A 144179-nucleotide genomic window follows, 5' to 3' on the forward strand; every position below is an offset into this window, starting at 1 on the left:
TGCGCGTTAAAGAACCCCAGGCGGTCCAAATTTCGGGAGTCCCCCACTACGACGTGGCTCATAATCAAATCGTGGTTTCTGCACGTAAACTCCCGTAATTTAATTTAGCAAGGGGCACCCTGTTTTCATCATGCTAACATAGACCGGATTTTATTAGATGCAAATATATCTGTGCTAGTTCTGAGGATCAATTCATCTTCCTAACTTGAAGGTCATATCTTTTACTGCTCGTTTGGATTCGAATGACTTGGTTAGGGGAGGCATTGCCTTGGCACCCAGAACATTCATCAGTCAATTTAGTATATGAGGCGCCTATAGGCTGCTGCTTCAAGAATACTTGATATGTGTGCTGTCATTGCCTGGCATCGTAAATATGTCGTTCGCCTTTCTATGTACTCTGTCGTAAATCTAAGCCTTCAGTGCGCACAGGTGCGCAGTAGGTTAGGTTGTCTTGAAAAGTGCCGTACGCTAAGGCAATCAGCAAGCGTCATCAGAGGAAGCTTTCCAAATCGTCCTAATACAGTACAAGAAACGTAAAGGTACCTACGGCTGCTGTCAAAGTGAGTCTACGTGCTTGAACAATTACAATTGAAATTTTATTTACAAACACGAGAGGTTCATTGATATTTTTGTCATCATTTAAGTCATTCGAGTCACTCTTAAAGACAGAATGAAATTAGTCGTACGGGCATGTTCGCACGTTTTTTTTTACTCTACTGTACTTATACTAGCAGTCTTATCGACTGTGTATGGTAAATATCCCTATTTGTTCAAGCTAGTCCTCGCGTACTATGACTGCCTCTGAGTATTCATGGTAGACTTCCGAGGCCTTCCAAGTCTCGTATACGATAGCCTATTTCATCACTTAAACAATGTGGTCCTTGTAGGCGAAGGGTGTACCTAAACATTACATTTGCGTTTCGCATGATAACAGTAATCATTCCACTGAAGCCTGTACATTAGCGATTTTTTTCTACAATGCTTCCAATCAGTCAAAAACATTTCAGAATAATAATAGAGAGGAAGAGCAACTCTAGGCTAGAAACAATTTTCGCAACTTCAAAAGGAAACATGCGTTTGCATATACATTCTTAGCGGTATATTGAATCCGAACAGATACTATTAGCATCATTGCTTCTTATTATTGAATTTTTTTGACCGTGTAGCATAAGACACATTTCTATTGAGTTTATTACGTTTTGATCAATATTCCTCTAATATAAATTGAGAGCTCTAAGTAAAGCTTTTCGATTATTTTCCCTTATAAACAACGTATGGCAGGTGGATAAAAGCTTGGTTCCTCTATCAACGTTACGAACCGTGCCTGTTTTGCCTGCCTCTTGGGGCGCCTTGCATCAAAGCGCACTGGCAGGTCGTTATATAGGCAGGAACAAAGACGAGAATCGGACGCACCAGTAATGCTGCGCTTAATAACGTCAGTGACGTAACCAAGATGGAGTTCAGCGTTCTACTGCTCACATGAGCATTGTTCACACGCCACTGTAAGCACACTAGCGTTTCCACAGGACCCCTGCGTGTACTCGATATTTTGAGAGAAATGATCAGTTACTATAAAGATAAGCATGTATGGTTTGCACACACTCCTAATTCATTTTCTCAATGAGTATTTTCTTGGGCGTTAACTACGCCGCCGCCTTCCCGTCCGGTAATATCGTGAGTCATCAAAGTGCGTCCCCTGAAACGCCTTTGGCACTGCACGTTTGAATGACAACGTTGTAAGGTGCTTGGAAACTGACAGGACGCTGTTCCTTCCAACCAGCATGGGGCTACGACACGCTAACACGTTGCAGCTGCGTATATCTACCGTCACACGAGTCAAAGTGCAACATTTAACGGGACAGTAGATGAAGACGTTAAGTTAACTTGGTGGAAGAGTTTATCTCTCTACCACTCTATCACCGTTCCCTGCGTGCCAATAAGCGATTTTGGTGTGTCGAAAATTGCCTCCGATAGCCACGCTGCCACTGCACAATTTAAATAATTCACGTAACCACAGAGGACGTGACGTCATATCTCACGCCACATTGTGCTCTGCTGCTACTTCTGAGTGAGCCACTGCTCTCTGAACACGTATTGGCGGCGTTCCTCGAAGCGCCCGTGCCAGCTCGAGCTACACAAACGTTTCACACCTGTTTACACCCTACTCCCTCTCACGCTGCACGCAGTCTCCGTCTGCCGCCTTACCGGTAGCGCCATCCGCCCAGGACGTCGACGTTACATCAGAGAGGTACCGTAGTCCACAACAGGTGGCGTCACAGCAATCCCTCTTTCCGTGTAACTTTTTAGCTTACAAGAACTTTTTTCTCGTTGCAAATATATTTGCTGTTAAAAAAGCCTGCTCTTTGAATACAACTTGACGTTACACTTTGTTTTGTGTCTCTTGAACCTTCATAAGGCTATTAGATGATTTTGGTTAAGCATACGCAACTTATAGCATGCGCTATCGTGTAGCGTACGCAAAGCAGTGCACGTTTTCTACAACTGTAGTTGGGCGGCGATATCTTCAGACTTCAGAGGCCATATGCCTTTGTTGCGGCTATTTCCCGTCTGTAGCGATAAGTGGCGCTGACATCTCGAATGTTTCTTTCGTTAGGCTTCGACTGGTTCGAAACGAGAAGCGATCTCGATAACACCACGAGGTTACCCATAATAATCTGTCGTCGAAGCGGCCTGAGACTAAGCAAAAGCCTGTACACAGTCATTTGCTACGAACGAAGGATATTTACAAAACCAACGCCAAATTCAAATCGAAGCGGGCAGCCGGGACCACCGCCATGTTTCACGAAAACTCCGAAAACTACGCAAAAACGCTAACGCTAACTCGTTTGCGTTGCGTACGCCCGCTATGCCCGCTATTTCGTTTAGCGTTCAGCACATGCGCAGTGACGACCCACAATTTTTTAGTGTACGCAAAGGTATAGCGTACGCTATACTAAAGCTGTCTGTTAACGATGCGCCCTTCCATTGAAACTGCTACATTTCATAAGTGCGATAGCAATATCTGCTCCAGGAGTCCTAAAGAACAACGGCCACGGTATGGTAGCACGATTGCCCTGCGGTAACCTGTTCGACTACTGTGTAGTTTATTGGGAAAATCCGTTATTTAGAGGATGGCTAAGGCTGCTAATTTATCTACCCTTCTATCTGTCCTTATTACACATGGAACTTTGCCTAGGTTCTGTTACATACTCATTAGTCATTACTAATGTTTCATTAAAGGCCACTGTAGTTATTATGGGCCAGTGTACCTATGTGAGAGGAACTCTATTGCAAACATCACAATAAACTTCCGCAACTCGAGCTCAACTAATCTTTTTGAATGTGTCTGCTCGGATGTACTGAATTATCTATCTAAAAAAAAAACCTTGCATAGTCAGATACCTTTTTCCGCGCCACAGTGGATATCAAGCCATGTTTAGTTCAAGCTCCTTGCTTTTCATTTTTTCGAATTCACGCGGAATGAATGAAATTGAAGCCTAAAAAGCACACTTTAACATTCTAAGGTGTATCGGCTTTATACTTTAATCAGTGTTATTCTTTAGCGCCCGTACGGAGGACAAAAATCAACACAGCTTGATAAAGTTTGGAGGATTAAACTTGCGCGAATATGGATAAGCAATTTTAGAATGGTTTACACGTGTGATAATCAAAGAAGTAATGAACCATTTTGAACGAACGGGAACGGACAGTATTGGTGCATTGGCCAGACCTATAAATGAGGGAAAAATTGAAGGGAATTTACTGACCTGACTTCCATATTCATGGCTGCGTTGGCTGCACTGGTAGCTGGCACGATGACAGCCACGGGAAAAAGCGAAATTCATTTGTAGAAATGCTGAGATGATTGCCTGAGCTGGAGCTTGCGTTGCCTTTCTGCTATTCTATGCCGAAATGGAAGGTGGCAAATACGAATAAAGCGATGATGGTAGGGATATGCATGTAGATAATACCACCACACTGCGGCATCTCTAAACCGTTTGTCTAATGCATTATGCTAGCTCTACCCTTATAATCCCGACCCTACTCTTTGAATAAGTTCAGTCGTCCAAAAGTTCATGAACTAGTCATCAGCTATCGATGTGTGTGACAACCATCTGCTGTTCTCGCGTGTAAGAAAGACAAACGCAAGCATTGTGCGCAAATTTTACGAGTGATTATCAAACAGATTTTTGGTGTAAGAATAGCAGTGGTAACCTGAAGTCCAGTTGCCGCAATCCATTGTGGTGGAATGTAGTGAACCAGGCTACATGGAGGCAGATATTCTGCTTCAGCGATAACGTTCACGTCACACGGTTCAGCTGTGCTTGCCTTTGTAAGGCAACCCTGCGACAAACCACTTAACGCATGGTAATATCCCAAGTAAACGCAAGTTTTAGAATGCTGATTTGACACAAAAGCAATAATTACAGCCTGAAATCTAACTACAACATTCAGTACAAGCTGCAGTCCTGAAACAGTGGGCGGAATGTCCCCTCCAGTAACCCACATGAGCTGTTGCTCTTTGGGTAGCGTGTAATTTTATTGCGACTAGCATTCTAAGCTTGCTTCAAGAATTTTCTGATGTTCATATCTCTTTCTGCCTCGGTTTCGGAGGGTCTCTTACCGAATTCCCGCGAACTTGGGTCACTTGGTAGTCCATGGTCTGTTGAGTGGAGCATCGGGGGCTGCTGAGCTGAGGCAATGCCATTCAAAAGAGACAGGGAGTGATCATTTACGTACATAAAAGAGGAAATGTCGGCCTCAACTATAGCTTGCCCTGGCCTGCTATTCTAAGCCGTGGAAAATGGATGGGAAGGAAAAGTCTTGCGAATAATGGTGATTGTGTGGAAAGGCGGCACACATATACAGGGCCTTAATATTGTGGCATCTCTAGAGCAGTACGTCTAGCCCAGTGACTTGTACAAATTATATAGCGGCACTTACAATCAAGGCTACACTCTTTGCAATAAAGCAAGGACCCAAAAGAAAATCTTGTGATAGCGGCCACCTATCGGCCCAATACGAACCGTCAGACTTACTTGGGTTAATGGCTACGTCCCAATGGATACGTATCGCTCTTCACTGAAGCTCTCCTGGCGCAAACTGTGGCCACTGGGTATGGGCCTCCTTTTGATGACCTATCTTCGTACCCATCTCAAGATTACCGTTAATGGTAATGCACATCACATTGAGGCAGTAATTGACAGCACATATTGCTAACTTTGAAAGGACATATTTATGGGGCCAACGCTCCAGTGGGTTTCCTCTCTCGGCCTTCCCTGTGAACACTCTGGACCAGCTAGCTGCGCCTCCACGAGGCCTGTGCAAGGTCTCGTAATTGCATTGCGGAGAGCGAATGCGCTCACACACGCATTATTGGACAGCTGTGGTCATCTACCACATATTTTTTCTTCTGTACACGCTGCGCCATCTAATGGCGGTGAGTAAAAGTTGGCGAGTGACTGCTCATATACATTCTCGATGCGCTGGTGCGTGCGAAGGCTAATTGTTTCCTCTCATACCCACAAACAGAGACACATTCTCAGTAAACCACATTGGGGAGAAGTTCATCGAAAAGTGGCGCAAACCAAGGGCATTGATGGCGCAGCTCGCTAAAGCTTTTGCGTGGAAGGCTTCCCCTGGAAACAGGCACTTACCCAGTGCATGTGTGCCGTAGCCTACTAATGTGTAACGTTGCTGCCTTTGAGAAACTTTGTGACGTGACTTCTAAACCGCCCACTATAGTACAAGTTCTAAATTTGTTCTAATGGTATACTTGGCGTCTCCAAACTGCCAATCGCGAAATCGGCTGGTAAAGATGAAGCCGGGCTGTTCTATCATTGCATTGCTCCTAAGCCACGCGTCTTCGCACTTATTCGCACTGCACACGCAGTGCGAACCGTGCACGCCGCAGGTTTGATTGCCCCAATCATCGCAGAAAATAACGGATCTTTACGTCGTTATAGAGTCACTAATTGCCAGTGACAATTACCTATTCATCAAAGATGTCATCAAAGCTGTTTGTTGAGGAGCGGGAAACACCTACGGGGACACACCTAGTGGCCAAAGTTGATATAAAAATGTTTAAGAAGAGCGCAGGAGAAATTGCTGATGCCTTTACTCGGTTCAATACATAGCAGTCAACATTGTGGAAGCTGCGCAAGAAGTTCAGCCAAAAAAAGTTATCACTCCGCGCGCTCCATTCATGTTTCTCTGCTTGCCAGCAGCATTCGCTCCCATGGTCAAGTAAGTAAGTCTCTTCGCTTCGGGTCACAAATAAAAAACCCGGAAAGAACAACAAAAATAAAAATAATCTCAAATAACGTATTGACACCTGTATACGACGGTGTGTTTGTTTCTAAGGATTAAAACATGTCTCGTTCCATACTGAGCCTATATAAAAACAGTTGCGCCCAACTGTGGTGAAACGACATCGAACTGTATGCAAGTGCGAACGAAGCCACTCTCAGAAATCTCTCCAGCTTTCAGAAATTTGACTGTTATGCATCGAACGGAGCGTAGTGCTCAAAGCAGACGTGAAAGAGAGAGAGAGAGAAAGCTCTTCATTGAAAAAGCAGAGTGTTTAGCCAGCGTATTTTCACCTACATGGTACACTGCAGGGAGTGGGACTAAGGAGAAGAAAGGCTCTAGAAGAACGAGGGCAGAAGAAAAAGGGGAAAAATGCAGGTTGTTTGATGTTATCAGCAGTAAAGTGAAAACAGATTCGTAGAGAAGCGGTAGAAAATCATGCCAAACATCAGTCCCACATCTTAATTCAGCAATGTCGGCGTCAAAGTTGTCCCCTGAAGACCGGTACAGAGGTACACAGTGCCACATACCCAGTGACCCAGGTTTGTCCGAGGGCTTGTTTCGAACCCTGTACAAAACCCGATGTGCTACTCAAGTGAATCATGGACTACCCAGAAGCCTATGTTTGCGATAAAACGGCTAGACTAGACACGTACAGACAGACAGACAGACAGACAGACAGACAGACATACAGACAGACAGACAGACAGACAGACAGACAGACAGACAGACAGACAGACGGACGGACGGACGGACGGACGGACGCACGGACGGACGGACGGACGGACGGACGGACGGACAGACAGACAGACAGACAGACAGACAGACAGACAGACAGACAGACCGGTTTAATTCTAATCGCATGAACGCTACCATTGGTCGTCAATTTGGATCGGCCGGTGACTTTGCACGTTTTGGCAGCTATTCCAGGGTCGCGTAGAGAGAAAGCGTAAGCCTCTAGAAGTGCAAGGGTATGGATCCGCCACTTCCGTCCTGCTATCAATAAGCGGTGGAAGTGGAGTTGGTGCACTGGCTGCGTCGGCCAGTGCACTTTCACTTTGAAATTCGAGCAATGTGGTTATTGCGCATCCACAGACAGAAGGTGACGGAAAGCAGTGTGGTGGGTGAACATTGTTAAAAGTGTAAAGCCCTATCTACCTTGATTTCGCTGCCTGCTCCAAATTCGCAACAATCCGGCCACACCTATCCCGTCCAACTGAACGTCTAGGCAGATTCTGCGCGTTGCCGAACCACACCTGCTTTTCCTGCATATTGCCCCACTTCTTGCTGACAGCACCGTCAGCAAATGTGTTGTGTGCGCAAACGGATAGTGCATAATGCTTTGACAAGGGTGAGTAATTTCTCAAATGTTACATTGTATAGAAAGAGAGGCTTACAATGAACATAATAGCGTTATAGATTGCAGTTGGTACTATGATGAGTCAGTCATCTGATTCTTTATAAACGTACGTCACGATATAATGAGGCTGCAGTCCGTTCATTTGCATCTGCGCAATGGTTGCAGTCTTTACGTATTTCCGCAAAAAATGTGCCTGCTCCATGATGTTTTTTCTTCGTGCAGACCTAGCATCAAAGTTCCGGTGGAAAACGCCCCCACGATGACGTACGATCCACATAAGCCTATGTCACCCGACTTCCTCAACTACTTCCTTCGCATTACTCGCAAAAACGGATATCATTGCGTTATTCCCGTAAGAGTGTTTCTTTTTATACTCTAATGTTCGTTTCGCTGTGTACCTACACTGTGGTGGCGAGCTATAGCGCCCGAACTAATACCGACGGGCTTTGCCTGCCTTTACGTTATTCGTTATTTCTGATGCTTGCAACTTCCGACATCCCGAGCGGATCATTTCATGAAGCATACGTGATAGATGTGAAAGATAAAAAATACATTTTTCGCCGGCAGACTATGTGATTTGTTAGGTCCCTTTCTCAGTCCCACTTTGTCATCCTTTCTCTCGCAGTTAAAGAAAGAAAAGATCTAAGAAAGAATGTACCGGCTCCTGAGCAGCTTCGCGTTACGCACTATTGCTCACTTCCTCAAATCAGTAAACATTATTTCCCTTTCATTCCTAAAAAAGGAGACACAGCTAAGAGCTCTAAGTGCATGACGAACTCCATGCGCTCTTTTACAGCCAACAATATGTGTATCGAAGATTATGTTTCCAAACATACATTCCACTAATACTGAATGATATAATACTATGACTGCCACAAAAAATTGTAGTGATATATTTCGCTAGCAAATACCGAAAGGTTTGCGAAACGGACATGAACACGAAACACATGCTGTACTTACAGTAAAGAGAAACAGTGACATAGTATAAATGCTAATAAGAGTGCACAACAGGAGGCATATACTTCGTGCTGGCATATTAGGCACGAATTTTCACACGGACATCACATGCAGCTTTACTCACGTGCATTGAGGTTCTGGCAGATCATTTTAACGGCGGTGCTTATGCCACACAAAGTGCTAAAGTCAGCTTTGGCGAAGACAATAAGAGAGGGCGTTGTGGAGATTAGGAATTCTGCTGTAGTTCGAAGCTGTAGTGTATCCTTGGCAGGGCGGTTGAAACGCGGAGCCCATGAAGTAAGGCTCACGGCTGGGGGCGCGCCGCCTCCCCCCCCCCCCCCCCCCCAAAGAGATCCGGTGCCCCCGAGAGCGGGGCATCGGATATGCCGGATCGGTACACTACAACAGAAACACAGCAACAAGAAACACACTGGGCGTGGGGCGATCGCCTAACCACGTTCAGAGACCTCACCCAACACTAAAGACTTGAAAGACGCACATTCCCGCCACCGCACGATAAATTGACCAGGAACGAGGCCGTAACATTACGCTTGCTACAGACACACACCTACCCTAGCCCCGCTATCTTACACCACTGCTATCCGAGTCTGTATCCAACAGACGCGTGTAAAGCATGCGGACACAGAGCAACGCTGCCACACATGCTCTGGGAGTGTGCCGGCAACAACGGTAATCAAAGCAGCTCCGTTGGCGACGCGTCCAGAATCGTGGCTGTTGCCAGAGTAGGAGAAGGCTCGAGCTCCGTTCTTCCCGACGCCGCCCCGGATGCGGGAGCCGCCGGGGACCTTCTCCGTAGGCGTCGCCGCCGCTGGGAGGCGGCTATCAGAAGTTCAGAGCTGGCAGACCAGCTCTGGGCCGTCCGGCAAGCCAAAGATGCCGCTCGAGTCCAAGAACTTCGAGCCGTCACCTGAGGCCACCACATCAAGAACTGCCGGACTATTCTTTACTAAAGTTTCTTCTTCTTCTTCTATTACTTCCTTGATGGAGGACGAATCGTAGATGGAGGTCTATTTCTCAGAATGCGAAGGCGACCAGCGCAGTACCCTAACAATGTTGGGCGCGGTGTGGCGCTAACAGTCGACACAAACCGAAACTAATGTTGTAACATCACCTCTCCCGTAATTATTAACGTCACCTCTCCCTGAGTGAAGCTACTGGACTTTGTTGGATCGTTTATGAAACTGAGTACTTAGAGACTCGCAATGTCCTATAGGTGAAATGCAGAACCTGTATAAGCTATACAATGAATACCGTTTGTTAGAAGAGACGTACCATTGCAGAACAAAGTAAATGCATAATTTTAAACGTTTCTTAGAAGACCCGTACCGTTACTGAACAATGTAAGTGCATAATTTTAAATAAAATACAATAGAAATGAAGCCCTCTACAACCAGTAGTACCTTGTTAACCTTAAAAAGAAAATGTGACAATACGACACATTAAACACCTTAACCCTCAATGCGTTTCGTGTACTTGAAACATCCTTATACATATAAAAGACCAGTACTTTCTGCTGCAGAAAGTAGTTAAGGATCTTGATTTTGCAGAAGGCCTCAAAGGATCCACAATAACGTGTCTCCTAATGTCGTGTGGTGTGTGTGCGTGTATGTTGTAGAGGGGTAATTGCCGAATTGGTTTTCTAATTGTTGGGATCCCGCTCAGCGAAGGGGAGCTCGTAACAGCGAATGGGAGCTCGCAACAGCGAAGGGGAGCTTGTTCTTGGTGCTTTTGTTGGTCGTCTTAGCTGCATTTATTCCTATTATTCAGCGTCATCCTTTAACGAACCTTCCGAGTCTCGGCGCCGTTTTGGGGAACCGGGTTTTTGAGTGTCCTTGTTGTTGGTCGGGGGGTTGTGTCGTTCATGGCATTCTTTGGTCCTGTTAGATGTTATCCAACGCATGATGCGTAGTTTGAGGGGCATTCATGCTTGGGATTTAGACCTTGTATCCTGCATTTGTGAAATACAGGAAGGCTAGGGTTCGGGCAGACATCGGGCCAGTGCCCTATTTTAGCTAAACCTTTTACACGTTTGGATTGTATTTTTATATAAGAAACATGTCACCTCCATCTCCTCACGATACACTTCCCTGGGAAGGATTTTGCCGTAGAAGGTAGTAAAATATGTCTCTAATTCCGCGAGCATTATTGCGTGTATGATATGTACTTCATGATTTCATGTTTCTAAGTGGTTTTTCATTATTCCGCTCAAGACCATGTGTAGCTCATTTGAGTGCTACTGCTCAGGCTGCTACATCAGCGTTTAGATGGTGCACTTTGCCGTTGAGACGGATTGAGGTTAAGTTACCGACCTATACCAACCTTTCATGTTCTAGTGTCGATACAATGAAGGTAATAAATGTTGGTTTTCCGCGTAACAGAAAATTTTCACCACTGACCTATCCTCCGCTCACTTCGAGAACTGTTTCGGCTAATAGGAGGAATGGGAAATGTCGTATGATGACTCCTTTGTGCCATCTGAGAGTCACTTTAAAATCCTCTTTAGATAGACGTGGCGGCTTCTCGTAGATTGATTTCTTACAAGGGACTTGATGCCGCAATCTGACGCTCATTGCAGTCGAATGGCCCGTGGTCGCCAGAATGGCGGAGCTGGAATTCCATTATTCTTGGTAATACTTTCAGTCATGCTCAGAGTCCGTTTTCCACGCAGGTGCATTCGACGATGTTGCTTGTCATCGTAGCTGCACTCGAACCCCGCATACTCGACATCGGGCCACTTCGCACGTTCGTCGCAGGTGGCGGCGTTTTCACAGGCACTTGCTGCCCGTTGTGCTAGGGACAGTTCTAATTAAGTTTCACAGTAAATATTTGATGTATTTTCAAAGCGTCTGGTGTACCCTGGTTCTGCGGAAGTTGAGTCATGAGTTTGTATCCGCTTGTTCTATGTATCGTCCCAAAAAACAGCTTCCTAAAGCGTTTCTTGTATGAGCGCAATCAGACTCCGTCAGCATTACTGTGAGAAGCATAACATTTGAACCTTGAGTCTCCCGCGTGTATTTGCCAAAGACAGAATAAGAGCACAGGAACATCATTTTGGCAAACATTAGTGAGTGTTAGTGCAGCGCTGTTGAAAAAAACTTTTTTTGTAGCACCATTTGCTTGACACTGCTGACAAAACATGGATTGTATGCTCTAATAAATTTGTAAAGCGAGTGAACGCTTCGCCAATGTCTGCCAAGCGTCGTCATAATCCTGTCCTTGTTCTGCCATCGTTATTAGGTCACCGTCTTCATCACCATCTAATATTTTGGCATTGTCAGCACATCAGCATTGTAACTTTCATGAAACTGTCGTCACGCCGTTCTCGTTACCCATGTTCTACCTCAGGCTCTCCTCATTCTAACACAAGCGTCGTCGTTATACGCGATTTGCAGGAGCTAGCAATAGAAGTCCACGTGTTGAACTCATTTGCATGTAAACGACTTAGACCCACTCAGTGTGGTACACGCTCTATTAATTGAACGAGCCTGCAGAACAGAGATGAAAATAAATAGTAAATGACCCACACATCTGCTCCATCTATATGTTAGCGTACCAGCCACATTAGCGCAAATATATGTTGCATCCGTTCCTGTGCACTACTTGCGCCATCTGCAGCTCTTGAAATACCTCGCGATTCTAATTCTGCACAATCTCTGCCTCTTTTTTCTGTAGTATGGCTGGAAGCTCGCAGACAAGGCCGCATATATACACGACACGTTGAGACCACCCTTGTACGATGGCTGGACATTTCGAGTGTTTTTTTACGCTATGGATCCGTGAGTATAATATAAGGCTGCACATATTTGTGTATTGCGCACGATAAAGGGCAAAACCGAACTGATTAGTAGAAACGCCTCATTAGTATTCGTTTATATTTAGGAAATATAGTCATATTCTGCCCACATAAGCCTTGTCAGGCAACGAATGCAACTAAGGAGGCAAAAAAAAAATCTGTTATTCTTGATATTTCTGATACGAACATTGTCTGAATGCTGAACAGCCTGCTGTATCACCGAAAGGTCAACAACGTGCTCGTACTTGCTTGCCCTTGTATTGAATGATAAACCGTGTGTTTCGCAGCTAGAGCGCCACTATTATTACAGCGGTACTATTCGGTCAATAATGTCACTACGTACACATTATACAGTTCTCATTTTACAAATATTGGACAATTGTGTTTAGGTCTGCGCTTTTGCCTTGCGGAGAGCGCATAAATCGGTCTGTGCAAATAAACGTATGCATGTGTACTCCAATGTTGCGTCGCTGTGAAACTACACCAGGAAGGTGGCGGCGTCATGTCTTAGACGCAAGCACACCAGTACTGCACCTAACATACCTTTATGTTGGTTCATGCCACCAAGCACACTGGGCGGACGCTGTAAAATGTGTAAGTTGATAGGTCACCTAATTTCGCGATGTCACAATTTGCCCAACTCAGCTTGCCTTAACCTGGCTCTTCCGCAGAGGGAAAAATTCAGCTCATAACAAGGCAACAATAATATTAGCCATGAGATGGTTCCGAGAATTACAACCTTTCACTGGATTCAGTTGATTATTCATACAGCACTTATTGGCAGTCAAGAATAGGGCTCCCAACCATTTCACCTTTTCATTAGTACAGCCAATACCCTCATCTAAAATTCCAAGTCTACACTGTCATGTCATAGCCTTTCTTTAGAAAGCGATTCTTTTAATACATTCTAGTCTTTCCCATGGCTTCCTGCTTGCTGGGTGCTAGGTGTTTTGGGACATCCGTGGTTTGGGCAGATATGTTTGCGGATATATATAAGAAGAATATATTAAACTGCCAAAGCAGTGGCGTATTTGAGGTTGGGGTTGGTGAACAGGTACGCAGATAATATTAGCAATACTTATGTCTTTGCTTCTTCTATAAACCTTGGCATTGCTTGGCGGCTACACCAATGTGCTCATTGCATGGTGAACTATATTAACCACTTTCTGGGATATACTTTATTCTCTTTGACTTACGCAATTAGCATGCGCGGATTTGTTTTTAGACAATCCTGTACAATGCGCATGTTCCATTGCATTTCATGAACTTGCAACTTCACATCAGCTCCTAAATATTTATAATAACACACCCTCTCCCTAACGTAATGATTTACATTTCGGGGATGAATAACTTTTGAACGGTTTCTTTTTGCCATTCGACATGTGTTACTTTGAAAGGGGCCGTTCAAGGCAATTATTCCAAAATTGGTATGGGCCAGTGCGACATCAGTGGTAAACAGTACCTAAATGATGCCCCAGACGTGTCAGTCTTTGCACCGTATGTGTCATCACCATTCTTACCTCAACCAGCATGAACATAGTGTGACTAGAAAGGACTCAGCGTGAAAACTGAATGGCAGAAGTTTATTGTTTTATTGAACGAAGTTACGTCCACAAAAACAAGAGACACTCAAAGCACAATGACAGTGCCGAACAAAATCAGCGATCGTCCAAATCTGATTGAGGGTCAAGCGCACCAGCTTTTATGCATTAGTCATCGAAGCTTCGAGAGTAATCGCTGGTACCCGCGTGTCTTCCAGCGAGTGCTATACAGTTCCCGTCGCTCATACAATGATATTGTACAGGTTTTGGTGACAACAAACAACGGATGGAGCCATTGATAATACACGGGAAACATCCCAACATGCAGCCGCGCCCTGCGCTGAGAGATAACGTTGTCCATTTTCTAGCATTTTCCAGCCCGTGAGAAGCGGTCACCCAAGAACGATAAACAAGCCCAAGTGCCAATGCCCCCCTCCCAGAAAGCATCGCGCTGAGGCAACAAACATAAAAGACAGAAAAGCAAAAGCATACTTATTATAAAGGGACAAAACAACAAAGAAACCAAGTTCAAAGCAACAAAGACCAAAGAAAGCAAGTTCAAAGTACAGCTATGCAAATTTCCAAAGTTCATTAGCGCTTGTAGAATGGCTGAAGTCGCACAACATGAACTATTTGTGGTCACAAGCGGGGCCGCTTTTATTGGGAAATGCCATCTGGCACGACCTCATAGTCGAGTGCGCCAATGCGTTGGATGATCTTGTAGAGCCAGAAATAGCGGTGTAAAAGTTTCTCGCTAAGCCCTCATCTGCTTATCGGGGTACAAATCTAAACGAGGTCGCTGCGCTTGTACCCGACGTAGCGTCATCGAAGATTCTAGTATCGGCTGTGGGTATCTTGCTAATTCTTGATGCGCAGGTGGGCGAGCTGTAAGGCTTCTTTGACGTGCTGCACATGGGCTGCGACGTCGAGATTCTCTTCGTCGGTGACGTATGACTGCGTTGGCGTCGAGAGTCGTCGTAGGGTTCCTGCCGTAAAACAGCTTGAAAGGCGTGATCTTCGGAGTTTCTCGCACCGCCGTGTTGTAACTGCAGGTTAAGCATCGCAGGATGGCCTCCCACTTCTTGTGTTCGACGTCGACGTACGTTGCAAGCATGTTGGCGATGGTCCCGGTCAGGGGCTCCGTAAAACCATTCGTCAGCGGGTGGTAGGCAGTTGGCCTAGCAAAACGGTTTGAGTCAGCTCAGTAGTCAAGGCCATCCCTCTGTCGTTGAGGAGGACTTCGGGGGCACCATATTGCAGCAGGATGTTCTGGACAAAGAATTCAGCAACTCCGGCAGCACTACCTGTAGGGAGAGCTTTCGTTTCAGCGTAATGGGTATGGTAGTCGGCAGCCACGACGATTGACTTGTTTCCTGATGTTCACCTCGAAAAGGGCCCCAACAAATCTCGATGTGCTGAAACGGCCAGCAAGGAGGCTTGATCGGCTGTAGAAGTCCCATCGGCCTCGTCGGTGGTGCCTTGGTTTGCTAGCAGTCTCGACATGTCTCGACGTAACGGGCGACAGGTGCGGCAAATAGTACTCCTCTTGTATTCTTCCAAGCGTACGGCGAAACCCGAGTTGCTGGGCTGTCCCATCTCTGTACAGGGTGTGCAGCATTTCTGACTAGAGTTCTGCGGGTTCTTCATCACCAGGACGTCCTTTCGTCTCAAAAGTGAAGATAATCCGCGCCTAAATACCATCGACACATCGTCGGTCTTTCCTTGGAAGTACTGAGCAAAGTTTCTCAGTGATGGCTCATCTCCCTGTGGGAATGCAAATTCATCGCTAGTTATTGTACCTATAAATTCGTCCCTATCTTATTCATTGGGGCTCGGCGGGTCCACGGGAGCGCAAGACAGGCAGTCAGCATCAGAGTGTTTTAGTCCGCACCTGCAGATGACAGTGATGTCATATTTTTAGTCAGAGGCTCCAGTGCCCCGGGCGTCCAGAAGGGCCCTTTAAATTCACCAGCCAACTTAACGCGTGATGGTCGCTGATGACTTTGAATGGCCTGCCATACAGGGAACGGCGGAATTTCAGTGTAGCCTATGTGATGGACAGGCAGTTCTTTTCGGTTGAAAAATAGTTGCCCTCCGCTATTGAACGCGACTGGCTGGCGCATGTTATCAGCCGTTCAAGTGCATCTTTCTTCTGGACTATGATGGAACCTAGGCCTAGGCTACTGGCGTCAGTATAGATTTCTGTATCCGCGTCCACGTCGAAGTGCGCTACTACGGGTGACTACCGCATGCTGCATACCTTGAGTTTTCAATATGCGTTGGCTGTCGGCCACTTGAACTCGACATCGTATTTATTGACATGTGTCAGCGGCAGAGTGATGCATCAAAAGACATTCACAAAGATCTTGTAGCAGGCACACACGCCAAGGAATCAACGCACTGCGTCGCGGTCGAAGCCGTCTTCTAAGGGTCGGGACAGACTCCAGATTTGCTGAAGACGTGGGCCGGGATCAAGAGCTCATCATAAGCGCAGCCCCACATTTCCAGCTTCAGAGTGAGCCTTGATCACTTGATTACCTCTAGTACTGCCGCAAGCCACCTAAAGTGACCATACATTTCCGGCGAAGACGACGACGCCATCCAAGTAAACAAGACAGGTCTGCCACTTTCATCCTTCTAACACTCTGTCCCTCACGCGCTGGAACGTTGCAGGCGCTTAGCACAGACCAAATGACATGACCTTGAGGTCACAGAGGTCATCTGTCATGATGTAGGCGGTCTATTCGCGATCCCGCTCGTGAACTTCTATTTGCCAGTAGCCAGTGTTGATACCTATCAACGAAAAGTATTTACCGTTGCAGAGCCGAACCCATTCACCGTTGATCTGTCCTAATTCGTGGTCTTGTTCGGTCGGCGACAATCGACGCCGAAACGCAGGTTCCCGTCCTGCTTCTTAACCAAGACTACAGGAGATGCCCAGGGGCTTTTCAACGGCCGGATAAAGTTGTCGAGCCGGATTTTGAATTGTTCGCTAATAGCTTCCTATTCTCGCATGGAAACTCGCTAAGTGTCCTGGTGGACATATGGCGCAAGCTTCGGGTATTGTGCGATGCAACTGGTGTTTGTCGGATCCTCCATGACGCGGAAAAGTAGTCTGTGCATCGTCGGGGAGGAACCCTAAGCAGTTGCAGCTTACTCATGAGGGGGGGGGGGGGGGGGGGGGGCTTGGATTTATGTCGAAGTCTGGTTCGGAACTCTGTTCGCCTGAGTAAATACGGCACAATCCGAGTGCACGAACGCTTTGCTCGTTCCCACAATTTCCTCGATGTATGCAATCGTCGTGCCCTGGTTGTTGTGCTGGAACTCCTTGCTGAAGTTTGTCAGCATCACTCTCTCTTGCTTCCGTCTGTTCGAGCAATCCCTCTTTCGACCCAAATTTCACAGTTGAGCAATTGACATTGGTTGCCCTTGATGATGCCTTCTACGTCACGGATGTCTCGTTCCCGACGGAATTCACAATGGTGGAAGGAGGCGCGAAGCTGACTTAGTCCTCAAAAACAATGCAAGACGTCTCCGTCGCTATGGCTTGATTATTGGACAGCGTTATCAAGTTTGACGTCAGGCCGACGAATGCGTCGGTTTGTCTGAGGAAGTCCATGCCGAGAATTACGTCTCACGAGCACTGTTGCAGGACAACGAATGTCGCAGGTTAGGTCTGGTCATGAACTGTAGTTATTGCCATGCAGATTCCGGCCGGTTTTACGAGGTGTCTTTCAGCTGTCCAAATTTGATGGCCCTCCCATGCAGCCTTGGCTTTCTTCAACTTTGCGCTGAATAACCCACTGATCATGGTATAGTCTGCTCCAGTGTACAAGCATGGTGACTTCAAGACCATAGAGATGGACGTCAAGGTCTGCAGGTATTTGTCTTGCGTTGCAGTTAGGTCTTGGTATCAGATCACGGCTGGTTCGTCGCGTCGTCGGCTCGTCTTTTGTTGGCGTGTTCTTGGCTCCCAAGCTTCGTCGTGAGGGCAGCGTCTCGTTTCAGCATCGTCCAAATTGATCTTGAAGCGTCACCGTTGACGGCGAAGGGTTTTCTTCATTCTAATTCCAGCTACCACACCGCCATCAGTTGCTGCTTTTTTGTTTTACGTATGTGATCTTACGGACAGGACCCGGGCTAGGATAGTGTATGGTCGGTGCAGCGGCGACAGATGGCATCCTGGCGACGGCGAACGCGAAGCACGTGGGGTCTTCACTATGTTGAAGCGAGGTAGTCAGTGATGCAACATGACCGCTCCCCAAGCTGGTGACGTGGTGCTTTGACGGCGAAGCCTCGCAGTCCCAAGTCGCGGCAAGAGCACCAGCGGTGGTAGCAGCAGCTGGAGCATGCCATACATTTGGCTTCCTTTTGTAGCTGCGCTAGGCGGACCGGAGGACAAACTGGTGGCTGCGGTGGTGAACAGCGGAACCACGACGCTACCGCGGTTTGGCGCGAAAGAAGAGCCTGACAGTGGGATACGGCGACGTAAGGCATCGCTTCCGGCTGAGGCCGCAGCAAGTGGGGGCTCTATGTGACTGGTGAATATCCTCGCCGATGGCTTCAGCAATAGATGCTACTTGGGGCTGCATCGAAGTGATCAACTTATGAAGCTCGTGTAGTAAGCGCAGTTGTCTGTGCCCAGTGATTAAACTCCGGTATAGTATGTTGTGTTGGTGCAGTGGTGTAATTGTCTGCTCCTTATTTCCAGTGTTTTCTAGATGTTGGTGGCCTCGTGAAGAAATTTTCCGACGGTCTTCGGTGAGCTCGGTATCATTCCAGCGAAAAGTTTTTGCCGCGAGTGCCGAAAGAGAGGCGAAAGCTTACAAGCGGGTAAATTCTAGAGGGTGGAACCGACGAGGAAATTTATACGGTGAACCGTTGCCAGGGGTGCTGCAGCGCTATTCTCGATAAAGTCAGTCTTGACAATAATTCGTCCATCCTTCGTGTATTAGGGGAATACCAATGCAGCGCGGTCGCATGGATGTTCCTCGCTGCGTTTCGCTGATAGTGGTGCTCAGTACATCACCGATGACAGTGCTGTGTGCATCTATCTATTGGCAGTCAATATTGTTAATGCCTCTCAGCGCTGCGCGAAACCATGCCGTGATGAACTCGAGAACATGGCTGCAGCAGCAATAACCCGTCTCATCGCTTCCAGTGGCAGACCGAGTCAATATCACGGTATAGACCTGTTCACCTACCTGACTGACACAGTGTTTCAGCGTAACTTTCGACTTTCCAAAACGTCAGTGCGCTGACTGTGTAATGAGTTAGCCGAAGACCTACATCTGCGGACACAGTGTGGCAGCAAACTAGGCTTTCCGAGCAAATCGTTGGGACTGGGCTGGGACGCAATAGTTCGTGCGATCGCATTGGCAACCTCCGGCTTCAAGCGCTGTGCGTGCATCGCGAACCTGGGCCATGCCCAGTCCAGTGGCGTCATCGGAATACTCGGACACTTACAAGAACCTGGGTTTCAACACGGACCGACAAACCTGCGAAGTGTTCACATTATATTGGAAGGCTCAGAATGGAAATCGGGCTGCCTACAGGTGCAATAGGTGCCGAAAGCAGTTGTGGCAACCCACTCCGTGCCACTTCACTGAACGGGCTGAAAGGCGAAGAATGTTACTTGGCATCAACACAGACCACCTCGGCCGTCGACCTCTCTACGCGGCAAGTGATTTGACTCACGTACTGCGTGAGCAAAAGCATAAGTTTGGCCCTGAGCAATAGTGCTATTGACGAGTACTGTCTTATCTATGTCTAAGTACTATCCAGGTCGCTGGATGCCGGGCAACAAATTTCCGCCGAGCGCCAAGAATTACGGCGGCGTTGCAGATCGTGGACCATGCGTTTTCGGCATGGTCTGCGATACCAGGGAGGAGCTGCGACTTTTCAGGATCGACCGACAAAATTCGGCGACGCTAGGCCCCATTTCTGCAGCCAATGTTCAGCTGGAGACCATTATTCACAGAAAGAGTTGTCTGCTCACAACTATATCCAAAATTTTGTGGTGTCTAACTGGACGAGTATGAATCTGCATTGGGAGACAGTCAATCACAGCTTGAATTTTGTGGACCGGATCGCGGACACACACATGCCAAAATAGAAAGTTATTGTCAAAAAGTGAAACTGCACCTCGTTAGTGGCGGGTACAGGGTAACTGCCCCACTCCTGCAGTCTCAACTGACACGAATGTGGTAGTTAGTTTATGGACACGTGCTCTGCACATACTCTTTCTCGCGTTTTTTAGAAGCCTTGGATTGGTCGGGGCTGCACAGTATGAAGACTGGTTCTTGCTGTTGTTAGAAGCAATCGTTCGGCGCTTTCCAGTATGAAGATGCATCACAATGTAAAAGAAAATCAAGCACATTTGTCTAGCCCCTTACTTGTATGGTTGTTTTTTGGTACTCCTGCGTGCTTACACTGTAAGTGCGTGGCAAACCACTTCTACGCTAGACAGCGCCCACTTCGTCTCGCAGTCTTGAATTTATTGTGAGGAACGAGCGATCTATTGAATACCCAGTGTGAAAACCAGGCGCGCACAAATCCGCGATCGGAAATGCGAGTGCAAGCAGCACCATTTCTGCGCAGAGGAAAGAGAAGGAACCACGAGTGATCTGTTGAAAGCCCAGTGCGAAAGTCAGGCACACACCAATCAGTGCTCGGAAGTGCGAGCGCAAGCACGTAACGAGGCACGCCAGTCTAATGCACCGGGAAAAGGAGGAGAGTGTGTCATCGTTATTAAATTAGAAATTAGTCTAATAAACATGCCGTGTACAGTCGCAATCTTTTTGAGCGTGAACATGGGAGCGCGTGACTTTCCATACTACCACCGCAGTTAAGCGGCGCCTCACAATATCTGTGCGCATGCGCGATGGGAGCAGCTTCCCTTCGCGCGCATCACGTTATCGGAGCGCTCGCTTGTCGTCTGCTAGCTGTTTTTTGTTTCCTCGGCGGTGACCGAATTATCACTGTAAGCAAAATCGAGATGCTTCCAGTTTAAATGGTGTGTTGCTCATTCTTAGCGTTACGCTAATTACCTGGAAACCGTTACCTAGTTTTCTTTTTCTTTTCTCCAAGCTTTTTTGTCGCACAATGCCGAAAACAAGCTAGGAAACGCAAACGTCTGAACATTTATTTTGTGCATTTTTCACAAAAGAATGAAAGACGTAGAAAAGTAACAGCTGTAAACTGGAATTACTCACCGTTTCATATTCTTTATTATTTTGTCATATTCGCTTTTGCAGCAACAACTGCTGCCATTGTAGGCGGTAGGGAAGAGTACAGGGCGGACAGAAAGTTACTTGCTCTAAGATGATCCCACTCTTGGCAAACAGCTACCAAAAAGAAAGCATATTTAGAGCCAGAGAACAAGGACAGAAGAGAGGCGACACCCCCCCCCCTCCCCCCCGCGAACCTTCTGTTCTTGTTCGCTGGCGCAAAATATGCTTTCCAAGTCAGTTTACCAACACGCCCAACAAATGACAAGGCTACCCACAGCTCATCCGCTCATGCCGAATGAAAAGAGTGTCGCATCATGGCTGCTTTTATGCAGCCCCATACATTTTCGCAGACGTTCATGTCAGTGCCCTTGGCCGGCCAGGAGAGCAGATGGACCCTACGAGTTTCTAGGTGCTCTGTCACAATTTTCACAGTGTGCGCCGGCGCAAGGTCATGCTGGAACACACAATCAGCATTTGGGAAAGCAGCGTGGGCACAAGGAAGGAGCAAGTTGTCCAAGATTTCGCTCCAGAAGCTCTGCGAACTACGAGTGCCCTCGACGCGGTGTAGATGCCCGAGATCATGTCTTGACAGCGCGCCCAACGCGTTCACACAGGTGCGTCCGCTCGCCGCGACTCCCTGCAGATTGGCTGGCTCGTAACTGCATAGAAATTATATTCAATTTAGTTCTTTACACAAAATAAAGTCCGTTCAGAAAGTTTTCTTACCGTGTCACTATTACGCGCCACAGCTGCGCGCATTGATTTTGTAGTGTTTTAAAAGTCGACATGACTCGTCCGAGACGATTACTCGGCCCCGCTCATCGGAAGTCGACAAAGCCTGAGCTTTGTTCGAAGCGGTGAGAACGGGATTTTGTGCAGCCACATAACTTCTCCATCCAGCACTCCTGAGGCGTCCCCGTATGGTAACAACGGAGGTATCCACATCGAGTAGATCCCGCTCTTCCCTCGCGGACTGAAAGGGATTCTCCACTATTCCAGCTACCATAAGCGCGTCTTCATCGGTCGTTGCCCCTGCCCGACACCTGTGTGGGGCGTCAGAAAAGTGCCTTTCCTTCCTGAATGCTTGGATTATCCTATTGACACTCTTCAGCGGCTTCTGCACCAATGCGCCGAAGGAGCACTGAGAATATCCCTTCAGCGAAAGTTTTACTATTTTCCACATCTCGTCTTCACCAACACGGGCCATGCTGAGGTTGCTCAGATCAATGCGGTAATGTGAACGAACATATACCTTCCTCGAACAGAGGGGTGGTCACCGTTACGCCCACAAGTATAGTACGCATGCGTCGCAAAAGCATAGCTGCACACCAACAATGAACTTGGGAACGTCGGCAAAAAATAATAGTGTTTCAAGTTTATTCATTCATCATGTTGAATGTTATTTCAAGTTCAACATTGTTAGCCCTGTCGAAGCGTATGGCTCCCTTCTTGCGGTGCGTGTGCAGCAGACGAGACGCGCGTGCTTGTGTGGCGCAATGCGTGCGAAGGTAGAATTCTCACACGCCAGACGCACTGCGCATGCGCACTGCTTCTCGGCGCCACCGCTAAACTGCTCTGGCAGTACGGAAAGCCACGCGCTCCCTTGTTCGCCCTTAAAAAGATCACGACTGTACAGCCCTCAGCACGGCTTAACACGAACGCTCCGCAGCATGGCCTGGACCAGCTTAGGCTGACACCAGCGCTGCGAAGTATTGTGCTCTGAAGTATTGAAGTATTTGACTGCTTGACTTGTCTTTCGCTTGTGCCTGACAGGCGGGGAGAGTGCGCTCACGTGACATGTTCTTCTCGCCACGTTTCGCTCGTGGGTGCGGTCTCGCGCGCGTTCAGAAAACATGTTGCGGTTTGCTTATCTCGGCAAGGCGAAATGGCGGGCGACTAAAGATGCCTCGAAGAGGACCGAGAGAACAACGCCTCGCTATGGTTTACATGGCTCGCACAATGTCTCAACGAGAAATAGCCGCTGCAGTAGAGCGGCCCGTTTCCACCGGTAATGGAATTGTCCGCGCATTCAGAGATGAAGACCGGATAGATGATTCTGCTCGTGCAGTTCAGGAGCGGGCAACAACCACAGAAGATGTTCTCTTTGTCGCTGCATTGGTCGACGACCCCTTCCTCACCGTACGCGAAATACGCGATGAACTTGGTCTGCACGTTAGTGAGGACACTGAGCGCAGAAGGCTGCATGAAACTGTCATGCAAAGCCGGGTCGCCGTGAAGAACCCAGTATTTGACGCGTCTCATCGCCACCAGAGACTCCAGTTCACGCAAGAGCACGAGGACTGGACACCGGAAGACTGGAGACACGGGGTTTTCACTGATGAATTAACTTTTTGTACTAGGTGGCACCAAGACCAGAAACCTTGGCGTCTTGATCATTTCCGGTAAGTCCCTTTTATCCCCATTTTATGCCCATACGGTACGGACAGCACGTCAATTTTTTTTTATGTCCGACAAGCGGTTCGTCTGGGACGTGTGCACAAGCCGACACACAGCCGTCAACATGTGAGGTGCGGTCAGCCACCACGGCCAGGAGCCAATCCACAGATTTCCAGGCCGTGTGACAGCTGATGCCTACGTGGAAACATTGGAGTATGTGCTCATGCCTTACGTACTGTATGGGACCTTCCCGGCGGGATTCTTCTGGTTTCAGCACAACCGCGCCCGCGTCCACAATGCGCGAGCTGCGAATAACTTTGTAGATGAACTGCAGCTTCAGCGCAGCTTCAGCGCAGCTTCAGCGCAGCTTCAGTAACCGAGCGGCAGTCCCGATCTAAACTTAATCGAAAATGTTTAGGGAATGATGAAGTTCAGGCTTTCGAGGCCCTCGGGCTCGAATTGAACCACGGCGAACCAGCTCTGCGTGGCCACGAAACAAGAATCGAAGCTCCTGCGGGCGAGCAGCGAGGTGGTGGACGCGCTCTACAATTTGCTGCCTGAGTGAACCGCTCAGGCAGCAAATTGTATATTGGCAGCTCATTCCGCCATGTGCCTGAGCACATGGCGGAAGCACGCGCTTCTAGACTGTCATGCAGGGAGATGGTACATTGTACCGTGTCGTTTTTTGTGTGTTATCAATGCTTTAGCGGCGGACAACTGTTTAAGCCATTATTTCTCGTGCAAACCTGGAATGCTTTGTCCTTATTCTGTAGTTATGCTTACAAACAGCATGTTTAAAAGTTTAGTTTTATTCCCAACGCTGGCCAGCAAAAAAGATGAGGCCAGAAAGCTGCTGTATCATGCACCCGGCAAGCCATGCACCGCCCCTTCAGACAATTCTATACATGTGGTTCATCTACATATAGCCGCCACTGAGCGACATTCATGCGGTGTCACTCGTACTAAATTGTGACGCAGCCATGCTTCGTGCAACGTTCCCGGTGATGTCATACACGCGTCTCTGTGTCTGCGTGGTGCTTAAAATTCTGAAAAGTAAAAACTGACTACTTGAAAAATCTGGCAGATCCTGTGCCCTGTGGGAATCGATGTTATGCGAAGCAGTGCGCGGGGAGCCTGCCAAGTTAACGAAACGACCATGAGAGCACCAAGACGCAGGCTGCTAGCAACACAGGCAAGCAGGCAGGCAAGTAGGCAGGCAGGCAAGGCAAGGCAAGGCAAGGCAAGGCACTGTCAAAGTGGCAAATGCTCGCCAAGAAATGCTTCGCATTGAATGAACGCAATTCGCAAACCGCACCCAAGCCTCTATGTCTTCCCTACATAACATGCTTTCGCATCTCCACATGTAAGCAGTCTTGAGTGTCTCTGCCGAATCTTTTTCCCTAGGAACATACAGCCATTTAAAGTATAAAGTGCAGTTTGCCTTTTTAAAAAATAGCAAAAAACATATAGGAAACACGCAATGCAAAGTGTCGAGCATGCCACCATGAATAAGATCGGGAATCCGCTGCTTAAGTCACCAAGATGTGACGTGGGCGTCGAGTTGGCGTATGTTCACTTATAACCTTATGTTCACCTTTCGATACATTGCATCTATTGCCAGAGTCTTTCTCGTTACCTAAAAAGCCAATTTCTTATCCGACAAGATTCCCCTAAACTCTATTCGCCAATAAACAGACATTAAAAGCTTAGTTTGAATCGCATCGACGCATCTTTCTTGCTCAGGACACGCGCATCTCTTACGCCCCGACAATGGACCTCCAGTACAGCGTGGAATATACTGGAAGCCAGACACTAACCTGCGAGTGCACTCCGATGCGCGCTGTCAGAGAAATCAAGAAATGAAGACCAAAGCCAACTATGCCACCGGATTAGCAGATTTATTTATTGTACAGCTTTACAAACGCCACAAACCTACGTTTGCTCTCCATTTCGTATTTATCATTTCCTTCAAGCGCCAGACTTGAGGCCAAACTCGAAAGGCACGCGAGCTGTCGCCCGCCATTTCACTTTGCCGAGATAAGCAAACCGCAACGTGCTTTCGGGACGCGCGTGAGACCGCAGCCACGAGCGAAACCTGGCGCGATGAAGATGTCAGGTGAGCGCACGCTCCCCGCCGGTCAGGCACAAGCGAAAGACGAGCCGTGAAATCGAGCTGCACTCTAGCTATACCGTCGCAAACATAACGAGATAACAGCACAACACTTCGTGGCGCTGGCGTCACTCTAAGCCGGTCCAGGCCACAGTGTGGGGCGTTCGTGTTAAGCATGCTGATGGCTGTACATCTTGTAAACATTAAGGTGTTTATAAGCCACAATAAAGCGACTAATATTATTGTAATTATTTGACACTTTGTTTGAGCATGCTGTACACTTGGTTTGAGGACAAAGATGTGAAAGAAGGCACCGACGACGCAAAGACGGTATGATCACGTGAGCCCCAGTTTGTCGACCACATATAAGGCAACGTCCAAGGAAAGATGGCAACGCAAGACGAATCCAGATAAACCAATGAAACAGTACGCGTGCCGAGGGACAAGCTTTGCCTTGATACCATTAGTTCGTTTATTTTGGGGTGTCGCCAGTGCTCCTGAAACTCTGCGCATCGAGCCTAGCACCCCAGGTCCATTTACATTGGGCGGTTCTTACTCAAATGTGTAGCTATGAATTCATACATGCAGTTGGAGACCTGTTCTTGAACTTATTTCGAGTACATTCATTTCGACGTGTTTTAAAACAAAACAGAATTCACTTGAATGGCATGATAACTACCTATATTTTTTTCAGAGTTCAGTCAGACACTGCAGTGCAAGTTGCATGGAACGACATAGATCCGTCCTATTATGTAATCAGAGCAGTAGCTCAAGGGGGCCGTCCAAGCGTGACTGGTTACACACACAACGCAGATATTTCTGACCAATTTGTGGCAAATGATATTAAACAAGGCGAATATTTCTCTTTAGCTATTCAAATCGATGGTGAACATCATAATTTCAGGGTAAGTATGTTTCTGCTATTATATGCGCAAGTTCACTATTCCGTGATCGAATCATAAAATTATAATTTGAGAAAATATACCATATACTTTCATTTAGATGTTTGAAAATGTGACAGATGTGGATCACAACAATCCTAGCTGTTCCACTACAGTATTTCAATACATGTTTCGAAGCGGAAATTGCACTGCCCTACTCCACTAACTTTTTTTCAGGTCTTTTTCTCGGCGCTCTCCCTTACCTCTTCCCATTTTTCTTCCCCTAGTGCAGGATAGGAAACCGGAGGCTTCAACACTCGTTAACCTCTCTGCCTTTCACTCATTTGCTTTTCTCTCTCTAATGCGCAAAAAATAACAAAATATATGCAAAGGCATAAATGCAAAAGTTTAGATGTACCACCGTCTGCTGCCAACTGTTGCCTGGTGTCCCCAATGTTCCGCATAAATCAAATTGCATCCCAGCTCACAAAATAGGTGCTGTGGAAACACACGCCTTAACGACGGTTGAATGTAGCATAATTCGATATAACCCATCTCACGCGCTTCCTTCCGAACTTGTGGAACCATCTAGCACTGCTTCAGCAAAGTCCCCTCGCGGGACCCATGGGAATATATATTCACGCAAGATTGCCTGACAGATCTAAATGGCTATAATTTTGCTGAGTTGAAGCGGCGGAACTCCACGCAGAGCTGCAGGCACGTCATGGGCCACTGCATTTCCGTAAACACTTGCTAAATATATTAAAGAAATTTATTATTAGGTATCATGAAGTCGTTCAATGATTTTCATTTATTTGAAACGTTTTATAGCAGCGTAAGGTTATATGTTGTAAAATACTAGATGTTTGCCCAGTACGTTAAAACCTTATTGCGTTGCGCACAAACCGAATAGAGTCATCAGGGAATGTCGAGAAACCCGCCAAGTGTGCCACCACAGAGCTATCACACCAATCAAACTCACTCTCACTTTTTGAGGCATTAGTGCTTGTCTAGTTAATCAGAACAATGCCCACCACAATGGCTCGCCAGCCTATAGACAAATGACCATTTTAGTGGAGTGGATACCACACTAAAAATTCCAGCATAACCCATCATAATTTTTATGCTGGGCATGATACAAAATGTGCAGGGCATGTTTCACACACCCTGTGAACGAGGTGCGAACGCCGGAACAAATTCAAAATCTGGGTTAGCCTCCGAAAGTAACCCCATGAAAGCACAGGCAAATAATGAAAGGACCTCTAGTGCGCCAGCGAACCCCGGTTGTGGTCCGAAGACGAAGTCAGAGCCCAGAGTTTCAAAACTCAACAAAATATACTCTTCAAATTTAGCAGTTACGTTCAAAGTTGAACACTTTGGCTAGACACATCACAATACAATTCAGGTAGGTGTTAACAAAATTTTGTGAAAAAATTTGGAGGAAGCTTTAACCTCGCTTTAACAGTGGAACAAGATAGCATTCAAAGATCCCTGACTGCATCTCGCGCTACCCAAAACTGCAGCTTATGTAACCGTCATGTCCCCAGGGAAATGCTGGCGACGAACCCAAAGTACGAAGGAGAGCTTTGTGGTTGCTTTTTTGATCGTGTGAAACTAAACGAGGAGACCTCGCCACTACTACTAAGACAGACCTCAAACAGCAGCTTGAAAACGCTACCGCGTTAAAAGGGGTTTGCGTGTCAGTTACCGCCAAACCGAATTAGGTTTTCTCGTATATTCAAAGTACAATCCAAGATTCAAGATTCAAGATTCATTTATTTCTCCAATAGAAAAAGGCCATGGAAATAAACCGGCTTGGAGCAGCGTGACGGGGTCCGGGGCCCATTTACAAAATGGCAGCCGCGAAGGGAAAAAGTACAATTTGACATGCATGAATCAAGAAACCATACACAATGCAGAATTACAATCACACTTAATGCAAGACAAAGTAAAATTCAAATATACAATGCACTGAGAAGTAACAAAAAGCATAAAACAGCGTTATAGCAGAAACAGAAGGATTAAAACATAATTTCAATTCAACACTATGATATAATATATGAAGTTCATACACAATACATAGCAGTATTTCTTTTTATACAATGGCAAAAAAATATAAACCTATAAACCTAATATGGGTTTGAACCCACCACATGCTCAATAAATTCCTGGACAATTATTTTTTCGTTTAGCTTCATATTTTGTGTGTACCATTTGTTTGTGTGAAGGGTGTTCGGAACCAGAAAATGCAACATTTGGGAGCCATACGATGTGCGAAGTCGAGGTAGATGCCATTTCTCTTTGCGTCTGGTGCTTGTATGAGTGTGCGTTTGAGTCACGGATGAGAGTTGGATTATGAACTTAGCTCGAGGTAAGCTCATAGTATTCAAGGCGCGAAGAATGGTAAATGACACTAGCTGGTGAATGGGAGATATTGCATGTTTAATAAACAGTGGTCTGGTATGAGCTAGGTAATCTGAGCCATCATATCGCTATCATATCCGTAGGTTGTGTTTATGTCGTAGTTTACGACTATTCTACGTATTGTAGTTTGAGAAATTCAATTAGCCCAGTATTTTCCTCGCGCCACATGGAAGGCCCGCGTGGTTCAGTACGTGCGGTTCAAAGTTCTTTTTGCCAGAGCGATGTCTGATGCTGCACGCGGGACGCCGGACGCCGATGCCCTATTTTATGCGACACGGGCCCTTAACGGTATCATGTTATTATTGAACGACAAGCACTAAGAGTTCAACACGTACAGCACAAAACGAAGATGAGTAACAAGTGTCCGCTCGTATTCACCAGTGCTGGTCTTGAGCCAGATGTCCTCGGCGTAACATTGAGGTAAATCTCGAAGAAGGAGCTTCTTGCGTAAATGCAGATGCTGGAGACACTCGTGGGCCAGCTTTTCGGGGAATCAGACTGCCGGTCTACACGGCAGATCTCTTCACTAGTGCGGTCTTAGCTTTGACCATCTCTGATTCCAGCACGGCTCCTTATAGCCACCGCCAGTGGTTCTGGAACTTTCTGACGGAGTCGTGCTCCCATAGCATGAACAAAAACTCGGAATCTTCTAGGCATTTCTTACGAGTTCTGCCGTGACCACAGATATGTCTTTGTTGACGGAGGTGACTGATCCGCTGGCTCATGTTAGGGCTGTCGCTCTTCCTTCTCGCTATGCTCGCCGTGTGTCCAGGTCTGAGAAGGTGTTTTGGCGTGCGCCCTCTCTCGCCTCTCTATTCGAGTGTCCTATAGATGTTTCTAGTCGCCGTTGATTGCGTCGGCTGTGCGTAGCGTATGCGCTATCTCCCTCCGTCGAAGCTATTGCGGGATAGATGCAGCTGGCTTCGGTGATACGCAGCGCACGCTTTGATTATGTGCATTTTTGTGACAGCATGATGGCAAAGATGGTGGGTATTATCGAATTCGCCGCGGTATACTGGGTGGATAGTGGGTGCTGTGGTACATGGTGGTATGTACTGGGGGGATACGTGCAGGGTGACTTGTCTCAATGGTGTGCAGACTAAGTGAATGACGGGTGTGCTGGGTGGATGGTGGGTTACATGCTGGGTTATCTGTGTAAATGGTGGCTGAATAATTAATATGCTGGGCAGATTGTGGGATACGTACTGGGTTACTTGTCTGAACCGAATTGTCGGTGAATGATGTACATGCTGGATGAATGCTGGGTTTCCTTGGTGGATGGTAGGACGCATAGCGAGAGTACAATGGGTGAATGTATGCCATTGCGGGAACATAATAGGCTGCTTATTGCATGGTAGTGACACAGTGATGATGGGGGTTCATGATGTGACGGGATTCATTAATTTACCAAAGTGCGTCGCGGAAGTCCCATTTTTGACAATATAAACGTCCGTGAACAAGTACTTTTCCAACATTTATTCACGTATTTCGTGCTGCCCAATTATTACCTAGGATACCCTGCTAGGAGTGTTTATAGTAATAATGTTTTTGTTAAGATTTCGCTGTTTCATGTTGGTCTTTGTTCACAATGAGATTTCACTGCTTTTTTTACCCTGTGTAGGAAGTGGGGCTGCACAAGCTGCTTCACTGCAGCTTTCGCTCCCACCATTTCTAGTCTCCAGCCCATAATAATTATTATTGAGTTCAACTTTAGAACACTGCTGTGATCGTAGAGCATGCTAGAAATGTACGTACTACCATACATTACTGGCTCTGGTAAGCTGCATGCCCATCAACATGTGCGAAGCACCACATACCTCCTCTCAGTGGGAGTTGGGAGACCAATAGCATGAAGGGGCAAACTGTAAATTTTTCTAATTTAATTTGTTATGTACAATGTGTAGAAATGACAACCACACATTTGGCACATTATGAGAGAATATGATACTAAACAATTTTCCAGATTGATAACATAAAACGCCCAACTAAAATTCCGAAAAGACTGTCGGACAATGCTCTTTGAGGCAGCCACTATATTAATGTGCACTGCTGCAAAATCGTTCTACAGGCTTCATATGATCAACAAAAATTGCATAGATTAGGTTGTTTCCAATGCTTGCTTTGAATGCTCTTTCTGTGCCTGTACGTCTGTCTGTGTAGTTTTAAAATGCACCCAATTGAGGAATGAACCCGACTGGTTTAGTGTATTCCGGTGTTTCCTAGTGTAAATACCAGCACAGTCTGCTGCTACCTGGCATGCACATCAGAGTTGTCTATTGTCACCTGGTGTGGCGACCAGGATGGTATAGTGGCACCTGGTGTCGACACCACAGTAATCTAGGATTACTTGGTGTGTACTTAACTGTGGTGCGGCGCTTGTCGGGCGCGCATGCCAGTGGGTTGTGGTGTAAATTTAGCTTTTGCACAGCAACTTCTGCCTCTGTTTATATAGGTATTTTATGATTTGTGTGTGATACGTTTTTAATGCTAATTTGGCTGCATTGGAATTGGCATAGCCAGCAGATTGAAATTCATTTCTTTTATTTATGTACACATAGTGTAGCACCGAAGGGCTACTGCAGGAATGGAGTGTAGAATACATATTTAGCAAAAGAAATAAAACAAAAACAAAACATGAAATTCAAGACCTGTGGTCAATTCAGCAGGTAACAAAGAAAGAACATGACAAGTTAAAGTATTGCAAAGTTCATTAGTGTGGACAAAAATAGTATTTCAATGTCTCGTTGCAGTATTTACAATGAGAAATATGCAGTCAGGGTAAGGTTAAATGGATGTACGTGTAGCGGTTGTGACGAACCTGCGAAATGAAGAAAATTTATGAGATGTACAGAGCATGGAAAACTTCAGTGAGTCAATATGGCAACAGGAAGAAAGAGTGGCAAGCTGAAAATTTCAGATGAAGGAGTCAGTACAATGAATGAACTTGCATGAGAGATTTGCCCACAACTTAGGACAGAAAATATCAGCTAATTTACGACATCCCATATATATATACATATAAATATATATATATATATATATATATATATATATATATATATATATATATATATATATATATATATATGTCATGCTTTGTCATGTATCCTGTAATTTTCCTGGCAAATGCGTAATTTCGAGGTGATCGAAGCTTTGTAATAGTGTTAATGTATCTAATGTATTGTATGTATGTTAATGTAAAGTATATATATATATATACATACTTCAATAAATCCCCGGTTCAATATATATATATATATATATATTGAACCGGGGATTTATTGAAGTTTGTCCGAGTAATTGCAAGTAGCTCTGTACGACCAGTCATAGTTCTTGGCATAAGGACCTTGAGCTCCGGTCTAGCGCCGAAGCGATGGCAGTGTTCATAGCACTACATACATATTCCCCACTACAATTGCTCCCACGGCCAAGATGAGCCGTCCTGGCGACCTAAGGTGATCAAGCGATAAGGGGGTCATGGGACCGCTTGCGGTGGCCTACGTGAACGGTTTCGCGGCCGCGGCGGCGCTTGTCCGAAGACAGCGTCACAGGTTCGACCACGTAGTTCACATATGATGCACACTGGATTGTCAGGTTCCAAAACTGATATTTCGGCGACGTCTTTGTGCTGAGGCCTGGCGGTTGGAACGTGGCTGGCACCAGACGCGAAGTCAGTTACGATGCGATGCGCGACTCTGAAACACCACTACGCAGTAGACGTCGAAGGATCCTGTTGCTGCGGTCATATGACATTATAAAACTAAGTGAGCGATTGAAAACTCTTGAACACAACAATGCTACGTTCTGGCAGTTGGTACAGGTGTTATAGTTCCGTGAGCATTAGGTCACGCTTATTTGAGGTTCTGGACTCGTGATTTAAAGCAGGTTGCCCACGTTTGAACGCATTCTGCAATAGGTAAATGAAGAACTTTCGCGGTCAGTGAGCTAATATTGTACTCACTCAATACACACGCGTATTGAGTGAGCACACACACACACATGTATATATATATATATATATATATATATATATATATATATATATATATATATATATATATATATATATATATATATATTCGCACAGGGAGAAATGACGCTTGACAAAAATATTGTCGCGTATACACTGCTGAAGTTTACACGCTGAATGGGGATCCAGGCGTTTGTACTTCACAAAACCTAACCGTTCACGCGCGATGCCGAGACGAAGCTCGTTCTCTTCCTCTTCAGCCCCCTTGCTGTGCCACACCATGTGGCACTACCCCCTCTTCAAAACAAAAATAATAATAAAAGCATGAAAACATACATAGGCTTGACGTGAGAGCGCCGAGATGGCCTAGGACGAACACATAGGCTATAGTCACAATCACTGTGGTGTGCGAAATAGTCACAAGACACTGAGGGACGAGCAACAACGAAAACTAACCTAAGCGGCTGAAAACGACAAATTTTAGAGGCTATGGTACGGTTTCAACCGCACAACATGCACAATCTCAGATTGCGGTTGCCGACGTTGGGGAGGCTGGCTTCCGTCAGGAAGGACTTCGTAATTCACGTCACTAATTCGCTGCAACACTTTGTAAGGTCCGAAATAGCGACTCAAAAGCTTCTCGGACAGTCCTTTTCGGTGCACGGGAGTCCAGACCAGAACTTGATCGCCAGGTTGGAACTCGACTTGTCGATGGCGGAGATTGTAACGGTGCGCATCGATGCTGTGTTGTTTCTTTATGTGCAGTCGCGCAAGTTGACGGGCTTCTTCCGCGCGCTGCACGGCATCTTGGGCGAGATCGAGGTGAGCGATGTTGTCGCATGGCAGCATTGCTTCTAACATAGCCTGCACTTCACGGCCCTAAACGAGGTAAAACGGCGTGAAGCGTGTTGTTTCTTGCATAGCAGAATTATAGGCAAACGTTACGTATGGGAGTATCTTGTCCCACGTCTTGTGCTGTACGTCTACGTACATAGACAGCATGTCAGTCATCGTTTTGTTCAGTCGTTCGGTCAAGCTGTTTGTCTGGGGATGATAGGCATTTGTCATTCGATGGGTTGTGCAGCTGAGTTTAAAAACGTCTTCAATGAGGTGCGCTGTAAAGGCTTTACCTCGGTGTGTGATGACGTGCCATGGGGCGCCATGTCGTAGGATGATGCTCTGTATGAAAAACTGGGCAACCTCTGAAGCTGGGACTCGAGGCAACGCCTTTGTCTCAGCATACCGCGTTAAATAGTCTGTGGCGACGATTATCCACCTGTTGCCAGAAGATGACACTGGAAACGGGCCCAGAAGATCCATGCCGACCTGGTCGAAAGGTTTGCAGGTGGGTCAATCTGATTCAGCAATCCCGCAGGCTTCACAGCCGGGGACTTTCGGCGCTGGAATTCACGGCAGGCTTGGACGTACCGCCTAACACACTCGGCAAGTTTCTGCCAGTAGTAGGATTTGCGCACTCTATCAAGCGTTCGCGTAAAACCCAAATGGCCAGGCGGAGGCTCGTCATGACAGGTGGATAAAACTTCGGCACTGAGGTCTACTGGAACGGCCAAAAGTTATGTCTTGTTGGTGGCAGCGGAGTTCTTATACAAGACGCCATGTCGTAAACAAAAAGACGACAATACTCGAGCGATGTGCCGAGGTATTTATGAGTTTCGTCCTTGTAGGTGTTCGAATATAGGTCATAGTGAGTCGTCTGCGCGCTGCCGTGTGAACAAATCAGTAACGCTTACGGCCCCAAGGAAAACGCCATCGTCCTCAATGTCTTGGTCGGTAGTGTCGATAGGGGCGCGAGAGAGTGCGTCAGCGTCTTCGTGTATGCGGCCCGACTTGTACACGATGGTCACGTCGTACTCCTGGAAACGAAGACTCCATCGTGCCAGTCGTCCAGAGGGGTCCCGCAAATTTGCAAGCCAACGAGTGATGATCGGTTACAACTTTGAATGGGCGGCCGTAGAGGTAAGGTCGAAACTTGGGCAGCGCCTATACGACGGCAAGACACTCTTTTTTCCGTAGTGGTGTAGGTGGTCTCTGCACGCGATAGTGTGCGACTTGCGTAAGCAATCACTCTTTCAATACCGTCCTTCCGTTGTACAAGCACCGCCCCAAGAGCAACGTTACTGGCATCTGTATGAACTTCCGTGTCTGCCTCCTCGTCAAAGCGGGCCAGAACTGGTGCTGACACCAGACGCTGTCGAATCTCAGTGAAAGCAGTCTCTTGCTCTGAGGCCCAGACGAACGATACATCGTCCCTCGTGAGTCGAGTAAGCGGCTCCGCCATCTTCGAAAAATTTTCGATGGAACGATGGTAGTATGCGCAAAGGCCCAGGAAGCGTCGGACACCGCTTGTCGGTCGGTGTTGGAAACGTGGCTACAGCGGCAGTTTTCGCGATATTGGGGCTAACGCCTTCCGCGCTGACCACATGTTCCTGAAACATAAGCTCCTTGTAGCCGAAGTGACACTTCTGAGGCTTAAGGGTGAGGTTAGCAGATCGGATGGCTTCGAGAACTTGCCGCAGAGGCTTACCCCGACGTGTATCGCGACGACGCCTGCCCGTCCTGCGGCCAGACCTCCACTCTACCTCACATGCTCTGGGAGTGCGGGTCGACATACTCCAAGTTCATCAAGGAGGAGTGGGACTCGCTTTTGCGTAGCCCCGCTCTAGAAAAGCAAATCCTGGCCGTCCGGCGTGCCCGCGACTGGGCCGGTGGGCTAGACCTGCCGGTCCCGACGTGGGACTAGCCGGGTGCGCGACGAGTTCGCGTCCTCGCCGGACCTACAATAAAGTTTATTCACTCACTCACTCACTCGTTTCAGGTGGTCGTCAAATGTCGCCGAAAAAACAACCACGTCGTCAAGGTAGACGAGGCATGTTTGCCAGTTCAGACCAGCGAGAACGGTGTCCATCATTCGCTAGAAAGTTGCTGATGCCGAACAGAGCCCGAAAGGAAGTACCCTGAATTCGTAAAGGCCATCTGGAGTGATGAAAGCAGTTATTTTTGTGGTCTCGTTCACCTACCTCAATTTGCCAGTAACCGCTCCTTAGATCGAGAGACGAGAAATACTTAGCTCGCCACAACCTGTCTAAAGAGTCATCGATACGTGGTAGTGGGTACACATCCTTCTTGGTGACATCATTGAGGCGTCGATAATCAACACAGAAACGAAGTGTTCCGTCTTTTGCCTTGACCGGAATGACCGGGGACGACCACGGACTGTGCGAAGGCTGAATGACACAATCATCTAGGATATCCTTGACTTGGGCTTGAATTGTCTCACGTTCTTTCGGCGAGACACGATAAGGCTGTTGTTTGATGGGGCGTGCGTCGGCGGATGTCGTTATTCGGTGCTTCGTGATCGGCGTTTGGCCCACCTTAGTAGACCGAGCTAAGCACACGCGGAATTCGTTCAGAAGTTTCTGCAGTGCGCTCTTTTGGTTGTCCGTAAGCTCGGAGTCTATATCGATGTCTCTGAGCAAACCGTCATCTGTGTCCACTTCAGAAGCAAAGCACTAGACGATGTCTGTTGATGGTTCGGCGTAAGCGACGGCAGTGCCACGAAAAATGTGCCGACGCTCAAAGGTAAAGTTGGTAACGAGGACCGCTCTCTGGCTATCACGAAGTTCCACAAGGCTTCGCGCTAAACAAATACCTTGGGTCAGCAACATACAGATGTTGCCTTCTACAATGGCTTCACCTTCTTTTAACTCGTCGGACTTGACGGGAACCATAACACTCGCACGCGGCGGTATCGTGATGCTGTCGTCCGAAACGCGAAGTGCGGATCTGTGTCCGACAGCGTCGGTCTGTGTTGTTGCCGTTAGCGTCGAGAAAGTGATGTAGCGCTCGCGGAGGTCGATAATGACACCATATTCCCTGAGAAATTCCGTCCCAAGAATTAAATCACGGGAACACTCGCGTAAAACCAGACAAGTAGGTAGAAAAGCAGCACCGCGAATTTCTATTCTCGCCGTGCATAAGCCAAGTGGTGTGACGAAGTGGCCACCTGTCGTGCGAACTAGTGCCCCGTTCCAGAGCGACGTAACTTTTTTCAGAACCCTCGCCAGTTTGCCACTAAAAATGCAGTAATCGGCGCGGGTATCTAGAAGTGCACTCATTTTTCTGCCGTCGATCAACACAGGTATGTCCAGTGAAATCTTGTTGGCGGGAACTCGTTCTGGCGTCGTCGTGTTTTCGTTGTTCTGCGGTCGGCATGATACGAGGTCTTCAGCGCGTCGAGTATCAGCGGCCCCGCCTCGGAAGGTCGCTGACGTCAGTTTTCCCGGCGGGGACTTGGTGATCTCCCTTGCGTCGTCCTCGAGGTGGTATCACGAGCAGGGAAATATCGCTGCGGTGAGGGTGAGCGTGACTGCCACTGCGATGTGCCCGGCCTGCGCTGCTGCTCGATGAATTCTGCGATGTCAGGAGGCCTCTAGCCAAACCTAGATCGAGGCAAATCGATGGAAAAACCCCGCCGGCCGAGTCATCGATAGGGGCACTCCCGATACACATGACCAGCTTCGCCGCAGTGGTAGCACAGCGGTCGTCGGTCGGGTGCTCGTCAAATCTCTGATTTCCTCGCGGGCGTTCGGTGGTCGTTGAATTACGATAGCGGAGTTTTCGGAGCGGCTTGCGCCGATTGCAACGCGACTGGCGACGCAACATAAGTAGGTGCGAAAGCTTGGGCGGGGCTCAGTAATGTTTCTGCGTAAATCTTCCGCCGGGTCTCACTTGGCAGTAGTGGCGCTTCACTGCTGGAAAGAGATGCCTGCAGTGCCTGCTGTACTTCGTTGCGCACGATGCTGGCGAGGGAGCTGACTGGCGGTGGCGACGTACCTTGCTGCTTCTGCAGCTCGTCGCGAACCACTGAGCGAATGAGCTCGCAAAGCACGGCAACGTCGCACCCGAAGCCTACCGGTGTATCCGGATTGCAGGCGGAATTTACTTGTAGGTTGTACATGTTCGACCGTTACTGAGGCGTCTTATCCATTGCGGTGGCTTCCGCGAGGAACTCCGCGACAGTCTTGGGCTTATTCCGAACAAGACCGCCAAAGAGCTGTTCCTTTACACCTCTCATCAGATGACGCACCTTCTTCTCTTCCGACGTGCTCGGATCGGCACGCTGAAAGAGACGCGTCATATCCTCCACGTACATCGTGACCCTCTCGTTGGGCTTTTGGACGTGTGACTGAAGGGCTCGCTCCACTTTTTCCCCGCGATCGGGGTTGGAGTAAGTCTCCAGTAGCTTGCACTGGAATTCAGGCCAGGATGACCGGGCACTTTCACGGTTCACAAACCAAGTGCGAGCACCATCCTGGAGGCTGAAGTAGACGTTCTGGAGTTTGGCGTTGTTGTCCCACTCGCTAAACGCAGCCACGCGCTCGAACTCCGCCAGCCAGTCTTCCACGTCTTCAAATATGTCGCCATGAAAAGCCGTCGGCACTTGGGGGTTCAGCAGTGTTAGGTAAGTCGGTGTCACCCTTTTCGTAGAAGTCGCAGTTTTCGCAGTCATCACTTTTTCCTGGAGGTTTCCAAATTCTGGGGCGAGGCCTAGTATTCGCCGGCTTGTGCGGTGAACTGGAGTCAACTCCAATTGTGCGAGGTTCTTGCAGCCCAGTGGGGCTCCTGCATAAGTTGGGTGTACCCAGCAAGCTCCCCCAATTTGTAGCATATAGCCTGCTGAAGTATACACGCTGAATGGGGTTCCAGGCGTTTGTACTTCACGAAACCTAACCGTTGACGCGCGATGCCGAGACGAACCTCGTTCTCTTCCTCTTCAGTCCCCTTGCTGTGCCACACCATGTGGCAATATTTACAAGATAAATTCAACGGGCAGACGACAGCATACAAGATGGAGCTCGTGCGCACGAGTATCGGCGACCGTCGTCTTGGTCAGTCCTCTCATTTTCGTTCGCTAATGCAGTGCTTCGTAGCATGACCCCGCGCGGCGAAGGCGCAGCATGCGCTTGGTGGGTTTGAGTGATACCATTGCATTCGAGGGAAGTGAACGATATAAGATGAGGATTGTGGTGTGGAGGTATCGATAATTTGTAGCTCGTAGGTCACGTCTGTCACTTGACGAAAGACACGGTATCCGCCTAAGTAGGACGAAATGAGCTTCCCACAAAGTCCAACTCGCCGTGCTGGTTTCCCAAGAAGCACGATGTCACCAAAGTTAATGGGGGCATTGCGGTGACGAGCTCATTATTTGCGTCGTTGGTTTTCTTGGGAAGTGTTCAGACGCAGGCGTGCGACCTCGCGTGCCTCGGTAGCTTTAGATATGGCATCTCGAGCAAATGCTGGCGTTGTATATAGAACGGCTGGGATAATAGTGTGAAACGTTAGTATAGGGTCTCGTCGACAGAACAGAAAAAAAAATGGACAAGAATCAGAAGAATAATGGCGGAGCGTATTGTAGGCGAACGTGACGAAAGGCAGAGTGGTATCCCAGTCACGGTGGTTGGTAGGGACGCACATACGGAGCATTTCTGTGAAGGTCTATTGAGCCGCTCTGTGAGGTCGTTGTCTGAGGATTACACGCCATTTGCAAATTTGTACTTCGTAGCGAAGGTGTGCAAGATGTCTTGGAGAACCAGTAAGAGAAAGTAGCGGTCCCGGTCGGTAAGGTGTTGTCGGGGAGCGCCGTGGTGAAGTACCACAGCGTCGAAAAAGAAGACAGCGACGTCGGTTGTCCAACCGGTAGGGAGAGCCCGCGTATCGCATACCTGGTTGTATTGTCCGTAGCAACTGCTATCCGCTTGTTCCCACTAAGCGATAGAGGAAAAGGGCTAAGGATATGAAGACCGATCTGAAAGAATGACGCAGATGATATTTCAATGGGCTGAAGACGGCCAGCTGGTAGGGCTGCTGATTTCTCGCGGTGCTGACATGATTTTTGGGAGGCAACGGCACGCAAATAGGACAATAAATACTGGGCCAACAAAAACGACGCCAAACACTGTCATATGTTTTGAGACTCCCAGATCACCAGCGGTCGGGACATCATTCAACCGTGCCAGTGCAGTCTCACGCATATGTTGGGGACTGACCAGCAGCAGTTCAGGGCCATCAGGGAGGATGTTGTAATCGTACAATATGCCATCTTGAAGCACAAACATAAGCGAAGAGGCGTAAGTGAGCAGTCCGTCAGGCTGAGAATGATGTCTCTCAGGTAAGGGTCGGGTCGTTGCTCATTGCCGATGTCACCAAACGCGGTAAGTGCGTGCACGCAAGTTGACTCGCTTGTCTCACGCTACTGTGGACGTTCTACTGCATACGTGACAAGGAGCCAGCTTCCTCATAGATTCGGCCTGTCTGAGAGATCACAGTGTAAGAGACTCCTAAAACCGTCAAGCCCGGTGACCGAGACGTCCTGCTGGATCTTTTAGAGACGAAAGCCAGCATTGTGCGTTGTGATCGGTGATAATTCTGAAAGGCCGTCCATAGAACTGGGCGCGAAATTTACCTAATGCCCAAATGAGGGCGAGGCACTCACGTTCGGTAATTCAGATATTTTGTTCGGCTGGTGACAGAAGACGGCTAGCATGCGCAATGACACGGTGGCAATCATGATGTTGTTGTGCCAGAGCAGTGCCGATACCGTGGCCGCTGGCGTCAATGCGAACTTCAATTGTGGCGGACACGTCGAACTGGCCGAGAATCGGTGGCGACGTGAGTCACGTCGTGAGCTCAGCCAATGCAATGGCTTGGTCGAGACCCCAGGCAAAAGTCGCGCCTTTCTGAAGAAGTTCCGTTAGAGGGCGTGCGAGGTCAGCAAAAGCTCTCACGAATCTGTGGAAGCAGGACCAGAGGCCTACAAAGCTTCGAACTTTGGTTACGCTGGTGGGCAAAGTAAAATACTTGAGTGCGCGAACTTTCTCCGGATCGGAACAAACACCGAACAAGTCGATGAGGGGACCGAGCACTGTGCACTGCCAGTGGCCGAAGCGCCATTTCGTCGAATTCAGCTGAAGTCTCGCCGTGACAAAGGCTGGTCTACCAGCCGAAACGTCAGTCAAATATACTCTGCTTATTGAACGCACGGCGTACTCTTCTTCATTAAATATATATATATATATATATATATATATATATATATATATATATATATATTCTGAGCATTATATGAACCTTTCATCTTTTTTATCTGTACATATTCCTCATCATGGCCAGCGTCATCGTCTTCAGCGCGCGACCTGCGAAATGAACAGTTGCAGCTTACAAGCTGTCTCGCAGGTGATTGAGGATGCTTTCGTTCCCTTGGTCCTCTACGCCTTCGAGCTTCCCTGGAGCTTCGTTCAGGTCGCCGCTTCCTTCGCTTTTCTGCCAGGATGGCCCAAGAATATCGACACGTGTACTTATATTTATCGGGCGACCACGTTTCGCCGCCTAACAAATGTGATCGCGCAGCCCTGGAAGCACCTGCATGTATCCGAAGTTTCTGGAAAGTTATCGATGCTTCTATCCGCTCTCTGTTGTCGCCGAACTTTATGTTATCTGATTTCATCGCCTGACGCGAATGGAACTTTGTGGAAGGCACGCGGGTCCGAACGATAACTCTGGAACATTCGACGACTGCTCTATAAAAGCCGACGCTCTTGACCCGCTGATGAGATTTTCGACGATCGCCGACTGTGTTCGCCGCTTTCGTTGTGCTATAAGTGTAGCCTGTTTTGTGGGCACAGGTTCGCCCAATAAAATCTAGCTTTGCCTTTCGCAGTATTGCCACTGTGTTCTTAACGTCACCACCACGTGACATCTGGTGGAGGTGCTTGTGCGTTCAGGTACCGAACGCCCCCGCAAAGCCGCGATTCAAGCCCGAAGCCCGAGGACAGAACCAACATCGCCCAAGACCAGCGTGCTAGCCGCAGACTGCAAGGACTGCCCCCAGAGCACGGACTTCTACCTGAGACGACAAAGAAGATCGTGGTCAAGAAAACCCCAATGGCTGCCCCAGCGTCCCCCGTTATCCTACAACAACCTCGGGACCCACCAACCTTCCATGGAGCAGCGACTGAAGACCCGGAATCATGGCTGGAGACCTACGAACGAATCGCAACATTCAACAACTGGGACTCCGACGAGAAGCTGCGGCATGTCTACTTCGCCTTAGAAAACACCGCCAGAACTTGGTTTGAGAACAGGGATTCGACCTTGACAAGGTGGGACCTGTTCCGTACCGGCTTCCTACGCACCTTTACAAGCGTCGTGCGCAAGGAAAGGGCTGAAGCTATGCTGGACGCCCGAGTGCAGCTGCGAAACGAGAACGTCTCCATCTTTACAGAAGAAATGAGCCGTTTGTTCCGCCACGCCGACCCGGATATGGCCGAGGAGAAGAAAGTCCGCTTACTGATGCGTGGTGTAAAGGAGGAACGTTTCGCCGGGATGGTAAGAAGCCCACCGAAGACCGTCGAAGTGTTTCTTCGTGAGGCGACAAACATTGAGAAGACACTCGAGATCCGGAACCGGCAATTTGATCGCCGTGCGAACTATACAAACTACGCCGGGGTTCAATCACTGGCCACCGACGACCTACGCGAGACTATCCGAGCTGTCGTGCGGGAGGAGCTACAAAAGCTGTTCCCATCATCACAGCCTCAAGTGGCTTCGATTGCCGACGCCGTGCGTGAGGAGCTCCAACAACAACTTGGAGTAGCCCCTGAATCGCCGCAGCCTGAGCCGCAAGCGATGACCTACGCCGCCGTCGCGCGCCGTCAAGGTCCCCCTCCGCGACCGCGCCAGGGCCCTGTCACGCCGCAGTTCCGTCGTCCGCCGCCGCCACAGCCAGCACGATCACCCGTCGTCCAGCGCACCTACGCGAGGAAGACGGACATTAGGCGCGCTCCTGACCACCGCCCGCTCTGCTACCACTGCGGAGAAGCAGGTCACGTCTACCGACGATGTCCATACCGGGAGATGGGACTGCGAGGTTTCGCCGTGAACGCTCGGCGCCCGCAGCAAGGTGAACGCCCCCGGGATATCGCCGACTATCTCGCCGCTACTCAGTGGAGCTCTCGACGACCGTCGCGTTCGCCATCACCAGGCCGCTACCTGTCGCCGCAGCGCCGACCTTACAGTGGCCCAGCCCGGGGCCGGTCAGCGAGCCCATATCCGGAAAACTAAAGGCAGCAACCGATTGAGGTGCGGTTGCTGTTCGTCGAACTGACGAAGATCCTCCGCCACCGACGAAGACGCCGAAGAAACCATCTCGACGACATAATAACGACACGCCGCTGTCCCGAGGAAGTCAGGAAGCCAAGGCTACACCGACGAAAGACGACTTAACGACGCGACGTAACAGCTTCAGTTCAACACGACGCAGCCGTGATCCGACGCCAAGACCCAACTGCAACGCAAGACAAAGAACCACCGACCTCGACGTGCTTCTAGACGGCCACGCAGTCACCGCCTTAGTCGACACAGGCGCCGATTACTCAGTCATGAGTGGACACATCGCCGTCCAGTTGAAGAAGGTTAAGACTGCATGGGAAGGCCCTCAAATTCGGACCGCTGGAGGACACCTGATTACGCCGACCGGAATCTTCACGGCAAGAATTACCATTCACGACCGGACTTACCCTGTCACCTTCGTTATCCTCCAACAGTGTTCACGAGACGTCATTCTCGGCATGGACTTCCTCAACCAACACGGCGCAGTCATCGACCTGAAGTCGAAGTCAATAACGCTGTCGGAAGATCATGCGATACCGCCGGAGAGCCCTCGTAGTCACCACGCCTTGAGTGTGCTCGAACATCAAGTGAGCATCCCGCCTCGCTCCAGCATTGTTATTTCGGTTGGCACCGAAACACCCGCTGACGTAGAAGGCGTCATCGAAGGTGACCAACGTCTACTGCTAGACCGTGAAATTTGCGTCGCAAGAGGGATCGCTCGACTGCACGTAGGAAACACGAAAGTGTTGCTGACAAACTTCAGCCAAGAGTTCAAGCACGTCAACAAGGGCACAACGATCGCATACATCGAGGAAATTCTGGAAACAAGTAATGCGTTTGTCCCCTCGGATTCCGCCGCTTCTGCCCCGACGACCTTAGTTCCCGAGCCAGACTTCGACATAAATCCAAGTCTCTCCGCGATTAAGCAGCAACAGCTCAGAAGTCTACTTCGACGATACAAAGAGTGCTTTTCGACGTCATCAAGGATTCGACGAACCCCAGTCGCAAAGCATCGCATAATAACCGAAGAGGGCGCTCGACCTCTCCGCCAGAGCCCATACCGAGTTTCGACGCGAGAACGCGAAGCTATAAGGCACCAAGTCGACGAAATGCTGCGCGACGACATCATCCAGCCGTCCAAAAGCCCGTGGGCATCTCCTGTAGTCCTGGTAAAGAAAAAGGACGGAACCCTACGCTTCTGCGTCGATTATCGTCGTCTGAACAAGATCACGAAGAAGGACGTATACCCCCTCCCACGGATAGACGACGCACTGGATCGGCTCTGCAACGCTAAATACTTTTCGTCAATGGACCTCAAGTCTGGCTATTGGCAAATAGAAGACGACGAAAGAGATCGCGAAAAGACGGCCTTCATCACACCAGACGGCCTCTACGAGTTCAAGGTTATGCCATTCGGACTGTGCTCGGCGCCTGCAACGTTCCAGCGCGTGATGGACACGGTTTTAGCAGGATTGAAGTGGCAGACCTGTCTCGTTTACTTGGATGACGTCGTCGTCTTCGCCGGAAATTTCGACGATCACCTGAGGCGGCTTGCGACAGTACTAGAGGCCATCAAGTCATCAGGGCTCACTCTGAAGCCGGAAAAGTGCCGATTCGCTTACGATGAGCTTTTGCTTCTAGGCCACGTCATCAGCAAATCAGGAGCACGCCCCGACCCACAGAAGACAGCTGCCATCGCAAAGTTCCCGCAGCCAACCGACAAGAAGGCAGTGGGCAGATTCCTTGGCATGTGTGCCTACTATAGGCGCTTTGTCAAGGACTTTTCACGCATCGCGGAGCCGCTAACACATCTAACAAAAAGTGATGTCGAGTTCAAGTGGGAAACGCCGCAGGCCAAGGCATTTCAAGAACTCAAACGACGCATGCAGTCGTCGCCGGTACTTGCACACTTCGACGAGGACGCCGATACCGAAATCCACACTGACGCCAGTAGCCTAGGCCTTGGTGCCGTCCTAGTTCAGAGGAAAGAAGGACTTGAACGGGTGATATCGTATGCTAGCCGGTCGCTGTCAAAAGCGGAAAGCAATTATTCTACGACTGAAAAGGAATGCCTCGCCATCATTTGGGCTACAGCTAAATTCCGCCCTTACCTCTATGGCAGGCCATTCAAAGTCGTCAGCGACCACCACGCGTTGTGTTGGCTAGCTAACTTAAAGGACCCTTCAGGATGGCTGGCGCGGTGGAGCCTCAGACTACAAGAATATGACGTCACGGTAATATACAAGTCCGGAAGAAAACACTCCGACTGCTTATCACGCGCCCCCATCGATCCCCCGCCGCAAGACGACGAGGACGACGACGCCTTCCTTGGGATAATAAGCGCGGAAGACTTCACTAAACAGCAACGAGCAGACCCGGAGCTAAAAGGCCTCGTCGAGTATTTGGAAGGGAACACCGACGTTGTCCCTAGGGCATTTAAGCGCGGGTTGTCTTCGTTCACGCTACAAAACAACCTGCTCGTGAAGAAGAACTTCTCACCAGTCCGTGCCAGCTACCTTCTTGTTGTACTCTCAGCGATGCGTCCAGAAATACTGCACGCCCTACACGACGATCCAACCGCTGGGCACCTGGGGTTCTCCCGGATGCTGTCGAGAATACAGGAAAGGTATTACTGGCCGCGTCTGACCGCCGACGTCGCCCGTTACGTCAAGACATGCCGAGACTGTCAACGACGCAAGACACCACCGACAAGGCCAGCAGGATTACTACAGCCTACCATCCGCAGACGAATGGTCTCACGGAGCGCCTGAACAAGACCCTCGCCGACATGCTAGCAATGTACGTCGACGTCGAGCAAAAGACGTGGGACGCGGTCCTGCCGTATGTAACCTTCGCTTACAACATGGCAGTGCAAGAAACAACACAGATCACGCCGTTTAAGCTGGTTTACGGCAGGAACCCGACAACGACGCTCGACGCCATGCTGCCCCACGTCACTGACGAAGAGAATGTTGACGTCGCTAGCTATCTGCAGCGCGCCGAAGAAGCCCGACAGCTCGCCCGCCTACGGATCAAGAACCAAAAGAGGACCGACAGCCGACACTACAACCTCCGACGACGCTTCGTCCAGTACCAGCCCGGTGACCGTGTTTGGGTTTGGACACCGATACGCCGACGAGGTCTGAGTGAGAAACTATTGCGCCGCTATTTCGTACCCTACAAGGTCATTCGACGCATTGGCGCACTGGACTATGAGGTCGTGCCAGACGGAATTTCGCATTCACAGCGGCGCCGTGCACGATCTGAAGTGGTCCACGTGGTGCGCCCTAAGCCCTTTTACGGACGCTGACGAACTTCCTTATTTTGTTGTTTTCTTTGCTACGAGTGCTTTTCTTTATTTCGTTTGTTTGCAGCATCGGGTCGATGCTTTTTAAGAGGGGGGTATTGACACGTGTACTTATATTTATCGGGCGACCACGTTTCGCCGCCTAACAAATGTTATCGCACAGCGCGGGACGCACCTGCATGTATCCGAAGTTTCTGGAAAGTTATCGATGCTTCTATACGCTCTCTGTTCTCGCCGAACTTTATGTTATCTGATTTCATCGCCTTACGCGAATGGTGTAGAACTTTGTGGAAGGCACGCGGGTCCGAACGATTACTCTGGAACATTCGACGATTGCTCTATAAAAGCCGACGCTCTTGATCCGCTGATCAGATTTTCGACGATCGCCGACTGTGTTCGCCGCTTTCGTTGTGCTATAAGTGTAGCCTGATTTGTGGGCACAGGTTCGCCCAATAAAATCTAGTTTTGCCTTTCGCAGTATTGCCACTGTGTTCTTAACGTCACCACCACGTGACAATATCCTTCAGGAGCCTCCTGCGTCACCCTCTCTGCCCCACCGGCCGTTCCTTCATGGACCGTCAGCGCGCGGCAGCGCGATCCCACCATGTTCGCTGGTCTTCGTAGTGACGACATTGACGAATGGCTGGACAATTATGACCGCGTGAGTGAGTCTAACCGGTGGGATGATATGCACAAGCTTCAGAACGGTCGTATTCTACCTCAGTGACGTTGCCAGGAGTTGGTTTCTCAACCACGAGAGCACCTTGCCTGACTGGGCGGCATTCAAACACCAGCTTCGGCAGATTTTTGGCGCTCCCAACGTTCGCTCTCAGGTCGCCAAGAAAGAGTTTGATGGATGCATTCAACTTCCCGCGGAAACATACACCTCTTATATCGAGGACGTCCTGGCCCTTTGTCGCCATGTTAACGCCACCATGACGGAATTTGATCGTGTTCATCATATACTAAAGGCATTGCCCACGTCGCGTTCAACACACTGGCGATCAAGAATCCAAATATCGCTAACGATGTGATCGCGACTTGTCAACACGTGGACGCACTGCAGACCATTTGTTTACAACCTGTCGCCGGTGACGCACCTCCTTTGTCGGATACGGACCTGCGTATGCTGATTCGGACTTTCATACGCGAAGAGCTCCAAGCGTGCGGCCTGCTCAGTCCTCCCGTTCCCCAGCCTACGCCTTCCGTTCCTGGCATTCGGGACATCATCAAAGAGGAGCTGTCTTCCATGACCTGCGCTGCGAGCTGTGGCCCTCCTTCGCGATCCACCTCGTTTGCTCAGGTTGTGGGTATGCAACCAGCGTTTGTTCGGACAGCGCCTCCTTCTCCTGCTACTGCCCCCAGCCTTCTGGAGACCCCGTCTGTCTGCCACAGCATTTTAGACTACCCGGCCTACGCCCCGCCCCATTTGTTATTATTGCGGTATTCGCGGGCATATATTGCATTCTTGCCGAAGACGACAACAGGACGAACGCCGTGGCTACGATATTTATGAGAGAGACCCATTGCTTCCTCCGAGTACTTACCAGGGCCGGCTCTCCCCACGCTCACTTCCTCCACCTCCCGTAGCGTCTCGCTACTACCGTCCAGGGCGCCGCCGCTCGCCCCCCCCCCCCCCTCTCCGACCCTCGACATCACCCCTGCAACCGGTCACCCGCACTCCTGACTACCGATCGGAAAACTAGATGGTGCAGGTTTTGGGGCGAAAGCCGCATGGCTCGCACAGACTACAATTCCCCAAGCGTGCCCGGCCAATACTTTATTCGTGTGTGTAGAAGGTGTACCAGTCCTGGCATGGATTGATACGGGAGCAGCTATTTCTATTATTCACGCTGGCTTGTGCTCTCGTCCACGCAAAGTTAATACACCTTACAGTGCAGTTCTTCCTCGTGGTGCAAATAATGTTGTGATTCGACCATCGGTGCAATGCACCATTAGAGTTTCGATCGACGGGATACGCCACCATATCCAGTTCGCTGGGTTGACTTCCTGTGCTCCCATGCTTATACTAGGGTGGGACGTTCTCTCGTCGGCGTCTGCTTTCATCTCGTTCCGTGAGCGCCTCGTTAACTTGACAGAGACCGACAATTTCAACAACGGGCACGGACCGCGCCTTCGCTTACGAACTGCTGACGATTGTATGGTGCCACCTGGCCGCGAACAACGCTTTGTAGTTAACTCTGACATTACCAATGGTGACGTTTTATTTTGACCGTCAGCCCGTTGCTTATTCAAAGAGATTGCTCTGGCACCCAACCTTCTTCGCTTCACCATCGACACTGCCACTGTGGCTGTACTCAACACATCCACTGAGCCAGTCCTGCTTTCTAACGGCGCCGTTCTCATGTGCGTCTTGGACACTCAGCCTGTCTCTGTGCTTACCTCGACTCTACTACTGTTTCACAACCACCCACAGCTATATATATATATATATATATATATATATATATATATATATATATAGAGATATATATATATATATATATATATATATATATATATATATATATATATATATATATATATATAGTTCCTGCTTTTCTTCTCGCTAGCACCATCAGCTTCGATCTAACGCCGTAGCAGACGGGGGAGTTACTGCCGTTGTTACCCAAGCATAAAGACTCTTTCGACGTCCACTCTCCTTTTCTGGGACAGACTTCTGCGATGGCTCATCGCGTACACACACATGGAACTTCCATCGTGCGCCGGCGGCCATAATAGGTTTTTTCCGCTGAACGCCAGATCATCGATACCCAAGACCGCAAAATGCTGAAAGGTAGCATAATCCTCCCATCCTCAAGCCCTTGTCCGTCACCTGTCGTTTTGATGCGTAAGAAAGACGGCTCAGTACGATTTTGCGTAGACTACCGTGCCTTGAACAAAATAACCCGCAAGGATGTCTATCCACTGCGCCAAATCGATGATGCGTTTGATTTATTACAAGGTGCGGAGTATTTCTCAAGCCTTGATCTACGCTCCATATACTGGCAGATCCCCATGCACGAAGCAGACAAGGAGAAAACCGCCTTAGCCACATCCGATGAACTTAACGAATTTAACGTAATGCCTCTCGTCCTGTGCAATGCTCCCGCCACCACATTTAAAAATATTATGTGGTTTTACTTGCTAAAACCACTTTCTGATTATGAGGCATGCCGTAGTGGAGGACTGCGGAAATTTTGACCACCTGGGGTTCTTTAACGTGCGCCTAAATCTAAAAACACGGGTGTTATTGCCTTTCGCCTCCATCGAAATGCGGCCGCCGTGGCCGGGATTCTATCCCGCGACATTGTGCTCAGTAGCCCAACACCATAGCCACTGAGCAACCACGGCCGGTTCCCCCGCCACAATTGAGCGGATGATTTACACCGTACTACGGGAGCTATAGTGGCAGGCTTGCCTATGCTACCTTGATGACATCATCATATTTTCGTCGACCTTCCATCAGCACTTGTAGTGCCCCGACGAAGTCCTGACATGCCTCTCAGCTGCTGGCCTTTAGCTGAATACAAAAAAGGGCCACTTCGCTAGCAAAACTATTAAAGTGCTCGGACACCTTCTCAGCAAGAAGGGCCTTCGACCCGACCCCGACAAGATTACCGCTGTCCTGCGCTTCCCCAGGCCTCAACGCTCCAAAGACTTGCGTATCTTCCTTGTCCTAGCTTCATATTTCCGGCGCTCCATACGTAACTTTTCCACCATTGCGGCGCCGCTCCATCAACTCCTTCCTCCTTGAGCTCCCTACGTATGGTCGGACGAATGTCAAAGAGCTTGTAACGCCCTCAAGCGTGCCCTCACCTCCGAACCTGTACTTTGTCATTTCGACAACCGTCGCACCCACTCTTCTACATACTGACGCCAGCGCACACGGTATCAGTGCTGTTCTTCTGCACCGTCAGCAAAATTATGAAGAACGTGTGGTTGCATGCGCAAGTCGCACGCTAACAGCTGCACAGAAAAATTATACGATTGCCGAGCAAGAGTGTCTCGCCGTTGTTTGGTCCGTCCTGAAATTTCGGCCTTATCTGCACTGCCGCGACATTATGGTCGTTACTGATCACCACGCCTTGTGCTGGTTGGCGACGCTAAAGAATTTAACGGGACGTCTCGGCCGTTGGATAGTTCATTTACAAGAATACGACTTCGACGTCACCTACTAGTCCGGAATGAAACACCGGGATGCCGATGCTCTCTCTCGTTGTCCCCTACCACCGTCTTCAAACGCGGCTTGCTTGCCGCCTTCCGTGAGGAAACCGCAGGGCGCGTCGTCTGCATTTTCTTCGCTCGCAGCTCTCGACCGGCTCCCATCCTGCCATTCTCATACGTTTGCCTCTAGCCGACGTAATCACTCCTACTGTCGCTCCCTTATGGAACGTATTCGCAGATCATATGGCACACCCAGAGCTCGGCTCCGTCGGCAGTTGAACTTCAAGATCGAAAATTCGATATTATACCGGTACGTGTTTCATCCCGAAGGACACCGTTGGGTTCCTGTCGTTCCCCGATCACTTCTGGCCCAGATATTGGAGACCTTTCGCGACGAACCCACTGTCGGTCACTTTGGTTTCCATAAAACCTACGAGATAATTCGCAGCCGCTTCTCTTGGCCTGGACTTGCAACCAGAGTAGCGAAATACGTGGCTTCCTGTTCGCTCTGCCAACACCGCAACCGATTGACCTCATCTCCGGCTGGACTGCTTCAACCTGTCCTGTGTCCTGAAGCTCCTTTCGCAGTCGTTGGTATCGTCCAATATGTACCGCTACCCTTAACCACTGGCGGTAAACGATGGATCGTCACAGCTGTAGACCACTTGACACGGTACGCCGAAACAACCGCACTGTCTTTAGGATCAGCAGAGTAGGTTGCAGCCTTTTTCTTGGAACCTATTTTTTACGGCACGGAGCCCCACGTGTCCTTTTGAGTGACCGCGGCAGGACCTTTCTCTCTAAACTTCTCGACGATGTTCTCAGTGCGTCCAATACCATCCATAAAACGACTTCCAGCTACCACCCCCAAACTAATTGTCTCACAGAGCGCCTTCATCGCACGCTGTCCGACTTGATATCAATGTACCTCAACCCTGACCACACCAATTGGGATTTCATTCTGCAATTCGTCAATTTCGCATAGAACACAGCCGTCCAACGCACTACGGTATACTCGCCATTTTCCTTGTGTATGGTCGCCAACCGATCACTGTCCTCGGCGTTTCTTTCTTCGGTGTCCCCGTGCCTGCGTCCACATCAGTGCGTGAGCAGTTCGTTTCGCGCATTGCCCGGTGTTGCCAACGTGTCCGCCTCAACACCAACGCCAGTCAAGAAGACCGCAAAATGATGCATCTCACCGTGTCGTTTCGTTCCACCCTGGAGACGAAGTGTTACTGTGGACCCCAGTTCGCGCTCCTGGATTGTGCGAGAAATTTCAGTCCCGTTTTATTGAGCCCTACATTGTTTGGGACCAGACTTCGCCAGTTAGCTAACGTGTCACTCCAGTTGTTCCACCTTTGGACGGCCACTGCCGTGCCACAGAGATTGTGCATGTTTCGCGTCTAAATCTTTTCATACGGTGTTTCCCGCCATAACCAGCGGCCACGTTGGCCGCTTCCACGCGCGGGGGTAATTGTGTGAGCTTTATATTACCCCTTCATCATATTCATCTGTATATATTCATTATCATGGCCAGCGTCATCGTCTTCAGCGCGCGAGCTGCGAAATAAACCGTTGAGGCTTAACAGCGGTCTTGCAATGTATGCAATGTAGGTTTCTAACCATGTCCCTGTTTGGAGCATTATTAAAAGGACAATATGAGATCTATGATCTAAACTCCATATATATTGTAGTGTGTAATATGCATGTGGTGCTGTGCGGACTGCCAGTGTTGCGGCGTGAGACCCGAACTCGGGCAGCTGATGCGAGCTGCTTGCGATCCCTCAAACGAGCTGCAATAAAGCCCATTTCATATCGTGGAGCTGCTGCGTAACCTCGGAAACAGGAATTCCAAAGCCGGACGCTGCCGACTGCTGCGACCATGCCTGACGAAACCACCCAGGAAGATGCAGCACAGCCTCCGGCGGCCATGGTTTCTGGTGTGTTGCGCCAGCGTGATCCTGCCATCTTTAGCGGCACCGATGATCATGACGTGGAGGATTGGTTGTCATCTTACGAAAGGGTGAGCCAGCATAACAAGTGGGACGACGTCACGAAGTTGCACAATGTGCTGTTTTACTTACCCGCGTCGCGAACCTCTGGTTCCGAAACCAGGAACACGATTTCAGAACGTGGAGCAGATTCAAGACAAGTTTCACAGAAGTGTTCGGGCGCCCCGCTGTGGGCAAGCTTCGCGCAGAACAACGCTTACGGGGGCGCGCGCAACATCACGGTGAAACGTTCACAAGTTACATCGAAGATGTCATTGACCTGTGTAAGCGAGTGAATCCGTCAATGGCGGAACAGGACAAGATAAAACACATTATGAAAGGCATTGATGAGGACGCATTTCAAATGTTGCTAGCGAAGGATCCGCGTAACGTGGCCGAAGTTATCAACTTGTGCCAAAGTTTTGACGAGCTACGGAAACAACGCATCTTAGCTCGGCGCCCACCGCCTACGGAAGATTCGTTAGCAGCATTGGTTATTGGTAACAAGCACACAACTTTGCTGACGCAAATAAAAAAATTTGTGCGCGAGGAGGTAGCGCGACAGCTCTCGATTTTGCCGACCACGGAGAAGCCTTCTCAATATTTGGCTCCAGCGATCCGACAGGTAATTCAAGCGCAAGTGACCGAAGCTCTTCCACCTCCGTGTCAGCCGGCTCCCGTGGCCGCGCCTCTGACGTATGCTGAAGCCGCTGCACGGGCGCCTCCTCTGCCGGGATTCTCACCTCCACCTTCAGCGCCTCTCCAGCCGGTGTTCTCTCATCCGCCCTCGCCTCGCCAGCAGGTCACTCCCCCTTTTTCAGCGCACAGCAGCAAGGCACAAATCCTTGGCGCACTCCTGACAACCGCCCAATATGCTATGCCTGCGGTACACCGGGACAGGTAGCGCGCTTCTGCCGCCGGCGCTTGCCGGCCTTCGTGGGCACCGCGCGACCACCCAGCTCCGGCTTCCAGCCATAACGTATGCCTCAGCGAACACCACCGGAAGTCTTCGCTGCTGATGACCTATCAGCACCGCAGTCACAGCTCTACAATACTCGTCGCTCGCCTTCCCCTCGTCGGCGCTCACTCTCACCCATGCGTCGTAGGCCCAGTGCCAGTACTACTGAGGCGGAAAACTGATTTCCACAGTTCCTGAGGCACGAACTGCGTCATCGTCGGAACATCAAAGTCCTCGTTTTCCCCCCGCTAACATTATTGAAGTGTCTGTTGATGGCATCAAATGTCTTGCGCCCGTCGATACAGGTGCTGCTGTATCTGTGATTAGTGAGAAACTTTGCCGTGAATTACGGAAAGTGGCCATGATGCCTTCGGTATTATTGCTTAGAACAGCCAGTGCACAACAAGTTCAGCCAGTCGCTATGTGCACTGCCCGTGTGTTGATTTGAGACATTTTGTATTCGATTGATTTCTTTGTGCTAACTTGTTGCTCCCACGATGTGATTCTCGGTTGGGATTTACTGTCGCGCCATCACGCCGTCATTGACTGTGCACGTGCTGAGGTTCAGTTCTCAGTTCTGTGCGATTTGCCATCTCACGACTTTTAGGTTAATGATGTTACCAGGATCTGTGTAGCTTCAGATACTGACCTTCCCCCTCACAGCGCGGTATATGTCCCTCTTTCATGCGCATCGCTTGCCGAAGCGACGGTCATGTTTTCACCCGCTGCCGTCTTCATTCGCCGCCAGCCTATATTGTTGCCTTTCGCCCTCCTCACGGTTGACCATGGGGCTGCAGAAATACTGATTTCTAACCCAAATTCGTACACTTTGGCTTTGCACTGTGGCGAGACTATTGGTACCATCCAGACTGTGGACGCTGACGTTATTGTGCATTTCCCTGTTCCCGACGACGTGGATACTGCCAACGTAACAGCACTGGCACCCCATGTGCCATCTAACCGAGTACCACCGGATGTTTTTTGTCGCTCTATTGCCGATGACTTCGAGCCGACACAACGTGAGCGGCTTATTACTCTTTTAAATGATTTTCACGCCTCTTTTGACTGCAACCAATTATCATTAGGCCGCACAAGTACCGTCTCTCACCACATTGATACGGGACGCCACGCACCATTACGCCAGCGTCCGTACCGCGTGTCATCCACCGAGCAAGGCAAAGACATGCTTGAACGTGGTGTTATCAAGCCATCCTGCAGCCCTTGGTCATCTCCTGTAGTACCATTAAGAAAAAAGATGGCTCGATTCGTTTCTGTGTGGACTATCGTCGCCTCAACAAGATTACACGAAAAGATGTCTATCCTCTACCGCGCATAGATGACACCCTGGATTGTCTTCATGGTGCCGAATTCTTTTCTTCTTTAGACTTGCGATCGGGCTATTGGCAAGTGCCAGTGGATGAATCCGACCGCTCGAAGACAGCTTTTATTACGCCTGATGGCCTGTATGAATGTACAGTAATGCCATTCGCCCTCGGCAATGCACCCGCGACATTCAAAAGGATGATGGACAATCTTCTACGAGGCCTCAAATGGAAGACGTGCTTGTGTTATTTAGACGACGTGGTAATTTTCTGCCCTGATTTCACCACTCACCTCTCTCGTCTACGCGAAGTCCTTACTTGCCTTACCACCGCTGGCCTTCAACTTAACTTGAAAAAGTGCCGCTTCGGAGTCCGCCAGCTGACCATACTTGGTCATGTCGTGTCCAAAGACGGCGTCCTTCCCGACCCTGACAAACTTCGTGCTGTCGCAGAATTTCCGCGGCCGACTACAGTGAAAGAGCTCAGCAGTTTCGTCGGTCTTTGCTCTTATATTCGCCGCTTTGTGCGCAATTTTTCCTGCATCATCGCTCCCCTGACGAAGCTCCTGGCTGGCTCTGGTGACCTTCGCGACTGGACTCTGGCATGTGACCAAGCCTTCACCACTTTGCGTCGTCGGCTTACCTCACCGCCTGTTCTACGCCGCTACGGCCCGAGTGCACCGACTGAAGTTCATACCGACGCCAGCGGCGTTGGTCTTGGGGCCGTCCTTGCACAACGGAAGCCTGGCTTTCCAGAATATGTGGTTGCATATGCGAGTCGTGCTCTCACGAAGGCAGAATCCAATTATTCTGTCACGGAAAAAGAATGTTTAGCTATATTTTGGGCCTTAAACAAGTTTCGCCCTTACTTGTATGGCCGTCCGTTCGACGTTGTGACAGACCACCACGCGCTCTGCTGGCTTGCGTCACTGAAAGACCCGTCCTGGCGTCTTGGACGTTGGGCTCTTCGGATCTAAGAATTTGACATTCGCGTCATTTATCGATCCGGGCGCCAACATTCTGATCCAGATGCGCTCTCTCGTGCGGCCATGCGATCAGACGAAAGGCCACCTTCATCCATAGAGTGCCCGGTTGCCACGCTTGCTGTTACTGACATGCCGTCTGAACAGAGGAAAGATCCCTGGATTGTGTCTCTCGTTGACATTCTTCACAGTTCTTCGACGGCTACATGCCCTCGAGCCCTTCGTCGCCAAGCCACCCATTTCGTGCTACGGGACGCCATCTTGTACCGCCGAAACTATCAGCCGGACGGTCGCAAATGGCTGCTAGTCATCCCTCGCCATTTGCGCTCCGACATATGCACGTATTTCCACGCCGACCCACAACAAGCTCATGCTGGCGTCCTGAAAACCTACGAGCGGCTCCGCCAGCGCTACTACTGGCGCGGCATGTATTCTTATGTCCGCAAATACATTCGGTCATGTGTAGCCTGTCAGCGACGCAAGACATCTCCTCATACGACAGGCCCTCTGCAACCTTTACCGTGTCCTGCACGTCCTTTTGATCGGATTGGCATTGACCTTTATGGGCCTCTTCCATCCACTGCTAAAGGAAATCGTTGGATAATTGTCGCAGTAGACCACCTCACAAGATATGCCGAAACTGCTGCACTTGCTTCGGCTGCTGCTCGCGACGTCGCCGCATTCATGTTACGGCATTTCATCTTACGGCATGGCGCACCGCGAGAGCTGCTCAGCGATCGAGGCCGTGTCTTCTTGTCCGAAGTTATTAATGAGCGACTCGCCGCTTGCCGCACTATTCACCGCACCACTACGGCGTATCACCCACAGACTAACGGTCTAACGGAACGGTTCAACCGCACCCTTGGTGACATGCTCACCATGTATGTTGCGTCTGATCATTCCAATTGGGACGATGTCCTCCCTTTTGTGACGTACGCGTATAACACCGCCGTTCAGGCTACCACAGGCTTCTCCCCATTTTTCCTTCTTTATGGACGTGAACCATCCACTACCCTCGACACCATGCTTATCGTGTCATCACCTTAGGTCGCCAGGATGGCTCCTCTTCACCGCGGGGGCAATTGTAGTGGGTAACATGCATGTGGCACTGTGCGGACTGCCACCGCTGCGGCGCGAGACACGAGCGCGGGTTGTTGATGCGAAGCGCTAGGACTCGTGATCTAGAGCTACTTGCGATCCCTCGAACGAGCTGCAATAAACCCCATTTCAATATATATATATATATACATATATATATATATATATATATATATATATATATATATATATATATATATATATATATATATATATATATATGAATTCTTGATTCGGGGCTGATGTAAGGTGCCCTACAACTTTGTGATTGCTATGTTGGAGATTCAAGCAATAATTACAAGGTTGACGAATTAAAAGTTATTCATTAGGCAATACTTCGGGACGAAGAAAATAGTGGCCATAAGTACATACGACTACGGCTGCTATGATTTCGCTAGAGCTCATGGGTATTTTTAAAATCTTGGTTGGTCCAAGTTAGCTGGGACACCCTGTATATATATATATATATATATATATATATATATATATAGATATATATATATATATCGTTTACATTATAGATCTCATATTGTCTTTTTTATAATACTCCAAACAGGGACAGCGTTGGAAACCTACAGGGAGAGTGAACATAAATAAATGTTTCTGAGACACGATGCCGTAGACTCATCCTATGCCATGCTGACTATGTGTTTCTTTCCACGTCTTTCTTCTTTGCTTACAGGGACTTTTTAATGACCTTAAAGGCAACACGCATAGTATGTCGAGTATAAGCAGTGAGTACTTTTATTCTGCTGAGTTAATTAAGACCTATATTTAAAAGAGGTGGCTTAAAATTTCTACATTTGACTGCTGTCAGAATCAAGCTGGTTATATGTAATTGGGGTTACTGGACGCTCAAATATCGATAAGTAAACGTGCAGCTAAGTAATACCAGTTTTACATGTTGTACTTGCTGTACAATTTTAATTGCGAAGGAGTGTTTGCCTAATACCAGGCACTTTGCAGAAGCTAGTGAGATAGGTAAGTAGGTAAGTAGGTAGGCAGGCAGGTACGTAGGCAGTTAGCTACGTGGGTGTGTGGGTAGGGAGGTAGGCACGTGGGTAGGTACGTACGGATGTACGTAGGTATTTTGAAGTGTTTGCTCTCTTCGAACCTAAGAAAACGTTGAGTGATGGGGTCAAGCCGCGATCTCCAAACACAATAGTAGGTTGCTCTAAACATTAGTCCATACTGATCTGTTCTTTTTTCTTTTCGCATAGAAATACTGTGAGCAACCTTGAGTGAGCATCATTTACAATAAACATGCACACAAACGCAAGCACACACACGTACACAAATGAATTCAGAACTTGCGAATCAGTCAAAACTGATAATTCCACGCACTGCGGCAATCAATAATATGCGATTCATTCTGGAGCCAGCTTGACACCCAGGCCACATTGTCATTCTTCAAAGCTTTACATCATCAACCAACATTTATGTGCACGTACAGCTATAGTGCAGCCCCATGACAATTGTAGTATCGCGTCAGAATAGACCGCACAGCACTTCAGTTCATTATTAGACGCGAAACTGAGAAATCAGCGACAGTATGCCACAGCGCACAAAGCTCCCTCAAACACCAGCATCGTCTGTTACCCGGCATTTTTTTCTTTTTCTTCATTCAGAGCTTAGGCCGCATTGCCCGAAGGCGCTATAGGAAGGGGGTCATATCATTGCCCCAAAGAAATCTTAATTTTTACAGCACACTCGCACCAGGACATATCGTTCTAAAAAAAACTGGAATTGAATTCCACCTTTTGCTTCCTTTTGCCAAAGACGTGTTCCTGGGCACGTTCCTTTCGTCAAGGACGACGTCTTCCTGGGCGAATTGGGAGTTAAAATTTAGCCGTTTCACCTATCGCATGAGATGACATGGGAGTGTCGTGCTCGGTAAATATTTGGGAGGCGGCTGCAAGAGGCAGTTTTTAACAGAAACATTTCAGGGATAAGGGGTGCATCAGCCCGGTGAGCCACTGCCTGATCTCAATTCAATTCTGCACTACACAAGACCGCAGTTCGTGTGGCTTTTCCTGAGTACCCCCACCAGACACTCGCGAAATCTGTTCGATTGGGAATTATGGCAGCTTTCGACAAAGTCACGGTTTGATTTGCATGCGATTTAGTCGTTATTAACGCTTCATGTACGCAACTTCCACTTTCGGTGAGAAAAACAGTCTCACTTTTCATATCCATAATCGTGCTGTATTTCGTCCACATTCTTCCTCGGCCGTAAAAATGCACAATTATTTGTAGTGATGTTGACCAACTGATGCGTCGTACCGTAGCTGTGCAGTAGGCAGCTACATAAAAACCGCTAAATTGGAATACAGAAAATTCGTGTCGTCAGCTGAGTACTCCTTGAACCTGGCACCATGTGCACGCACGTGACCCGAAAGGTTTTCAGTTTTGCGAAGCACTTTTGAGCGTGCGTATCTTGGCATCAAAACAATGACACGATAGTGTAGAAGTTCCATCTCAGTTTTCACCATGGTCGCACGAAACACACCTCCCACGCCATTGTACCTTTGGAAACATTTTTTTTCAGCAGCTGCTATTTATAAAAGAGCAGCTTCGCGTTGCTTACTGTCCTATTCTAAAAAGAAAAAAATCACTACTCCTTCAAGTCCGCGAAGATTTACACTGAGTGTTACACCATGCAAGTTAAACTTCGTGAGCAGTCCCTATTGTAAATCTTTTGTTTCGCCATTTTTTAATATCATTTTCGCGTTTGAGCGCTTCGCGTGGTGAGCATGCTTTACGAGCGCTGCTGTCTAAACTCAGCCTCTCTGTCGGGCAATTCGGGATCGACCCTACGACGACCAGCCCATTTAGAAATCAAGTATCGCTGAAGCTCGCAGTAGCCACCTTCTTCCTCAGGAGTACGCACTACTCCTGGTCTTCCAACAGCTGTAGCTGGGACGGAATGTGCGAACCACTAATCCAGAGCTCCGTATATTGGGCGCAAGGCCTACCACAGAAGATGCGGGCGCTGCAATCAATGCGATCGCTGCGATCGTTTTGACGACTGGTGGGCTTGGTTTGACGATTGACGATAAGGCCGGCACTTCTTGCTGCCGGCAGCCCCGCAGTCTTAGTATAACCTTTGAATCGCTGGACGCTTTTCAATGGAAACCACATCCATAAAATTCTTTTTTTTTCTTTCACGGCTGGGCGTACTCAATCGTCAATAAATTCGGTGCCGGTCTGGCCCATTCGCCTAAAATGCACCGTGGGACAACCGCACAAGAATCATGTGTAAGATAGAATTCTCAAATAGAGGGAGGGGGCACTACAACCACTTTACCCCTGTTGAGCTCTTCTTTTCCTCTCCGCTAGGTAAGGTGGCCGTTTTTAGCGAAGTCCGACAACGACAGCACATGGTGCGCATAAACAGCTTCGCTGCAAACACATTTGGTTGACTCATTTCGTTGAAATGGAGTTGACGTTTCATAAGGCGAAGGAATCCTTATATGTGAATGAATACTTGGATTTTACGTGCCAATACCACGCTTTGGGTATGAGGAACGCTATAGGGAGGGGGGGGGGGGGGGGGGCAGCAAGGGATCTTTCACGTGTCCCCAATGCGCGGGACACGGGCGTGTTTGCATTTTACCCCCATCAAAGTTAGGCCACCGCGACCGGGATTCCATCCCGTGGCATCGTGCTTAGCAGCGCAACACCATAATCGCTAAGCCACCACGATGGATAATCAATATTTGTCGAGGATGCTTTCCTGAAAGATGTAAATGTTGTGCAGCGAATGTTTATGTTGATAATATAAGCTGTAGTCTTTATGTTGGCGAAAATTTAAACAGAGTATTTGTAATGACAAGATACAAGATTCAAATCCGAATGAAACATGCCCAGTGTGCACACCAAGTCGCCTCTGTGGCACGCAATTTTACTGAGCACATCACTGCGATAATCCCTCACAGAATTCCCTTCTTTCCATTGATTCTTTCTCTTGACGGAAAGGTTTGGGCCCTCAACCTTTAAATTGTCGCTCTCTCTAGCTGCACCACTGAACTGACGTTCATCAAGAGCAAACATTTTAATGTCACGTTTGTGACAAATTATTTTAGTTTCTTAGATAATATTTCAGCCTCTCTTTAGCGTGATGATGCTTGAGTGAAGCAGAAACGACGCAAAAACTACACCCACGTGGCGATGCTGCCAACGTTCTCCTCACTGGCTTGGCAAAAAATCTCAGATATTGACAGACTTTCATACAGCAATAATTAACGATTTTTTAATGGCGGACTAAACTCCTTTGACAATGAACCAAAGGCTGAATCTAGGTATTTATGAAAACAGGTAATGAATCAAAACGGCCCAAGTAGAAAAAAATGGCAATTCATGGCGTCGCTTTTAGTTAACGGTACGGAGGTTCTGAAAATACATTACGAAAAAAAAAACAATGGCGTTGTGTTAATTTATGCATTAAGTTTTGCTTTCTATCAAAATGGAGAAAGGAAGCTTTTAAAGAATACAATAGGCAGCCACTTGTTTGTCCATGTTTTGTCATTGGTGATTATGTATTTTGCTCGTGGCAAACCACGCCTCATCAACAATTTCAAAAACTAACGTTTTACAATTTCAGGACAGTAAACGATCCTCCCATCCCCAATAGTACAAAAGTGCGCAGCTTTCTTTGGTTGTAGAGAAGAACCCCTGAATCTACCATGAACCTCCTAGGGAAACTAGGTATTCAATAAAAATGGTTATATGTTTGCAAAACGTTTAAATTCATGTCTTTCCCCGCACGCTAACCTACTTTTATTTTCATTTGCGCTTGCTAGGAAAACCTAACATATTTTCTCACCGTTTCTAAATTTTCGGAGGTCAGAAAGTATTTTTTCTAAATTTTTTATGGCTTCAAATCATATTCCCTATCTCTGCCAGTCAGAGAACCGGTTAGAACCGCGTGTGTTCTGGGTCGTGATCTTGTAGCAATGTCTTTTACCTGAGTCGACGCCTTTCTTATCTTCAACCATTCACAGCTGGTTGTTCTTGTTAACAATGGGGGATGAACTTCGTTCTGACCAGTGACGAAAAGCGCATATACGTGCAAAAAAGATGATTGTATGCTAACGCATCGCTAGGAAAAGCGGCCTTGGATGTTTCATCTCCATCAGTCGGACGCCGCATCTGGGTATGCTTCATCTGCTTGTATCACCACCTTTTTACGCTACCATCTGATGGTGGTGATGACGTTGCAGCAGTCGGGACTAGCCTGGCATACTTAGCTGGCATTTGTTCCACCTGAGCCACGCGTCACAGTGTGTGTCACCAGGTTTCGAACAGCCCCGTGTCTCGAATGAAGGCCATCAGCAGTCGTTGCACCCTCTTCCTGATTGCCGCAGGCCCTCCGGGAAAAACGACGTTTTCAAAAGTCATGCGCGAAAGGCAATTTTTTTTTCAGGCTGTCGACCATGGCTTTCCTCTCTGTATCGAAGTGCGAGCATATCGAAATGCAATGTTCCATGTCGGTGATATCACCAAGGAAGGTACAGAATGGGTATGGGCATCGTCCAGTCTTGGATAACCAAGCAGGGGTGTATGCTGAGAGCCTGTTCGGATGCGGTACAACAGCGTTGCTTCTTCCAGAGTAAGTCCATAGGCCACACAGGCTGGTTGTAGAGTCTATTGGATCACCCGAAAGCGAATGCGGATTGTGTTCTCTGGGTTCAGAAAAGTCTTTGACTCTCTTACTTTTGGGACACATGTCGGCGCGCGGCGTGCAAGAGGGTCGGCTTTTTCACTTCCTTCAAGTCCTACGTGGTATCCATTAAAATTTTACGTTAAATCCCTTGCTCATTAGAACTTTTATCAGTAGGCTACCAGCGAAGGCCTTCTAAACATCTCTCGAGGAAGGCTACGGTGTAATCGTTGCACCGATGATATTGAGTACGTCAGCCGCATGACCTCACGTGCGGAATAAGAGCGTAGTTTTCGCAAGCCCGTGGTGATGGCGGCACTTTCTGCTGTTGCACATCATCTGATCACGCAGCGCAACCGTTTTACGTGTTCATGGTCTCTAGTAGTGATTCATGGTAAACGTTTGAGCAACACTTAAACATCGCTTTTTCATTCCGTTAGCAGCGTCACTTACAAAGTTTGTCGTCAATAACGTCGCCTAGGCCTCCTCGGTCTAACACGCCTTCTTCGGCATGAGCTGTGCAATGTCCTCTATTAAGTGTTCTTTGTCAATTTCCAGACTAGGTGACATTGCCTTAGTAGAAGCAGTCTGTTTTCCACATTGTACGCCCCCTCTTGACGACCTGATATCATCATCATCATCGGCCTGGCTACGTCCACTGCAGGGCGAAAGCATATCCCATACTTCTGCAGCTAGCCCCGTCATGTGCTAATTGGTGCCATGCTGTCCCAGCAAACTTCTTAATCTCATCCGCCCACCTAACTTTCTCGGGCCCCCTGCTACGATTCCCTTCTCTTGGAATTCAATTCATAACCCTTAATGACCATCGGTTATCTTGCCTCCTCATTATGTGTGCTACCCATGCCCATTTCTTTTTCTTGATTTCAACTAAGGCGCCATTACCTCGCGTTTGTTTCCTCACCCAATCTCCCCGTTTCTTATCCCTTAACGTTGCACCCAACGTTCTTTCCACCCGCCGTGGTTGCTCAGTGGCTATGGTGTTGGGCTGCTGAGCACGAGGTCGCGGGATCGAATCCCGGCCACGGCGGCCGCATTTCGATGGGGGCGAAATGCGAAAACACCCGTGTACTTAGATTTAGGTGCATGTTAAAGAACCCCAGGTAGTCGAAATTTCCGGAGTCCTCCACTACGGCGTGCCTCATAATCAGAAAGTGGTTTTGGCACGTTAAACCCAATAATTAAAAAAATTAATTAAAACGTTCTTTCCACAGCTCGGAGCGTGGTCCTCAATTTAAGTAGAGCCTTTTTCGTAAGCCTCCGGTTTCTGCCCCGTAAGTGAGTACTGGTAAGACACAGCAATTATACACGTTTTTCTTGAGGGATAATGGCAACCTGCTGTTCATGATCTCAGAATACCTACCAAACGCACACCAGCCCATTCTTATTCTGATTATTTCATTCTCATGATCCGCATCCGCGTTCACTACCTGCCCTAAGTATATGTATGCCCTTACCACTTCCAGTGCCTCGCAATCTATCGTGAGCTGCAGTTCTCTTCCGAGACTGTTAAACATTACTTTAGTTTTTTGTGGATTAGTTTTTAGACCCACCCTTCTGCTTTGCGTCTCTAGGTCAGTGAACGTACATTCCAATTGGTCCCCTGAGTTACTAAGTACAGCAATATCATCAGTGAATCGGAAGTTCCTAAGGTATTCCCCATTAACTCTTATCCCCAATTCTTCCCAATTCAGGTCCCTGAATACCTCCTGTAAACACGCTGTGAGGAGAATTGGAGAGATCGTATCTCTCTGCCTGACGCCTTTCTTTATTGGGATTTTGTTGCTTTCTTTATGGAGTACTACGGTGGCTGTGGAGCCCCTATAGATATCTTTCAGTATTTTACATACGGTTCGTCTACACCCTGATTACGTAATGTCTCATGACTACACAGGTTTCGACGGAATGAAACGCTTTCTCGTAATCAATCAAAGCTATATATAAGGGATGGTTATATTCCGCACATTTCTCTGTTACCTGATTGATAGTGTGAATATGGTCTATTGTTGAGTAGCCTTTACGGAACCCTGCCTGGTCCTTTGGTTGACAGAAGTCTAAGATGCTCCTGATTGTATTTGCGATTACCTTAGTAAATACTTTGTAGGCAACGGACCGTAAGCTGATCGGTCTATAATTTTTCAAGTCTTTGACGTCCCCTTTCTTATTGATTAAGATTATGTTGACGTTCTTCCAATATTTCGGTACGCTCGAGATCATGAGGCATTACGTATACAGGGTGGCCAGTTTTTCTAGAACAATCTGCCTACCATCCTTCAACAAATCTGCTGTTATCTGATCCTCCCCAGCTGCCTTCCCGCTTTCGATAGCTGCCAAGGCTTTGTTTACTTCTTCCGGCGTTAGTTTTGGGATGTGAAATACCTCTAGACTATTCTCTCTTCCATTATCGTCGTGGGTGCCACTGGTACTGCATAAATCTCTGTAGAACTCCTCAGTCACTTGAACTATGTCATCCATATTAGTAATGGTACTGCCGGCTTTGTCTGTTATCGCGTACATCTGATTCTTGCCTATTCGTAGTTTCTTCTTCACTGCATTTAGGCTTCCTCAGTTCCTGAGAGCATGCTCAATTCTATCCATATTATATTTCCTTACGTACGCTCTCTTACCCTTGTTGATTAACTTGGAAAGTTCTGCCAGTTCTATTCTAGCCGTAGGCTTAGAGGCTTTCATACACTGGCGTTTCTTAATCAGATCTTTCGTATCCTGCGATAGCTTACCGGTATCCTCTCTAGCGAAGTTACCCACCGGCTTCTATTGCAGATCCCTAATGATGCCCATAAGGCTGCCGTTCATTGCTTACACATTAAGGTCCTCTTCCTGAGTTAAAGCCGAATACCGCTTCTGTAGCTTGATCCGGAATTCCTCTATTTTCTCTCTTACCGCTAACTCAGTGATCGGCTTCTAATGTACAGTTTCCTCCGCTCCTTCCTCAAGTCTCGGCTAATTCGAGTTCTTACCATCCTATTGTGACTGCAGCGCGCCTTGCCGAGCACGTCCACATCTTGTATGGTGCCAGGTTTAGCGCAGAGTATGAAGTCTAGTCCGTTTGTACTCTCCTCATTTGGTCTCCTACACGTCCACTTTCGGCTATCCCGCTGGTGGAAAAAGGTATTCATTATCCACGTACTATTCTGTAGTGTAAACTGTTCTGTACGGCGCGCCACCTGTAGGGGCAGCGCCGTACATTGCGAGGAGGGCGTCTTCTGCGTTTGCCGCAAGAGGGCTCTGTGTGTGCGGCAAGCGCAGAAGAAATGTAGCGGAAGCGTACTTCGCTACGCGTTTAATTCCGACTTCTGTAGTTTACATGCTCAGAATTACCGATATACACCGCAGTATAACTTTCTACGGCGCGTTTCTATGGCAACCCCGCATTCACTAGAGCTGATTTTGTCCCGCTTTGAACTATTGAACTCATGGCTGAGGGGTGGGATCTCCACCTCACACTCCAGAGACCCTGGTTCGATTCCCACCCAGCCCATCTTGCAAGTTGTTTTTAATAATGAATTGCCTACCGGGATTTTTCACTCACGGTCAACGCCGCTGACACCAACGCCAACGACTCCGGCTTTTCGGCGACACGAGCTCCATAACGCTGTCGCGTTAAAAACCGACCCGCGACTTATACAACACCAGTGAGAACCTAGCCCCTTCAGACACAACGATCACCAAATGGGGCGCCAGCACCCACTGGCTCACCGCGCGGGCAGCCAGGGGCGGAGCGTAAACTCGACCTCATTCCGCTATGGTAGCACGTCTAGCGGCGAAGGAAACCTCCTTCGTAGTGCCTAGGCAGAGTCATATATTCAAGGAGCAAAAGCCCCCAAATTTTCTCTCTCGCGTCCGCTCTTACTTGCGCCTGCGCACAAACGACAGGCGATCCCTCAAATCAACCACTCATGGGGGAGGCAGCGAACGCAGTTTAATGTCGCGTGCGCGAGCGAGGAACGCGGCCCGGATGCGTTCCTTCTCTTGTGGAGTGCGAGGCAAGGGGAGTCGGGCAAGGGAGGAGGAGCGTTCTTCTCCGGCGGCTGCCAGGGTGTCTCGATGTCCTCCTCGCAAGCCTCTTCGTAAGACGTATTCTGAAACGTTCGCCGCGGCGAAAGTTTCGCACTGGCCACGCCTCCGCCGTTGCGGCGCGCTCTGAATGGCTGCTTTGACAAAACCGGAAATTCAGGTGCCGCAAGTGAATTTCCGGTTTTGTCAAAGCAGCCATTCAGCGCGCGCCGCAACAGCGGAGGCGTGGCCAGTGCGAAACTTTCGCCGCGGCGAACGTTTCAGAATACGTCCCCAGAGTGGAGATATAGCGGCGCCTCCCTCACGGGTTCCAGAATCAATTGTCTTTCCATTCTTTTGATCACTATCATCCTCAACAATGCATTGGGCACGCGAATCGTGGAAGTCGTGGCAGACGCTTTTGGCGGACGCGGTAGCGACGCGTCGCCGACGGTCGTGTTTCTTGAAAGCGGTCTGCGACGTCGCTAAAGTGCGCGCACGCGCGGGCCTCATCTTCAAAGCAGTCTGCCATGTTTGCCGAGTCCACGTAGTGCAGGTTGCTTCGTAGGCGCTGTGCTTTCAAAGTTTCGTCCGCGTTGAAGCGACCGATGCACGGGGGTCAATTGGCTCACGGCTGCTGTCACAATTCCTAATTCCTGCGTTTTCACAGACAGTTTCCGCGGACGCCGAAAGACAGCGCTGTCTCTGTGTGTGTTTCTTTCTACGTCTTCGTTGAGTCCCGCTTACATATTCTATCATTGTTAATTTAGATAGTAAGCGAATGTTTACAAGTTTATACAGTCGATAAACTACTATCCTTAGTTCGTACAGCTGTCTACTAATTTGCTATCGCAATCGGTGCATCGCTTTCGGGCGGAACTGCGATTTTTTTTCGACGACTGCTACTGAGTCTCCGTATCGAGCCCATAAATACAGCCAGACCAAAGCAGTTACTTTACGATAACAACCGCAACTACTGGGTACTATATTCTACAGATGAGAACCTCAGTAATTTAACACTACCCCAATCGAGTTTGTTCCCTCACTCCTTATGAGCAGAATTCTCGGAAAACAATACGCAGTTAAAATCTGAGGAGGTTAAAAATATATCTAAATACCTGGCAGCTCCAGAAAGCGTCCAATAGTGACATCGAACCTAGCGACTGCTGTCGACACTGGAAGGTGCCAACAGGTAAATATTTACCGCATTGTTACCAAGACGCTGTCTCCATAGTTGACTTACATGCCTCACAGACGCATCGCAGGCGCGCCTTTTCCCTGCCACTAAAACGTATGCCTCTATCCGCGACAAAAAATGCCCTCATAAGAATTACGCCGGAATGAGCCACGGCATTAATTTTATGTTACGATTGGTACTTTAACATCGAAAACAAATTCTGTATGAGCTCCTGACCTGGGGCGCAGTATGACAAGTTACTACAGATTGACGCAGACAACCCAGTTTGAAAACGGCCCGCACAATCGCTGCTTGCCTTCGGGTCTGTTTTCGCTGCCGTGTGTCTACGTATTTTGGCACTGCTCGTTAGTTTCTTAAATCTGAACACAAACCAAATCGCACAACTTGCGGTATCTGGTATCTCAATCGCGGTCACCCTGGAACTCAAAGCTGCCTTGGGTATTGAGTCAAATGCGTATTGAGTCAAAATAAAGGCGTGAATCAAGTTTTATCTCTTATCCACCAGACATACTGTCGGTTTCAGACGTATCCGACTTACCTATTTATGCAGATCTATGTTTGCATCTTCGACTGAACACAATTTATATATAATAACACTCCAATATTCAAAATAAAGCTGCTTCGCAAACAATGTAGTGAAGAGTGTCAAACGGCGCAAGGAAAACCAATATTTTATCTGCCTCAAAGTCTGCGCCCTCGTGTTCTACTGGAAGTTTCATTTCAGCGGCAGAATTGGTCAATTAGACAAGTGATGTTCTTTCTATGAAGCATTGTAACATCTCATGATGAATTGTTTTTTTTTTTCAGATGTCACAAAATGGCATTACAAGATTACTCCATCTTTGAATGTTATTACTTCAATCCATGTATACGATAATCTGGCAACGGCATTCCCAGAATTTGGCCTCGTAAGTATGAAATTCCTCATTGCATGTTCCCAATTTCGTGCCCGGAAATTCGTGTGCAGATATTTGGACCCCGTTGCCTAATTCACTAGAATTTTAAAACATAAAAGCGCCTGCCTTCATTTTCTTCGGAGTGTGCGCTGTAAAAGATTGCCCGAAACACTGTTCACACACAACAATAGAGGGTCACACAAACAGCCCCCCTCCCAAAATTAATTTGGACCCGTATTTACAGTAACTTGTAGTCGTAACTGTTCCTAAATTAACATTTCAGCCGAACTTGTGGCCGGACATCCCCTCAGGAATGGCTGCCCGCAAAGGAAAAAAAAATATGTGTTCCGAAGAGGAAGCTTTATAATGAAGCCCTTGTTCGATAACTGCTGCTTAAAATTATCGATATATGCTCTTTGGGCGAAATGGCGCGTCTTTCCCGTTCTAATTTCCACGCGGATATTCGGCTTTTTTAAGTATGTAACTTTCGCTAATCAAAAATACCGATCCTCCTCTTCAAGGCTCTAGTGGCATCTGATATAGGGAACACGATGTTCTCAAGAAGCCGAGTACTGGATGGTGATTCCAGGCAGTGCTGGAAATGGCGCATGCGAATCATTTCCGCGAGGAATGCGTCCGTAACCGTGATTGTTCATGCTGTGGGTACTTGGTGAAACGCAGGTAGCGTAAATTGCATTCAAGGTCGGCATCCTGGGGGAGCGATGACTTTCAGTGATAACATTACCTTCGCGAGATTTAGAGTGATTAAAGAACAAAGTCGTCCTAGAGGGTGGCCGTAATTGTTGCTGACGCTGTGCGAATATTCCGAGCTCGGCTAAGTGCCAAAAACGCTGTCAGTTGTACGCCGACTTGTGTGCGCTGGCGAATCATCCAAGAGTTCGCGAACGCTGTCGCATTTTTTATAGTGTCAGTATGCTGGCTGGAGTAGAGACAACTTCTACTCACCAAGAGAGATGACCTTGCAGACAGGCGAAATTTTGCAGATGGCGATAAAGAAAGCTTCGTGCAAAAACGGCTGCCTGAACCGGCAAATACAAACGCGAGTGATAACAAAATAACGTTTGACGCCAGAGCAGGCAGCATTCACGACATAAAAGCTGTTCGTGTTTTTCGCCAGGAAACGTGCGAGAACTAGCTTACGCCAGAATAACTAAAAACATAATATCGTATGTGCAAAAAAGACACTGAAAAGAAACACTCGATTGGTTTAGTTTAGATTGTCGTCATTTCTAAACCATATTAGTAACTTACGACAATAATTAGGCGAAATCCTTCTCCGGATGATTGTGGACGTTATCGCGAATAGCCAGGAGACCATCCAGCGACGCGCCATATTGCCGAGGTCAAAGTGTGTCAAGCAACAGGCGTGGTACGCAGCGGGGATCCTGGCTCCCGTTTCCTATAGGACGCGCTGGACCATGCGTCCCAGCGAAGTCCACTAATGTCGTGCGTACAAATCTGCGCTCAACAAGACTGCTAAGTATATACGACGCCCTTTCAGTTCCATGCAGTTCCAAGTTGGCGGGAAAGGATTTAGGGCTGCTTTTAATTGGTAGATAGACTGCCAGTAGAAAATGTTTGAAGCATCCCAAAAATGTCAATCTTTTTACAGGTATTTCTTTTAGCTTTGTAAGAAGTATTCATCCTTAAAGTGGGTAAATATTTCTGGAGCAAATAGAGTTGGGAATGTGTTTGGCGTTGTGGCACTTCTTTCGAAATTCTAAGTGTTAAATAAATAGTGAAGTTCCATATCTTATTTTGCAAGAAATATTTCCAAAATATTCCAAGAAGATGCATTTATGGGTTTCAGTTTCCACTTTCCTTTTTTTTTCATCACTTATTAACAACTTCCAGGCTGTTGTAACCATAATGCAACAGACACTATATGAGACACTGTCTATTGTCCTAACTAGGTTAAACAAGAAAAAAAAGAAGAAAAACCTAGGAACTCCCACAGCCAAATTTTCTGATGCCCTATTGCGAACATTGCTTTTGTACGTCTCCGTTTTTTGTCGTTCCCCTACTTTTCTTCCACCAATCTTCCAATCACCTCTCACTAATCTCAATTGCGGACATGTATACTTTTGCAGGGCTCTCGCTGAACTCAATGCCTTCAAAGAGGCCAGTGGTGCCTAAATCGACCGCTGAGCAGACATCTTCACATTCTAATAAAACATGATCCATTGTTTCCCTAGCTTTACCGCAGCAAGCACATGCTTCTTCTTCCTTCTTATGTCTCGCTTCATAGGTGCGTGTTCTAAAGCGTCCCGATCTGTCTTCGAAAAGTAATGAGCTTCCCTTCGAAATATCATAAATTCTTTCTTTCCTGATTTCGTTTTTTCCTCTTAGTTACTCATGGCAGGTTTCTTTCCTATTGCCGTCACCGATGAGATTGTTTCAGCCTCTCTGACTTTCCCCTGCGCTTTTTTCGCTGCTGTCTTGCTCACCGTACAGGCCGCGTACTTGCTGGTAAGCTTCCTGGTTCTTTTCCTCTTCTGTGAATCAATGTTTTTCCTGTACAAATACCTCAACACTCTCCCAGCTCATTCACTTTCTTCCATATTCCTGAGTTGTTCTTCATAATCAGTATTACGGCGAGCTTCAATCACTTCAATACTAGTCCAGCCTCTATCTGCATAACTATATCGTTTCCCTGCATCATCGTTTCACAGCCGGCGGCGCGGTGTATTTTTTTTTTTTGTCTACTGCGCCTGGGGCTTTACATCACCGAAATAAATCGCAGCAGTCCTTGAACATCTGGTGCTGAACGTACGACTTTTTTCATAAGTATTTCTCTCATCGAAAAGCCGCCTTCGATTGTAATATTTCCACCGTCAGCATTTCCTGGACACTTCTCCTACGAACACTTCTTGCATGAGACACTTGAGTGACTGTAGGCCCTTGTTTTCTTTGTTTTCATATTTTCTTTAGGGAGAAGAATTTCTTCTTCAGCCCGTTCGCCTCGGCGTCGGATCATACGGAATTTTTGATTTGAAATACGGCTCTGGCAGCGGAGAGTAAGTAGTGTCTTCTACAATAACTACATTCGATATTGGCTAGTAGTCAACGAGATATGAATACGTCCGATCGAGGAAAACACTTGACACTTTGCTGGTAGGACGCCAATTACAGTAGAGCGAGGAGTAGACAGAATAAATTTGGACGGAATGTCTTCCCTTCGGCTCCTTTAGAAAACCTATTTCGCGTCTATTTTTTCAGCACCTGCTGCCATTTTTCTAAGACTTTCAAATATGAAGGATATATTGATTTCAGCTCGAGCCTCAAGGAAATTTAGTCTACTGTGACATAGGGATAATAGCAATGATGCCAATTTAATTTAATAACAGGAAGTAACTCATACACAAACACACACACACACACACACACACACACACACACACACACACACATATATATATATATATATATATATATATATATATATAAATATATATATATATATATATATATATATATATATATATATATATATATATATATTTACATTTTCATGACCCATAGGCAAACATCCTTCGAAAAGAATCACGAAAACACCTTACGTAGCCTTCCAATCTAAGTACCAGAAATGTGATGAATTCTCCAAACAGTCTGTAGCTCACTGCTCTTAAGCGTATGAAAAGTCGTAGAGATCTATATTGTGAATATGAAACTACTCTATATGAAAAAAAGCAGAGCTTGAAAAGCGCCTTGTTGGTGTACGTCATCGTTACGTTTCGCTATGGAAGGCATGGGGACGAACGAAGTCAGTAGAAAGTCATTCATTTTTACCAAGATAGACTTGTATTGCTCGTATTGGCTACTATATTAATCATGAAGTGTATCCATTACCTCTAATTATTACGTTGAAATACTCAAGCATACTACAGGCCCAAATGTATAGCTCGGAAGTAAACTATGCATGACTGCATGCTCTGCGCAAGCAGCTTGATGGAAAATTACGTGCTACCGCAGCGATAGTCCATTACCACCGATAAAATATTTATCAAGGTTTGACGTTGCTTAGTAGACTGGTTTCTGGGTGGAGTATGGAGACTCCTTTACAGCTAATAATTGAACGCACGCAATACACACGCATGAAAAACAGAATGATCATCTGCTCGGGCGCGCGTTGTTTTTTTTTTTTTTGTAAACGTAGTGCCCCTTGTTATTGGAACGCGCAGAAAACAAACATACGTGACAATAAAATATAACTGCCGTGAAGCGTAGCATTCAAATCGACACGAATGTTAACCATTGCGCTGACCACTGTCGGATGGTGTTCTGAGAATACGCCTGGCTAACAAGTTGGCGACTGCGGCTCCTCAGCTAAGAAACAGAATGCTCTTTTATTCCACATAAACCAGTCGTCTCACACTGCTACTCTTGTGAGCTGCACAAACCGCTCTATGCACGACGGTGGGGTGGGCACATAGCTGAACAACAGGAGCACGAAAAATCAGCTGGAAAAGATCTAACGTCTAAACAAAAATTTAACAATTTCACATTCCGCCGTAACCTCAACTTTTTGCATTATTTGGTAGTATAAGGTAGGTGTCAAGGCCCGTGGTCACAATTATTAGAGCGAAAAATTGATTTTGATTTGAAAAAAAATGAAAGCACAAATTAGTCAAGAGGACCCCAACCTTGCAGTCTTCAGAGTACAAGCAAAAAACGTCAGGTTAGTGCTCGCACGCAAAGATGTGGCCTTAGAAACCAAACAAGTTATGAGAACTGATATTTAGGCAGATTGGTTAGGCGTCATCTTCTCTACAGTGAAAGAACACATGGAGGCGGCCGAAGAAGATTGGACGGGCAATGTCGTCCTGTCTTCTTTGTTTTGGGCCGTCTATTGTCGCGCTTTACATAAGACAAGCCACTTAAGCTACCGACAACTGACGACATCATAAGTAGCTTTCTTTTTTTAATTTCCGGGGGCACTCCTTAGGTTGGAAGTCAGGAACAACAACAAACAGGCAAGATCTCCCGAGGAAACTAGTTTATTTAAGAAAACGCAGATAATAATGTCTCAACCATAAAAATCAAGTTTAATTATCGGAGCTGCCAAAATGACCTGCATTGGGAGAACCCATGACGTGCAGAATTATTACATTCAAATCCTATTGGCGACGGTAAAGAAATGAAGGATTGAATTGACCTGAAGAAAACTGGGCATTTGATGGAACAAGACGTAAACAGTAAAAAGTATGCGTGGCAATGTAATCACCACTATCGACGAAATAGTGAAAAGAGCAGAAAAGCTTTATGAAGAGCTGCACAGCAGCCAGGGTAACCAGATAAATTTCGCTTCAACGTAGTGGCGAAGAAATAGAAGTTCTACGTGAACGTCCTATCAGATTAGAAGGCATTTGGAAGACATGCGCAGGTTGAATGACGCAGGCGGGGGAATGACAAGGAATTTATTAAAAGATAGCGTGAAATTTTTTCAAATATGTGCAAACATCTATTTGCAATAATAAATCAAGACTTCAAGCGCACGAGAATGTTGTGACCAGGATCACATTACTAATCATGTCATGTGCGATTTTTTAGCGTTACGCAATGCACCAATGCGTAACTGATGAAATGCTGCTTTTTTTCCCAGCTATCCTCACTCTTTTAGTACATTATGGTATGTACTTATGTGTTATTATTGGGCATTAGATCAATCTAAGTCACTCATGATGTATAGTATGATGAACGAATGCAACTTCCTGCTTTATGGGATGCTTCTTGCTGTTGATACTGTGATGTTATGTAACTTGTTGCGGTTGTTATGCAATGCTAAAATGTTTCTTTCTCTTGTTTGCCATCTGTATAGCTCCTGTATTAGATAAGTTCTTCGTTGTGTGACAATATTTGAATGCTTCTATGTGCCGATATCTTTTTACCACTTGTATTTCATTAAAAATTTTACTTCGTACCCCCCTCACCCTATGCTTTTTCGTAACCCTGTGAGGAAAAAAATTTAATAAATGAAGAAGCAGGGTAAAGAATAGAACAATTATATCGACTTAGCTCACATTCATTATTGAACAAAAATGCAATCTGTGATAGATTCACGACACCACTTGAGTTCAATCAACATTCAGATGTAATCAACAATGGGTCACATGCATGCCATAAATCAGGAAAATAAGAATTCTGCGGTGTATAAACAATCTTAGTGAAACATTTTTGCACATTACAAAAAAAATGTTTCATTCTTTAGAAATGCAATGAGTTATGTGTAATCAAGGAGTACTAAAAGCCTATTTCAGTTTTTGAATGTACTCAAGTAAAGAAGGAAATGGAAATCGCCGAAGGGGGCAACGCACGCGACAATATCGCTTCTAAAGCTATGGGCTCTCATTTGTTGTCGTCGGGTCGGACTAATCATCCTTGTTTATTAGTTGTTTTCGTCGGAAACTCTTCAGCGTCCGAACGTAGGGGGACAGTGTTGTTGTCAACTTTATTTACCCGACCTCTGGGAGCGCGCCACCGCGATTTCTCTCTGCTGCTTTTAAGCTGGCTCGGTTCTCGCTTTTTACAGCTTGACCAATCCGCGTCGGTCTGTCTGAAGCGACTGCTTGAGTTAACGGTTACATTTTCTTCTGAAGCCGATTGTACGTCCTGACAGCAATCCAGGAGCGCGTCCATAGGTTTAGGTGATCGTACTTCCACTTGCTTCAGGACTTCCGCGTTCAGTCCGTGCATTACTAGTGCTACTACAGCAGAAGGAAGCATAGACTCGGCCACCTTTAAAAGGCGGAGTTTTTCAAAGAAATACTCGACGAGGGAGCCCTGCTTGAATTTAAAATTAAGGGCAGTGTCCTGTCTTCGCACTGGGTTGCTTCGGAATGTCGTCAAGGATTTTTGCTTCCACAGCTTTCAAGAGTTGCCAGCTTCTTCAATAATGTGCAGATTGTATCACTTCCGTGGAACACCTCCTAAGCAACTACGCAGGTTTTTAATGTTATCCTCATTAGTGAGCCAGTTGCTCATCCCATCGGCATATTCATAGACTTCAATCCAACCTCCTGGACTTGAGGACATGCGGTCGAACGCATCGGGCTCTACAAATTTAGTCACCGGCTTCTCATCGTTTAGAGACCTTATAAGCGATGTCACCAGTAGCTTTTCTTGCGCAATCTGTTCTTGCTGCAGCTGAAGAGCATTCAAAACGACGCTCACCTATTCCGTCAAAGACCGTGAACCAGATTCCTTTGGACGCATCGGTTGAAGAACTAATTCGTTGAAGATCGCCAGACGCAAGTTCGCATTCCCAGCACTCTTCAGACGTAGTTCAACAGTGCCCATGGAAGCCTTCTCTAAAACCAGGTTCACTAGTTATGCCGAATTGAGTTCGCGAGGTAGTTTCACCGCTGGTTCATCTTGAGCCTGGTATCTCAAAAAGATTATATTCTCTGCGGAGATCTCTTCAAAGAAAAATGTCACCTACATGTTGGAGTCAGTTGTTGGCTGCGCCAAAATAATGTAGCGTTCCTAATTAAAAAACACAATAGACGTAAGGCATGGCTGTGTCACTGGCGTCCATCTTGTTTCCCTTCATTCTAACCTCATTCTCTCCTTCCCCTGTATCAAGCTTCCTGCGCTTCGTGATCTCCTCCCATGCTCATAAGCTTCACTTATCATTTAGACATTGTCGATAAGAAAAGTCTGATGTCATTGTTTCATTAACAGAACGGGTTAAACAATTCTTGATGCAACTTATTTCATAAATGCTGGAAGGTATACGATAAAGATTCTTTATAGTAGTTAGCTCGTGGGGATGGTACAAAGCATTATTCTTTGTTTCTCGTGTCGAGTATCCTTTTATCCGAACGTAGGTTTGCAAGGTCGAATATGTATGTATTGTATAATCATTATTATATAGTTGATGTACATGAGAAATATTATATTGTACGGACAACTCTTTAGTCTGCACATTATAAGGTAAATTTACCCTACATCATATAGCATTCTTTTGTAGTAAATGTATTTATAATATTAGTAACACATGTTGTACCCAATACAAGATGACAATACTGAAGCAAGGAAAGCACCAATGAATTGTAAAGTAAAATTTTAATTTTACAGGGAGTATATTTCTTAGTCTAGTAATTATACCAACTGCAGGGAAACTTTGGAACAGAGGTACTCTACGTGTTTATACAAAGTTAAATCTCTTGAGAAGAAAGCACCCAGCATTTCAATATTATCAACTTCAATTTTATCATTACCCATGCTTATATTATGTAATCTTGGGATGATTTTGCCCTTACGTGTATATAGGACAACTTTTGTTTTGCGAAAGTTTAGTTTAGGAATATTAGCATCAGCCCATTTTTTTATTTTTGCAAGCGCACAGTTGGTTTTGCGTTCAATATCAGCCGTCAATATACCAGTAATAAAAGCCGACGTGTCATCGGCTAAAGAAATATATCTGGCGTCCTCGTAGCAGAATACAATGCCATTTACATAAACTGTGAAAAGAAGCGGCGCCAAAATGCTGCCTTGAGGTACTCCAGCAAGTATTGACTGTAAGGATGACCTGGTATTGCTTACATTTACATATTGAGTTCTTTGGGAAGGTACGATTTCAGTAGATCGTTTGATATTCCACGCATTCCATATTTTTCAAGCTCAGAAACGAGAATAGAATGAATTATTGCATAGAATGAATTGAAGATTCTAATATACAGAATTTTTTCAATACCTTTAGATATTAGAGGCAAAATCGAGATTGGACGATAGTTGTTAATAAATGTCCTGTTGCCACCTTCAAACACTGGTATAACTCGATCTTCTTGCATGGCCTTAGGGAACACAGCACTGTATACAACGAGATTGTAAATACACCTTCTTACTGGGAAAATTAAATTGAGTACGTGGTTTACGGGCGTAATGTGAATTGCAGTAGTATCTGTGGATTTACTATTTTTTATAGAGTTGATACAGGATAAAACGCGTACGCAATCTCTAGGTTATAACAACAGCAAATTCACTGGGATGGAATTTAATGGACTTGTGTCAGAACTAGTATTGACACTGCTCGCCCGTCTTTGTTCAATAAAGAAGTGATTAACCACGTTTACCATTTCAATACCTGAAAGACCTTGGCCTGCAAGCTCAAGACTATGCAAAGTATGCAAAGATCTATAAGCAATGTTAGGATTCAGGAGCTGCCAAAGGTTTTTCCAGATTTGGTCTGACTTTTTCAAACTGTCACCACAAATATGTTAATATAGTATTTCTTTTTTGCCGTCTTGAGTTTAGATGTAAATTTATTGTGGTATGCTTTAAATTCTTTAAGTACGTAAAGATACTTTGTTTTCACAAAATGTTCATACAGTTCATTCTTCTGCCTAATGATTTGTAATATATCATGATTCACCCAGGGTTTTCATGCCTTGCGCGATTTCCTTACCTTGTTCATTGGAAAGCATTGACGATATATGTTTTTAGGGTATCTATAAAATTGTTGTACGCCATATCACTTTCATTAGATTCATAAGTACTTTCCCATATCTGCTGACTGACGGAGCTACGGAATCGCTCAAGTTGTCTTTGCGTGATTACTTGAGTGAAATGTTGTTCTTTGGTGTTTTCGATATGCGGCAGTTCTTGCGTACTAACATGAATATACCAAAATGATAGTGACATCTCCAAAATTAGGACACTATTCATGCTTGTTATAAATATATACAACAAATATTCACATGTACGGCTGACTCTCGTTGGCCTTGTTATAGCATATATGAAGCCATTTGCTTATATGATTGTCTTAAGCCCATTTAGAATACTCGTAGAAACCAACAAATTCAGATTTACATCTCCTCCTCAAATTAAGTCCACGTTATGAGCATTGCCATATCCTTGAAAACTACAAATCAATGAATGTTAGCGCTGTGCACTTCCTGAATGTGGTCTATAACAAACAGATGACACTGTACTCCCACTGCGCAAGCCTAGGACCTCATAATCAGCAGTTATGTCAGTGAATTAATCAAAGATTTCGCATTAAATATGTTTCTTTACAAGAATACTTTCTTTTAAGTACGGCGGTGAGAATCAGAGAAAGAAGAAATAAACTATTCTAGACAAGTATTCAATGTGCGCAATGAATACGACTTCCGACGTGTTCGACTTCCGGACAAAAATGTTCCCATTGGACGACCAGATGTGCTTCCAGCCACATTATCTCTGTTTGGCGTTCGCCAATCCGAACAGATGTTGAAGTGTTGGGCACAAGTGCTCGTTGACATATACTGGAACACGAGAAGCAAACGCGAGATCGGCTGAAGTAACGCCTTCTTTCCTAGTTCTCTGTAGGAAACTGCACCATTTTTCACGGTGCGTAAACTGTATGATTATATTCGATAATTGATTTCCACCCTGAGATCGAACACGATGACACGCTTCAATTTCACTGTCCACAAGAGGTGCTCCAATGGCTATTGCAAGCTTCTTAGTTATTTCCAGCACACATTCGTTCGGTGAGTGCGGAATGTCCTCTACCTCCACAGTGAGTCGTCTGTAGTACTGCACAGTTTGAACGAGTCTCATCTCGTTTTCCCCGACACCAGTGCGAAGAACCTCACGTTCATTCTGTAACACTTTCACCGCTGCTTTGAGTTTTACATTTTTCGTTCGTACATCATTTAAGGAGGCCTTCATATATTCATAACATGTATTTACGAGGGAAAAGCTAGACTTGATTTTTCTGATATCCTTCCTCATTGTCTCGCTCGAAACTTTCACGCGATACTCGGATCTCGTGTTTTATGTCGTGTTTTATTTCGTCGGTGAGTTCACTCAAATCCTTATACATGGCTAGTGTAACTGTGATACAAGGTATGATTAACTGGTACAAGTTCTGTGGTCGACTGGTACCAAACGGCAGCACACCCACAGCACAACTTTCATGGCCCAACGCATTCTTGGCACCAACATCAGCGGTAATAAAAAATAATAGGACTTCCTGTGTTTAAGGTAATGTGAAAAGATCAACCCACCTGCAAAGATTCCACATACACTTAATTAGAATATGCGCTTACGCCACCGCTGCTGCTGCCACCGAGTCCTGCAATATTAACGAAAATGTTAGCGAAGATGTGTGGTGAACGAAGTTTACCACTGCTGCCCTAATTGTGATCGTTGCCCCCAATCATATACAGCACAATCAACTCGTTTTTCTTCTATTGTATCTTATACAAGGCATTTGTGGTTTCATAGGTGAACCGAAAAAGTCATCTTGCTTATATTCAGGGTGTCCCAAGTACTACGCACCAAGATTGAAAAATACGCAAATGCGACGTAGCTGAACAGAACCAACGTAATATTGTATGCCCTCGCTTGTAGATAATCAGATTATTATTAGCATTCCGTCGAATTACATTTGTCGTGATTGTTTAATCAACTTCTCGAATGTTATTATTACATTAAAAGTATCAAGTATAATTGTAAACCAACATCAAAAAGTCCCGATATAGGTGTTTCTATATGAGTCCTACAAAAAAAATGTTTTTCCGGGCGTGAAAGAAGCCAGAGGATACCGGCAAGGTTGCTCTATCGGCCAGTCGCGGGCTTTTTTTCAGACTCGGAAAACACTTTTATATAGCACGTATATGGCAACGGAAAGCTGTATCAGGAGTTTTTCTTGTTGCTCTACAATTTTCTCATTGACATTGTTCATGTAGATATAATTATTTAGAAGTTGATTATTAAATTATTTAGGACAAAATATGCAATTATCAGGAACTCAAAAAATAATCTGGCTAACTCTAAGCGATGACTAACAACAATACCTTGGTTCTCTCCAGCAACCCGGACGATAAGCACGAATGTACACCGAAGTGCAACCTCTGCGGTGGCCTTCATCCCGCGGCTGACAGAACATGCAAGCAAATGTTCCAAATTGCGTTTGTAGTTAGAAAACGGAGAAGAGAACGGCGGAACGGCGAACAATCCAAACAACTAACTGTGTCGCCAACCCCTCTCAAGCTGGCCCTCAGCAGCTCGCACAGATCCAGGAGCCGATCCCGAGACCCCGGCGGCGACGATGGCGGCTACCAGGACCGTGCCCCTTCTAGGGGCAAGAAAAGCTCACGGAAACAGTCACCCTACAAGGCTATAAATCGCAAACCCTATATGGTGATGGGAAGAGGGAAATCAGCACATTAGTCACCAACAAATGTGCGTTCGTAGCCCACGATCTGAATCTTGACTCCATTAAGGTTGAACACTCGCTCGTTGAAATCATCCCCAGCGGACAATTCAAGACAAGTATATTTATATTTAACATATACAGTACACCCAAAGACCTCAGGCGAAGATTCGCGGCAATTATCAACAGGGCTACAAGCAAGGCCAACACATTCCCACTCCTGGTGGCCGGAGACTTCAACGCTCCGCATCAAGCATCGGAGTACGTACAAGCTAACCGCAAGGGCGTTGACCTATGGCAAACTACAGTCAATAATAACCTCACGCTTATAACAGATCCGGCTTTTCCGACCAGGATCGGCAACTCCTGCTCTAGGCATACCACACCTGATGTCTTTTTCATACGGAATATGCAATCGGCATCTTGGTCCAACCTCCAAGTGGACCTGGGCAGTGATCACAACATCCTGGCCACCTCCGTCATCGTTAGAAGCGGGGACCTCAAAGAATTCGCTATTACAGATTGGGATTATTTTCGCAATATTACGGAAGAGCGAGCACAAACACATGACTCAGCACTTAGCCTTGAGAAGTGGGCTGAACAGTTAAAGGAGGATATCAGCGTGGCTAAAGGAGGATATCAGCGTGGCGACAAAGAAAATCCAGACTGAACTGGAGGTGGACAGGATGAATAGCTGCCTCGCTCATGTTCTAGAAGCTAAAACATCACTGTTGAACAAATGGAAAGGGCAGGAACTAAACAGAAGGATCCGAAAAAAGATCGCGGAGCTCAACAAAACTATAGAAGACCACTGCCACACCTTCAGCAGACAACAATGGGATGAGGTCTGCAATTCCGTTAAAGGCCAGATGAGAGTTCGAGCTTAATGGAACCTACTCAAACATCTGCTCGATGATACCAATACCAAGTCAAACCAAAGACAAGTGATAGTGAAGGTTCTACGCCAGGCATCACAATCAGAGACATTGCAGACCGTACTCGACAGTCTCGCTCGCAAGTATCTGCCACTGGGCAACTCGAGTGACGAAGACTATCCCCCCTACAAAGGCTCATCTTGCCCCGAGCTAGATAAACCCTTCAAGGCATGCGAAGTAAGGGAAAGTCTCCAGAATCTAAATCTCAGGTCAGCCCCTGGTCCTGATGGCATCCCCAACCGCGGCCTCAGAAACCTGGACGATTGCTCTATAGAATGGTTGACAGAGGAGATTAATGGAATATGGGAACGAGGGGTTGCCCGAAGTCCTGGAAAATGGCTTCGGTCATCCTCATTCCAAAGCATGGAAGGCCTCCGAGTCTCTCAGGCCTCAGACCCATTTCCCTCACGTCCTGCGACGGGAAAGTAGCGGAAAGTGTCATACACAATAATATTTCTAAGCACATTGAGAAACAAGGATTGTGTCCGTACAACGTGATCGGCTTTCGTCCGGCCCTGTCGACGCAAGACGTGATGGAGATCATCAAGTGTCAAATCATTGACAACACCACAAGATATATAGGAGGCATCCTAGGCTTAGACCTGGAGAAGGCATTTGACAATGTATCCCATGCTCACATTCTGAACTCCATCTCGGAGCTCAATTTGGGAGACGCCTTCCCCAGATACATAAGCTCGTTCCTACGGGATCACAAGGCCACGCTCAAAATCGGTAACCTCAAGTCCGACGATTTCAGCTTGGGCCCCAGAGGCACGCCACAAGGAGCGGTAGCCTCACCACTGCTTTTTGACCTCGTCATGAAGAAACTATCGCAAAGGCTCTCCGACATAGAAGGGATCAATCATACGCTCTACGCTGATGACATCACAATCAGGTGCACCGGAGGAAGCGAAGGAGCTGTTGAATTAGTCTTACATGAGGTTGTAGATCAAACAGAGATGTACCTCGAAAATACGGGGCTTAGATGCTCCCCGGGCAAGTCTGACCTTCTCCTCTACAGGCCAGTCAGGAGAGGCCCCAAACCTAGGGGTTGGAAACCGTTGTTGGAAATAAACATCAAGCTCCACACTCAAAGTTGCCAAACCATCCCCAGAGTAGACACCATTCGGGTCCTTGGCATGTTCACCAAATCCAATGGCAGTAACAATACGACGCTCAAGAAGCTCACAGCCAAGACTGAGAACATGATCAGACTCAACAACAGTGCCTCGAATAGGCGTGGAGGCTTAATGGAAGACAACCTCCTCAGGTTGTTCCACGCCTTCCTTATGAGTCATATAGTCTATGGGGCAGCCATGCACAACTAGTGTAAGTCCGAGAAGGAAGGATTAAGCACGCTCATTAGAAAAAGTATAAGAAAAGTACTAGGCATTCCGTTACGGGTGAGCACGGACCTCCTCATGCAACTAGGAGTGCACAACACATTGGACAAAGTAATCGAGGCCCAGTAGTCAGCACAACTATCCAGTTTATCCTGTACCCCGGCCGGAAAGAAGATCCTAGCGGTTCTTGGGATCAACCCTATCCTCATGCAATAGCAGAAATATGAAATTTCAGAAGATCAAAGGAACAACATACGAGTTGCACCGCTTCCCCGTAATGTTCATCCTCAACACAACGTAGGCAAACGCCGCGCAAGAGCCTTCGCCCTCCTCAAGCGTACTAAGGACGATCCCTACTCGGCGTGTTTTGTCGACGCAGCCCAATACGGACAGTTGTCTAACTTCGCCATTGCCCTCGTTGATCACAACGGACAGATAGTGAATGCCGCTTCCCTGAAGTGCTCAACACCAACCAGAGTGTAGCACGTCGCAGTTGCTATAGCACTCCTAGACAACAGCAGATCACAAATCTTCGCTGATTCGAGATCGGCGGTCAGGCTTTCGCTTCAGGATCCATCGCTGAGGAGGCTCAAAAGATTCTCAAGAACATGATAATCTCTCCGCACACCCTCACATGGTTTCCGACTCACCTCGACCCCCAGCTCGACTCCTTTCCGAATCTCAATGACATCGCCCACTCCAAAGCGCGCGCACTAACCCTCAACGCGGGAGCAGGATCGAGTTCAGGCTCCGGGGTTCTCGAGTTTCGGGACACTCTCAGTACTTTCAACAAAATTACTACGCACTATCACCTGGGTAGGAGGACTTATCCACCCACTCACAGCAAACTGGCTAGACCTCTGGCGTCAACTTTACGCGTGCTTCAGACTAAGTGCTATCCGAACCTGGCCCTTTTCCACACGGTCACTCCAGAGGCTTTTAGCTCTACTTGCCCCGACTGTGGGGCTGTTAGCAATCTGGTACACATGCTCTGGCGATGCCCCTCGTTAGAGGGATCCTATCGCATCACAGAAGAATAATGGAGCTCTGCCATCCAAAGCTCAGAATATGGACGTCAAACTTGGGCTGTCCAGAGAGCCCACGATGCGGCGGTTAGGCTCGGCCTACCAGTCCCCACGAGGGAGCGGCCCGCAGCTCTGCCTTAGGGCAAAGCTTCTCAGGACCATCTAATTAAAGTTCTTTGTCTGTATGCCTGTCTGTCTGTCTGTCCAGCTACACGCCATTTGCATATCTATAAATCCTGATACTTGAAAGTTTAGACACCCGCTATAAAGGAATAAGTGGCAGGTTATCACACCATACGCAGAACAATCGGTTAATCGGGCTGCTGAACTTCCGGAATAGTCTGGCATTCCTGGAAAAGCTAGAAGCCACTTTAAAAAAATAGGGATGCTATATTGCTAATGCGTATGCAAAAGAAAACGGGTAAAGGTTAGCTATATAACCTAAAGAAGCACTTGAAATTTTTATATTGAAAAAAAAACATATGAACTTTTTAGACATATGCGGTCAGCGTGTTAAAGTGGGTTGTTTTCAAGTTGAGAGACAGCCACCTAAAACGTGTTATGGCATTTTATTGGGCATTAAAATGTCTACATTTCAAATAACCAATGACAAGACATGAAACATTAGTAATGGTAACCTAACGTAGTTATTTAATGACTGCATGACTGATATCATTGACGGCGCGCACGATTGAAGGCTAACGCTGTGATACTGGACAAAGTGATACTAGTCGCTAGTGACTCAATACTACCAGCTCCTAGTTTTTATAGTTAAATCACTGTTTAAGTGAGTTCGCATTTGATATCCAAGATACTATGCTCTGCAAAGCACAAGGACATCCAACCAAGCGTATCACTAGTGATAATTGGAAAAACTGGAGTTGTCAGTTCGCAATGGTAACGTAAGAAATAGATATAGAATCAGTTTTTCAGGGTTACAGATGATAACGTATATTAACTAAGGATGCCATTTTCTAAATAAGCAAAGCAATTTCTGACCGCTTATTTCTCAACCTTACTGTCGCCTAGTCACTATGTATGAATCATCACTTGTAGGACCTTTCATTTGATATAATAACGCTATGTCACATGAAACAGCTTTCCGTTTATGATAACCCATGACATGTGGTAATCAGTCAGCAGTGGTAATGAAATGGATACTCCAATAATGACTGCTGGATTGTTATCAATTATGAATTGCGCTAATGAATACTTCCATTGAACCAGTAAAATAAATGATTAATTATCACTAATGACTGAATCCTACCAGTTCCCCGTTGGCATAGTTTATTGACTACTTTTATTACACTTATTTCATATCAAAGACAGTTGGGTGTTCAAAGCATGGAGGACCTAAAAGATTATGTTAGAAACTAGTGAATACTAGTGACTGTAGTCCTATTAGTCGTGAGCTGTACACGCCTAGTAAATTTCACGATGCCTCAAAGTGTGATTAATAATTGACTTTCATAACGCCGTGTTCAATTGGAGGCTACCGAGGGCCTTGCAGAAAAATTTATTTCTGTGCACTAGTGATCAAAGCCTACTACTGCTTAGTGATCACTAAATTACTGTAAGATGTTTCGGTTGATAGTGACGGCGTCGTCGGGCATGCGTCGTTCCCTCTCTTAAAACTTCATGCTAACGTTTTCCTGACATTGTTTGCTCGAATATACCTCACGTAGAAATGTTTTATCAAAGCTTTCTTGACGTTCATTACAACGTAAACCCCACGTTACTTTAGTTTGCTTGGGGGGAAACGACTGTAATAGCCGGGCTCCATCCCACCACCTTATACAAAGTAGCAGTCCATCATAACCACTGAACCGACAAGATCATTTCCGGGAGGTATAAATTAGTTGTGTACATCAGTGTACATTCTGTTTCTTTACGATTTTATCAATTCTTAGCAAGGAGGCAACAGCGCGCTCTATGGCGTGTCATTTGCATAAAGAAATAAATGGCATCGGACTTGCACCTACACGGTCAGCTTGCGAAAAGAATGGAACTATTCTAGTCTAGTCGAAACCTTAAGGGAAGCAGGTCTTGGAACATTGACCAGATTCACGTTAACTTCTGCCTTTGCTACTGTCACTCACCAAGGCCCAAAAAAAGGTTCTCTGCGTGTACGCGCCACAGGTGGAAAAATAAAGAAAAACGAATTGATGCCTGTGGCGCGGAGCACTTCATGCACTTCGTGCAAATTCTCAAATAAATTTTTACGCTTAGGATATCTCAGATGTCAAGCGTGTTTATGCATATCCTGAAAAATGAACCCAGTGACCGAGCGATGGTACCAAATATGGGCATCAGCGCAAAGTGTAAAAACATGTCAGAAATAGGAATTGATCCCGGAGCTGCGGCGTTCGATACAATCATGCTTCCCCATCGCCACGGCGGCTCTGCGGTTCTGGCTAACTAAATACGTGCCTAGTGCATGTGTCATCGTACACGTCATGTCGGAGCTCTCGGGCTGACTAAATATGTCGCATAGTGCTTGCATTACTGCGCACTTGACGGCGCTTCCAACGTGAATGACGCGGCGCCATGTCATGAGTAAATAAAGTGGGGGTAAAAAGTTCATCCTTCTGCAGCCAAATTACCCGGATGTTCACAGTGTGTAGCCAACGTGCACACAACCACATACACCGGATAAGCAGAAAGAACTTTAATGGATGTCGAAAACATAGGTAGAGAATATTTCACCGCAGGAACTATAATGATGTTGAATTCCCGCACGTAAACGGTCTCGGGTGTCTCTGCCTAATTTTTTCGAAATGAGCTTTTCAATCTACGACAACTGTAGGGAGAAAAGGATTTTTTTGCTTCTATAGGACACCCGGTGTAGCCACATGACACTTCGGTCGACAAAAAATTTAGCCGAGGTGTGGGATGGAAGGGGGACGGACAGGCTGGTGGGGCAGGGTGTTTTTTTTTTTTTGTTTCTGCGACATTCTGCACCAACAATCTCGAAGCGGGACCGAGCGTCTTGTACGCCTATCACTTACAGCATGACGGTTGATTGCTATTAGACCAACCGGCCAGTCATATCGCGTTGTGCGTTGAAAGCGAATGTTGTGGGACTGCTTTCTTGGAATTCTGTTTTTCTTTCACTACACTGCGTACCTGATTACTCGAATTTTGTATCTTTACGACTCGTACGCCATGCCCGGATTTGCTGGATTTGCACGTGCGATTCGGTTTTGACTCTCCAAGGCGGCATAATTCTGATGTATCTTTTTTGTTTCATTTCAGTCTCACGATTGCATTTAATGATGAAAACCAGCGCAGGAGCCACCATTATGATTCAGCGAAGTTGACGCCTGGTGAAATATTCACGGTGTATATTCGTAACACGCCGGTGGGGTGGCTTATATATCCAAGTTTTCAGGCAACGCCAGACCTCCTAGTACATGAATTCTATGATAGTCTCATCTCGCCTATATTCTCCCCAGCAGGCATCTTAATGATGAACATGGTAAGTATAAATGACAAAAAGTACAGGTGTATCAGGCGCAGGGTTACAAATTCATTGTACCACCTACAGATCTCTAAGAGTCGCTGAGGGCCCCAAGTTCCCGGCCACCATACGCGAAATCGATCCAAACCATCGGTGGGCTCTAATCATAAGGTTGAAGAGTCAATCACCGTTTTCACCACCACCATCCTCATATATGTATGGTGGGAATACACAAACAGCAGGAACCAGGAATACGAGGAATGTTGATTTAATTACATCCGCATTCACGCGTGCACCCTTCACTAGCATGGAGCTATTTGGCCATACATGACCCATTCATCATTAAACATCAAACATTCATTCATGCGATGAAGACATTGGCCTTCTCATTCTTTTTAGAGCCCCACGGCGAAATTCTGTCAGTGTATTATACCTAGAGAGACTATCGCCCCATTGTTCAGCTACAGGAAATTGTCATGGTAAAAGAGACGTGCAACGGTATGCAACAATTTAGCGCAACTGCTACGTTTAGCCAGGTCGTGTGCAAGCCTGGAAACCACTTTAACTAGGATATGATGCCGCACATTCTCCTGGGTGCTAAGGCGAACTCGAATGACAAGGGCTAATTGACCTGATCCCGTCGTTGTTGTCTAATACATTGAAAAGCGTCTTATGCGCAAAAACAACCTGCACCGTAGGTTTTCTAAAAAATTTCTGCCAAGGGATGTAACTTCAAACACATACTTTCTCATCAGCCTTATAGTTGATGCATCTAGTGGGAAATTCTTACATTGCGCGTCATAATGCGGTTTGCTGGAGGATTTCCGCGTAAACTTTAACACTCTGAGTGGAAGCTTCAGCGTTCATGCCTAAATTACTGCAGTCACGCGGTACTGGTGAAGCATTGTGGTCATTTCGCGGCCATCAAGAAGGCTAAATGACGTTCTTCGCGCAATTTTTTTGTGTGGTGGCGTATGATACGTGAATGTGGCATAAACTGTTTCATATTTCGACAACAACGCCTCCATAGCCGACTTCACACGCATTTGGAGTAGCTGGAGTCTACATACCTTCTAACCCCTTTAAATAATAAAAGTCACAGGTATGCGCGTCACCCGGAGCACAGAGTAAACTATTACATTGGCTCCACAGGATCTCCATGTTCGGCAGCACGTACTACAGGTTATTCAGTGCGAAGTCTCTTCCCATGGTTTCTACGTGAAAGGCTCGATGCGACTCTTCCTTGGGTGTTTTCGCCGCTGACACTGATGGCACAATTTCTCCGCGACGAAGGGCCGCTGTCCTTCTTGTTGGAAAGAATCCTTGAGAAGAAAAGCGTAGTGCCACGAAAGACGGGCTGTGCGGCGACAATGCCTACGATATGGCGCCAGCGTAGAGCACCCGTCTATATTGAAAAAAAGCATTGCATGAGCGGAGATCTGTCTGTGTTGGCTGCTGTGAATTGCGCCCACCCATCTACGGTCTGCATCTTAATATCTCCCGATTAGCGAGGCAGTCGTGCCACACTTCGCTCCATTTGCAATGTGCTGTACGAGACAGATTGTCCACGCCAGCTACGTTGCTCACAATGTTCCCTTCGAAGTATAAATCGGTCACCTACATTACAATTATACAAAATATTGACACGGGAAATGAAGACACACATAGAGCTGTACTGAACTTCCGCATTAGAGGATAATCGTAGGTGAATTTTTGTCTTTGTCTATAAAAACCCCGATCACAAATCGCTTTAAGATCCATTTCTGCGTCCCAGCACTAATTCGCACTGGAAGTACCCCGCAGCTGTTTTCTAGGCTAGAGAGCGAGAGAATGCTCTTTATTGAAAATGCAGAGTGTTTTGCCAGCATATTTTTGCCTGCATGCTACTGTGCAAGGGATGGCACGAAGGAAAAGAAACGCCCTAAAAGAAGGTGGCAGAAGAAAAAAAGTAATATAAAAAAAACATGTGGCTGGTAATGTGATGTTATCAGTAGTATAGTAAGTGTCCGATGCGACGCATGTATCTGGTAAATGCAAAATAAAATAAAACCAAAGTCTTAATGACACGATGCACGTAAGTCTTAGTTTGGACACCAAACGAATTGATTCAATACATAAAAACAAGAAGTCCAGGGCATTTTGCTGTTTTGATTGGCAAGGCGAGGGACTCAGCTTCTCAGTCAATGTCTAGGGGCAATGGTCTGTCTTTTTTATGTTCATCGTACATTGATATCGCTCGTCTCTGCAGGTCGGGAACTCGAGCAAAATATGCGCTTGAGATTCTACCACGCCACAGTTCTCACAACATGATTTTGTGGTCTGGCCATTGCAGAAAAGAAGATTGTTCGCCTATGCAACGTTAAGTCAAAACCGGTGGTAGTGGGTCTCCAAATGCCATGGTATACATTGTGGTAGCCTTGATTGGAGTTCTGGGTCAATGTTGATGAAATGCCTGTGATTATCTGAAGGTAAAGACCACCATGTACGTCGTTCAATGAATAAACATAGCTTCGCCAAAGCAGCAGCTTCAATTTGAGGGAAAACACTTTTATAAATTTTATGCGACCATGTTCTTTGCGTGCTGCCTCATCCGCCTTTACATTACCTACTATTCCGCACTTTCCTGGAAGCCTCTGAAATGCTATCGCATGTCCAGCGCTAGATGCGATGTGGTGTAGGCATGCTATATCCTGGGCCAAAAGTGTAATTTCTTGATTAAGTACTTTTCGTGCAAAGCTCTGGAATGCTTCTTTCGAGTCTGTTAAGATTGTCTATTGTTCTTGAAGTTGCTATATTACGTATTTTAGTACCTGTTTCGTCCCGTATCACTCAGACAATGTTAAGGGCGCTACTTGCTCTAAACGCCATGAAAATGGCTGGTCTGTGGAAGGAAAGAAAATACCTCAGGAAGAACTATGTGGCCTAGAAGAACCGCCAGTAAATGTGTGCTTCCTAGTGGAGCACTTCTCGCTCACGCAGACCAGGGACATCTGTAAGGTAGCGGGTTGAGGCATGTTCTTCCTGGACTCTATTCCACGGATGTACTTTCGAATGCGTAGAGGAGACATTATCCACAGCGGGAAATTTGGCGGCGTTATCTGTCGTGTCTATTTGAGGATACATAGTGACATTTCGCAACAGGTTGCCCAAATCCAGAATTGTTTTCCATTTTGATTTTGCTCAAGAAATGATTCTTTCTTTGGACCAGGTGTCTTATGCGTATGCGGACGGTTTCCTGATTCGTAACAAGTCAAAACTGAAACAGTGGGCCTCGGCTAGTTTACCAATACAAGAAGACCCCTTCGAATGACCAATGCAAACACGCAGTCTATTGTTACCTGCCGATTCCAAGCTTTTATGATTAGTTGGCAACAGTCACTGCACGATAGGAAGACCGTAGTGTAGATGGTCATCAACGTAAGCATTATGAAGCATCGCGATCGACCGGCAGTCGCCACCCTACCAAGGTACAGCAATATAAATAATAATTTCGAATGCGCCGGGGATTCTGCCCCGTAACATTTTCACATCCGGTGTCCAGCAGATGTTACGATTGATCAAGACACCCTTAAAGCGATGTGTCCGTACGTAGGGAAGGGCTCGACCTACAAGCATCAGCGTGTAGCCATCTATGCGCTTTCAAGTTAAGGCCATAGCGATGCTTCTCTCTGGTGATAGATGTAGCGACGCGATCTAAGGTACAATGACATGCTGAAAAGCGCGTGCTGTTGCCGCTGCTGACTTACACGATGGGATTTTACCGTTTTCATATACAGATATTACCAGCGTACAGTGTGATATGTACTCTAGTTTGTAGACTCTACTTCAAATTAACTAGAGCGATGTTGAGTAGAAAAAGGGCCGAGGACTACCCTTGTGAAACTACTTTTTCAACAATATAGCAAGGTGTCATACCTTCAGGGGTTACCGTACAAACTTGCCGTCCTTCGAGATAATTGATAGCCATGTATAAAGGAGTCCTCCAAGGAAGAGCTTCAAGGGCCTGGAGAACTGAGTGATGTAAGACATAATCGAAGGCGGCTTTGATGTCAAGAAAGATGATGGTTGGAATATATCGAGTAGTTAGTTGGTCTTTTATGGAGGAAATCAAAGAAATCAAGGAAATCAATTATATTTTCCAGTGCTGATGTATTCCACCGAACGCCATTCATTTCTTTGGGACCGATGACCCGCGTTTAAACGAACAATGTGATTCGCCTTTGAATCACTTTCTCCATTAGTTTCCCAACACAGCTGAGCAGGGCGATAGGTTCGAAATATTTGTAGCTGGTTGGCTGCTTCCCAGACATAATGACATGCACAATTTCATCGAGTTTCAATTCGGCAGGCACTGTACCACTTGTGCATGAAGTATTGTGTATTTCCTGCACTCGAAGAAGACAGTGATGAGAAATGTGTTATAGGTTAATAGCTCACTTCGTCTACGCCGCGAGAAGACTTTTTCTTGGTATCAGCTATAGCCGTTGAAAGTTCTTCCATGGCGAGGGGGAGGTCCATTGCATCAATAAACGTTCGCAAAGGTTGTCTGTAAGCCGAAGACATGCTGCACGTACCATGATGCCCAGATCCAGAAATAAGGATACGGTACTCTTCTGCACTTTGTTTCACGGTTAATCTTGTAGTATGTCGTGTAGTCCTCCGGTTAGTCCTGTTTCACGGTTGGTCATGTCACGGTTAGTTTACTGTAGATATAAACCCAGGCTCAACTACGGTGCTGCCTTAAAGGTCATTCAAGTAGAGTGGTGTCAGTAGTCTATGCGGGAATTCTCTAGCGCGCAAAAGCTGCACAGGAACTGGTCGCCAATAAAGCGCAATTTTTAGCTTCGCTTTTTTGGCCGAGGAAATGTGCATCTAAGTGAACATTAGCAGCACTAACGCCGTACATACATGCTCTGAAGACAACAATAAACATGATAGTGTTTGTCAAAAATTGCCCGTATTAAATTCTTTCTTCGCCCATCTTTCCTTATAAATCACAAGCACCAATGGGTAATCGATAGACATCTATCAACTTCTTTCCCGTTTGCCTTTGCATTTCTCTAGGTTCCTTAGCGGTAAAAATTGGTGGTGGTTGGAATAGGCCACCCTGCGCTCCATATAGATTAGAGAAATACGATAAACGGACTTGCTAAAATTTCTGTTCTAGGAAATAAAATTTCCTGTAGGTGGTAAGCCCAACCACTTTTAATTACACTTGAACCAAAGCTTTTACGGCTGTTGTCATTAGCATCGCCTATCCGGTCGTTGTACGACGTAAAAATAAAGAAAACGCCGTTGATGGCCAGACACAGCAAACACTAGTTGATAGGAAATTCGAGGACGAAAACAGGGGACATGTGCACTGCGTGTGGAAGCACAATATATTATTTGCCAAGACAATATCTTACTTGGGATGTTACCAGCGTTTTTGCACATTGGGTAAATTTTGTTTAGCGTATTTATAACCTGCTTCACGCCTTGTTGGGCCTATAAGGAAGCGAGCGCATTCTATGTATAGGTGTCACTGAGACCAATGCGTGTGCCACAGGTTATGGGACCGTGTGGTTACTGGCTGGGTACGGGCACCTGAGGTACGTAGGGCGCACGTAACTATGATGATGATGACGATATATATGATGATAGTTGTGATGTTGACGGATACGGTGCCAATAATGATAACCGGTGTCAGCAATTTGGAAGGCGATTCGAGGTGTTGGCGATCTCGATCAAATGATATCGCTCAAGCGCGGCTCCTACAATACATCATATTGTTCCTACGCTAGAAATGCCTTGGAAGGCATTGTCTTTGACCGTATTCAACTATAGGCCGAATTTACTGAGAAGTTTTCAATAACCCTGCGTCTGATTATGTCTTACGCCAACTAGTCACTGTCACTGGAGGAAACAATGGAAGAATACAAAGCCAAGCTTCACGAGTGATTCAGTAATTATGCGAGCTCCACGAACGCTTGGAAATGATGTAAGCAAAGCGTTGTGCGCTATTTGTATTGGTTGTCACAATGTGCAATAGTGTTAATGGCGAATGTATAATTTCTTAAGCGTTAATCTAATACGAGAGTGGTGAGGGGATCTTAAACGTTACCTTTTGCCGACCACTGCTGTTTGCCGGCGTAGTTGACAGAAGACACAAAGATTCGTCTTTGGCTGAGGCGTAGTTCTGCGCCACGTTTCATAATATCCAAGAGGCTTAGAATTGTCTTTGGCTCACATGGAACATCGCATTGTCGCATAAATGGTATTCTTTAATTGAATTATAGACATGTACGTGCCAAAACGCCAAGCGGATAAGGCACGCCGTAGTGGCGCCCGTGCATACACCCTGGGGATTTTCAACGTGTTCTTAACGAGTCTTACTGCGTTTCGCCCCCGTCGAAAGGCGGCTGCCGCGGACTGGATCACACCCTCCACCTCGAACATTGTCGTAGGCGCAAAGATACCGCAGCGGATAGAGAAGAGTTAATTTTATGCGCTAGCAGTTCCATAGTGTCACCTAAGTGATGCGGAGCTTTAATGCCGCTTAGCGTCGGCGCATCAAGCGTCAGTTGTCCGCTTGACAAAGTTGCGTTATGTTTATTTTTCAGAAATATCAGAACCGCACGGTACCGTAGCTTGAACCTCAATTTATCGAGTTGTTCTGCAAGTACTATTGCGTCCAGTAGTAGCTTTCCTCGCCCACTCACTCCTTCCCTTCCACATGAATTAAGACTGAGATCAAAGAGTGCTAAGGCTGTCATTCACTCGTTTCAGGACTGCGCTATTCTGCCTGTTCTCTGGCTACTATCCCCACCTCCTCTCTTCCATTCAAACTACCTCCCAACTGGATTGTTGCATGTTAGTGTTAAAGGTTATGCGCTGCAGTTTCTGCAATGTTTTTGTGGAGGATCACGGATAATATTAGCTGTCAACAGGGTATTGCGACGACCTCCGGGTAGCTTCAGAAGGAAAAGTGCAGATGTCAAGTGCGCTAAATGTCCAAACGTGTTTGTCGCACCATCTGCTCTGTCACGTGCCTTCCATGTAGTTCCATGTTCCATGTCACGTGGCTTGCATATATGCATCTCTGTACCACCTCCAAAGCGGCGTCCGAGATAGCGACGGCAGCAAGAGCAATGGGTAAATGAAAGGAAGAGGCAAAACAGAGCGTCACATTAAAATGCAAATTAGAGCGACAACACACTAATCCATGGTCTAATGTGAGCTACAACAAATAGATGGGGCATCACTAGTAAACACAAATATGGTTTGACATTAGAGTTTGTCAAAGAAAGGAAAATGAGACGGCAATTTGCTACAGGTATTTGGCATCAACTACTTGCAAGTACAACATGCAGTACGGTATATGCAATGTACACCGCAGTTTAGGACATGTTGAACATTGCAGGCCCACACCTAAAAGAAACGGGTCGAGGCTCATCGCTCCTGCTTCAACCGTGGACCATACGAGTGTATGCGTGTTTCCCTGTTTATTAAACTAGCAGAAAAAAACGTTTTCGCTACATCAAGAAAACTTTAAGGCACCCAAACTAGTATCTGACCGTTTTACCGGCGTGACTTTTGTGAGCGTCGTTTTTGCTATTATTGCGAAGCACGAGATGGCAATGCAAAACATCCCGGCAATGGCGGCCGCCTTTCAATGAGGGAGAAATGAAAAAATACCTTGTACTTACATTCAGGTGGACGTTAACATACCTGTCATGTCCGCGCAAACTCTTCAAATTAACACTTCATCGAACGTATTATTTTGACAGGTAAGTAATACATGATGTCTTCTGATACCTATTGCTAGAACAAGAACAAAAATGCGCTTCAGACAGTTTTGGAATCTCACTTATAGAAATATGACAATATAAACGCATCTTTGCAAAATATTTTCAGGTTTTGAATAGGTTTGTATATCAGTCACAGGAATTCCGGGATTAATGAACAGAAAGTAAGAGATACGTGTAGAAGTGACATATCAAAATGACCAAAACAACTTGTTCTTAACGAGGCGCAGTAGCAAGGCAACACTCATCCCATCAATTGTTTTATCTGTTTTGTTTACATCAAATTTTCTTCGCGCACTCGTCAAATATAAGCGCTTAAAGAAACACTTTTGCCTCTAAAACGTCACTGCGTAGTTGTTGGATCTGCTTGGCCATTCCATATCACCCGTCACGCTACGTTGTTGTCGTCGTGAAGGCAAATGTATATTGACATCCGCTGTTTTTCTGGATCTTCTCTGCAGTATTTGTTGTTTGTATCATAACTCTGTTACCTACAACGCCTCAAAATATAGTTCAATAAATTATTTGGACTCGGTAGTTTCTATTTCTAATGACACGTTGTTATTGTGACGCTTTATTTTGTAATATGCGTCTTTTTCACCGTTTTTCCAGGAATCCTCCTACTAAACCTAATTGGTGCCATTGCAGGAATAAACAGATTCTACTCTATTACTCGTGGAGCTTGTTTTCTTTGAGTGTTTATTTCTAAGGCGTAGGCATGAACTCATCAATGAGAAGCATTTGTGTCGCTGGAAGAGGAAAACTCGATTGTGGAAAGCGAGAAGAGATTAAAGCGATTACACATCGTAAGTCGTTATATTTGTTACACTGAACGAGGAACTGTGACGACCACCTGCATCTGATACCGCTCCTGGTATAGTCATTTTTGTAGTATCCGCGGTATTTGATTGCAATATTCCTTATCTGTTAGGCAAAATTCATAATGAAAACTAAATCTTCACTCGTGATTAAACCCGTGTAGATTAGTAACAGGAGCATGTAAATATTATAGTTCAGAAATGGAATCTACAAACACATCTTTATGGCCACTTTTCGTTCTATATTTGCAATGGGTTTCTAAATTCTCTTCTTATTGATAAGAATACAAATGTAAGAACAATAGGATGTCGCTTTCTAGTTCATTGATCAGCAGTTGCGCATTAAAGAGCCGTATGTCTATCATATCCCAATACCTTTCATCCCGATGTCGCGCAGTAATATTTTATTAGAAATTTAGTGACGTTGAATGAAGTGGGAGTCGGTGATGAGTGGGAGACTCAGAGGCTCTTTAATTCCAACTGTGGAATACAAATCGTGTCGGTGGATACAGTTGTCAAACACACTGATAATGTTGATAGCAAGTATGTGCACACTTCAGGCAAATTTACGTCACCATCGTCGCGGGATGTCTCGCATAAAGCCCAAATGTGGTAACGAGACCAACCACAAGCTATGGGGGACCAAACTCTTTCATTTCACAAGCCGAAACGCCCATCCACAACTTCGCAGCTCGTTAAGACTACCGTAGCCACGTAGGCGGCTGCCGCCGTTCACGTCAACAACGAGTGCGCGCCTCATGGCGCCTGCCAGCCAACCTCGCCGCATGACCGGACGGCCGAACAGCCCTTTGCGGACGAAATAGGTCGGCCACACCTCGATAAGATGCATTTCTGAGTCTCTGAGAAACGCAGCTCACCGACGCACAAGGACAGCGCTGCTAAGACCCATGTCCCATTGGACAAAAAAAAACACGAATGACGGATGGCAAACGGTCCTCATACTTTGTCACAAGAAGAACCTGGCAAATGAGGAGAAACGTCCAGGCCTAGACCACCAGGGTCCCCGAAGAGCACTGACAGACCAGCGGAGGGAATCCGGGAGGGAAAGCCAACACCAGATCAAACACAAGCACACGATGCTACCTCATCCCCCTCCCCTTGCCTGCTCAAAGACTACTCGAAAATCGTAGTGAGACTTCACCTGAGATTGCCGAAGAAACATCTGAGCAGTCCACATGTGGCGGACATTCTGATCACAGCATGCGACCATGAAGTATCAGGTACGCAATTTCCACTACGAATCGAGCCGGGATTCAACATATTCAGAGTATCAACGTCGCACCAGTCGGCCGCAGATTTGGTTCGCCGAATCACAAGCATGTGCATCAACTCCCGGGTGAGCCCATACGTGGTGACTAGCAATGGCATGACCAAGGGGGTAATACACGGCTTAGAACCGAATACAACAACAGAGGAACTCAGGACAAACATCCGCATACGAACACAAGAGGTGTGAATTCGGCAACTTCGCATGCTCGGAACGACCAAAACAGCAGTTATCCTTTTTAGATAGGCTGACTCCGTGCTTTGTCTTTTACAGAGGGGGTAAAATAGCCTGCTATCCCTACAAGGCGACCACGCAAGTGGGCAAGGTCTGTTACCAAACGGCACACCGTTCCGATGTATGGCCGGACACTGTCATATGTCACCCTTGTGGGCAAATAGATCCCATGGTAGGGCATGAATGCAATCCATATGTGCCACTTGTGGAGAACGACACCTTACGGGGGATAGAACCTGCAAAAGGCGCCTCAAACCCCTTCCTAGCAAGAAATCGCGTTCCCGAAAACTGCGCCTTAGCAGGAAGCACTCCACACTGAGTGAGAGTATGCTACTTCGCTGCTTCAGCTTGGAGAGAAACTCCTAGTACTAACTAACGCCACCAACATGAATAGTCCAGTCACCGTCAAGATCGAGGTCCCGCTAATGAACACGACTCAAATGCCCACCAAACGACCAGCCCTCCCTACCCTCCTTAATCGAAACCCCAAAGACCAGAGCTCAAGGCCAACAACCCCCTACTAAACACCCGACTCTGACGAACAAGGTAACGTGGGCAAGGGCCGTTTGCCCCCTCTGTTCCCATAACTTCCAATCCAGAATATCAAAAAATTAATAAAGAAAAGAAACTCGACTTTTTCCCGAAAGCCTAGAGGAAATCGAACGAGAGTTGGCCTCCCTTAAAGTCAGGCCACGAATTCCTGCGCCAGGTGTCACCCCAAAGGAACCCGAACAGTTCTTGGCGGGGCCTACACCAGCTTCCATGGCGTCGACCTCGGCAGAGGCAACACTCGAACAATTGGTGCATAAAGTGCAGATTACGCAAAACTTCCATCAACTCTTTCAGAATTTGAAAATATGATATGCTACGTAGACGGATCCAGTGACAAAGTTAAGAGCGCGACCAGTAAGACGGCAAGCTCTAGCCGGGCCAATAACCTAAAACAACACGCGAGCCGTCGTCCGCAGCCTCTGGAGACGACAGACAGCCACACATGAAGAGTAACTCTAGGGCAGTCCCCACACACCTAGAAATCTGGCAATGGAACTGCCGTACCTTTCACAAACGCTCCGCCGTGCTACAACAATATGTATGAGCTGCGCCAATTCAACCAGCCACCATCTGGATAAAGGAGATTGACACCCGACCCGTTAAACTGATTGGCTACTACGCCATACTTAACCCAGTGTATCCGAGAGTGGTGACGCTGGTGACCAAGGATGTAGCGACGAGCGTACACTATATATCGGACTGCAGCATTCAGCATCAAACTATTAGAGTGCTGCCGCAAAAGCGGAGACAGATTAAATCCATTATAATAAATGTATACAGCCCGCCGAAAGAAAAGGACCTAGATTTTGATGTCTTGAGTGCAGAGACAACACTCCGCACCAACGCGCAGGACCAACTTGTGCTGCTGGGAAATATTAATGCTTGACGTACGAGTTGGGGGCACCGAAAACACTCTCGCAATAGAAGGGCTCATGAACAAGTTACGGCTACAATTTCCCTCAGCTAACTTTCACACACATCATATGGGAAGCGAGCTGGAGGAACATACATAAAAACCTGCATAGAGATCACTTTATTATTGCATTTCCCTAGCCTCCCCGAAGTTTAAACTGTTGATAGGCCTGGTCTCGATAACGGATTGGGTTACATGAAATACCCTATACCCAATAGAACTTTGAGCAACGCCAGTGAATGAGCGACCTTCATGAGAAAGCACATAAGAACACTTGTAAGCAACTTACGACAACGGCAGATACGACAGTTGTCGATCGCCACCTTCTACATATGTGGGAAAGTAGGCGAGGGCGTACGAAAAGACGGAAAAACCAAAGCTAAAAAGTAAGCTCCTTAGGAGAATTGCGGTCATCTCAACGCAAGCCAATGAGTATGCGCGGAAGCTCTAATGAGAGAGCTGGGTTCGTTATTGTAACTTTACTAGACAAACAGAAAATTCGTCTAATACCTAGGCTATGCTGTGCAGCATGCTAGTACGAGATACCGACATGATGGCAACCAACCGCACTCTTCCGAAACTTAGCAGAGATTTGGGAAGAACGGACCAGGAGCTTTTCCAAGCACTAATTACGCGTTCTCTCGGAAATGAGAAGACCCCTTCGTGCAACCTCGAACAGAACGGGCGAGAAAACCAAAAGCTAGATGCCCCAATAACGAACACGGAGGTTTTCGCGGCAGTGTGGGAAGCAAAAGGGAATCCTGCTCCGGGACCAGAACGAATAACATGCGCGGTGCTGAGAAACATGCTTGATAAATTTTTATACCTACTCCCCAATGTCTTTATTGAGAATTTCTGGGAGTCCGGCACAGTCCCGCAGAGCTGGAAGTAGGCTAAAAAACCCTAATTCCAAAACCAGGAAAGGACTCTATCCAACAATTCCTGCAACCATTATCTCTAACGTCAGGCATGAGAAAACTCTACAAAATCCATACATTCGGTACAATGCGCCCACATGACCGAACAAATTATGTTTCCCCAAAACAAGTCCTGAAATTCAAGCCCCCTTCAGTCCTGAACAGACTGAAACCGCCAGGAAGTTTCCATTTCGTGTGCATAAGGAGGAGCATGCTAGAAGAAAGAAGAGACGAGTGTTATTGTCATTCTTTGGGTCATTTTATTTACTTATATTTCAGAGAAGAAGATCAAATGAACCAGCAGATAAAGGATGCCATTGAGTAGTTCAAAGAACCCACTGCCCAATTACCGCCACATACACCACCAGCACCAGCACATGAATCAATAATAAATTACTACATGAAAACAAAATAACATTCATTATACATTTATCCAACCTTGATGCATGCTTCTGAAAAGACTGCTGATACGGATCACCAACTGAGCTGTTTCCCGGTCAGTTAGGATCACTGCAAATATATGCTAAGCGGGTATTAGGCTTCCCCAGGGAAATCGGTCAGGCGAACAAAGAACTGAATGCATAATTTTAGTGCGTCTGCTAGAGTATTCAAAGTTCGAAATACGAAACGAATATTGATCCTAACGATGCGTGGTGTTATTCGAAAATGAACTATGTTGTATTTTAATATATAGTACATTCATATTTATGTTCTCCGGTAAATGACACTGTTCTCCGCCAGCTAAAGAATTTATCAAGGCTTTTCGGAAGATAAACAACAACAATAATTTCGAAGCAATCCAGTGTGAATACAGTACTCCAAGCTGATTTTAGTGCTTGTGGTCGAATCCTACCTGAGAATTTGTGATTTTTGGTTGTAGGCAAAGATTTAGTTGTTTGAATGCCTAGTCATGTAAGCGGCTTAAGTTTTGCTCTACAGTCTCTAATGTTTGCGTTGTAGTGGACACTTTCTCAAGAATAAAGCAAGAAAGTCTTTCAGCAGTTCTGTTTTTGCCTCCTTCTGATCTTTTTTGGTAAAAACTTAGCGTTTTTGGTGAACAAATTGTCAGCTACAGCCGCTACTCATTTTGGTGAACAAGTACAGCAGCTGCTCGCTTTCCATGCGTACAATGGTGCTCTTGACGGAGTGAGTTTCTGTAGAAGCCTCAGTGATATAAGAGCAGCTGCGCTCGATTCATCCCTCAAGATGTATGTAGCCTTTGTGCTTCCGACAAAAAAAAATCTTATGATGGGGTTTATTTTTTGTGAGTTGGGCTATATCTTTTCCTTCATAACTTGCTTTGTACACGTATTAAGGGCGAGTTGCACCATTGGAAAAGCTGGAGCCACCGTCGCCATGACGTTGCATGATGGATCATGTGGACACAGCGGCCGCGTCGGCTGCTCCGGAAGCGCCGAAGCGAACTGAAAACGAAAGTCCCACCTGCGCTTTGGTTCTGATTAAGTGGGGAAGTTTTCCCACGTTGGTTATCTGCTTCATAGCATTTGAAAGTACTATCATAGGTAGTGGCTGCTTGTTGAGGCGTGCAGCATGATAGGCTACTGCTCGGTGCCGCAGTGCCGGACGTACGCAACGGAGCCTGGTGTCAGCCTTGTTAACACGTAGCCGCAGGACAAGAAGCTGCGTAAAGCTGGGCTCGCGAAACATAGAACCGGCAGACAGCCAGTAGCTACAACTCGAGTATGCAGCAAGCACAGCCGCGCGGAAGATTTCTGCTAAGGCGTCGGGACTGCGATGTTGAATAAGGGCAGAAAACTCGCACTGAGACGCTCGCATGCGCCCGCTGTGCGGCTAATGTCATGGCGCTTTTCACAGCCGCACCTTCTTGTCCTGAGAAGTTGAAGACCCACTTCGCTCCTGTTCTGACGAGCACAAGGATTCCACCGCCTACCCCCCGCAAACAAACGGACTAACGGAGCGGCTGAAGCGCATGTTGTCATAAATACTGTCTATGTAGTTTCAGATGACCAGAGTGACTGGGACGGCACGTTACCCTTCGTGATCTTCGACTATAATTTGTCCCGACACTATACCACCGGGTTTTACCATTTCACGTTCTGTTCTACCGCCATCCTTCTTGCCCTTTGACACACCGCTTCCTTCTTCGACAAGTACTCCCACTCAATACTCTCCAGACGTCTTCGCCCGGTCAGCGCGGCACGCCAGATTGCCAGCTCCCGGCTCACTGAGTCTCAGACTGCGCAGAAGATCCGGTACGATAGCCGACACATGGATGTTTAATATCCTCCTAGATCCGTTGTTTTCTTATGGACACAACGTCGCCGTGTCGGCTTATCTGAAAAGCTGCTACCACGCTACACAGGGGCCATACATGATATTGCTTGAATTTGGCGTTATCAACTACGAGATCGCTCGGCTGGACTCGTGTGTCCCAACGGACTTTGTGGATGTGCCTCGGCTGAAGCCTTACGTTGCCGTGAGTTCACGTCCCTATGGTTAGCGCCGAGACGGCGCCTTTACTGACAGGGGTTTTGTTACAGCGCTAGCAAAAGTCGATCCACTCCGAAGAAGACGATTTGACGTGAATAGACGGAATCGGTCTCGACGGCCATCTTGTTTATGCATCGTTGTCTCTTTTTTTAAAATATTGTAAATACAAGTTTAGAGTGACTTCTGTAACATAAAAATATCAAAAAATGTCTACATCTTGTCATTTCATGCCAAGTACGCCTTTATTGCCTCATTTTCGGTTGTTAAATAAATTTGTCTCTTGATAGTCAGCGTTTCTCTGTCTACCTTTTATGGATAGATTATGCCGTTTCGCGCTATAAGTTGTTTCACTATGGAAGAGCGACGTGCCCAGCCTACCGGCATTTTGATTCTACACAGACGCTTTTTACAGAGCTAGTTCTCAAGCTCCTGTCGCTAGGCGTATGCCTAAATTATGAACAGTTTCAAGTGTTTTAGGGCACTCGGTGTAGCGCACTGATGCACCGCCACCCCGTAGTCTAAACGCGATGATGGAAAACCTTCGTAGATATTCCATAAACATCTTCTTTCACTGCTCTAATATGTGTGCGAGATAATTTTGAACATGTTCATTATATTCACGCACTTAGCCTTGACGTAGTCGATGTGGGCTGTGATACTTCGTTTTGAATCAAGCATGACACTCAACAATTCATATTCTTCGTTCGCAGGAATGTGCTGTCGTTGCAGTTCAAAAGGGGGACTACTGAGCAGTTACGTCTTTCTTGAAAAAAATGACGCAACAGCTTTTAGTTAGATTGACGTTGAAACTATTTTCGTCTGCCCATTCGGATATCTTTAACCCAAGCAGAGCTTGCCTCTCACTGACTACGAGGTTACAGTGCTTAAAATCTATGCGTACACCGTCTAGGTCTACAGAATACAAGAAGGCCAGAGGTAAAGAACAATGTTGCGTGTTCATCTTCGCAATAAAAAGCGTGTAACTGAGGACGGCTTCCTTAGGCGCCCCAGTTCGCCTTGTAAATGGACGCGAGAGTGTGTAACCGATATTTAGGCAGAAGGTACGTTTCTATTAATATTCGGCATGTCCCCACTTATACCTATTTGTGACAGGCATTGGAGGATTCCATAGAACCATATGGTGTCATAGGAAATTTGCATATCCAAAATTTCATCAAAAGAACTGTTTATGGACAAAAGCATCAGCAATATTAGCCTCGATACATACGAGGCCGTTAGTTCTTCACCGGTCTTCTCTAAGCACGCGTTGGTACTGATCAAGCATTTTGTTTGATTCAAGGTAGTGTAGAAGGCAACGAATCATCATTTTGTCAAACTACTTCCCCAGACAACTTGTCAGCGCTATCGGGCGATAACGTGTTACTAAGGTAGGGTCTGCACGCTTTTTCAACAAAGGGATGAAAACAGCTAATTTCCACGAGAATGGAACATGTTCATCTGCCCAGAGAGTATTAAAAAGTATTAGTGTCATTTGTGTGTCACTGGGAATGTGTTTATTCATCTCGTAAATAACACTTTCGGGACCAGGAGCAGAGTTCTCATATGCGTTTGGAGAAGCTTTCAGCTCGGTGCGCAGAAAGTACGGTTAAAAAGTTCCTTTGGGCTACGTTTACGGTAGAGTCACTTCCGTTGCTCCCTTTGTTAATTTTTAGAACGGACAATGAATAGGGCATAGGGCAAGAAACGGATTCAGTATGCTCGCCGAGAGAGTCGGCATAGTGCTTCAGACTGTTTCGTTGTTCATTTACTGAGGGTAACGGATCGTTCGGCTTCTATTTCAGCCTTGTCATTCTGTCCCAAAGCTTTACTTGCTGAGTGCGAATAAATACCGGAGAGAAACCTGTACCAGCTTGCCGGTCTTGCTTGACTTCGCGCCCTCCTTACTTGCATTTTAATGTGTTCATATACAATATGGACCTCCGCATTGGGATATTGACTGAGAACGTGCTATGCTTTATTTTGTTTATTTCGCGCCTGCCTGCAGTCATCGTTCCACCAAGGCAATCGTCTTTTGCATGAGTTACCATTTGTCCCCGAGATGAATTTTTCTGTTGGATCTGTTATGAAAGGGGTAAAATACGCTACTGCACTAACTATGCGGAATTCGCTGATAAGATCTTCTAGTAAACAACTTGCATCGTTAATATGCTCCCAGTCGGCCAATGACTGTTTCAACAGAGGAACATTTGCAGGGAATTCCTGTTAGTATAACTTGCATCGTTAATATGCTCCCAGTCGGCCAATGACTGTTTCAACAGAGGAACATTTGCAGGGAATTCCTGTTAGTATATCAGGTTTAGCTTTATAGGTGAAGTGGTCACTTCCAAATGGATTTTTATTACACTCGATTCTAAATTGAGAATGGTGGCCACGGAGCCCAACGTTAATCTACTGAAGAGTATGAATTATCTTAGGCACTGTAATACGAGGGCTTTTCTGCATTGAAGACGTACGTACCAGAGAATACAAGAAAGTTTTCTATTAGCTGGCCTGTCGCATCGCACCGAGAGTCACCCCAAAGAGTATGATGAGCGTTAAAATCGCCGGTGATTATGTATTGGTCTGGGAGTTGGTCAATGAGGCTGCAAAATTCAGTTTAACTCATATGATAATTGGGCGGTATGGTAATGGAACAAATTACAATGACCTTGTTAAACGATATTTCTCGCCGAGATACAGCCTCAAGGGGCATATAAAGGGCAAACGGCTGGCGAACATACTTTTTTACAGCTATAGCTACACCTCCAGATGAGGTAGAAGCATTGTCACAGTTTTTAAAGAAAACGGCATATTGCTTGAGAAAGTTCTACTTCGAAGCTTAAGTGTTTTACCGAGGCGCACAGCGCCTTGGCATAATTTTATGAGTGAGTTCTGTGATGTCATCGAGGTTACTAAGTATTACTTCAAGGTTCCACTTAAGTATCTGTGTATCTATGCTGCATATGTTTGTGGTGTATGTCCAGTAAAGCAAGACTTACTTCACTTAAACCGCCCGTTGAGACCCCGGTCGTTCGGGGCTTTCCTTTTTTGGAGAGATCTCGAGAATATCGCCCCTCCTTTAGCGCTGGCGTCACCGTCTAGTTTGTTCTTATGTTCACCGCCTCTATTACGACAAAATGAGTTCCTACAATATTTTTTACGCAAGTTGAGCAATTGGAGATCACGTACGCGAAGAAAATCACTTTCAATAGTACATAAGTTGTCGTTCGTTCAGTAGTAGATTTGCGCTTTATTTTATCTTCAGCTGAGTCACTTGACAAGCTTCGGTCATTGGTTCTATTGGAAAGAGAGGCACAATGTTTTCGCCTAGGCCTTCAAAAATATGTTGTAAATGCTGTATTATACCTCGAAGACAGAATCCCAGCCTTTTTATACCAGTTTCGCCACTGGATCACCCAAGCTTTCTTAAAGGGTCCCTCACGAGGTCCGGCCATATTGAGCTGACAAGCGCAGAGCATACATTGCGTGATAACAATCATGTCTGCAAAGTATTCCATCGCTACGCACCACGGAAAAATGTGACTTTTCAATTCGAACACCCTTTCGCTCTTCACTCCCGGCCGCCGCGCTCTAAGCCGGACGGTGCCGTAATCGAGCCCCTGCGGCTGCGTAATCGTGTCCGCAGTGTGACGTCGCTCGTGTTGACACGTGACTTGGAGAATAATTCAAGACAACATCTGTTATCTGTACCATGTGTTGCTTGAATTGACGAATTGACGTTTGCAGGAATAATAAACACAGAAATGGAATGTCTGCGTGTTTTTTTGTTTTACTTAGCTGCGAAGAAAGAGACATGTAATTCCGCTTCGTCTGCTTGGTCCCACGGTCGTACGATCACGTGCGCAGGTACCTAAATTATGCCATTTTTTACCGTGTTCCAGCGCGTGATCACGCCACTCTGCGATTTACTTGTTCTGGCTCAGAATTCGTGTAGCACTGAATTATACCGCTAGTCAAGTTTCCTCGTGCACAGCGCACAAAATCGTGCGCTGCGTGAACGAGACAACAGCTCGTGCGCGGAACCGTCAGAGGAAATGCGTAGCGCAGGAAACAAAAAGCGAGGAGAAAAAAAAATGAAGGCGGGACCTGGGATGTATGCGTCACGCGATCCTCGAGGTCTGGTGTGGGAGAACGCAGGGAAATAATTTCGCTTGTCCAAAGGAGAGAGGGAACAGGCGGACTCAGGAAAGCATACAAGACAGCTCTCCATCTGCCAAAAAACACGTCAAACGAAAAACTGCTCCAACTGGGCATCAGCAACACTTTCAGCGAACTGGTGGAAGCCCTGCTCGAAACGCACAAAGCCAGACTCAAAAGCACCCCTGCAGGTAGAGCGCTCCTGACTAGGCTGGGACGGGACACGAGCGGACGCGTAGATAGATACGCAGACGCACCCGACTGCTTAAGAAAAACAATAAGCGTTAGGCCAGTACCTAAGAATATGGACCCCAACCTCAACGAGAGCAGAAGTCAGGCGCCAGCCGAGTACGTGGAAAAGACACTAGCGCTACTAGACAACACGGTATACACGGATGCTGCCACGTACCCGCGAGAAGGGAAGCGCACGGCCACGGCGGTGGTGGTGGATGGCGACGGGAATCTGATCACATGTGCGACGGCAAAGGCAGCCGGCACAGCGGAGGCCGAAGAAATTGCCGTGGCGCTGGCGGCAGTAGAAGGATACAGGACAGGCAGGCCTCTAAACATCTTAACAGACCCGAAGGAAGCGTGCAGATATTACACGAGGGGCAGGATTAGCAAAGCCGCCCTCAGAATTCATGGCGGAGCCAACTTCACCGAGAGGAACGTTACGCACAAGTTAATCTGGATTCCGGCCCACGCAGGCATAGAGGGTAACGAAAGGGCAGACAGCCTAGCTCGAGAGACCACGTTCCGAGCAGAGCAGTCGCACGCCCCGGAGTATCACCCACACGCTTGTGAAGTAGGATACACAGAAATCTTAAACTTATACAGAGGGACGAGAGCCAAATATCCCCAACGCCCAAAGCTCTAACGAAGGAGGAAGCAACGAGCTGGCGCAGATTGCAGACAAACTCCTTCCCAAATTTATACATCCTAAACAAAATGTACCCAACACAATACAGAGACACCTACCCATGGTGCGGGGCCACTCCCACACTATATCATGTCACATGGGAATGTAAACACAATCAATCATTCCACCAACACAATAACCCGAGTGCGGAGCAATGGCAGAGTCGGCTTACCAGCTGCGAGCTCACGGCCCGAAGGGCCTTAGTGCAGCACGCTAGTGAAGTAGCCAGGCACAGTGGAGCCCTGGAATAGGGGCCCACCCTTGCCGGAAGAGGCTCCATGTCGCCGGCCCCCAAGAAGACGACGGAGACCTCGAGACGCTAAATCCTTGAAGGAACCAAATAAAGTTTCTCTCTCTCTCTCGCTTGTGAAGGCTAGACGGGGTGAGTGGAGAGAGCGTCTTACTTGGCAGTGGAGCCGACCTGCTGAAATCATGGGTTCGCGTCATTGCAGTATTTCTACCTTGGCTAGTAGTGAGCCGATTTGAAAAATTTTTGCGGCAGTACGCTCTGTAGAGGACACGTAACCACTTCAAGCATGTAACAAAAGTTTGCTATGGGGCTGGTGAGGGCTCCTTTAAGACTACATGAATCTCCATTAAGCCATGCACAAAACATTTTCTATTGTGATCTAGAATTTCTTTTTCCCGTTTGTTGGGCTAAGTATCAAAGAACACATATAATATCTGTGGGAATATTACTTTAGCCTCTAAATGTACAAATTGGTTATTAGCTTCCGAGTAATACACATACAAATTCCCCCGAAATTACGTTTGATCACATATTTCCAAACCATGCGAAACTACTACAATACGACATCTTATACGGCATATGATAATACCATCTAAATGCACTAGCAACAAACATTATTGTTCCGTGGGATGCAAGGCACTGCGAAAAAAGAAAAGGCTAACACTGGAATATTTTGCCTGCATTGAAATTCTCTTTCTTATTGGGGTTGTCTGATGTTGTGCTTTTCTTTCTTGCGGTGTTTCTACCAGTATTTCTAGCTGTACGTAAGTCACGCCAAACAGCTACAACCACTGCTATTCTAGTGACTCACTGTCTCTGTGCTCTTCTCATGCCGCGCCTAGTCATTAGGCCACGCTAAAACAATTTCACTGGCTAGTTTTTGCGTACTTGTGATGTGCTCGTTTAATTTCGGCACCAGTTTAACAAGGTTTTTTTTAATGAAACTACCACTTACACTGCGAAATACGTCACTTTTGAGCGCAGTTCTTTCTGTTCTACGAATGACAGCACACATCACGGCGGCTAGGCTTCAGATTCGATCAATGATGAAAGCCTTATCATACTTTGTCCTAGCTGCTTCTCCATATTAGAAGCACCTGACACTTATTTACCCGGCGTAGTGAATCCTGTAACACAAAGGTGCTTGAGGTGTCTCTCTCTCAAAATTACGTTGCTGCATTACCTCCCTGAACTTGTACTTGCGCAGGTCGGTTTGTTCGGCGCGTTTTGTAGTAAAGAAAAAAATAGTGCATTACTTCATTCTATCTTATCGCCCCCTTACTGCGGCAAGAAAAAAATAATTTTAGAAACACCTCTTCCGGTCTCCACTTTGGTATTCAGCCAGAGGCACATTTGCTCCTCTGTGCAAAAGTTTGTTATGGAATCCAACCTAATGCGTGCTTCATTCTATCTTTCTTGTGTAGTTTTAAATAAGGAATATTCATACAAACTGACGTTACAAGCTTTATATTAGGAGATAATTTTATGGTATGAAACAATAGGTATATGGGGCTCTTGCATGGCCCAGGGGGCGCTGCGAAATGTGTGCTAAAAAGCGCCCTCTATCCTGAACTGGGTAGTACCAAGCTCGGTCCTCTGCTTCGGAAAGCACGTTTACAATATGGCCCGCCCCTTTCGGTTTTGTTGTACCACGGCTTGCAGCGATTATCGGGCGCCGAAGATTTTTTTCAGGGGTCGCACGCTGCGGAAAGGCAATAAATTATTCAACGCCGAATACGTGTACGCCGTTCAAGAAATGCGCGGCGAAGTTTTAGCGCAGTGTCCATCGCAAGTGAAGCGAGTAACGTATGAAGTTGAACTTCAGGTAAGGTTTGCACGCTGCTAGATTCAGGCACACAAAGGCGAGGAAATGCTTGCTATAAATGAATTCACAGCAGCGACAAGCAGGGGCCCTATAACGTAAAACTATTCCAATATGTTTCTATTCCAATATCCTGACGTCAAATTTGCGTAACCACCGACGCAAGCACCGGGCGGTCACCCGCAGGGTTGTCTGAACAGACCAATCAAACGCTCTCCTCGTTCATAGGAAGTCCCTTTTGTTTGCTTGAAAAACGACATAACATTGCCTACACTGAGCGGCTTGTCGTATCTAATTGGCTGACAAGAGGCGAGGAGAACGCTGGAGTGGAGAGGCATTGACTGGGGCAGAGCCAGTGCACTGAAAATCGATAACCGGATGAAGAGGGTGGTGCCGGCGTCTGCGATTGGTCGGCTTTCCCTTACATAGCTTGTAGTGGCTGGTCGAAAATCACGGTGGCATGCAATGGAAGCTTAAGAATGACGCTAAAACTGACCCCAGCAAAGAAGAGTAGGCAGAATGAGGTGCTAAACGTGCCGAAAGGGCTCGAAATTGTTACACGGCCACGCAAATACACCCATGCTCTATTATATTATATTATATTATACGCAAATACGCAAATATTATACGCAAATACACCCATGCTCTCCGGCAGGTGCGAGTAGCCAGCGTCTCAGCGATCGGCGGCCGCCATCTTTTATTACTTTCGGAACGGGGCAGCCTGCGGCTATACCTAAGAAAATTCAGTTTTTTTTAGCATATTAATGCATCTTTATCGCGTACACGTCACTTTGACGCGGTGAGTTTGTGCGGTTTTGTGACGTCGCGTGACATGCAGGTGAAGTGGGTGCAGCCAGAAATCTTTTTACCAATAGCCGAGGGCTAATGGCTAAAAGGGGTCGAATCAGAAATAACTGTTTTTTTTTTCTGTCAAATCATGCATAATCAGTGTGTACACATCATATCAGATGGGGAGCTATCGCGGTTTTCGTGACGTCGCGTGGCAGACAGGTGAAGTGGGCGTGGTCGAAAAAAGCTTTTGACCAATCGTGGAGGGCTGACTGCAGAATCGGAATAGAAAAGTTTGGAATAGTTTTACGTTATAGCGCCCCAGACATCATGTGTACGGAACTGCTCGAGCGCATGATCCTACGCGCCGCGACGGCAGTGGCCTTTCGACATCCCGCGAAACGGCGGGCCTCCTGCAATCTTTGTTGACTGCATGCCGCTAGACAAGTAGTTATGCCTGCACTGTAGTAGCGGCCATCTGTCCCTTTAGCAATTGATAAATAACTGATGCAATGTATATAAGCTCGCAGTAACGTACGTGCGAGCTCGTGCGCTGCTCGCTTGATGTAGCTTTTAATGACAGCGCTCGAACATCGATGTGCAGCGATCAATACTACCTTGCTGCGCGGCCTGAGCGTGCTGGCTTGAGGTCAAGGATGAGCACATTTAACTCTCTAACATGTGCTGCTCGTAGTGGGGTGGTCAATTGTCACCGAATCAGCCCAACCATTTGTGCTCATTTTCACACACTTGGTGACTTCACCACTTCGCACCAGTCGAATTGTTAATTGTCGCTGCGACCTGGTCTCGAATCGTGAATCATCAGCCATGCCTGCTGCTATGTCGGTCTGCCGTCGGGACTGTAAGTGCAAAAGACAGAATTTTAGAACGCAGATAATCAAGCTAGCTTCAAGATAGGCGAAGCAGTCAGCATGGCGCGAAGTTTCGCTGGCCCAGCGCGACGAACTGCCGTTATCCAGCGCGCCCGACGCTCCGCTTCGTGAAGCCTTGAAGGAAATGGTAGAATCTGATATTTGGATTCAGGCCTTCTTGTTCATCGCAGCCCACGACGCAGAAGTAACGGCGGTCACGCTTTTTCGAGGCTGAGCTAGGTCTCTCCGGATCAGCGTTGCCGATTCCTTATGCTTCCAGCATTACGTCTCACGGAGAGTCTGTTTTCGTTAAGCTATATAGGCTGCGGCTAGCTCGCAGCGTGGTCGGCGTGGTCTTTCAGAAGTGACGAGCCTTTTCGCACTCGCAACAGTGCAGAAAAAATTGCGAATCGACGCAAAAGTCGGGCTAGAAACGTGCTTCGCCACAGCCAGGGTTCAATACTACCCAAGCTGGTACTACCCAGATAACGTTTTGCGCGCCGCTACCAGGCGCCCCTACTATACCTCAAACTCCAGCGCAAGACGGGCATAGGTACACGAAAATTTATCCTTCTTTAAAAATTTGAATGGTCCATCGATTCCTTAGCCAATGGCCAATAGTGAGTAAAAGTCACTTGATAGAACAAACAACGGTGACAAGCGAATTGACCTTGAGCGTCGCTGACGTGCGGCTTTCTAAAGCCCCTAGCTTAACCCTTCCACTGAGAAATACGGAAGACGGCATAAAATTTTATGCCGTCTTCAGAAATAAGAAATAGAAATAACACATAAAAAATGCAGAAACAAATACCAAAAACAATACGAAAATGTTTGTCGAAAATCTAAGACAAAAGCAGTAGGTAAATATTGTTGTTGAACGGCAAGTTGAAGAATAGTGTCTGGTGCAATTCTGGTCTTTTGTACTTTCTTAAAAAAACTGCAACACCAGTTCTTAAATTTTATCAATGATGAAAAGGAATAAGGACGTTGTTTGTACTTTTCAAACATAGAAACAGGTCACATTAACATTTTAACGAGGAACCACCTTTATGCTGTAGGCAAGCGCGGCCTTGCTGATAAAGGCCAGTTGACGAGGAACTTAAGGCACAGTTTTCTGCCGGAACAGGCAGCCTCATAGAACCTTTTCAGACCTTTCGCTTTGGCCCCTTGAGGCATTTCGTTTCGAATGTTTACATCTCTTCTACTTTCAGACGTTTGTCATATGGAGGTAGTTCTTTCTGCTTTTTCGTACTGCATGGTTCAACACTAGGGGGATCGAGAGAAGCTTTAGATCTTTAGTTTCGCTGAAGTGCCGATTTTCATAGCCTAGCGGAACGACTACTAAATGGTGTACACTGGCCAGCAATGTCAGCCAAAAGAATTTTGGCTCCCTTCTTACTGATTTGAGATTTTAACATGTACATTTTATAACGCTGCAGTATCGCCCCATGACTTATCATCATCGTCATCATCATCCTTATCATCATCAGCCTACGTCATGTACACTGCAGGGTTAAGGCCTCTTCCTGCGATCTCTGTTTACCCCTGCCCTGCGCCAACCGATTACAACTTGTGCCTGCTAATTTTCTAGTTTCACCACCTACCCAGTTTTTTTGCCATCCTCCACTGCGCTTCCCTTCTCTTGGCACACATTCTGTAAAACTAGTGGGCGGGCGGGTACAAACCTACGAATCACATGGCCTGTCAAGCTCCATTTTTTATCTCCTAATGTCAATTAGACTATCGGCTAAGCCCGTTTGCCCTCTGATCCAAACCACTCGCTTCCTTTCTCCTAGGTATACTACCAAAATTCTTCTTCCGTCCCTCTTCACTTGTTCTAGAGCGTCTTTGTCAACCTCCAAACTTCTGGCCCATATACCAGCACCAGTAGAATGCAGTGATTCTACAGCTTTCCTTTCAACGGTAGTCGTAGGCTACCAGTCAGGATATGGCAATGTCTGCCGACTTCAAATACGCACCAAATAACTTGAGCCGTGTAATTTTTTTTTTGCCCTGTCAAACGCCGCCCCTTCGATATAGCGGAGAATAGTATTTTGTTGGCGGCCTGATAGGGTTGGAAATATCGGAGCGACGAGAAGGTCACAAACAGACATTTACACGGGAATGTGCGCGTGTGCTTCCTGGGAGTTATTTCCCAAAACACATTTGAATATACAATATAAACACAACATTCAAGAAACAATTTCGTCCAGGAATGATGAAAGACTGTGAAACCCAATACTTCTGGACCACAGCACGGAAACTTGCCTCAACTCTTACCGTGCAGATCCACAATTTCGTTTAGTTTCTTCGCGAACAGACTACAGAACATCTAAGAGCAAAATCAATTTATGAAAATATATGTGCATTCTTAAAATGTTATTCCTATGTCGATGAAATTGAGAAACGTGACAAAACAAAGCCACATTTTTTTTAGCTGCGAGATCAGGACGTTCACTTACCCTAAGTATGGAGCAACAAACCTTAAAGTATTGTCATCAAAAGATTTGCTGGTGAGCACAGTCAACGTTTTTGCTGAGATTCTGGTTAAGCAGCCACTAACACACCTGAATTTACACGCGCAGGCAATTCTGATTTGTGTTGCTTTTACTAATGCTCTTGCTAGGTCAAAAATATTGTTGGGCTGCCAGGTTTAGGGTAAGAGAGAGATAATCGCTCCGGACCTTGTGTATCTACAAGTAGCAGACCCGGATGCTTGACAAATAGCAACCGCCATGATTTGAGGTATCCTGCTTCATACGAAAGTGCAACATCGTCAGTCACCACGCTCAAGTTTCCAAATTCTCGCTTTCGGACTTTCGGCTGTGGTTCTTCCATAGCGAGGCCCAGTTAAAGCTGCTCAAGGGCGCCACCAACTACAAGTCGCGTCAGATTGAGCAGCTTCTATCATCAGAGCAACTTCGTTGCCGAAAGCCGACTGAGCTGTTTCATCGCATGACATAGCTACTCGGAACCAGTTCATCATCACACGGCTCGAGAATCATCCGCCAAGTTGTTCTGCAACACCTGGCGCTTCAGGTGCAAATCGTTTTAGGCGTCTTACTGGCTACGACGTATCTCAAATCACTGGCAACAATGGCAGACCAGACCATTGACCTGTAGCTACCCTCAATATCCGCCAACTACGCATTTAGCGTGCGTGCTTCTCATCCTCCGCAGTTTCAGTACTCTCTAGACGACCTTGTAATTTCTAACGCGCAGCTTATCGGCCAAGTGGATCGCTCACCACTGAGCTTGCTGCTTTTTGCTGTGATGCGGGTAGCCGCCGGCCGCGTCATGGGCGACATTATTGCTTCAATACACAAAATGAAGGGTGCCAAGCGACCCTCATAAACTTATACAGGAGCCACTTTCGAGATTGAAACCTATATAAAGAACAAACCACCAGTTCGTAAGGAGCCATCGCTTACGAGAATCCAGTCAAAATGCCATCCCCTTGGTGGCATAGGTTTCGAACGGCAGAACTCTGCGAAGGAGGTATCGCCGGACGCCCGGCTCAGGCGACACTTTTGCAGCGGTATACGCTAGGGGAAGCTTCAGTGCATTGGAATGCAGAACCAGTTAAAGGGTTTGGGTACGGGCTATTTGGTATTCTATGGTATCAATCATCACTTACAGCGCATACATAGACGAGGGATAAAAAAAGGACAACGAAGACAAGCGCTTTGTGGGAGATTCCATGAATCAACGGGATAACAGCTGTTTTGTTTCTTTTATCATGTACCTGAGGCTCAAAGCTGTGAGGATCGGTGCTAAACTTACTACGCAAGTTCTCCGAGACTGAGACAAGAAGGTTGCTCGGGTACCCTGCCGCCCTCAGCCGAGCTACCTGCGAACTGAAACTAGGTTCTATCAACTGATAGCAGCATTTCTTTAGTGCGTTATGCAAAACAAGCCTGAACGATACCTCTCTTAAAGAGTTTTGAATAGGAAGATGCATAAGATAACAGAGGCTTGTTGGCTCGCGCCTCGTACATCCATCATTCATCTCGCCGGGTAAAAGATAACTTCAAATATAAAAATCTGAGTCATCCATTCATCTGAAGCTCTTGTGTGATTGTGAGCGGAGATAAGCATTGTTCAAACAGATCTAACGTTTGACGAACAGAGGTCGCCACACAGCTGTCCTCACAATTAAACAGAATCAAAAAATCATCGACATAACCGAATGCTCTTTCGATTTTTGTGTTGCCCGTTAGTGACATGACATTCCTGTCTAGGTACGCCAAAAATAAATGGCTCAACAAGGGAGCGACACATGACCCTATACAAATTCCACTGTTTTGAAGGAAAACATTTGCATTCCATTCGGCGAAGGTTGAGGAAAGCTACAGTTGAAGCAATTTTATAAAGTCTGAAACAGACACACCACATTCATTCTGGAAAGCAACGTCTCTAAAACTACTAGTGGCTTCTTCGACAACAGCCAGGCGCGCGTGATGCGGAATAGAATAAAACAAGTCTTTTATGTCTATGGACATAGCCTTGAATGGGACGTCAGAATGTTGATAAAGATAGTGTATAACTTCGAAAGATCCTTTAACCAAAAACGGATAATTAACATCTAGCTTCTTAGCGTGCTTGTCTTCGTCGTCCTTTTTTTTGTCCCTCTCTATGTATGTGCTGTAAGTGACAGCTAAAGGGCTCGCCGACGCCATGCTCCTCGCGACATGTTCCATGGCCGAGCGCATAGATCGCAGAACAAAATGAGGTTTGGGATGCTCGCATTCCAGGAATTTGTCATCTGGCATCATTATGCACTTATAATGTGGAGACGCCATCGTGTTAGGGACAAACACCCAAATCCAAGCCTTGGGGTCCCCTCATGACCGAAAACTTACCCTGGAGTGTGCTTGTGCCTATTCTTCATATAAGCACCCGTATGTGCCATTTGTCGACCTCCTACAGCAGCGGAGGAAGCTCGGTTATTTCAGCGCAGGAGTGGTATGAGAATGGATAATCAAGACCTTTCTTTACACAACTATAATGAATTTTTGCCTAATTCAAATTTGTTGTTTTAATTATTCCCTTTGCTCAGGTGCTTCTATAAATGACACAATAATATTTTACGGCTCAAAAACGGTGCAAGACGTGCAAGACGATACGCACCACAATTAACGAGATAGCGAAAGAAGTAGCCATAGCGCTCGCAGTAGCTCAGACTAACACTGCCGTGATAGTCAGCGACTCTCAGACGGCAATAATAAACTTTGCCAACGGCCGAATCTCCCCGGAGGCACTACGAATTCTTCTTGCAGGGGGCCAAAATTGCAAAAGAAAGATATACATCACCTCGACACCCGCTCACACCCTCGCGTAGGACTGCAACAACGAAGCGGCATACGACGCGGCTCGACGGCTTAGGGACCGAGCCGCAGTCGCAAGTTACACCCCGACACCCTCCGGATGTGACGGTGCGGTAAATGAGTGGGAATCGGAGGACAGAATCACCACATATGATGACATCACGAAACACTATAGGTGACAGAGGTGCATATTCCCCGCAACCTCACGCAAAATTGACAAAAACGCAGTCTGTCGCATGGCGGCAGTTACAAACTTGGACGTATCCGAATCCTGCACTCTCCCACATCATATATCCGGATGTATATCCAACGGACAAATGCAAAACATGTGAATCCAGAGCTACTCTGGAGCATTTATTATAGGAATGCTCAGGGATACATAACAATAAAGAAACCGCGGCCTCTAGCAGCAGCCTTCGCATGCGCTGGGAAGCCGCGCTGCTCAGCCCCACCCTCGAGGATCAACTATGGGCCGTCCAGCGGGCCGAGGATGCCGCCAGGACGCAAGAACTCCTGGCCGTCACCTTGGTGGGGCCTTTGGCCCTCCCCACAAACTCGCAGGGTACAGAATAAAGTTATTTCCTCTTCCTCCTCCTCCCTCCGTTTGTTATGATCGCTAGGGTATTTAGGATACTAAATGAATGGAGTAATTCATAAATTAATATTACTGGAACCTATACTAACATACCCGCAACAGCATCTCGGCAGCTCCCTCAAACTTTTCTCTCGTTTTGCTATAGCTTCGAATAAAGCATATAATATTGCTGAAATGAAATTAGTTTGTATTTGTTTTGCTGAAATTCATCTAAGCTACCTGAACCTAATTGCAATTTCGTCACTAAACCTTTCTTTGTGTATGTAACGCCATTGTTGAGCATGGTGTACTTCCATGAAACTAATAAACACGCGAAAATCTCCTCTGTGTTTAAAAAGGGGAATGGGAGAGCAATTATTTCAATTGCCGCCCCATTGCACTATTATATGTCTTCATTCAAGTTATAGCAAAATATTTCCATAGACTAGCTGACCTTTTTTTTTTTTTCAGACAGTTGGGCGCTCGTGCAGCCTGCACGGGTAATTTTACTCTTTTTTCGTTGACCTAATTGACGCCCGAAAATAGGCTGTGGAGTGCTTAGTGACCTCATAAGGCTGTTGATTTTATTATTTTAACTAATTAGCTGCCTAAGTACGTTGTGTTGGTGTAGTAGGATCTGTGTTCAGCCTATTGCCAGCATTGACCTACGTTCAGATATTTAGCCAAAGGACACAGCCTGTTATTATTCCTCACCAACTTGTTCACCTTTGCATCAAATGGTAACGAAGCGACCTAACTGCCCTTCTTTCGCGGAGTGACTTCTACCTATATACCGATGACACTACGATCGTCGCTGCTGGCTCTTCAATAAAGTTGGAAGCCTCACTTGCAAGATCAATTGTGATCTTTAAAAGATTTATTCCCTGGAGCCATCGTAACTTTCTGGAGGTTGTGAAGCTTTGCACATCGCAGACCCCACGCTGAACGCACGCAGTGACGTCAGTTGCACAATGACTTCAATAATCAAATGCTTGCGTGCAGACTATCACTGACATCAATCGTATCAATACATTTGAAATGATTACGCATTTTTTAGCGCCACATTTACGTCCATCATAGCCAGACCAGTGTCGGCACCGTGGAGAAGCTCAGGTACTCTAATCTGTGAATTAACATCGCTGAGACAATCAGCGAAACCCAGAAGTTTAGTATAGCTCTGGCAGGAGCTGACTGAGAGGAAGGTAGGTGTGCATCCGCTTGGCTGTGTTGCATTATTGTCCCGCAAAACTCCCTGTGTAACTCTGGAGTTCTTACCACCTACGCACATGTCCGGTCGATAACAAGGCAAGACAGCACGAATGCACAAGACAGTGGTGTTAGTGCATTAGCCTTTGAAACACTTTACATTAAACATAACAATAACAGATGCGATTCGTCGTAGCGCACAAGACGTACCGCCACATATCGCCATATGAACTTCTGGCGCTGCATGTGGCTAAGTGATATATCATTTCGTTGATCTTCATTTAGTATATGTTCACGGCCTTAAAGCAAGCGATATTCTACGAGTCTTCCTTGTGAGGTCAGATGCCGTGCGGGCTCTGTTTTTGTAGAAGTAGAAATATCAAGTACATTTTTTTACACCTATAGCGTGCCTGACATTTAACAGGCGCAGATGTCGCTTTCCTAGATATAAGGCTCCATTTGTGCTGATATTGGCGATGCCTTGTTCTGAATTGGCTTACCTGATTTGAAGCCTCTTGTACTTTTACATAGCTAGAGGAACACATCACGAAATATGTCCAGGACAATCCTCTTCTTCTTGTTAGTAACGTTGGGTAAGTCTTCTAACTTCTGTAGCTTATGCAAGAAAAGTTCCGCTGCGTTTTGTGTGGACATTCTTTTGTGGTTGTTTGTTTGTTATGAAATTCTCCCGCGAGTGTGGTGAAAATCTGCATGCCCCTGTTTTACTTTATTCTATTATTTTCAACCGCACTGAGATATATGCTGCTAGTTGTTGAATGCCGAGCTTTCATCTTTGACAAATGCCTTTTGGAGAGGGTTCATTGGACTAGAAAGAAATGTTTAGCACAATGCATTGGCGGGCTAATTCTGAGGGTAGCGCCTTGTTCTGCCGTCTTTCTTGTGTCCGTTGTTCTGCGATAAACAAAGTATTTATAATTCATTGAACTAAATTGTGGTGACTATTATTTTATTTTTAAAGAATGTTTTACTATTTAGCGTAATCATTAAACCTCAAATGACACTTGCTTCCCTATTAAAAACCTATATGCCCTACAATCCCCATATCTGATAATGAGACATGATACATATACGATCCCAGATCAAAACCTGTTTTCCCAATCGGCATATGATTGTATTGTATACGACAGGTATGACAAATATCGGGTATTTTCAAATGACATTTGTAATTGAGCGCTGCAATCAATAGAATGTGTGGCACCTAAATATCGCAAATGATACTCTCGGATACCTGTCATCATGAATGCTCTATTCTTATAACATTCTGGTCCTCTGGGGCAACGTTGTATTGCATTTGGATGTTATAGTCACTTCTTACTTTCATTCCTTCCGAACTCTTTATGTTGAGCTTGTCACCGTTCAAAATCTAGGGCAACATATTTCTACTTTTCGAAAGAAAGGAAACTGACCACAAAGTATGATTCCTGTACAATAAGCACGCGGGTACACTGTAACTCAATCTACCAGAAACCTAGCTTAGAATTTAGGCGAAATTGGATTTATTATACATTTTCTTGCATAAGAAGCTACACGAGAACTTATCGAAATACTATAAAAATTGATATCTATTTTATCTGCAACAATAATATAGAGGTCACTGCCTATTCACCCAATTTGATTCCGTAACTCTTTCGCTACAACCTAAATAATATGGGTGACCTAAAGGAGATTACCACAGTAACAAGCGGATTCATAATGTTAGTGTACTCTTTTAAATTTACCTTTATTTGTACACCTTCTGCACAGTGGTCTTCCCGAAGATATGCAGGGTGTGAACCAACACATGTTTTCGTGACAGAACTGCAGGCTTCGTCGTTCTCTTAGCGCAGGCGGTGGCAACATTCTGGACTATGTGAAATTTATTTGCTTTGCTTAAGGAAGCACATATCTTTTATCTGCCGTGAAGTACATACCTTGTCAAATTTTTTTGTTGTCAAATACCTCCTAGGTGCTACCCGATGACACCTAATGAAATTGTTGGGGTGCCCCTTATTTCCTCTGAGCCGCAGATGTACTTACTTCCTTGGCCTTTATATAATCCGCAGATGTACTCACTTCCTTGGCCTTTATATAATCCGGGCAGCAATTAATTTGTGAATATAGCATTTACATGGAAGGTACAGTGTGGATCACACATTTCAGATCATTATTTGTACAAATATACTATAATTTGGTCTTTTGGCAAACCTATGTAATACGCCAAGGGAAAATTCACCTGTCTATCACAAAATCCTAAGCACGAGACAAACCTAGAATTACCCTTAGCTGATATTCAGCAAAGAGGTGGCTGTGGAGATAGGCCGGACGCAATCGTTTTGTGCGCTGAAAGTAAAAAAAATTGTTGGCTGCTATTAGGAGTTCTGAAAACAGTACGCTGCTGAGTTTCCATAAGCCTTTACAAAACACCAGCATCGGACCAAACGTGTTCCTTTATCTGACTGCTCGAAAGCATTGTTGACCCACTTCATCTCGCTTTGTTTTTGAAGAAACGTTATTTATACTTTTTCAACACGTACTTATCCATCATGAATAAGAAGTATTGCAACAGAAAAAAATTTAAAGCTTTGTGTGTTTCGTATCTCAATGTCATGTTACATATGAATGTGCTCTTTCTTTCCCGTGAGCACATATATAGAAAATAAATGCTACTCCTCTCACTTCTTTCCCAAGATTTAAGTATACGGGCTGTATTTGTGATTGAAACCTTAAACATTGTGCACCTTGGCCTTAGTAAGAAGCAGAGATGACACGCGTATTTCTCTGTTCATGCCTCTCCAAGCTGTTCCCTCCTGCGATTATATAAATAAGATCCTGGTTTATGAACAAAGTGGCTGAGTCCATGCGGAACCAGCAGTCGTATTCAACAAATACTTCACACCTCTCCAAGCTGCTCTCTCCTGACATTTTGCAGACGAGATTCTTGTTATAAGCAAACTGGATTGGGAAACATAAAAACAGCAGGCGTATACATCATTCATTCCTGCCTGTCTATGCTGCTTCTTCCTTAAGTTTTATAGCCAAGACCTTTGCTTATAAACAACGTCGCATAGCACACACGCAAAAAGCTCTACTATAGATCAAATACTCGTTTTGGGTGCTTGCAGCTTGGAAACATTTTAGCGATGAACCATTCAAAAATTCACCTTTAAACGCACTCTCCCTCAATAGAACTGTCTACCGTATTTTCTGTGTTGCGATTGTGGGCACCAGTGTGACATCTTCGTGACGAAAAGTGCTTGTTCTTAACGCATATATTTGAAATAATGCAAATTTAACGCACACCTGTCTAAGTCATTGCGAAAACCGGTGTCCAAAATGCACTTAGGAGGTGGTGGCAAGGCGCTGACACTGTTGCTCAAAGGCGTGTCTATTTTTTCTTTAAGAGTGTCTTCCAACAAAAAAAAAAAACGAGTATTCTTGCTACCTAATGAAAGAAGACACTGAGCGGATTATAAAATGCTTTGAATTTTAGGACGTGTACACTTTTGTGTTCACGGTGACGAAATTCTGTAGGTGCCTTGACTGGTTCCCCCAGCGTATTTATGGGAGAAGCTCATTTAGTCGTTGATATCTGGCGACAATCTTATTTCAGTGCCTGGCTGAAGAGCCAGAAAACCATATTAAAACTAAGGGGTCACAGCAAACGCTCGAAGCACGGTTGTCAATATGACACGATGTCTGCAGCTATTTGTGACTGGTTGAGAATTGGGCAAAGTTGCAACATTCTTCAGTGCGTCGCGCAGCCACATAAACATGTGTACAATCAGTGATCACGTCAGTACTGAAGAATTGTGTACGATGTATTAGAACGTACACGACCGTACCAAATGAACTAAGTACAGAAGCCATTAGTTGACATAGGAGCCTTATTAAATGCATACATCACGAGCTAGAGCATGAGATCTCCACCAAATTGGTGAGGGGCGAAGAACTTAGAGATTAGATCTCTGAGCGCCTCATTGAAGCGCTGCGTTAGACCATTCGTCTGTCAGTGCTAACTGCTACCTTGCTAACGACGTTTAAAGGAAAAGCATTGTCTTTGCAGCACAGAATATTCGGAGGACCACTGTGACTAAGAATTATAAATAGTAAATAAAATTCGCAAGTTTCAGGCTGTTGTGTCAACAAAACGGTGTAAGCTGCAGCATAGTGCTTCAAGTGGTCTATGGCCGCAATGATTCTACTTTTGACGACAGTACTCTGTAGAATTGGTCTGTGCACATCGATGTCGACTAGATCAAGGAACTGAGGAGGGCACAGGAATGGCTGCGAAAACAAAGACACGATGCGTAGGAAAATTGTCGTGTTGAAAGTCCAGCAGAGACCAATGTAGTTGTACGCAAGCGGGCATTCGCACATACCACTCCAGTACATCCTCGCACAATATTTAGCATTGATATCAAAGAAACCATTATGTGCACACTAACCGTCAGTGTGGAAAGTATGACAAATTTCATTTAGGTAATATGACAAAAAAGCAACCAATGGATACCACCAAAAAGATTTTGTTTTTTTTCCAAGACAAGAATCTAAGTGGATTGGCAAAGCTGGAAGCCTGACATCGCAAAGCTCGAGAGTGTACAGCTGAGAGATCTCCCAAAGGTATTTTAACATAGTGTCAATCAACAGATATAGCAGTTTTTCGGAAACCATGCTATATTTGCACGCGACACAGGCACAGTGTCGAAGGCCGAGAGGCAAGCACTGTGGGGTGTGGCTGGCTAGCGAAAAACGTCGTCAATATCTGTGTCTTTGTGGCTGGAAGCAGAGACTACGCGGCTATCAAATTTTGTGGCCGAAAAGGTGCATACTAGCTGGTATGATTGGTGCTCGCAGCACCTACAGCGTAACCATGCCTGGTTGTCGGTGACGATATCGAATGGGAGAAAGTATAAATAGGGAAAACTTTTCTAGTGTTCAGATAATGTCCAAACATTTTTCTCTTCGGTGAATGAACATTTTGTCTCAACATTCATACCATACGGTTCGAGTATGCAACAACTAATTCCGGAAAGCTCAGTTTGCGGATAGCCAGTAGAGTGAGAAGGCCAACGCCGCATCCAAAGAGTACGAAATTCAATAGCCATTGAAAGATGTGCATGGTGTAAGGGCGGCGACGCGAGCAGACAGTGTAAGTGCTTGATTCCCATCTCACACGCTGAAGACCAAGCTTAACATTAAGGGTCATGATATTAGGTGCGACATTTCATGCAGTAAGCCTAGAAAAGCCTACAAAAAGCCAAGAAAATACACCCAATGACCACTGAAGAGGTCTAGTTCCTTGAGCCAGCGTGATTCGAGAAACCCGTCCACCCGTCTATGATGATCGGTGCGGGAATATGACCTTGTTTAGAAGCGAAGTGACCCTAAAATGTGAGTTCCCACCCCAAAAGTATCAAATGAAGCCGACAAACAAAGGCACCAAAGACAATACAAGAAGAATTACTAGTACCTGATAATGGAATTAAGGAAATGATAAATTAATACAGGTGAAAGTGGAGGAAAAAACAACTTGCCGCCGGTGGGGAACGGTCCCCTGTCATCGCGTGCGATGCCCTACCAATTGAGCTACAGCGGCGCCGTTGTCCCATCCGGTTTCTCGGGTATTTATGTATTACTACGAGAACCAATTCTTTGAGTGTTAGCCAGCGCCACCACTAACAAACCTTGGCGGCGGATGTGGAACGTTCTTTCTGCCGCAGGCGTCATGAGTACGTGATTCTTTTGGGGTGATAGCAACTGGTTAATGAACCCACACGTTGTAACGGAAGATGTTGCAACATTTCTTTTTCGGCGGAGTACAGCAACTGCTTGGTATATCCCGCCATTTTTATACTATTCTTCTGGCAGTCGTTTTTCTGCAGCAGCCACAAATACGTTTGCGTCTAACATATGGTTTCTTGCCCTAAAGAAATATTTTCTTCAAAGTACTAACACTTTCCAAAAAGCGCAACAGTCTGTAGTTCAAGATAACCACCAAATGATTCGCATAGCAATAACTAGGCGACTGAAATGACACTTAATTAGTTTTTGACTTTCAATTAGAAATTCAAACATTCGGCGAAAAGAAGCTCCAAATATTTGCTAAAATAAACGAGTTATGGGATTTGTACGCTAGAATCGCAATCTGATTATTGGGCACGCCGTAGTGGAGCCTCGGAAATAATTTGACTTCTAGGCTTAGTTAACATGCGCCTGAATTTAGGTGCACTAACTTTTTTTTTCTACTTTGCCTCATTGCATTGCTGCTGCTGGGTGCGGGATGAAACCCCCCATCTCATGCTCAGCAGCACGACGCAGTGGCCACTGATTTATTGCGATGGGTAAAGTGATCGCATCAGATGTAGCATTGTTTGACATCCGAGTGTAAATTGTCGCTGAGTTGAAGATGAGATTCAATGATGACGGGCGCTGGGACAGCAATAGCGGTCTCTATTATGCGCAATGCTTTAACCGCGCCAGGTTGCTGGATTTGCCCACGCCTTAGAATTCATTGCCGCGCTAGATCGCGTCTACAGCTTGCTCTGCTGCTGTCGTAGCATGTGGGCCACTGTTGTTTCCTTACCGTTCTCGTGTGCTTGGCTGGATCTTTTGCTCCCGAAGCAATAACTGATTGCTTGCGTAATACTGTGGGGTATTCTATAAATTCCATGTATTGCACATGTCTTTTTCTGCTACTGGGTAAATTTTGATTACCTGTACTTGGGCAGCAACGATAAAGGAACATGTACCTATGTGCACCAACTTTCTATCTTACTCGTTCAAGTGCAGTGTATCACCGATGACTGAAATGGACAGTCGACTAGGTAAGCACATACATAATACCCCCTACCCACCTGCTTTCAACAACCGGTTGTCCTGCACTCAGCACCAGTCCCACAAGTCGCGAGCTTGCTCTAGCAGCGAAGCGAAGGTTGCGTTACTGGGAGGGCTCTGAAATGGCCAAAATGGAGGGGCATCTGACCATCCAATACTTCCTCCTCTGAAAGAGCTACTGGTAGTCTTTCATTCATCTGAACTGCTTTTTTTTTTTGGGGGGGGGGGGGGGAATAATCTGTATAGGTTATGTTTGTGCTACTCAGCGTTAAATCAATCGAGTTCATCTTAGTAGTGTAAGCTTCTTTTCTTTCTGATCCACTTGGCTCTCCTCTCGGTCCGAGTCTAACAACCATTCTTTTACGTAAGCTGCAGGGCGTGGCTTTACCCAACCGTAATAGCCCATCACCCAATCACAGCAGCTGCGGACACGCTCGCTCTCTTCACGTGCAGTATTTCCATCAGTTAGCGTGTTAGACGTAATTTACTGCTTTTACTCGAAAACAAATGCTGCTTCTATTGTGACTCATTTGCAATGTGTCTGTTTGAGAGCAATGCACAACACGTTTTTATCAGATAGTACGCAAACTCACAAAAATTATTACTGGAGGGATGACAAAGTAATTCTTGATATATGGTTGTGTGTTGGTAGCGTAAAAACAAAAAAGAACTCTTCATGGCCGTGCACAAGGGCTTAATTTGATCCGTGCAGCTGCAGACGAAGCTTGCATCATTTAAATGTGTTTATAAATGTAGCTCCTTCAAAACAAAACTCGTGAAGAATGTTCCTGAAGACCAAATAAGCTTGCTAACGGAAGACTACAGTTTGGGATAAGTACTGCGATACTGCTGAAGATCGGTGAGCGGGACACTGAAGATGAAGGCTCAATGGAGCATGAAAGCCTGAATGCAGCCCTGGTAATGACACGGTAACAATGATAGATAAAAAGTTACGCCTGAAGCGCATATCGATTTCCCAGTCTAAGAAAGCAATCACTTTCAGGTTAAGATACCCGTAAACCTACTGGTGCTGACTATCTAGGAACTAATTGTTATGGCGATGCCTGTGCTTGGTCGTATAAATAAATATACACTTCTTTGGTGTATATATTGTGAAATTACAGTACCCTTTACGCACCACTGTTCACTCAATTTTTATTGACTTCCACATGTTCTTCTTGCTTAGCTTAGTGAAACCTGTATCAAAGCATCGTAGTGGAGCATTCAACGATTACACTTTGCAGTGGCCGGCTGCCATCTCAATCACGTTACAGACAATAAAAATAGAAAGCGAGGTTCCTTTACCTTCTACTGGAGACTTATATTTAGAGCACTAACAAGTTGTGCTTAAGAACATAAATTTGATCATATCCTTCTCCTTCATTTTGTTTAGGCCACCTGCTGAACAGACTAGTTCCGTAATTCTCCAGTGCGCTTCCCTATCGAGCACTTACTCGGCTAATGCTCACCGTTAAAATGAAGAAAAATGGGTATTACACACTGGAGGGCTTGTCTCCTGACCATTGTCTCGTCACAAGGGCAACGTCCACATTTTCTGTGTATATGTCTACATTTTTTCTTCTAAGACAATCAAACTATGCCTATACACGGTGTTTTCAAGATGGCTGCGGCATCATTTGGACGAAGTAACTGACTGCAAAACTAACTTTACAACTTGTCAAGGAGGAAGAGGAGACAAATGGGAGGAAAGACAGGGAGGTTAGCCAGTGGACAAGTTGTTAAACAACTTGTCAAAGCATTCTACTAACCCTGCAGAATGCGATGGCCCAAATTTGAATAAAGAAGCTGAAAATTTGGCATGTATGTGCTGACTGAGAAGACAAGTCAATGAAAGGATTAGCTAAATTTCACCTACGTAAATTTAGAGAACTGTTAAAATGGGTGCAGTGCAGGGAATGCGGCGCATTTTGTTTTCATCTAGCAGGCAGGGCCCTCCAAAGGGAATATAAGAGCCTTGTATTTCGCGTAATTTTACCTGTTTTATTTTTCATAAAATAAAAATGGGTCAAAATATACGACCATGGTTATCTTTTGTGCAGCTAGTCACACAATTTATCTTGTCGTTTAGGAGCAACAAATCAAAAGTACAATAAAAAGGTGATATTTCGGTTCCATTAAGGTTGTTAGTTCATAAAGCACTCTTCGTTGTTTGCATTGCATCCCTCAGCAAATGAGTTCATCTTTGTTTCTCAGAACAAATGGCTAACGGTTTACGAGAATTGAGACATAGTTTACAAGCGCTAAATGTATGTGAGACAAGAACGAGGAGCACACAAAATATTACGCTGTTGTCGTCTTACGTCTTTGCAACGCTAGGTATACACGTGCCCATACTGAAATACGCACCAAGCAGTGAATTTATCTTCAGAAATTGTATTCATTTATTTGTTTTATTTATATTCTTGACTACTGCGATCTCAGCGAGATGATAGCAGGCGGGGAGGGGGTACATAGCAATCTGTGTTGGAGAATAACATTCAAATTGCAAGACACATGAAAATAAACAATATTAAAATCAATCAATAATAGCGACGTTTTTTTTTCTTTTACAGTTGTGTGCGTCATTGATGCGTATCCAAAGCTGCAACTTCAAGAAGCTGCTGCTAACGAAGGTTTGTATCTATAAAATATTAATTCATCATATGTACACTAAAGGAGCTGTGAATATATGCACTGTACGTATGAGGTAATAAAACAAACAGAATGCTGTTATTTAAGACATATAGTGAATGGCCCCGCAAGGGTTGCAGATCTAGAGAGCATGAACAGAAAATAATACTGTGGTAGCCTGTGAAACGCTACATATTAATACATACATAGGTGCAAGCTGATGAGATCTAAGGTTTATTTACTCGTAGTTGGCGAGAATATACTACAATCATGCTGCAGTGTAAAGAGGCACATTGATACTATGTTGTGCGATTTCAGGATGCTGGTGGCCATTAATTAATTTCACCTATTATTCTGACTCCCTTTGTAATTTGTGAGGAGGTACCCGGTGTGAACACAAATTTGTTCTATGATGAAACAATCTCGGAATAAGATTAGTTGAGTAGGCCTACCTTCAGCAGGTCATATTTGTTAATCTTCATTGATGGTTATGCAATCACTGATAGTGACACTAAATAGTACACTTTAGTATGGTAACCTTAAAATGATAATTTTTGAGGTTTACTACATAGAAAAAGGTGTAATTTATAAAAATCTTAAAATTTACATATCACTTTCAATTAGGACAAAAATTTTTCTAGTGTAGCTCTTTTGTTAAACTGTACAATAATGTCTTAGCAAATAAACTTTCTTCACACGTCCACATTTTGCGGACAATGCATTCTTTATTATTCCATCAAGGCTGCCCATGATCATACAATCCTCCAAAAAGATCTAGAACTTATCTTTCTTTGATGTAACACTTGGCTAATCGAGCTAAACATTTCTAAGTGTAACATTATCTTTTTAAGCCACAAGCATACTTACACTACGTTTTTATTAAATAAACAACATCAACGTATTGCATTAAACAACCTCTCGTGGTGAACGCACATTTCATACATATGTGCCAATAGTTGGAGATGATTAGGATACATACGCCACAAATTGCATAATTCCGCTCAACATATTCGTAAACTAGCTCACCTAAAACTTGTTCGACCTCTGCTCGTAAGTGCTGCATCTATATTGTCTCCCCATCATCAGCATTTGATCAGAACACTCGAGTTTGTTCAGAACATCACTGCGCGTTTTGTTTCATGTTTTTTTTTTTACTCTAGTAGAAGCATAACCCAAATTAAACACAGCCTCTCACTACAGTTCTTGCTTAATCCTCATGACATAAGCGTGCTACTATTATTTCATAAATACTTCCATAACACAGCTTCATCAGCTCTACACCTTTATCCTCCTCACTACACGTCACAGCGGGTGTACAGTCCGTTTAGTTTCATGCGCATCTACGGCAACAGTAATTCATTCAACTGCCCCGCTATTCCGAGAGCCATTCGTCTTTGTGATCCCCCCCCCCCCCCCCTACACCGTAGCTTGTGAGAGTGACAAAGCGAACATTCAGCTTGTTCCAACAACGCCTTTTTCCAACAACTCCGCATGACCTAACGTATTATTGTTCTTTTTTTTCATTCCTTTTCCCTTATTAATTTGCAAACATGCGTTAAATACTATTTTGTGATAGAAAGTTTGTGTCCCGCTCGCCTTATGATTCTATTGCTCATATTGTGCTCTGTCTTGACTTTTTTTTTTAGATTAAGCTGTCGCGTTCAAAACCATTCGGTTTGTTCTTTCTACGTATTTTAACACCATATTACTTAACAAACGAGAAAAAAGTGGGTTAGCCAAGCGACTCAATTTTCATTAGTCATATCATAAGACTCCAATGAACACTGACACAAAGGACAACATACGAGAAACTACATGCGCTTATTAAACGAAATAAAGAAACGATAAAAATATTGCAATTTCAAGTGGATAAAAAACAACTTACTGGTGTTAGTGTTAGCCAGCGCCACCAAGCACAGACCTTGGCGGCAGATGTGGAACATCCGCCGCCAAGGCCTGAGAAGGGCCCTTGTCGCTGTTTGCTTGACGTTTCATTGAGTGTAAAATCGGCAATTGGTATCACTTTGAGAACCCAAGTGCTTTCGCGCAGCGCAGAGGTACTCTTAAATAAAGCTGCAGGTTTAGTAACTGAACAAATGTTTTAACAAAGAAAATGTTGCAGTAACGAAGTGAATGCTCATTCATGCCCCTTTTTAATAGACCAGAGTAGAGTGAGTTGATATTATCACTGTACTGAATGGGCTGCGCCGTGGGGAGCTCTGGAAAATGCTTATCATTATCTCGCTGAAGGTGGCGCTGGAGTTTTTACGCGCACATGCAACGTTTAGCTTCGTAAGTTCACACAGACCTTCAGGGCCCGGTAAAATTATTGCCAAGCCATTTTATGATGACGTGAGTAGCGGTAGGGTACTAACTGTAATGGTGAGATCAAGGTAATTGCAGTGAGGAAATGATGCGGAATAACGCATGCATTGATAATTGGAAAGTGTTGTAGAAGCCTCAGTTCAACATTACCTAACATGGGTTGTTGATAATAAGTTTATGTTGTGAGGCGTGATTTGGGACCACTTTGTTTTTATGAGAATGAAAATTCATGGAAACAAAGTATTTTACAAAATATATTTTTATTCTGAACAACTAATATTTTCACTGAAATGTGTTGAAGTTAAAAATGACTCGTTCCTTCCGGTAAAAACACTGGATAATTGAAGTCTTTTTTTGTGCGACAGCGAACTATTACAGCACATCTGTAATTTTTTTCTCAAAACAGGGGGTCAGGTGAGCCTTCTACGGAAGAATTTAGTGCGAGAGCAAGGGGAAACTGCAAGCAATGACGGCCACAATCGCATGAATATTGATGAAAGAGATGACGAGGATGAGGAGGAGGAGGAAGAAGAGGATGAAGTAGAAGACGACGAAGATGAAGATGAAGAAGAAGAAGAAGATGATGATGAAGAAGAAGAAGAAGATGACGACGACGACGACGAAGACGACGACGATGATGATGATGATGATGATGACGACGACGATGACTCGGAGGAATAGGAAAACATTTAAAGTGGTGCAGTATTCATCGCACACGTTAAAATACATGTTTAAAGCATTCTTGGTCTAATAACTGCATATAAAATTATGGTTGTTCAGGCATTGCAACAGCTTTCTAGATTATTTGTGCGTCTTTTAATTATTTCTTTGAAAATTTCCTGAATTCCTATAGCTCATCGTAAACATTATGGCATGTGTACTAAGTCTCTTACACACTACTTCCAGCTTGTCATATTACTACGTTGTTGCGTAGTGTTGCCATAGTTAACAGTATTACGTCATTTTTCCCTAGTACTTCCTTTGCTTCGTCCTTAAAGGACAAAACAAGAGAAATAATAAGATGGGTATACCAGGAAATTATATTTTCTATCGATCTTCGTACAATATATTTCAATGCGACTGATTTTACCAGTCTAAAGATGTTTTGCATGAACGTAAATGAACAGCTAAAAGCAGTCAGCAAACCGGCATTGTGCTGCAGGCGTTATCGCGTTTAACTATCGTTATTGGAGGAAAATTGTCACCCAAATATTACAGAGCCCTTTAAGAAGACCTTTGTTCAAGATCTTCAAGGAATATATAAATATGGGCATACAGTTTATTCAGAACCCCACCCATGCTGAGGGCAGAAACCCTGTTTTTGAAGGTCTCCTGCTACGTATACGAATGTACAAATACATAGGCAGCGTTAAAAAGCGTGAGATATCATCAGCGTGCTAATGTACAACTGACACCTCTCCCCTTTGTCCGCAACTAGCGCTCACTTCTGTTTGTTTCCTTTGTAGGCCGCCACAAATACTAATGTCAGCTGATAACTTAAACCGCACACTTAATGCGTTTCCCGTAGTGTTATATGTAAGCATTCTTTGATGAGTGCCCCAGCAAAATATGTCCATCCCGTGACGCCATCTATCTGCAAAATAAATGCATAATTGGTCTTATCAAACGTGATCGTTATAATAACGTAACAGAAGATGATTCGAAACGTTACAAAAAAAAAAAAAGACATAAGTGCTACTTCTGTTGCCGTCGCCGCGTCAAGGTTCTACCAAAAAAAACGAAAATGAAGAAGTTAAGAAAACTGCGCGGCATAATAATGATAAAGCGACCGTCCATCTATACGTTGTCCCCGGTCTGCGGAAAGCCAAGTTGCCTGATTTGCCGTGCCTAGACGACGAGACCATTGCCCCCTCCACGCCGGAGAAGGACGGCACCTCAACCACTCGGGAAACCTGCTAATAAAGTTGAATATTTACGCGTGTCATATATTGCCGCATGCTTGCATGTTTACGTATTAATGCAATACCCTGCAATACACCCTGCAAACACCCGTAAAACGCCATGCAAACTACATCACATCATTGTGTTTCAGTAATAGCCTAAAACCTGCTGCGCAAACGTAACGTGCATGTAGTCCGGACATTCGGATGTGCACATGACAGTTTCAAGCTGAGAATAAACATTCCAATAATGAGAAAATTCAAAGCGACTCTGCTTCCCTTGCCTCCGGACCTTCACCAGAATTTATATGGTCTGATGACAAGATTGAATGCAAAACCTTTAACAGAATGGACCATACTCATGAATTTAGCAACCCGCAATGCAGCAGTAGTCCAGATTAGGCATGTATCAACCATATCAAACTGACCTTGCATTACTGTGAATGCCACCTTTTTTATGCAACCTGCCGTTATGTTAAGTACGTGTTGTGGCTGAGAAATTTCTGCAGATTTTATGAGTCTGTCGTTGCTCATGAGAGCGAAATCGCTGTAGAAGCCGCGTTTTCGTCATCGAATAAATTTTCAGCATCGCATAGTTGTTCTTCACGCGGTGGCGCTTCGTGGACATGAAATTATTCGATGTTATGCTTGTAAAAACAGCGTCAGGAGAAGCGCAACAGGCGTGCGAGAAAACGATAATGTAAAGCTTAAAACACGGCACTTACTCATGATAAAGTCTGTCCTAAGAAACAGGCGGTTGTTGGAAGACAAGGAAAAAAACAGATTGACGGCGATCGACGTCGTCAATTCCCGGAAAGGTATTCTAGCGATAACAGAACGCAGTTTACCCAGCACCTTTCCGAATTCACTGCCGCCAGCCAGCCAGCACAGCAAATTAATTTAGCACAGCTATTAAAAATTAAATGTGCACGATGACTTCACCGAATGACTGATGCATGTGCTTCAGTCGTCGCACGAACCGCGTTTTCATAGCAAGGGCTATCTTAGAGGCAACGTTATGCCTCTGTGGTCGTTACGTCCCAGTCATTCCATTGCTCTCATGTCAGTGTTGTCACTTTATAGTCGTCATACCATCTTCGTCATTGCATTGCTCAAACCGACTGTCACATGACCTGCTATTTGCCCATTTTACCATGTCAAAAGAAGGCGATACAAGGATGCGTCGCATAAAGATGTTATGCTTGTTTATTGAGCTTGCTATTCAATAGAAAAGCTAATAACAAAACGCAGAGGTAGTTGTAGTTGGTTGTCTACCTTTTATCAGCTTATACCGATAGCCTAATGCCAAGTTCCTACTCACGAATGTTTATGCACGCAATCGAAAGAACTGTGCTTTCAGAATTATTTTCCAGCTTTTATCGGGGCAAGTGTCATAGTTTTTAGCGCCAATGAAGATTTCTCAATTGTAATAGCAAATGCAGTCCAAGTTACCGCAAATAGCTTCACGTTTTCTTTCCCGTATGTCATAGCTTGCATCGAAAGTTCTGCCTGCTAATCTTACTGCGGTAGCAATGGTTACTTGCGACGTAGGCTTTGTATTGCTTAGCCATAAGTTGTTTAAGATAAAGGCCACATCTGTAATGAGGGTGCGATGTGCAGGGCCTGCATCTACAAAAATCATAACATTCAGTAGTAAGGAGCAGAGGAATAGAGGAGGGCATGTCCCATAAATGTCACGTTTCGTGCGAAAAAACCTTGCGCGTGAACCACGGTGAAATGAGCGGCCGCGGCTCTAGCCGTTTGCTTCACAGTCGGCCAGCATCATTGACGGTGGCACAGAGAAAGGAATCGGCGTCATCCCTGGTAAGAGATAGGATCGACGCATGGTTGTGGGCACTGCAATAGGATAGGGCGTGAGCAAGGTCACGCTGCTTTATTTCAACTTTCGCGGGCGTTCATTAAACGGCGAAAAACATTTCCATGGAGCATGTACGTTGCCACAAAATATATTGGAATGGTCGTTCCTCAACCCCCCCACCCCTACTAGGCAACAAGACACACTGGGCATTTTCAATGAGCATTAAAGATTTCGCATAATTGATCTCAGTAAATAAATAATTAAGACGAATATAAAGGTAATCTAAGGAGCGCCAGATCAGGGCACAACATATGCCGTTGATTTCATTCAGCTGCGACTAACCACTTTTTGAAATCCTTGGTTGAAGTTGCGTGAAGCAGCTTGTGTTTGGCCCCACTTACGTTAGAGTTTTCTCTACTTGTCGTATTTGATTGGTCGTGCGGAAAACATTTATTTTACTATTTACAGAGAAAAATTTACTAAAATATGTACAAAATTTCCCACCAAAGCGCAAACACCCTCTTGATTGCTTGGCAAAATGTCATCACTGTGTTGCAATAAGTTCACAAACGACATTTCTAACGCTCATAATACGGCAATCAGCATGCACTGCTACATCAATTTTTATGGCTCTAAGTTTTTTTCCCTCTAATCTTTCATTCTACATTCTTTTCTGTTCCATTCCAGCATTGCCATTTATTCGTTCCCCGATCACCATTTCCACGCTGTCAGCACAGCCAATTTATACTTGTGTTGTATTGTGTTGTCGTAGTTGCATGGTCCGAGAGCCATGCTCGCCAAGCCATCTTATTCTTGCCATCTTCAATGCTTTAGACCCGCCACACCGTAATAATCATGCCACGGTCGTTTCTTCATCAAGCCTTCGTCGTCACGCCATCGTTTTCATGCCGCCATTTTACGCGCAAGTGTAAATGGCTCGGTGGACCGAATGCAATCGAGTGGTAATGTGAAGTCGCGAAGAAAGCGGATGAGGTTGAGAAGAGCATCGCGTGCCGGCAAAACGCAGTAGCGCGCGAAGGAGTTTGCCGCAAACGAACGCCACATACTGGAAAGTCTAGGTGTGCTTGAATGAAGCGGGGAATGAGAAAAGAGGCGACACTTAGCAAAGGAGGAGGGCAGGCGAAGCTTGCTGGGTTGACCTCCTCTGGCACTTGCTAGGAGTTTTGTGCGCCCTATGGAGGTACCGGGTTGTTCTCCTGATTGAGTGGCCGAGCACCCTGCGAGAAGGAACGAGCAGCAACTCAAGCGGCCAAAAGCCGACCGTGAGCCAATCGCGAGCCGACCAATCCTTAGGAAAGCAATGCAGAAATGCACCTGTAGTGTCCCTATCCTTGCTATCGCAGTTATATAGTAATGACACCCATGTGCTTGTGCATAACCCGCATTCACGAAGTGAAATCTCACTGTAGTTTTATTATTCCAACATCATCATAGCACTGACGTCCTCTCGAAGTTGTCATGCCATCATCGTCAATGCATCGTCCTCACAGAGCTGTCATCAACCCACGAAGACCACTGAATCACCGTAAATCTGTCGTGTTTTTTTTTAAGCGCCGCCATGTGCTTCTCGTCATGACATCGTCATTATTTGGTTGCTAGGTTATTGCCGCAATTAGGTCGTCATTTCTAGAAAGTCCTGTTTTCGTCTTTATTGCATGCTGGTCACAACGTTCCCGTCACGCATTTCATGTCATAACATTGTTGTGAATCCGTTAGGGTTTATTTCGTCATCGTCATCAAGCAAACTCATTTTATTCTCGCTGTGCGTTTATTGTCTCGCTCTCATCGTCATTTCAGCATTGCCTTTGCGGATTATAATCTTGCCGTTATGTGTTCCATTGACGTTGTTCCTACTCCGACAGTTCGTTATCGTAATGGCCTCATTTTTATTGAATTGTAATCACAGAGTCATCGTAAAACCTTTGTGGATGTTGCAACGCAGTCATTTCATTGTCCTCATGTCAATCTTGTCATTTAATGGCCGTCATCCTATTGTCGATCAATATCCATGGCAGTGCCATCATGGACATTCATTCGTAGTCAATTCAACCTCGTCATGCTGTCGTCGGCAAACCTATTGTCGTCATTCTATCGTTGAAAACGACTCCCACAAGACATGCTATTTGCACCTACTAGTTTCTGATTTAAGTAAACACCGTGGGTCATTGTATACACACGTTGCTGTTATTTCATTGGACTTCCTGTTCAGTGAAAACCTACTATTGAAAGGTATTTGTAGCCATAAATGTTAGCTTATGGCACTGACTTCCTGACTAACACAGAAGTGGCTTGTTGTAAATCTTTCGTCAATTTACACTGATAGTCATAATGCAGAATTTCTATTCGGCAAAGCTTACGGACGGAATAAAGAGAACTTTGTTTTCAGAAGTATTTGGCAGCATTTATTTATGGCAATCATCATGCTTTTACGCGTTTTTGATACAGCTCCCACTTGAAATAGCAAACGCAGTCGAAGATACAGCGAATAACGTCTCACGTACTTTCCCTTGTGTCATTGCTTCAACCCGAAGTTTAACCTGCAAAACGTATTGCAGTAACAACGGTTACTGGTGACATAAGCGTGATATTGCTTGCAAAGAATTTGATTGAAATGACGGCTATACATGGAATGTGGCCGGCAGTGGCGTAGCCAGAAATTTCGTTCGGGGGGGGGGGGGGGGGGGGGCTTACATTGCAGCTGGGCATCCTCCTTAAGTGGGAGCTTTAGCTCGGGCGCTTTTATCTAACTACATCTCGAAGGGGAATTCGTTTTTCTCGGCAACCACAGCACCAAATTTGACGAAGTTTGTTGCATTTAAATAAAAAACTTGCGGGGAGGGAGTTCTAGTGACTGCTGGTGTTGAATGTTTTCTTTCGGTCGCCAATTTCTTATTAAAATTCTGCATGAGACCCCCCCCCCCCCCCCCTGGCTACGCCCCTGGTGGCAGGGCTATTCATAAGACAAGGCCTGCATCTCGAACAACCAGAGTTCAGCAATAAGTATCAAAGGAAGTGAGTGGAGCATGGCGGATAATTTTCTGTGCCAACATTGAAGCTGTAGTATGAATTCCTGAGAATACTTGTCTATGTGTGAATGTACTTATACTTGTTGTGAATGGATCGGCATGAATATTTTCTAGCATCTGCCTAATATAGCGTGTGGTGAGATGTTCGCTCGCCGGAGAAACAAATTTTGACCTTTAACGTGGCGATGCTGGTAAAAAAACAATGATGAATTAGCAATATCTGAAATTGATCGCATCTGCTTATTGTCACATTAATTTGCATGTGCAAGAGCGAAAATGAACTTTGAGCGAATATTGGTATTGCTGTGTCATGCCAAATATATATGTGTTTAATTATCTGTGTGTATTCGTGTGATATAGCAACTCCGTTCCAACCCGCTGTGGTTGCTCAGTGACTATGGTGTTGGGCTGCTGAGGGCGAGCTCGCGTGATGGAATCCCGGCCACGGCGGCCGCATATCGATGGGGGCGAAAAGCGAAAATAACCGTGCACTTAGATTTAGGAGGACGTTGAAGAACCCCAGGTAGTCGAAATTTCTGGAGCCCTCCACTACGTCGTGCATCATAATCAGAAAGTGGTCAGTCCAGCGATGAGGCTTAGTTTGGGTCTGTGGGCACAATATCTTTATTTATTTCACAGCATTAGCCAGAGAAACACAGTATGCAAACACTGAAAATGACAAATGCGCGCGAAAATAGACTACTTCAAGAACTTCTGCTCATATATTATATATCTTATTTTTCTAAGGCAAAATGTGTTCTTTGCGATGCTTGCCTCTCGTTTCTTGCGTCATAATAGTATTTACGGTAACGTGAACTATGAATGAGTAATCTGAACTAACCGAATTTACAGCGACGCCCTAGATAAATGAAGGTTTTTTTCTCATTTCACCCAATTCTTCTCTTTTTGTAATTGCCGATGTTTAAATCATGTAGACGAAAACAATGCAGTCTCGATGTACTGAACACTTTAGCCAAATTGCATTTTTCTCCTCTACAGCTGAACGGTGCTTGTACGTTCAATACTTCAAGGGTTTTTGAGCCTGCACAAATCTCAATTCCTGTGAAGGGTGTTTTTCGTCAACTATCGTTCATATCCTTATGAAATGAATTTACCCGCTTCCAGCCTAATATTGACGTTATTTAGCTATGGAGTGCCTAAAGCTCTCCAAGAACCAGATCGCCGCCAATACGATGCTGTCCCAATTGGTTCAAAAAATGGCACTAATAAGCTAATCATGTCAGGTTATTTACGTAGAAAGTCAAGGAACTGTGTTGCCTGAGTTTGTTCAAGTGAGATTTATTCCATCTTTGTGGCAGGAAGATGCCGCGCAGACTAAAAAAATCTAGATCACTAAGAAATGCTTTGTAAGAACGGTGCGGCAAGAACATAATTTCTCCAATCTCTCGTGCCTCACAGGTGAGGTACAATCTGATGCACAAAAGTATGTCTGAGCTCTCTTGCACTTCTTGCGTGAGCAAGAATTGTACACCAAGGGGCTCGGTCAATCCGCAATAATTTATCATGTGTGCCTCCAATGCATTTAAGACTTTATATTTATCTTCATAATTATTTTAGAATTCATTCACTAGTATTTATAAATTTGTCTTACGTGTAGGCCTCTATACAGCCTCTATTTGAAGTCATAAGACCAAGCCCACAATTTTACTAAACGAAAACACATGTCCTGGCGCTCTTTCGCCTTAGATGCCCTTGCGCCAATAAACTTCAATCATCATCATCAATTTCTCCAATCTTTTTAGTGGGTTTATGTATATTCTGTGAGAGGATATGATAACTAATTTTCACAGGCGACACTGCAAAGAACGGAAAGAAAAGGAAAAAAGGCGCATTGCATTGCTGTGATTCCGATGAGAAAAACATTCGGGGAACTTGTTTTCAGAAAATAGCTTTTCTGATGTACGTGCAGTACTCGCACGAGAACGAGACACCGAGCTTTGACGCTAGGGCGCATGACTCTGAATAGCCTTACTTTTAACGAATACTTTAAAATTCGAGGTCGAAAATGACGCACGTGTGTACAAAGAAAGATGGTAGAATTATACGTCATAACTCGCGCACGTGCGGTAGCGAATAATAGAACTGCGAATAACTTAGCCGCGTGAACGTCATTGAAGCATGCATTTTCGCAGGCTTCTACATTTCGCAAAAACCCGCACCGCTGTCAAGAAAGTTCTTTTATTGTTTGAAATGAGAAATTTTTAGGAAAACACGAGCACATTGTTTAGTTGGTAGCAACGCTTGAATTGGTAGCTCGTTATGTGTGCATGTGCTGCCTGCCGAATCTAATCCTTGCTTTTCCGGCGAAGGCCTTAGTTGGTTCGTGGGTAAATAAAAACTTAACGTACGGCGTTATGGAGCCAAAAGTTCAACCGCGTGCGCCGATATTTCTTTAGAAGTAATAAAAGACCTCGATCATCTCTGTTTACGTTCACCGGACACTTTTCTGTATAATCATTTTGGCCACAAATGCGTAAACGTTTTGTTTTCCCGGTTTTGTTCTTTTGCAAAGCAATTTATACGTGCCTTACTACGTTTTCAGGAGTATAAGTACTCCTGCGAGAAATGGAAAAAATCTGATGTTGCAAGTCAGCACTGTGTCTTTGTCTAAATTGGCGTTGCGTGTGGCTGTCATTCTGTCTGCGCTACAGGAATGTCGGATGCGCCATATAAACAAGACCATGGAGCTCCTTCATCAACTAAAGTGCTAAAATTAAAAAAAACAAGAAATTAAACAACCCATTCAAACGAGAATGCCGAAGTAATTTAACGATTTCTTTATGAGTGCGCAGGCATTCACCTTCATCCTTTCTGGCGTATGCTAAAGTGACTTTTAACTTTTTCGAGTGTTCCCTCAATTGACAGATATTTTGTTTGGCACGAAGCCGTCCTCTGACATCGACATGAATAGCCGGTTAAGAAGCTTAACGTTGATGGTAGGGAGCTCGGGCACAAATATGATGGTGTTCGCGTCAAGTATCTGCGTGTGTCTTAATGTTTTTATACTTAACAATGAAGGCGTCTTGGTGTTCCTTCTCTATGCTTTGCAGCTCTACAGAAGTTCAAAGTCTTCATTGGAAGGGTCCTCACTGCCGATAGAATCGTCATGGTACTGTCTGGCTTCGTCCATCGCAATGTCGCCGTGGACATTCATTTGTAATGATTTCAACGTCCTCATGCTGTCGCCGTCATCTCATGCTCGCCATTTGGTTCCTCAAACCGACTACCACATGCTATGGTATTTGGAGATTTTACTACACGTTGAATCAGTCAATGCAATGGATCATCAGATAGACATGTGGCTCGTTCTTTTTTTTTTTTTTTTTGAGCTGGTTATTAAAAAGAAAACTGTGACAAGACGGGTCTCTAGAATAAACTTTAGCTTACGACACTCTGTTCCTGGTTAAAAAAAGGTGTCTCAATGCCTATCTCGAAGCCTAAATCTGATGGTCATGATGCAAAATTTCTGCTTAGTTATAATTTGTTTGAAGTCATGAGAACAACTGTTGGGAGAGTGAGATATTGATAAGACAGGGCGTGCACCTTCAAGAACTACAGCGTTCACTAATAAAGAGCACGGGAAGTAAGGGGAGCGTGACGGATAAATTTATGTGCCCACTTTCAATCTTCTTGATCATTTTTTTAGAGCACTTGCCTGCTACTTGGTATGCCTACAATCATTGTGAATGCATGGGCGCAAATATTTCCTTGCATCTGGCTAAAACTTTATGTACCGATATGTTCGATTGCTGGTAAAACAAATTATGAGCCTTGTCTTAGTGATCGTGGTGAAGGTTTATTGAAAAAATAGCAGACTCTACAATTGATCTCCTCTGCTGACTATAACAATACCTTACTTTAGAAGTTCGAAAATGCGATGTACTTTCTACACGTATTGGTATTGTGTGGTAAGAAACACATATTCCTGTGTATTTACGTGTGTGCACTTGTGTGACAAATCAACTGGGTTGAAGATACGTCGGCTCTGTGAGAGAGGACGGCATCGCTCAGAAGATCCTGCTCGCCCATGAGACAGCAGCCTCTGCAGGCACACTTTCTTTATATATTTTATAGCATAAAACAGAAAAAAACACAATATCTGCTCATAAAAAGACACATGCTCAAAAAAGACTACGTGTAGAAGTATATTGCGTATCTATTTTTTTTGCTGATGCAAAATATGGTTGCTTCGTCGCCTGCCTTTTGTTTCTTACACAATATTAGGATTTACAACAATGTAAACTAAGAATCAGTAAAGTTAACTCAGCGGATTTACAGCCAGGCCCTAAATGCGTGGAGGTTTCCTTCTCAATTCATTCACTTTTGCCTTTATAATAAACCATACTTAAGTGAGGTGTATTAGCGCAAGCTCTTGAACCAGTTGGTGCATGATGAACTTGAAAAAGGGGCACCAGCGAAACACAAAGAACGCGCACACAAGGAAGAGGCGTTCGACACGTCCGTCCATGTCTAACGCCTTTTTCTTGTGGGCGCGTCCTTTGTGTTTCGCTGCTGCCCCCTTTTTGAAGTTCATCATCCTTGAATCATGCGCACGAATACAATGCAGTTTCGATGTACTGTACATTTACGTAAATTATATTGTTTTTCTTTTTTACAGCTCAACTGCACTTGCAATTTCCATACCTCCAGTTTCTGAGCCTGCACGACTCTCAATCGCTCTGCAGGGTGTTTTTGATCAACTGTTATTCACATCTTTCTGAAATTAAATTTCGCACTCTCCACGTAATATCGACTTTATCTAGTTATAGGGTACCTAAAGTTCTCCGAGAGCCATAGCGACACTCGCAAATTACGGGGTTTTACGTGATAAAACCACCATTTGTTTATGTGTCACGCTGTAGTGAGGGACTCTGGATTTAGTTTCACCACCTGTGGTTCTTTAACGTGCACCTAAATCTTAGCACACCGGTGTTTTTGCGTCTCGTTCGCTTGGAACCGCGTTCGCCGTGCCATGGAATATATCCCGCGACCTTGTGCTTAGCTGCCCAATACCATAGTCAATAAGCAACCACGGCAGGTGACCTTTTTCGTACTAGTTAAAAAAATTCTCAAATAAATAGGCCGCACAAGATAAATTACGAAGAATCTCTGGTATATGTTTTATTCCATGGTTGTGGAAAAAGTACACCGCACAGATTAAAAGAAAACATATTTCACTAAGGATAATTTTTGACAAACTGCGAGTCAATGAAAATATGAAAACCTTTGTGGTGCGTTTTATATGTATTCTAGGAGAGAACATGATTACTAAGTACGTGAGGGGGGCAGAGCAAGGAAAGGTAAGAAGGGAGTATCGAGGCATTGTTCTTTCTGTGATTCAAATGAGTAAAACAATGGTGGGACTTGATTTCGGAAACCAGCTTTTCTGATCTCCTTACAGAACCCCAAAGAGAGTAAGATGGTGAGTTTTAACGCAACAGCACATGCCACTGAATAGGGTCAAGGTTAACGTCTACTGCAGACGACTGCTTTTGAATGTGAGGTCGAAAACCGGGCACGTGTGCACAAAGCAAGGGTGTAGAACTATACGTCATACCTCACGTCAGTTAGGTAGCAAAGAATGGAATCGCCAATAACTTAGCCGCGTGAACGTCACTGAAGAGTGAATTTTCGCCCCATTTGGCTTTTTCAAAAACCTGTACCGCTGTGAAGAAATTCTCTTCTGTGTTTCGAATGATTCTATAAGAAAACACGAGCAGGTTGCTGAGTGGGTAGCCTCCTGGAATTTCTAGCTCGTTATGTGTGCATGCCCTGCCGGACCGGATCGTTGACTTTTTTTTTACCTATGCTCTACATATCTGTAACTGTAGATGCTTAATGAAATACGTTTCATATCAAGTGCATTAGAGCTATCCTGGGCCATTCATCGAAAAGGGTTAACTAGAATGTAATGTGAGTAGAACGGCAACGACTAAAATAATCCTGGTACACACGTCCTGGTCGACTTATATAAAGTATACATATATTACAATTATACAAATTGGTGTTACAAATACAAATACAAAATTGATACAGATATACAATTATACAAATTGATGTTACAAATACAAATGCAAAATTGATGCAGATATACAGTTATACAAATTGATGTTTGTTAGTGCAGTAGCTTTCAAAGAACACACTGACCAGACTGACAGTTGTAAGCGTTCACACTTTCGCGCAGCCCTCGTTCTTTAAAAAGAACCCTTTGCACAGCTGAAGGATCTTTAAAATAGCAATGTAAAACACATGCCGTGGGCTTTAAAGTACACGGATCATAGTTAGAATTACAATCGCAGCGCTGGAAATTTAGGTAGGAGACGGTGTCTGACCATAGTGGTAGTATAAAAAATTACCATCACATTGACAGTCATTACGATATGCTGCATTGAAATAGCAACACAATATTTGAAACAAGATATGAGTTTAGCGCACAATACTTAGGCGTGAAAAGGCATCACATCTATGGTTAACTCCCGCTCCACTTTAGCTCCTTCAGGACAACTGTGCAACTGTAGGGGTGAATCGGTTGTGCGTAGTGATTCTGTTTACTTGTTTTTGCGGCCTTATTGTGGATATACCCTCTGTGTCCATCAAGATTCCAATGAATATTTCAAAGCAGCTGCCTTAAAATAAAAGGACGGTTATTTCCGAGACACGCCGTCCCTGTGGGCAGCCACGTGGAGACGGGTGAAAAGTGGCAATTCATTTTTAATTATTTGAAATCGAATAGTTTTCTTGAAAATTCCAACTAAAGCAGTCTGATCGTAATGTAGATTGTGAATGGGTGTCACAACTAATTGCCGCCATCCGAGCAAGCGAAACTAAAACTGGAAGGCTGCCGCAATTGCAAAGCGGATCGCAATTGGGAGCCGAAGCTCTGTCTACGTCAGCAACCAGCGAGCAGCTATCGCGCTTCGGCTTTGTGCTCCTCACTGTGGCAGAGCGCTGGCTGCGCACTCGTGAATGACGTGAGCA

The 144179-nt window shown here is 45.9% G+C and overlaps 2 protein-coding genes across 3 annotated transcripts; both read left to right on the forward strand.

Annotated features, from left to right (window-relative positions):
- The first annotated feature begins 419 nt into the window (after nt 1–419).
- On the forward strand, nt 420–96184 carry LOC129385710 (uncharacterized). 2 transcript variants are annotated; one of them, XM_055072698.2, is made up of 9 exons: nt 420–560; nt 7892–8021; nt 12320–12423; nt 26415–26625; nt 57691–57742; nt 68708–68808; nt 71749–71834; nt 87521–87743; nt 96125–96184. In XM_055072698.2, exons 2-9 carry the CDS (start codon nt 7929–7931, stop codon nt 96137–96139), a joined length of 885 nt encoding a protein of 294 aa, XP_054928673.1. In that variant the 5' UTR covers nt 420–560; nt 7892–7928; the 3' UTR covers nt 96140–96184. The 2 variants fall into 2 exon arrangements, with proteins under 2 accessions (XP_054928673.1, XP_054928674.1); XM_055072699.2 differs by lacking the exon at nt 7892–8021.
- A 22899-nt stretch (nt 96185–119083) lies between these two features.
- LOC126534777 (uncharacterized) lies at nt 119084–131217 on the forward strand. The gene is made up of 3 exons (XM_050182019.3): nt 119084–119216; nt 128031–128090; nt 130820–131217. The coding sequence occupies exons 1-3, from the start codon at nt 119177–119179 to the stop codon at nt 131092–131094; spliced, it is 375 nt and encodes a 124-aa protein (XP_050037976.1). The 5' UTR covers nt 119084–119176; the 3' UTR covers nt 131095–131217.
- Nucleotides 131218–144179: the final 12962 nt, after the last annotated feature.

The sequence above is a fragment of the Dermacentor andersoni genome, chromosome 7 (assembly GCF_023375885.2).
Source record: "Dermacentor andersoni chromosome 7, qqDerAnde1_hic_scaffold, whole genome shotgun sequence".
Lineage (NCBI taxonomy): Eukaryota > Metazoa > Arthropoda > Arachnida > Ixodida > Ixodidae > Dermacentor > Dermacentor andersoni.

What these genes read in the sequence shown, in the direction of transcription:
- LOC126534777 (XM_050182019.3), top strand. Translation starts at nt 119,177, where the DNA reads ATGTCCAGGACAATCCTCTTCTTCTTGTTAGTAACGTTGG. An exon ending in CTTCTTGTTAGTAACGTTGG is followed by an intron (nt 119,217 to 128,030) that starts GTAAGTCTTCTA and finishes TTTCTTTTACAG; the next exon opens with TTGTGTGCGTCATTGATGCG. An exon ending in AGAAGCTGCTGCTAACGAAG is followed by an intron (nt 128,091 to 130,819) that starts GTTTGTATCTAT and finishes TTCTCAAAACAG; the next exon opens with GGGGTCAGGTGAGCCTTCTA.
- LOC129385710 (XM_055072698.2), top strand. Translation starts at nt 7,929, where the DNA reads ATGACGTACGATCCACATAAGCCTATGTCACCCGACTTCCTCAACTAC. An exon ending in GTGAACATCATAATTTCAGG is followed by an intron (nt 26,626 to 57,690) that starts GTAAGTATGTTT and finishes CTTTGCTTACAG; the next exon opens with GGACTTTTTAATGACCTTAA. An exon ending in TAGTATGTCGAGTATAAGCA is followed by an intron (nt 57,743 to 68,707) that starts GTGAGTACTTTT and finishes TTTTTTTTTCAG; the next exon opens with ATGTCACAAAATGGCATTAC.